General features: G+C 58.5%; 1 protein-coding gene across 1 annotated transcript; it reads right to left on the reverse strand.

Moving 5' to 3' along the window:
* Positions 1 to 60345: 60345 nt before the first annotated feature.
* GFRA2 (GDNF family receptor alpha 2) lies at positions 60346 to 93333 on the reverse strand. The gene is made up of 9 exons (XM_054174843.1): positions 93238 to 93333; positions 87178 to 87492; positions 81287 to 81370; positions 75174 to 75522; positions 62196 to 62305; positions 61785 to 61925; positions 61523 to 61698; positions 60702 to 60755; positions 60346 to 60501 (listed from the first exon to the last, which is right to left on the reverse strand). Exons 1-9 carry the CDS (start codon positions 93275 to 93277, stop codon positions 60373 to 60375), a joined length of 1398 nt encoding a protein of 465 aa, XP_054030818.1. The 5' UTR covers positions 93278 to 93333; the 3' UTR covers positions 60346 to 60372.
* Between the last annotated feature and the right edge of the window lie 15588 nt (positions 93334 to 108921).

Genomic DNA, 108921 nt, shown 5'->3' on the forward strand with positions numbered 1-108921 from the left:
CTGGAGCAGGCTGCCCAGAGAGGTTGTGGAGCCTCCTGGTGTGGAGAGCTTCCAACCTCCCCTGGACATTGTGCTCCTGGGCAAGCTGCTGTGGGCGCCCTGCTGGAGCAGGGGGGTTTGGAGTGGACTCCTCCATCCCCCTGCAGCCCCACCTGAGGCCAGCCAAGCAGGTCAAAAGGAAGCTGGCACTTTGGAGGGGGTTTTCTGTGGTCACAGCACATCAGCTCAGCGGAGGAGCTCCTCCTGCAGTCCCTGGTCACGCCGGCACCGGCGACACCACCCCGGGGCCGGGGGGAGATAAGTATCCAGTGGAAAGTGAGAGGCTTTGGCTCCACAAATTGTTGTGTCCCCAGGCAGTGGCTTAATTAAAACTCTCAAGTGTTCCCAGCTTTTTTTTTGAAATTAACTTTGAAAGTGTTCACAAGGAGAAAAAAATAAAAGAAAATAAAAAAATCTATGTAAAAAAAAAAGGAAGGAAAAAAGTGGAAGATAAGGAAGAGGGAAGAGAACATTTTTGGAGTCCTTTGCTTCTCCCTTGAGTGCAGAAAAAGGTGGATTTGGGCTTGGGGTTTCCCCCTCCCCTCCCCCCCCCCAGATCCTTTGTAGTGCAAGAGACCAAACCTGATGAGGGGAATGGAAGGCAGCTCTGGAGCTCATCCAGGACTGCAGGTCCTTGCATTGCTGGGGTCCTGGAAGGGAACCTCTGGAGATCATCCACTCCAAGCCCCCTGCTCCAGCAGGGCACCCACAGCAGCTTGCCCAGCAGCACAATGGTCGGGGGGGGGTTGGAAGCTCTCCACACCAGGAGCCTCCACAACCTCTCTGGGCAGCCTGCTCCAGGCCTCCAGCAGCCTCACACCAAACAACTTTCTCCTCCTCTTCAGGTGGAACCTCCTGGGCTCCAGTTTGTGCCCTGTGCCCCTTGTTTCTCCTCCTGCTCAGAGGGAACCTCCTGGGCTCCAGTTTGTGCCCTCTGCCCCTTGTTTCTCCTCCTGCTCAGAGGGAACCTCCTGGGCTCCAGTTTGTGCCCTCTGCCCCTTGTTTCTCCTCCTGCTCAGAGGGAACCTCCTGGGCTCCAGTTTGTGCCCTCTGCCCCTTGTTTCTCCTCCTGCTCAGAGGGAGCCTCCTGGGCTCCAGTTTGTGCCCTCTGCCCCTTGTTTCCCTCCTGCTCAGAGGGAACCTCCTGGCTTCCAGCTGCCTGTGGAATGAGGATGAGAAGATGCAGGGATGAGAGGATGAAGCCTGTCTGCTGATGCTGGGTGGAGGACAGGGTGGTCCTGGAGAGCCCAAGGGCTTTCTTTGCTCCTCCCAGCAGCCCTGCCTGGCTCCCAGCAGGAGGTGAGTGGTTGGTGCCTATTGCTCCCCATCACAGAGCACAACCACTGCGTTTTGTAGCCACTTAGCTGGGGCTGGCATTTGGAAGTGACATTTAAAGGTCACTGCCAATCTCCCTGCATGGAGAGCATGGAGAGGGTGCCAGTGCTTGTGTGACACCGTGATGGGGCCAGGGCTGTGAGCAGCATCAGTAAAGATGCTGAGCTGGGTCCCTGCCTCCCATCTCTCTTACTCCCCTCCTCTCAAGCCCTGCTGTTCATTTCCTCATCTGTGCCCTGCCTCCCTCCCCAGCTTATCACAGAATCACAGCACAGGAGGGGTTGGAAGGGACCTCCAGAGGTCAGCCAGTCCAACCCCCCTGGCAGAGAGGACTCACCCAGGGAAGGTCAGAGAGGAACTCATCCAGACAGGGCTTGAAAGCCTCAAGGAGACTCCACAACCTCTCTGGGCAGCCTGCTCCAGGCCCCCAGCATCCTCACACCGAACAACTTCAGATGGAACCTCCTGGGCTCCAGTTCGTGCCCACTGCCCCGGAGGAAAGCAGAGTGGTGGGAGGGAAAGGGGGAGGCTTGGGAGACTTCAATGCACTCAACTCTCCCAGCTGATGAACTGCAGCACTAAAGCCAAGTTCACCACAGACCTTGGGCCAAAATTCCTGGCTGGGGGTTTGGGAGCTTCTTGGCTTTCTTGAGATGGTTCCACAGCTTCCCCCCCTCCTCCCTCCTGTCCATCCTGGGCTCTGTGCTCCAAGGCCCCACGAAAACGCCCTGGGAAAGCCGCAGCCAGCACCTGATGCAAACAAGAGGAGATGGGGAGAGGGGAAAACCCTCCCGCGGCAGCCTGTGGAGAAGGCATTAAGGACTATCAGGAAGAATCATCCTCGGCGTGGCGTGAAGAGGCTGCTCCAAAGCTACAGGAGCCGGGGGGGGGGGGGGGGGGGGGGGGGGAGGGCTGGGTTTGTGAGGCTGCCTCCTGCCCGCAGCACGAAGGTTTCTCTCCCAGCAGGTTCGTGCCGTGTGGTAGGTAAATTATCCTCAGCCACATTTCCTCAGGTCTTATTTCATGGCCCAGTGATGATTGTGCTACTGATCTGCCCAAGTGTGTGCGTGTGTAGGGGGGGTGGGGGTGGAGAGACCTTATAAATAAGGGCTGTGGAAGCCTTCCAGAAGAGCCAATAGCTAAACACACGGCGGAGGCATCCTGTCCTGTGACATATGGGGAGGGAAAACACAGCCCAAGAGCCCTGCAAGAGGAGCAGCTCCCTGCACACCACTTCCCCCTGGCAATGAGGAGCAGGGGATGCTAACCCAGCCAGGCAGAGCGGCACACCTGGCACAGGGGAGAGGTTTAAGCCCTCTCCCCCCCACCCCCCTCCCCGCTCCCAGGCTTAAAGCAGAGGTTTAAGGCAGCGCTGGACTCTTCTTTCTGCTGGTGCCAGGCTGGGTTAGCAGCAGGAGCTGGCTGGGGCTGTGCCAGCTTTAATCAGCCCTCCTGCTCAGCCCCTGTCCCACAGCAGGGCTGGTGCCAGCAGAGGATGTGCCCACACACTGCTCCAGGGAGGCTGGCAGGGGCACTGCCGTGGTTGCTGGCATCGTGGCAGCTCCTCTGGGAGCTCCCCAGGATTTCTCTGATCTCCTTGCTGCCATTTCCCAGCTGGGCAGCAGCTCCCATTTCTCTTTTCCTCTATTTCCCCCCAAACCTCTCCACTGCTGTTTCTCAGGACAGAACAGGCCCCTGGCCATGGATGTCCTGCAGCAATGTCCCCAGCTGCACTCCTTGCCTGGGGGAATCTCCTGCTTGTGGTCTCTGTCCAGGGGGTCTCCTGTTCAACCTCCCTGCCAGGCGACAGAAGGAGAGGAAATGGCCTGAAATCGTGCCAGGGGAAGGCTTAGGTTGGGTGTTGGGAACAATTTCTTTGCTGCCAGAGTGGTCAGGGACTGGCAGAGGCTGCCCAGGGAGGTGGTGGAGTCCCCAGCCCTGAAGGTGTTCAGCAAACCTGTGGCCATGGCACCTGGGGCCAGGGTTTAGTGGCCATGGTGGGGTTGGGTTGCTGCTTGGACTGGGTGACCTTAGGTGGCTTCTCCAGCCAAAGCAGCTCTCTGATTCTGGGAGGAGTGGCTGGGGGCTCTCTATATATATTTTAGTGATTCAGAGTGGGGGGTTGCTTGGTTTGTTTTGTTTGTGTCCAAGAGGAAAAAGGTTCCCAGCAAAGGCAGGAGTCAGCCCCTGTCACCTTGATGAATGTGCTGTGGTCTGAGCCAGACCACTTAGCTTCCCCTCCTGCTTAAACTAATCCCTGTGTCCATCAATCAGGGGGGGGAAAAAGCTTCAGACCCTCATTTATTCCAGCTCCCAACAAATATGCACAGCACCAGCAGCTTTTCCTGGTGGCAGGGAGTGGAAGGGGAAAGGGAGAAAGAAGGATCTGACACCTAGGGAGGGACTTTTGGAAAGGGCTTTGGGACATGAAGAGCAAGTTCCTTACTGGGCAGGTGGTGGAGCAGGTTGCCCAGGGGGGTGTTGGAGGCCCTGTGCTTGGAGGGCTTGGAGCAACCTGATCTAGTTGAGAATGTCCCTGCTGACTGCAGAGGGTGGGGGTGGACCAGATGGACTCCAGAGGTCCCTTCCAACCCAGACCATTCTCTGATTCTCTGATCCTGTGACTCTGTGATTCCTTGATTCTATTACTCTGTGATTCTCTGACTATGATTCTCCGATCCTATGACTCTGAGTCCATGATTCTTTGATCCTATCATTCTATGCTTCTATGATGCTTTGATTCTATCACTCCATGATTCCATGATTCTATGACTCTGTGAAAGAGAGATTGGCCACTGGGATGTGCTGCCCAGGGAGGTGGTGGAGTCCCCATCCCTGGAGGTGTTTAGGAAGAGCCTGGATGAGGAACACAGCCCTGTGAGGAGAGGCTGAGGGGGCTGGGGTTGCTTAGCCTGCAGAAGAGGAGGCTCAGGGGAGACCTTCTTGCTCTCTCCAACTCCCTGAAAGGAGGTTGTAGCCAGGTGGGGGTTGGGCTCTTCTCCCAGGCACCCAGAACCAGAACAAGAGGACACAATCTCAAGCTGTGCCAGGGGAGGTTTAGGCTGGAGGTGAGATAGAAGTTGTTCCCAGCAAGAGAGATTGGCCATTGGGATGTGCTGCCCAGGGAGGTGGTGGAGTCTCCATCCCTGGAGGTGTTTAGGAAGAGCCTGGATTGGGTGCTTGGTGCCATGGTTGAGTTGATCAGATGGTGCTGGGTGAGAGGTTGGACTGGATGATCTCCAACCTGGTTAATTCTATTCTATTCTATTCTATTCTATTCTATTCTATTCTATTCTATTCTATTCTATCCCATTCCATTCCATTCCATTCCATTCCATTCCATCCCATTCCATTCCATTCCATTCCATTCCATTCCATTCCATTCCTATCCTATCCTATGGTTCTATGATTCTTTGATTCTATGATTCCATGAGTCTATGATTCTGTGACTATGATTCTCTGATCCTGTGACTCTGGTTCTGTGATTCTTTGATTCTCTTACTCTGTAATTCTATGACTCTGACTCTCTGATTCCATGATTCCATGAGAGTTGGGGTTGTTCAGTCTGGAGAGGAGAAGGCTCCAAGGAGACCTAATTGTGGCCTTCCAGGATCTGCAGGGGGCTGCAAGAAAGCTGGGGAAAGACTTTAGAGGGTCTCAGGGAGGGATAGGACTGGGGGGGATGGAGCAAAACTAGAAGTGGGGAGATTGAGATTGGATGTGAGGAAGAAGTTGTTGCCCATGAGGGTGGTGAGAGCCTGGCACAGGTTGCCCAGGGAGGTGGTGGAAGCCTCATCCCTGGAGGTGTTTGCAGCCAGGCTGGATGTGGCTGTGAGCAGCCTGCTGTGGTGTGAGGTGTCCCTGCCCATGGCAGGGGGCTTGGAACTGGCTGAGCCTTGGGGTCCCTTCCAGCCCTGACAATTCTCTGATTTCATGATTCTATGATTTTATGACTCCATGGTTATATAACTCAAGGATTCTATGCCTCTCTGATTCTAGCTGATCTCCAGAGCTCCCTCCCAATCCCCCATCCCCCCCATGCTGGGGTTCCTCACTTCACTGACGTGGATCTGGGGTCCCAGAGGGCCTCAGGCACTCGGAGCCAAAGCCGCAAGAGATCCTCGATGAGAGCAGGAAACCAGCTCCAGATTTTGTGGCTCCCAGCCATGTCCTCTTAAAACTGAATTCATGGCTCCTGTCTGCCTGGGGCCATCATTTCCCAAGGTTTATGCACACACCACACACAAGTGGCCTGGAAACATAAAATTATATAGGGCAGTTAATTGAAAACCTGCCTGTGCCACCTGCAGTCAGTGCCATCAAGTGGGGCTTGGAGCAGGGCATCACTGGAGACTAACCAGGCTTGCTGACACCATGACAGCTCTGAGCAGCTCCAGGGCCAACCCAGCACCTCTAGGAAGCAGGAGGAACCACTTCACCCCAGGGATTGGGATGGGAAGCCAAAGGAGTTTCCATGCAGCAGGAGTTCCCATGCTGGCTGCTGATGCTACGCAGGTCCCCAAGGGGATCAGGTCAGGCAGGGAGCTCCAAGACTTGTTAACTCCAAGGGGTTGGTTTGAATCAGAGCCACCTAACGAGGGGGTTGTCAATCATTTCATCTGTCAAGTGAAAAGGGGAAAGTTTTGTGGTCTCCTGCATTTCCCCTGGGGGTTGAACCGTTCCCTGAAGGCAGCTGAGTTGTTTCCCTTCCAATAACTATCCCCTGATGGGCCCCAAGGGCCTGGTCACAGCGTGCAAGGGGCTGTTGTGCACTGCAGATGGTCACTGTCACTGCACAGCATCCACAGAGAGGAGGAGGAGGAGGAGGAGAAAAGGAGGAAGAGAAAGTCAGAGCAAAGGGCCAAAGTGCAGAAGAGCCCTGGAGTGATAAATGGAGGAGGTGTTCAGGTTGGAAGAGACCTCCAAGGTCCTTGTGGCCAAGAAGGTCAATGCTGTCCTGGGGGGCATGAAGAGGAGTGTGGCCAGCAGGGCAAGGGAGGTTCTCCTCCACCTCTACCCTGCCCTAGACAGGCCACAGCTGGAGTATTTGGTCCAGTTCTGGGCTCCACAGTCCAAAAGGGACAGAGATCTACTGGACAGTGTTCAACAGGACCTTGGAGGATGATGAAGGGACTGGAACACCTCAGCTATGAAGAAAGCCTGAGAGGCCTGGGGCTGCTTAGCCTGGAGAAGGCTGAGAGGGCATCTGCAAATCTCTGAGGGGTGGGTGGCAAGAAGCAGGGGCCAGGCTCTTTGCAGTGGTGTCCTGAGACAGGACAAGGGGCAATGGACACACAGTGCAGCCCAGCAGGTTCCACCTCCACATGAAGAAAAACTTCTTTGGTGTGAAGCTGCTGGAGGCCTGGAGCAGGCTGCCCACAGAGGTTGTGGAGCATCCTCTGGAGACCTTCCAGCCCCATCTGGATGTGTTCCTGTGTGCCCTTCCCTGGGTGACCCTGCTCTGGCAGGGGGGGGTTGGGCTGGATGACCTCTGGAGGTCCCTTCCAACCCCTCCCATTCTATGGATCAAGGCCAAACACTCGGCCAGCATTGCCAGGTCACCACTGACCCCTGTCCCTCAACACCACAGCTTCATGGCTTTCAAAGCCCTCCAGGGAGGAGGAAGCCAGGGGAGGGGCTCCAAGGGCTGGTTGAGTTAAGGCAAGGGGGAAAGAGTGAGCAGAGCAAGAGCTGCTGGGGCTGGCTCGTTTATCTGGGCAACAAGAGGCCAGCTTTAAATATTGATAGTGCTTCCTAATGCACTCCTAAGTGCACTGGAGTGTCTCCTGCAAAGACCATGAGCCTTGGTGAGCTCACTGCAAATATCTTTGTCTCTCTGCTGCTAAATCTTTGATGAGAAGCAGGGAAGGAGGAGGATTCGCCTCCCTGCCTCTGTGTGTGCTGCCAAGTGCTGGGAGCACAGCAGGGAATATCCTGCAGAGCAGAGGTTGGAACCCCAGGGCACCCCCCTGAGTGGGAGCTGCTCCCCCTTGGAGGCAGCTTTCAGGTGTGATTGATGAGGAGGATGGTTGGGGCTGGCTGGGGAGGAAGAGCCTCTCATAGAGCTGCCAGTGAATAAGTGCAGCACCAGAGATGTGATTGCCCCCCCCCCCCCGGACTGGGCACTGGGGAGGCCACAGCTTGGTTGCTGGGGTCAGCTCTGGGGCCCTCACTCCAAGAAGGGCATTGAGGAGCTGGAGCAGGTGCAGGGAAGGGCAAGGAAGCTGGGGAAGGGTCTGGAGAACAGGGCTGGGGAGGAGCAGCTGAGGGAGCTGGGGGTGTTCAGCCTAGAAAAGAGGAGACTGAGAGGAGACCTTTTGGGGCTCTACAGCTCCCTGAGAGGAGGCTGGAGGCAGGGGGTGGACTGGTCTCTTCTCCCTGCTGTCAGAATAAGTACAAGGGTAGGGAGACACTGGCACAGGTTGCCCAGGGAGGCTGTGGCTGCGTCCATCCCTAGGGGATGTGGGGTGGAAGTGTCCTTGCTAGGGGATAGGGGGTGGAAATATCCATCCCTAGGTCCAGAGAGACATCAGAGCAGCCTTCCAGTACCTGAAGGGGGCTCCAGGAGAGCTGGGGAGGGACTTTTGGGAAGGGCTGGAAGTGCCAGGACAAGGAGATAATGGCTTTGAGCTGGGAAAGGGCAGATTGAGACCGGAGATGAGGAAGAAATCGTTGGCATTGAGGGTGGGGAGGCACTGGCACAGGTTGCCAAGGGAGGCTGTGGCTGCCCCCTCCCTGGAAGTGTTCCAGGCCAGGCTGGATGAGACCTTGAGCAAGCTGGGCTGGTGGGAGGGGTCCCTGCCCATGGCAGTGGGGCTGGAACTGGCTGAGCTTTGAGCTCCCTTCCAGCCTGAGCCATTCTGTGATTTTCCCAGAGCCTCCTTTCCCCAGAGATGATAAATTCCCTGCTTGCAGATTTATTACAAGGAGTTGAAAGGGTGGAAAAGTGAATTGCAGGGTGGGTTGGGTTTGGTGGGGTTTGGTGTCAAAGCTGTTAACGTTTCCTGTCACTCCCAAACACTAAATGAAATCCAACCTGCAGCCTAAGTAGTCCCTGATTAAATCATCTCCCCTTTCAGCTGCTCTGAAGGGAAGCTGAAGATGGCCTTCAGGAAGCTCATGGCCAGTGGTGCAAGAAAGCCTGCAAAGAGAGGGATCCCAAGTAAACCCTGGCCTCATCTCACAGTGAGGGAGGCTTTGAGGTGCAAAGGGCTGCTGCAGGGTCAGAGCATCCAGTTGAGAGACACAGCCTGGACTTGAGCCCTGATTGACAGCAGCTGAACATGAGCCAGCAGTGTGCCCAGGCAGCCAAGAAGGCCAATGGCACCCTGGCCTGCATCAGGGACAGTGTGGCCAGCAGGGAAGTCATTCTGCCCTGTGCTCAGCACTGCTTAGGCCACACCTGGAGTCCTGTGTCCAGTTCTGGGCTCCTCAGGTTAAGAAGGACATTGAGATGCTGGAAGGTGTCCAGAGAAGGGCAAAAAGGCTGGGGAGGGGTCTGGAGCACAGCCCTGGGAGGAGAGGCTGAGGGAGCTGGGGTTGCTTAGCCTGCAGAAGAGGAGGCTCAGGGGAGACCTTCTTGCTCTCTGCAACTCCCTGAAGGGAGGTTGTAGCCAGGTGGGGGTTGGTCTCTACTCCCAGGCAGCCAGCACCAGAACAAGAGGCCACAGTCTCAAGCTGTGCCAGGGGAAGTTTAGGCTGGAGGTGAGGAGAAAGTTCTTCCCAAAGAGAGCTGTTGGCCACTGGGCTGTGCTGCCCAGGGAGGTGGTGGAGTCCCCATCCCTGCAGGTGTTCAAAGAAAGCTTGGATGTGGCCCTTGGAGCAGTGGTTTAGTTGTCAGGAGGTGTTAGGTGATAGATTGGACTTGCTGATCTCTGAGGTCTTTTCCAGCCTTATTGATTCTATGACTATGATTCTTCTTGAGGGGTCCCTGCAGCCCCTCCAGCTGCTCCAGCACCCTCCCTGCCAAAGAACCTTAGCCCTGACTTTGCTCTCATGCACTCAAAGCCTGGGCTGGAGAAGAGTGGGAGAACAAAACCCTTATGAGGAGCAGCTGAGGGACCTGGGGTTGTTGAGCCTGGAGAAAAGGAGGCTGAGGGGTGACCTCATTGCTCTCTACAGCTCCCTGAAAGGAGGCTGGAGTGAGGTGGGGGTTGGGCTCTTCTCCCAAGGAACAAGTGAGAGGATGAGAGGAAATGGCCTCAGGTGGCCCCAGGGGAGGTTTAGGTTGGAAACTTCTTCACTGGAAGTTTTCTCAAAGCCTGGCACAGGCTGCCCAGGGAGGTGGTGGAGTCCCCATCCCTGGATGTGTTCAGAGGACACATGGACGTGGTGCTGAGGGCCATGGATCGGTGGTAGTGGCTCAGCAGCGGTGCTGGGCCGAGCAGCGAAGACCTCATGCTCTCCAAGGTCTCTCCCAGCCCCAGCTGCTCTATGATCCACCTCCATCCTTCCCAGAGAGCTGAGGCTGGGAACTAACTCACAGATCAGAACCCTTGGCAGGGCCTGAATCCCTCCCTCCTAGAGCAAGCAGCTTGTCAAGTGGGATGCTGAAGTGCCTCCTGACTCCGAGCCCATCCTCAGCCCTCTCCTACCACTCAGCCGCTGCCTGCCGCTGCCGCTGCAGCTGCATAATGAAGCCAGAGAGGCACAGAGGCCATTTTGCAGGGGAAATAAAAACTGTATCTATAATTAATGACCCTCCTAGCAGGCCCAGCCCCTTATTAATGTAGCAATTTGGTGAAACATAATTTATGAGACACTGAACTTAATCACCGACAAGATCCCGAGTCAGACACCCGGGGAAAGGGAGGGGAAGGGGAGTTGCCTGCTCTGATTGCACATTCAGAGGACACTTGTAACATGCAGCTCTCTTGGCAGGAACAAATCCCCTCCTGACAGGGCTGGAGATAACCCAAGGAGGCTTTGATGCGAAGGGAAGGGGGAAGAAAGCGAAGGGAAGCCAGCAGAGTCCGTTCCCAAGCAGCCTCTCCGCAGGCACCGGGCTGAGTCTGACATCAACAGGAGCGTCTCAAACCTCCCCTGCCAAACTGCTCTGCTCCAGCCCTGGGCCGTGGAGGGAGGCAGGACCTTGCTGGGGTGGCCTAGAATACCTCAGAGCACCTTTCTCCAGGTCCCTGTTCTTCTCCAGATCCCAAATTCTCCCCCAGGTTCCCCCTTCTTCCCCAGCTCCCCAGTTCCTTTCCAGGTCCCTCCTTCTTCCCCAGCTCCCCAATTCCTTTCCAGGTCCCTCCTTCTTCTCCAGCTCCCCAATTCCTTTCCAGGTCCCTCCTTCTTCCCCAGCTCCCCAATTCCTTTCCAGGTCCCTCCTTCTTCTCCAGCTCCCCAATTCCTTTCCAGGTCCCTCCTTCTTCTCCAGCTCCCCAGTTCCTTTCCAGGTCCCTCCTTCTTCTCCAGCTCCCCAATTCCTTTCCAGGTCCCTCCTTCTTCTCCAGCTCCCCAGTTCCTTTCCAGGTCCCCCCTTCTTCTCCAGCTCCCCAGTTCCTTTCCAGGTCCCTCCTTCTTCTCCAGCTCCCCAATTCCTTTCCAGGTCCCTCCTTCTTCTCCAGCTCCCCAATTCCTTTCCAGGTCCCTCCTTCTTCTCCAGCTCCCCAGTTCCTTTCCAGGTCCCCCCTTCTTCCCCAGCTCCCCAATTCCTTTCCAGGTCCCTCCTTCTTCTCCAGCTCCCCAATTCCTTTCCAGGTCCCCCCTTCTTCTCCAGCTCCCCAATTCCTTTCCAGGTCCCTCCTTCTTCTCCAGCTCCCCAATTCCTTTCCAGGTCCCTCCTTCTTCTCCAGGTCCTCCTCTCCTCTCCACTTTCTCCCCTTTTTCTCCATCTGCTGTAGGACAAGCCTGGAGCCACAAGTTAGACTTTTTCCAGAAGGTCCTTGGGGAAGCCTCCCACTTGTGTGCTGTGGGCTTGGAACTGGATGATCTTTAGGCTCCTTTCCAACCCAAACCATTCTAGAATCTCCTTCTCTGGATGCTTTAAAGGCTCATCTGGCTGCACTCCTGTGTGGCCTGCCCTGGCTGACCCTGCCTGGGCAAGGGGGCTTGGACTGGCTGGTCTCCAGAGGTCCCTTCTAAGACTCATCTGGCTGCACTCCTGTGTGGCCTGCCCTGGCTGACCCTGCCTGGGCAAGGGGGCTTGGACTGGCTGGTCTCCAGAGGTCCCTTCCAATTGATTCCATGATTCTATGGAGACTCCCAGTAGGAGAACACTTCCACAGCTTTCTGTGGTGGAGTCACCATCCCTGGAGGTGTTTAAGAAGAGTCTGGACGGTGCCATGGTTGAGTTGATCAGATGGTGCTGGGGGATAGGTTGGACTCGATGAGCTCGAAGGTCTTTTGGTCTGGTTAATTCTATTCTATTCCATTCCATTCCATTCCATTCCATTCCATTCCATTCCATTCCATTCCATTCCATTCCATTCCATTCCATTCCATTCCATTCCAATCCCCACAAGAGACCAGGAGAAGAAAACTGGATTCCTGGCTTGGTTGTGGCCACCCAAGCCTGCAAAGCCCCCCAGGCAGGTCTGGCTGCTGTGGCTGCCAGGGCAAACCCCAGCCCTGGGCTAGGTGGAGCAGCAGCTGCGGCAGGGAGCGGGGGTGGGCAGGAGACCTTCCCAGGCAGCACTGGAAGGAGCCCAATGCAAACCCATTTGGAAGCAGCAGGAGCTTCTGCAAGATCATCTTCTCATCCCCTCCCCAGCCCTTCCCCAGCCTTTCCTTTGGCTGCTCAGCACTTTGGGAAGAGCAGCCCAAGCTGTGCTGCCACATGCTCTGCTCCGGAGCTGCCAGAGTCCCTTTCCCCTCTTCCCACCACCCCCACTCCCCCCCCCCCCCCAGCGGGAAGAGCAGCTCTCTCTTTTAATTAGGAGCTAGCAACAATTAAACAAACGATGCTCCATTCTTTACCCTTTGTCGTGCAAACGCTCCCAGAGGCACAGGCAGCCCCAAGCAGGCTGCCTCCTGGCTTGGGGGAGCAGCTCGGAGGCGATGTCGGCGTTAAGAGCCTGCAGCCCCTGGGAGCTCTCAGGTGGGCAACATTTCTCTCCTGCCACAGCCCCCCTCTGTGCAGCAGCTTCTTGGCTTGCTCTGTGCTTCAAATTAATTTTAATTGGGATCAGGGAAAGGGAAAAAAAAAAAACCCAACCAAAAACCCCTTAAACCCTTTCACACCTCTCCCATGGGAAGCTGGATGTGAAGTGGAGCTTGCTGGCTAATTCCCAGCAGATGATGTGTCAGAGCTGTTAATAGCAGCTCCAGGAGGGTCTTCAGGAGGTGTGTGTGTGTCCCCCCCACCCGGGGTGGTGTGGGCTGAGAGATGATGGTGGCCTCATCTTCCCTCTCACTTCCCAGGGAGTACTGTTGTGAAATCCTGGAGCAGCCTTGGGTTTGTCCCAGCCTTTTGCTCATGGCAAGGGCCTGGAAGCCCTTTGGGGTGGATGGGAGAAGGAGAATCAGAGAGTCACAGAATGGGAGGGGTTGGAAGGGACCTCTGGAGATCAGCCAGGCCAACCCCCCTGGCACGGCAGGGTCCCCTAGGGCAGGTCACACAGGAGGTGTCCCTGCTCACTGCAGCGGGGTTGGATGTGGTAACTCCTGGAGGTTCCTTCCAACCTGATGCAACCTGTGAGCCTGTGAGCACTTCCAGGTGGGTTTGGAACGGCCTCAGAAGTGGAGACTCCACCACTTCTTTGGGCAGCCTGCCCCAGGGCTCTGGCACCCTGCAATTAAAGGAATTCCTCCCCACGTTTAAGTAGAACTTCTGATGCTCCAGTTTGGGTCCTTTACCCCTTGGCCTGTCCCTGGGCACCACTGAATGAAGTCTGGCCCCAGCTTCCTGACACCCACCCCTGCAGTATTGATCAGCATTGATCAGATCCCCCCTCAGGCTGCTCTTCTGCATGCTAAAAAGCCCCAAGTCCCTCAGCCTCCCCTCACCAGGGAGGTGCTGCTTCAGTCCCCTCAGCCTCCCCTCACCAGAGAGATGCTGCTTCAGTCCCCTCAGCCTCCCCTCACCAGAGATGCTTCAGTCCCCTCAGCCTCCCCTCACCAGAGAGTTGCTTCAGTCCCCTCAGCCTCCCCTCACCAGAGAGATGCTGCTTCAGTCCCCTCAGCCTCCCCTCACCAGAGAGATGCTGCTTCAGTCCCCTCAGCCTCCCCTCACCAGAGAGATGCTTCAGTCCCCTCAGCCTCCCCTCACCAGAGAGATGCTGCTTCAGTCCCCTCAGCCTCTGCAGCCCTTTGCTGCAGCCTCTCCAGCAAGTCCTTATCCTACTTGAAGGACATCACCACCACCATCCCCAAAAGCCTTCCTGGCAGCTTCATGCAGCCAAGGGCAGCAGAGCCACGGGCAGGAGGATGCTCCCAGCTGCCCACCACCCACCTCCAAAGCCCCCTGTCAACCAAAGCCCCCCCCCCAGGCACCAGCTCAAACACCTCTCCAGATCGTGCTCCAGTCTGATAAACATTTGAGAGCCTTTAAAATGGTAATTGCACAGCACAGGATAAAGCAGCAGCAGCCACCCTGTGAATATTCATGAGTGAAGGGACCAGGGCTAGTGCTGCTGCTGCTGCTTTCAAAGGGATGCAGGTGGTGAACCTCTGCCAGCGTTCCCAGAAGGAATCCACCTGGCAAAGCTGCCCTCTGGAGCACCTTGGTAAACAACAGTCCCCACTCAGCCACTTGTTATTCACAGCTTCATCACATCCCCCCCCTCAAAGAAATGCTCTGTTAGAGTCAGGACTCCCAGTGTGTAAGGGGTCATGGAGTCACAGACTGGATGCTGTTGGAAGGGACCTTAAAGCTCAGCCAATTCCAAGCCCCTGCCATGGGCAGGGACCCCCTCCCACCAGCCCAGCTTGCTCAAGGTCTCATCCAGCCTGGGCTTAAACACTTCCAGGGATGAGGTGTCCACAGCCTCCTGGGCAGCCTGTGCCAGTGTTCCACCACCCTCCTAGCAAAGAGCTTCCTCCTAATGTCCAGTCTGAATCTCCCCTGCTCCAGTTTCAAGCCATTGCCCTGGGTCCTGGCACTCCCAGCCCTTGTCCAAAGTCCCTCCCCAGCTCTCCTGTAGCTCCTTCAGGTACTGGAAGGCTGCTCTGAGGTCTCCCTGGAGCCTTCTCTTCTCCAGGCTGCACAGCCCCAGCTCTCCCAGCCTGGCCCCATGGGGGAGGTGCTCATCTCTGATCATTTAACACATCCAAGTGCCAGGTTCTACACACTGGCCACAGCAACCCCAGGCAGTGCTACAGGCTGGAATCAGAGTGGCTGAGAGCAGCCAGGCAGAGAGGGACCTGGGGGTGCTGGCTGATGGTAGGCTGAACATGAGCCAGCAGTGTGCCCAGGGGGCCAAGAGGGCCAATGGCATCCTGGCCTGCATCAGGAACAGTGTGGCCAGCAGGAGCAGGGAGGTCATTGTGCCTTGTGCTCAGCACTGCTGAGGCCACACCTGGAGTCCTGTGCCCAGTTCTGGGCTTCTCAGGTTAGGAAAGATGTTGAGCTGCTGGAAGGTGTCCAGAGAAGGGCAACAAAGCTGGGGAGGGGTTTGGGGCACATCCCTGGGAGGAGAGGCTGAGGGAGCTGGGGTTGCTTAGCCTGGAGAAGAGGAGGCTCAGGGGAGACCTCATTGCTCTCTACAACTCCCTGAAGGGAGGTTGGATCCAGGAGGGAGTTCCTCTCTTCTCCCAGGCACCCAGCACCAGAACAAGAGGCCACAGTCTCAAGCTGTGCCAGGGGAGGTTTAGGCTGGAGGTTGGGAAGAAATTCTACACAGAGAGAGTGATTGCCCATTGGGATGTGCTGCCCAGGGAGGTGGTGGAGTCCCCATCCCTGGAGGTGTTCAGGAGGAGACTTGCTGGGGTGCTTGGTGCCATGGGTTAGTTGATCAGGTGGTGTTGGCTGGTAGGTTGGACTCGACGATCTTGAAGGCCTCTTCCAACCTGATTTATTCTATCTTTGAGCCCTTCCCTGCACCATCTCCAGCAGACCCATGTCCTGCTTGTGTTGGGGGGGGATCTCCAGAGCTGGATGCAGCACTGCAGGGGGAGTCTCAGAAGAGCAGAGGGGAAGGAGCAAGGAGCAGGAGGCAGGATCCCAGCCAAGCAGCACCCAGATCGGTGTCACTGGGGCAAGCGGAGCAGACCCTGCTCTTTGCTACCACTCCATCCACAGCTCCACAGTGGGTGGGGGGGGGAAAAATAAGGCAAGCAGCTAATTAAACCCCATCCTCCCTGCTGCTGACCCCCTTGCTCTGAGGGCTCTGACATCCATAAAGAAAAAGGCACCAGGAAATCAATTATCCCAAAGTCTGCGAGGAGGAACCTCCGGGAGCTGGCACTCAACGTTTGGATTGCCAAGAGGTCATCCACACACCCCAGCCAGCCCCTGAAGGCTGCAGAGTGTGCTTTCAGGAGGCTTTAATTAGTGTGATTTATGGCCCCCTTCAATTGAGTTGGGCCTCAGAGCTTTGGGGAATCCATCAGAGGCAATGGGCAGCGTCGACCTTTGGTTCCGAAGCTGGGATGGTGGTGGCTCAGGTGAGGGTTAATAAGCAAATGCTTTGCTCATAAATGCAACCAGAGTGTGCCAGGGACTGAGGAAAGCACAGTGGTGGGAGGGGAAGAGGGAGGCTTGGAGACTTCACTGCTCCAACCCAGCCCAGAGCTGCTGGTCCCCATCCCAGCTCTGACTTGCGACCCACTGAGGCAGCCCTGGGGAGATGGGTTCAGAGCTGAGCAGCCCAAAGCGGGGATCTGCTGTAGAATCCCAGGAGCCCAGCATGGATGGGGTTGAGAAAGGACCTCTGGAGGTCATCCACTCCAGCAGGGCACCCCCAGCAGCTTGCCCAGGGGCACAATGGATCACAGGCGGGGTTGGAAGCTCTCCACACCAGGAGCCTCCACAACCTCTCTGGGCAGCCTGCTCCAGGCTCCAGCACCCTCACACCAAACAACTTTCTCCTCATCTTCAGATGGAGCCTCCTGGCTGCCACTTTGTGCCCACTACCCCTTGTCCTGTCCCTGGGAACCACTCAGCAGAGCCTGGCCCCAGCCTCTTGCCCCCCACAGCTCCTTTAGCTCTTGCTGAGCATTGCTCAGCTCCCCTCTGGGGCTGCTCTGCTCCAGGCTCTCAGCCCCAGGGCTCTCAGCCTTTGCTCCTCACAGAGCTGCTTCAGGCCCCTCAGCACCCCTGGAGCCTCCCCTGGACTCTCTCCAGTAGTTCCTTGTCCCTCTTGAAGTGGAGAGCCCAGGATTGGACACAACAGTCCAGGTGCAGCCTCACTGGGGCAGAGTCAGGGGGGAGGAGACCCTCCCTTGCCCTGCTGGCCACACTCTTCTTCATTCACCCCAGGAGACCATTGGCCATGAGGATAAAGTGCTGGCCAAGCCTCCAGCAAAGCAAAATCCTTCAGAGCTGATGAAAAGGAGGACTTAGAGATGAGCTCCCAGCAGGTCACATCTGTGCCCTGCCACTGGGCAGGCAGTGAGCTGTCAGCTATGGGCAAAGCCTCTCTCCAGGTGCTCTCCAGCCTGAACTCAGCTCTGCGCTGGAGCCCCCAGCTGAGGGGGGTGTGTGTTAGAATAGAATAGAGCAGGTTGGAAGAGACCTTTGAGATCATCCAGTCCAACCTCCCACCCAGCACCATCTGATCAACTCAACCATGGCACCAAGTGCCTCATCCAGGCTCTTCCTAAACACCTCCAGGGATGGGGACTCCACCACCTCCCTGGGCAGCACAGCCCAGTGGCCAATCTCTCTTGCTGGGAAGAACTTCTTCCTCACATCCAGCCTGAACCTCCCCTGGCACAGCTTGAGACTGTGTCCTCTTGTTCTGGTGCTGGTTGCCTGGGAGAAAAGCCCAACCCCCACCTGGCTCCAACCTCCCTTCAGGGAGTTGGAGAGAGCAAGAAGGTCTCCCCTGAGCCTCCTCTTCTGCAGGCTAAGCAACCCCAGCTCCCTCAGCCTCTCCTCCCAGGGCTGTGCTCCAGACCCCTCCCCAGCTTTGTTGCCCTTCTCTGGACACCTTCCAGCATCTCAACATCCTTCCTAAACTGAGGGGCCCAGAGCTGTTGCTGTTAGTGGTGGCTCAGTCGAGCTTCTGCTCTCTTCCTTTCTCTCTCTCTCCCTCTCTTGATCCTAATAAAAATTAAGTGCAAGCAGAAATGAAAGCAAAAAGCTTGGCTGGGTGAGGACAGAGCCAGGCAATTAGTTTGTGCTCTTGCAAATGATTCACTAATTGTGCAAGGAGTTGTGTACAGAAAGGGAACTAATAACAGAGCTTTAATTTGATTCTGGGAAGGGAAGGAAGGGGAGCAGAACGAGCAGCAGGATGGAGCTGAGTGCTAATAGGGCTCTGCTGCTGCTGCTGGCTTGCTCCCCGAGCAGGGATTGCTTGGAGAAGTGGGATGGGATCGAGTGGCTTTGGGGGGATTGAAGGAGAGGAGTTGTGGCTTTGGAGCTCTCTCCTCCCTGCACTCCTGGGTGGCTCCTGGACTCGGGGAGAGGCTTTGGGGCAGCCTGAAGATGGCCTCCAAGGAGCTCTGTGTCCAGTTCTGGAGCCTCTGTGCCGGGAAGGGCCTGGAAGTGCTGGAAGGTGTTCAGAGAAGGGCCAGGAGGAGGAGCAGAGGGCTGGAGCTGCTCTGCTGTGAGCACAGACTGACAGAGTTGGGGTTGTGCAGGCTGGAGAGGAGAAGGCTCTGAGGAGACCTAATTGTGGCCTTCCAGGATCTGCAGGGGGCTCCAAGAAAGCTGGGGAGGGACTTTTGAGGGTGTCAGGGAGGGATAGGACTGGGGGGGATGGAGCAAAACTAGAAGTGGGGAGATGCAGATTGGATGTGAGGAAGAAGTTGCTCCCCAGGAGGGTGGTGAGAGCCTGGCACAGGTTGCTTAGGGAGGTGGTGGAAGCCTCCTGCCTGGAGGTGTTTGCAGCCAGGCTGGATGTGGCTGTGAGCAACCTGCTGTGGTGTGAGGTGTCCCTGGCCATGGCTGGGGGTTGGAACTGGCTGAGCCTTGAGCTCCCTTCCAACCCTGACAGTTGTGTGACTCTGTTCTGCCTCCTGGCACTGGGATCACTGGAAGTGGCCACACTGTGGAGAAGGGGACACTGAGGCACACAGCCATGGATGCAGAGTGGCCCCAGGTCTGCACTGCTGAGTGGGGGCTGTGCAAGGACCTGAACCTGCAAACCTGCTGCAGGCAGCCCCAGGAGGCTTTCCAGATACTCTGAGAGCTTCATACAGTCCTGGAATGTTTTGGGAGAGAAAGAACCTTTAAAGTTCATCCAGCCCACCCCCCCTGCAGTCAGCAGGGACATCCCCAAGCAGAGCAGCTTGCTCAGAGCCCCACACAACCTGACCTGGAGTGGGTCCAGGGCTGGGGCAGCTCCCAGCTCTCCGGGCAACCAGGGCTCTCCCCACCCTCAAACATTTCTTCCTTCTCCTCAGTCTGAATTTGTCTCTTGTAGTTCAAACCATCCCCCACCTTGTCCTGCCACAGCAGGCCCTGCTCAGAAGTCTGTCCCCAGCTTCCTTTAAGTCCTGAAAGGCCTCTAGAAGATGTCCCTGGAGCCTTCTCTTCTCCAGGCTGAACCAGCCCAGCTCTCATGCTGAAGGATCCTCTGGAAAATGCTCCTAGAGTGAGCTCAGAGGAGGAGGAGGAGGAAGAGGAGGATGGAGTGACAGCCTTTAGGGTGGCCATGGGGAAAAACAATCAATGCCAAGATTTCCCTCATTGGTCCCCACTGTCCCCCCACACCTGCTCCTGGAAGGTCCCTTTGGTGCCATCGAGTCCCAGCCTGGAGATGACATCTCCAGAAGCAGCTCTTCAGGCAAGAAACAATCAGGCTGCTGGCTCCCAGAGCACATCTGTGCTGCTCCTCAGCTTTCAGCAACCCCCTGGCAGAACCACCACGGATCTTGGAGCAGAAGTGTTGGATCAGCCTGCATCCACCACAGGGAGGAAGAGCAAACCTCCATTCCCTGCCTGCCTGAACACTTCCATCTGCTGCTAACCACTTCCAGCACTCCCTGCCCCTTCCCCTCTGCCCTTGCCTGGATTTGAGCTGGGAGAGGGGAGAGGGAGGCTGGAGATGGGGAAGAAATTCTTGACAGTGTGGGTGGGGAGACACTGGACCAGGTTGCCCAGGGAGCCTGGGGATGCCTCCTCCCTGGAGGTGTTCAAGGCCAGGCTGGATGAAGCCTTCAGCAAGCTGGGCTGGAGGAGGGTTGGAACTTGGATGAGCTTTGAGGTCCCTTCCAACCTCACCTATTCTGTGGTCTTAAAGGCCTCTCCCAGCCAGGGGGGCTCCGTGGGGACCAGGGGGGCTTTGTGGGGACCAGGGGGGCTCCGTGGGGACCAGGGGGTGGATACTCCCTGGAAGGAGTCAGGGGTGGCAGAGGCACACACCAAAGGCTGTGCTTGCTTTGGGAAGGAACAAAGGACACCACAAGGAGCTTAGGACAGGAGGAGCATCTCCTGTGCTGGGGATTTTTGGGGTGCAGGGCAGAGCACCCAAGCCAGGTGCTTGTAGAGGGAACAGAGGAGAGACTGGAGGGAGGGAAGGGTTTCTCCTCTCCCTCTCAGAGCCAGCCTGCCGAGCTCCAGCCCTGTGGGCAGCTGGGCAGGGTTAAGAGGGCACTGCTGGGATTTCCCTGCCTGCCTTTCACCTGGACACTGAACCTTTGTGCTGTCCCAGGAGGGGGATCCTGGGGTGGTGGTTTCCAGCCTGGTTTCAGCAGATGGCTTTAGTCAGGGTATTCCTTGCTCCCCTCCCAGCCCTGACCCACATTCCATGTGCCTGGCACCACTGAGCTGCTTTGCCTGCTGGGGTCCTTGGGGGGAGAACCAAACCAGGTCAGCCCAGCACCGCGGGCACCTCACTTCTCCCCAGCTCCTAGGAAGGGAAAGTAGGGCAGGAGGAGGATCCCCACATCCCTACCCCATCCCAGCCCTGATACTCACCACACCACCTCCCCAAAACACCCCTCCCCTACCCCCCCAGCACCCCAGGGAGGACAGCCTTTGGGGGACACTCATCTGGAGAGGGTTTAGTTGAAAGCTGTTGAACTAATTCCCTCCGGATGTGCTGCTCCCATCCCCCCTCCCCTGCTGCATCCCTGCCCCGTGGCTTTGCCCCTCTGCTCCCACTGGAGGGGGAGCTCAGGGGCAGTTGGCCTGCTTCAGGGAGCCTGGGGAGGGTGGGAATTTGGGTTAAATCCAGGCCATTCATCAATTTCTCTGCTGAAATTGAATTAACTTTGATCAGCCTCACATCTTGAGCCCGGGAAACAGGACGAGGTGCTGAGGAATGCAGATGAGGAGGCAGCCATACCTGCCCCAGCCCTGCCTGCCCCTGCCCCAGCCCTGCCTGCCCCTGCCCCAGCCCCAGCCCTGCATCCCCCCACCCCACTTCATCTTCCCAAAGCAGCTCCTGCTGCCTCCCTACCATCCTCCCCCCTTGCCTAAACAGCTCCAGCTCCACCACCCAGCCCAGAGCCAGGGGCAAGACCCTCAACCAGCCAAGATACCACCCAGCAAGGAGCCCCAGCCAGTGCCCATGAATAGGATTGGAGTAGGCATCAATGCTGCTCCTAACAACCAGGGGGCCCCCAGGCCCCCTGGCCTTTGTTGTCCCCACCACCATCACCCAGTGCACACCAGGGGCACTCACCAGGGATGAGAGGAGGATCCTCCAGCCCAGAAGGGCTCAGCTTGGGGCTGCTGCCTTTCCTGGAGGGGATTAAAAAGGGGGGAGGGTGGGGAGGGCCAAGTGGCCACACCTGGGGTGGGAGGAGACCCCACCAGAGCCCAGGTGCTGTGGGTTTGAGGGGGGAAATGGGGTGGGTGGGGTGGCAAAGGGGCAGATCTGGTGGGGAAGGAGAGGTGGAGGTGAAAGGAGAGGGGGTTCTGATCCTGTGATTCTGCCCAGCCCTGCCTGCAGCTGCATCCACCTGGAGCTGCTCCATCCCCATCAGTCCACGTTGGGGCAGAGAGTAAATCTGGGCTCTGGCTGATGGCTTTGTTTTAATCAGCCCTCAGCCTTCCAGCCATTAATTCTCCCCAGCTTAACTCAGAGCAAGACCTCTTGAAGCCCTACCCACACAGTGTGGCCTTTTCCAGTGATCCCAGTGCCAGGAGGCAGCACAGTCACACAACTGTCAGGGCTGGAAGGGAGCTCAAGGTTCAGCCAGTTTCAAGCCCCCTGCCATGGCCAGGGACACCTCACACCACAGCAGGTTGCTCACAGCCACCTCCAGCCTGGCTGCAAACACCTCCAGGGATGAGGCTTCCACCACCTCCCTGGGCAGCCTGTGCCAGGCTCTCACCACCCTCATGGGCAACAACTTCTTCCTAACATCCAATCTCAATCTAGTTTTGCTCCATCCCCCCCAGTCCTATCCCTCCCTGACACCCTCCAAAGTCCCTCCCCAGCTTTCTTGGAGCCCCCTGCAGATACTGGGTGTCCCTGCTGGAGCAGTGGGGTTGGACTGGATGAGCTCCAGAGGTTCCCTTCCAGGACACCAACAAAGCAAGGACCTGCAGGCAGCAGCCCATGGTGAGCACTGTGCTGGCTGGAGCAGACCCAGAGGCAGGCAGGGCAGCAGAGCACCCAAGCCAGCAGCCTCCAGCCCCAGCTCCCCGTGGTGACAGAGTGACAGAGAGCAGGAGGGGAGCGAAGCAAACCTCTGCTCCTATAAACTGCTCCCAGATGGAAAGCCTGGGGAAAGCTCTGCTGGGGCTCCAAGGACTTTGGGGAGCTGCTGAGCTGCCTCATTTGGATGAATCTGTCACCAAGTCCCCCAGCTGCTGGAAGGGGCCCATGCCAGGGCTGCAGCCATGCTGGGGGCTTTGTGCCTTCCTGTCGTGGTTTAGGCTGGGTGCAGAAAGAGCCCTGGGGGGGGTTTGGGTGTACCCCCAGGTGGGGATGGGATGTTCTTGGGTATGTTCTGGGATCTCTCTCTTTGTCATGGTGCTTGTGGGTCTCTGTAAAACTTTCATTGTTGTTTGTTATTATTTTCCTATTTAAACTTTCCATCACTTTTTTGCAATCCGTTTGCCTGAGTCGTTATTTCTGCCTGTGGTGGGGAGGGGACCTGCCCCAACCCATTACACTTCCTTACAAGCTGCTTGGGCTAGAAGCCAAAACCTCACCCTGCTGAGGCTTCCTCCCTTGCTTCTCCAGTTCCTTTTCTCCAGAGCAGAGCAGAGCAGGAGTTTGTTTTCCAGCCCACAGGAGATGGGAAGGACCTGGGAGTCCGTGGTGGACGACAGGATGACCATGGCCCTTCTGGCCAAGAAGGTCTCCTGGGGGGCATGAAGAAGAGTGTGACCAGCAGTGCAAGGAAGGCTCTCCTGCCCCTCTGCTGGTGCCCTGCTGAGGCCACATCTGGAGTCCTGGGTCCAGTTCTGGGCTCCCCAGTTCAAGAAGGAGAGGGCACAGCAAAGGACTAGAGAGATGCTGAGGGGGTCGGAGCATCTCTGATGAGGGAAGGCTGAGGGGCTTGGAGCTTTTCAGCTTGGAGGGATCTCATCAATGTTGATCAAGGGTGGGGGTCAGGAGGCTGGAGCCAGGCTTTGTTCAGTGGCACCCAGTGACAGGACAAGGGGCAATGGGCACAAACTTTGCCACCAGAAGCTCCACCTGAACACGAGGAGGAACTTCTTTAGTCGCAGGGTGCTGGAGCCCTGGAGCAGGCTGCCCAGAGAGGTGGTGGAGACTCCATCTCTGGAGTCATTCCAACCCCCCCTGGCTGTGTGACCTTCTCTAGGTGACCCTGCCTTGGTGTTGGGCTGGATGATCCCCAGAGCTCCCTTCCAACCCCACCAAGCTGTGCTTGCTGTGACATCCTCCTGGTGCGCAGCCTCCCAGAGCGAGCTGCAGCCAGCGCCTGTCCCCAAAGCTAGGAAGAGGCTGAAGGGGGTGAAGAGCTGAGGAGGGTGAAGAGCTGAAGAAGGTGAAGAGCTGAAAGGGTGATGAAGCTCTGACCACCCCTGGCAAGCTGAGAAGCTAAAGCTGCCACCTTCTTTTTGTGGAGGAAAAAAATACCCAACAGAAAAAAGATCACCCAACCCCCTCCTCTGTGACGCAGGGAAATAATCAGGGTAAGCACCAAATTAACATGTTCCTGCCAGCTCTGACGTGCTCCCCAACCTCCAGACAGATGCTTTCCCATCTCCAAGCATCCAGCCTTGGCTGGGAGCTGCCATATGGATCCAATTCTTTTCCTGGAAGATGTAAAACAGGCAGCAAATGACTTGCTCCTCGCCGGGGCCCGAAGAGCTGCCATGGCTCCCCTGGGTCCCTTCGGCCTGCCCTGAGTTTCCAGCTTATTTATGGCCATGATTAACACCCCCAGGATTGGTTTCCTGACAGCTGCCCTGCTGCTGTTCCACAGAACCCAGCTCATTCCTCCAGCAGAGTTTGTTTTCCGTGGCCTTTGGCGGCCTGAGGAAGGTGCCTGGGGCAAGGAGTAACCTGGCTTTCCACCACCGCTCACAGCCCCTGGAGCCAGGGCAGCGGTGGGGAGGCAGCAGGAGCTGGTCAGCAGGGGGGGAGCCACGTCCATCATGGAATTGGTGCAGTTGGAAAACACCTCTGAGGTCATCAAATCCGAGCACCAGCCCTAACACCACCAAGGGCACTGAACCAGGTCCCCAGGTGCCATGGCCACAGGTTCCTGGAACCCCTCCAGGGATGGGGATTCAAAACACCTCCCTGGGCAGCCTGGGCCAGGCTTTGAGAAGCCTTTCAGTCAAGGAGTTTCTTCTCATGTCCAAACTAAACCTCCCCTGGGGCAACCTGAGGCCAGTTCCTCTTGTTCCTATCACTTGTACCTTGGGAGAAGAGCCCAACCCCCACCTGGCTCCCACCTGCTTGCAGGGAGCTGTGGAGAGCCAGAAGGTCTCCCCTCAGCTTCCTTCTCCCTCAGCTGCTCCTCCCCAGCCCGGTTCTCCAGACCCTTCCCCACTTTCCTTGCCCTTCTCTGGACCTGCTCCAGCCCCTCAATGTCCTTCTGGGAGTGAGAGGCTCATCACCTCCTCCCAGGAGCTCAGAATGGTTGGAGGTAGATGGAGACCCACGAGAAACTCGAAGATGAGGCTCAGAGTCCTTAGCTGGCCAAGGGGCTTTGCACAGAGCAGCCTCAGCCAGAGCATCAGCACTGTGTGTGGGGGGTTGGGGTGGTGGTTCAGGCTCAGGGTGGTTCAGGTTCAGGGCCACGAGGATGAACAGAGGGCTGGAGCACCTCTCCTATGAGCACAGACTGAAGGAGTTGGGGCTGTTCAGTCTGGAGAAGAGAAGGCTCCAAGGTGACCTCATTCCAGGATCTGAAGGGGGCTGCAAGAAGGCTGGGGAGGGACTGCTCAGGCTCTCAGGTAGTGATAGGACTGGGGGGGATGGAATGAAGCTGGAGGTAGGGAGATTCAGGCTGGAGGTGAGGAGGAAGTTCTTCACCATGAGAGTGGTGAAGCCCTGGAATGGGTTGTCCAGGGAGGTGGTTGGGGCCCTGTCCCTGGAGGTGTTTAAGCCCAGGCTGGATGAGGCTCTGGCCAGCCTGATCTAGTGTGGGGTGTCCCTGCCCATGGCAGGGGGGTTGCAACTAGCTGATCCTTGTGGTCCCTTCCAACCCTGACTGACTATGATGATTTCCCCCTCCCCTCTTGAAGGATGTCAGTGGAAACATCTCCTGGGGGGAATCTGGACACAGGTTTCCCTCCTGGCTGAGGGAAAGCAGTGGCAGCTTTGATGGAAAACAAAGCCAAGGGAAGAAATTAAATCAACTCAGTGTTGAAAGGCTCTTTCTTCCCTTTTTTTTCCACCCCCCCCCCCCCTTTTTCTTTCTTCCCCTCCAGAATTAGGATTCAAGTGAAACCACATTGAAACAGCAACAGTTCCAAGTGAGGTGGAAAACCACAATGGATTCCTCTGCGTAGGAGAGGGGAAAGAAGTAAACAGCCCAACCAAAGCCAACTTTCTCCCATCCAAGCTGGTGGCTCAGGCCCAGCACTGGAGCTGTAGACTCAGTGGGGAAAAGCCCAGGCCAGGCACCAGGGTGCTGCCTGGGAAAGGAGATGTGGGGGCAAAAAGAGAGAACACCTCTGGAATAAAGGTCTGGGGGTCCAGGGGTCTCCTGGGGTGCAGCAAGGAGAGTGTGGCCAGCAGGGCAAGGGAGGTTCTCTACACCCTCTTGCTCTGCCCTGCTGAGGCCACAGCTGGAGTCCTGGGGCCGGTTCTGGGCTCCCCCAGTTCAAGAGGGGCAAAGGAACTGCTGGGGAGAGTGCAGCAACGGGCTGGGAAGATGCTGAGGAGCCCTGGAGCAGCTCTGTGAGAAGCAAAGGCTGAGAGCCCTGGGGCTGAGAGCCTGCAGAAGAGCAGCCCCAGAGGGGAGCTGAGCAAACCTCAGCAGGAGCTAAAGGAGCTGTGGGGGGCAAGAGGCTGGGGCTCAGGGACAGGCCAAGGGGCAGAGGGCACAAACTGGCAGCCAGGAGGATCCTTTTGAGCACGAGGAGAAGCTTGTTTGGTGTGAGGCTGAGGGACTTGGGGCTTTTCAGCCTGGAGAAGAGAAGACAGAGAGGAGATCTACTCAGTGCTGGTCAATCCTTCAAGGGTGGGGGTCAGGAGGCTGGGGCCAGACTCTGCTCAGTGGTGCCAAGGGGCAATGGGCACAAAGCTGAACAGCAGAACTTCCATCTGAACATGAGGAGGAACTTCTTTAACTGAAGGGTGCTGGAGGCCTGGAGCAAGGCTGCCCAGAGAGGTGGTGGAGTCTCTTTGTGTGGAGAGCTTCCAACCCCCCCCTGTGCCCCTGGGCAAGCTGCTGGAGCAGGAGCCTTGGACTGGGTGGTCTCCAGAGGTCCCTTCCAACCCCTCTCATGCTGGGGTCGCCATGAGCAGTCAGCTTTGCCTCCCTGCAGCCTGCCAGGCTCTCACAGCTCTCCTGGGACATGCAGTGACCGCGGGCTGTGTCGAGGAGCTGCTGTGGCACGGTCCCCAGGCAGGGGGGGTGGCCGAGCCGCCCTGCCTGCGGCGCTGGCTGCGCAGCTCCCCGCGCAGAGCCGCGGCGGAGGCTTGAGAAGCCTTAACTAAATCAGGACAGCAGCTCAGAGCAGGCGGAGTCGGAGCTGGCACACGTTGGAGCAGGGTGGGGAATTAAAACTGATGCTCAGGTCCCAGCTCAGAGCTGCTCTGACCCACTTCCAGGAGGAAAGCTCCGCGGCAAGGCTCTGGTGGCTGCTGGCTGTTTGTTTGACTCCTGCGAGCCAGGCTCCCTCGCACCACCCCAGCCTCTGATTCCCAGCTGCTGGGGCAGACCCCACGACCCCAGCGCGGATAGGGGGGTGGAAAGGGACCTCTGGGGGGTCACCCAGTCCAGCAGGGCACCCACAGCAGCTTGCTCAGGAGCACAATGGATCACGGGGGGGGGTGTGTTGGAAGCTCTCCACACAAGGAGACTCCACAACCTCTCTGGGCAGCCTGCTCCGGGGCTCCTGCACCCTCCCACCAAACAAGCTGCTCCTGGTGGTCAGGTGGAACCTCCTGGGTGCCAGTTTGTGCCATGAGGCCGTGACTCTAAACTGCCAGCCCTCAGCAGGGCAGCCTGGACAACACCAAACCGCTGTGCACTGCTCCTTTCTCGCTCCAGACGGATCCAGGTCCTCACCAGTAGCAGCCATGAGATTAATTACCCCCAGTGAAGACAGAAACTGGGGTGGACAAGAGGCTTGGAGAGGAGGGCTTCACCCAAGGCACTAATTGAAGCCAACTAATGAATATTTAACTCTCTTAAGTAAACTTTAATTAAGTTATCCTCTGCCTGAGCCTTTTTGCAGCAGGGTTGTGGCTTTCGAGCACATTAAGCTGAGCCAAAAATAACCTTGCCAGAGACAGGGGGTGGCTGTCCCCCCTCCCCTCCCCCCCATCTCTGGGGAGCTGTGTCACTCTTTAGCCCCCAGGTTCCATTATCAGTAAAGCTGAATTCATTTAGAGCAAGGCTCCTCTGGTGATGTTGTTTCCCTTCCCTTCCCTTCCCTTCCCTTCCCTTCCCTTCCCTTCCCTTCCCTTCCCTTCCCTATTTCCTCCCCTTCCCCTGGGGCTTTTTCAGCCCTTGATCACAGAATCACAGACTGGTTTGGGGGTTGGAAGGGACCTTGAAGGTCATCCAGTTCCAACCCCCTGCCACAGGCAGGGACACCTCCCACCAGCCCAGCTTGCTCAGGGCCTCATCCAGCCTGGCCTTTCAACACTGCCAGGCTTGGAGCCTCCACAGCTTCTCTGGGCAGCCTGTCCCAGTGCCTCACCACCCTCACAGGGAAAAATGGCCTCCTCCTATCTCATCAGAATCCAGCTCCCTCCAGCCTGAAGCCATCACCCCTTGCCCTGTCACTCCATACCTTTGTACCAAGTCCCTCCCCAGCTCTCCTGGAGGTCCTCTTCAAGCACTGAAAGGCTGCTCCACACCCTCCCTGGGCAGCCTGCTCCAGGGCTCCAGCACCCTTCAGTCAAAGAAGTTCTTCCTCGTTTAGCTGGAACTTCTGATGCTCCAGGCTGTGCCCATTGCCCCCTGCCCTGTCCCTGGGCCCCACTGAGCAAAGGCTGGCCCCATCCCCCTGACACCCACCCTTGAAGTATTGATCACCCCTGCTCTTCTCCAGGCTAAACCACCCCAAGCCCCTCAGCCTTTCTTCACCACAGAGACGTTCCAGGCCCCTCAGCATCCTCCCAGCCCTTTGCTGTGCCCTCTCCTGCACTTCCCAGTCCTCCTTGAAGCAGGAAAGGTGATTCCTCCGAGCTGCCTGAAGCCTGGCAGCCCACCCAGGGGGCAGCAGCCTGCTGGCCCAGCCCCTGGTGGGGGGGCTGGGGGCAGGATGCTGGCTGGAGTGGCTGCTGGCCCTTTTAGCCAGCCCCAAACTCATTAGCAGGCTTCCCACCCCCCCCTGCCAGCTCTGCCCTTTGCAGCTCTCAGTGATTTTTACTTGATGAGCTTTAACTTCCCCTCCAGCCAAGGCTGGGAGCGCACCTGATGAGCAGCTTTAATGTCACTCGCTAATTGCTGAGCCCTCCAGGAGCTGAGGCACCCTTAGCGCCGGGCCCAGAGCTGGGCGACGGAGGGGATTGGAGCCCCCACTCCCACCCCCAGTTCCTCCCCTCCCCAAACCCCTCTGCCTCTCCCCACAGCACGGCAATCAGCCGGCGATGGCCAGGCTCCAGGACCGCTCGGGATGCCGAGGAGTGATTCGTGGCACCACCCCATCAGGTACAGGAACCTTCCCGTAATTGCCTGTCCTTCTCCCGGGCTCTTAAAAGCTTTCCACGGGAAGAGAACAGAGGCTCCTTGTCACAAACAGCCTATTATACAGATGAAAAGAGCCTCTCCCTCCTCCTCCTCCTCTTTCTCCTCTTTGCTGCCTCTTGTTGGCTTCCTCCCCCCCCTCCCCCCACTTAACGCTCCATTTTCCATCCTCCTCCTCCCCCCACACAGTGATTCTCTGCCAAGCTGAGGGTGAGGCTGGGAGGGCATCACCTGGGGACTGTGTTGCTGGACAGTTGTAGGAAGCTGGCAGGGAAGTAACCTTCAGTGCAGGGCTAAGCACGCACAGGGCCGTGTGTGGTCGCCCAGGGCCGTGTGTGGTCGCCCAGGGCCGTGTGTGGTCGCCCAGGACCATGAGTGTGGTTGCCCAGGGCCGTGGAAGGGCTTCCATTGTGTGCTTCATGAGATATCAGCCCTCAGAGGACCTGGAGCTCATGGGATGGATTTGGTTGGAAGAGACCTTTCAGGTTGTCAAGCCCAGCCCTCAACCCAGCACCACCAAGCCATGGCCCTCAGCACCACATCCCCACAGCTTTCAAACCCCACCAGGCATGGGGGACTCCACCACTGCCCTGGGCAGCCTGGGCCAGGCCTTGACAGCCTTCAAGGGGAAGAAATTGCTCCTCATGGCCAAGCTGAACCTCCCTTGGGGCAGCTTGAGGCCATTCCTTCATCCCATCTCTGTAAGCTCCCCCAGAGAATCTGGAGATCCCTCGCTGCCCATGGGTGCCCTAAACCCCTCTGTGGGGACCAAGAGCTCTTGGACCAACACCAGGAGCACCTGCACAAATCCAAGCATCTCGTGGGGCCAGAGCCCTGAGGCTCACCCAGCACCCGTCTGGCAGCAGGACCAAAGTGCTGTGGGTGGCTTTAGGAGCCTCATTGGCAAACATCCTCCAGCCCCAGCAGCGTGGGCTGAAGGCAGCCCGGAGCAGCTTCAAAACCCAGCCCGGCAGAGGCATTTCAAACGACTCCCTCCCCACCTCCCGCAGCTCGGAGCCAGGCTGCTGACTCATAAGGGCTTCATTAGCCATTCACCAGCAATTAAGTCGTCTCTTGATGATGTTGGGTCACTTTTCCACCCAGGGATCCGAGCTTCACCTCTCTCTCACTGAAGGCACAGCAGGACCAGGTCGCTTTGTGAGCTCCCAGCCCCCTTCAGCCTCCGGGGTTGAATTTTTTTCCCTTTCCCCTGCCAGAAACCAGCTCCTCCTGGCTGAGCAGCCAAAAATAAAGAGCCCTGAGTTCAACCAGCCTCTGCTCTCAGCCCCGATTTTCTGCAGCCTTCTTGAAAGGAGCTGAGCCTGGTGACTTCCTGAGGTGGGGAGAGGATGCTAGACAGGCTTCTGGTCTGATCCAGCCTGACAATGCTTCCACTCGGCTGAAATCCCTCTCAAGCACCACAAGGCAGAGGAAATCAGGAGTTTGCCTTTTGAATCAGCACTTAGCCTGCTTACAAGGAGCAGGCAGGGTCACTCAACGAGGAAAAAAGCCATCTCAGCCTCCCTGCACAGAGCTCATCCGGCTGCTGCTGCTGAGCTGGGGGCAGACAGAGGCAAGCAGGTACACTTGGGTTTTATCTGCCACCCCCAGCCACATCTATCCCCCCCTTGGGGCAGCTTCCTCCAGCTAAAAGAGCTGGCAGTGTCACTGAACGAGGAAAAAAACATCTCAGCCTCCCTACAGAGAGCTCATTCGGGTGCTGCTGCTGAGCTGGGGGCAGACAGAGGCAAGCAGGTACACCTTGGGTTTTATCTGCCACTCCCCAGCTACATCTATCCCCCGCTTGGGGCAGCTTCCTCCAGCTTAAAGAGCTGGCAGGGTCACTGAGTGAGAGAGAAACCATCTCAGCCTCCCTACAGAGAGCTCATGTGGCTGCTGCTGCTGAGCTGGGGGCAGACAGAGGCAAGCCCTTCTCTGGACACCTTCAAGTCTCTCAATGTCCTTCTTATCCTGAGGAGCCCAGAGCTGGACACAGGACTCCAGGTGTGGCCTAAGCAGTGCTGAGCACAGAGCACAATGACTTCCCTGCTCCTGCTGGCCACGCTGCTCCTGATGCAGGCCAGGATGCTATTTGCCTTCTTGGCCCCCTGGCCACACTGCTGGCTCATGTTCAGCCTGCTCTCAACCAGTACCCCCAGGTCCCTTTCTGCCTGGCTGCTCTCAGCCACTCTGACCCCAGCCTGTAGCTCTGCCTGGGGTTGCTGTGGCCCAAGTGCAGCCCCTGGCACTTGGACTTGTTGAATGCCATCCTGTTGGACTCTGCCCACCTGTCCAGCCTGGCAAGGTCCCTCTGCAGAGCCCTTCTGCCCTCTAACAGATCAGCTCCTTCCCCCAGCTTGGTGTCATCTGCAAACTTACTGATGATGGACTCAATCCCCTCCTCCAGATCATCAATAAAGATATGGAACAGGGTTGAAGAGATTTAGAAAGGGGAAGAGGTTTAGAAAGGGGAAGAGGATTCAGGCCTGAATAGCAGAGGGGAAAGCTGAGACCTGGAATAATTCTGTAGCAAGAAAACCAAATCAGCATTTTAAAAGCTCCACTCCATTAGGATTTGCTCTTCCTTACCAGGTCAGCCCTGCTCAGAAGCAGCCTTCCTTCCACTCCAGTGGGAATTTGGCCTGTGGAAGAGTCAGGCTGCCCCAGCCAGCCCTGTTAGGGATGCTGGGAAACTCTTCTTAAATTGGAATTGGTGGGACCTGAAAAGATTTGACAATGTGCCTTTCTTCTTCCCTGCCTGGCCCCAGAGGAGCTGGCACCGAGCAGATGTCCTCTTTGATCCAGGGAGAGGATTCTTCTCCCTGCCTGTAACCGCCTGAGGTTTGCTGCCCGACCCTCCCCGGCTGCAGCAGCAGATTTGCAGGGGGAAAGGATTCCCAGGGTGGGCTGAGGCAGGCAGGAAAACTCCAGCTGCTCAGACAAGGGAAATGTGCATCCCCCTCCCCAGCCAGGAGGGATGCTCCAGCCCTGATCCCCCTCAGCCCAGAGGGGTGCTCCAGCCCCTATCTTTTCTACCCCAAAGGGATGCTCCAGCTCTGATCTCCTCTATCCCAAAGGGATGCTCCAGCCCTTGTCTCTCCAAGCCCAGAGAGCTGTTCCAGCTCAAATCCTCCCCATCCCAAAGGGATGTTCCAGCTCAAATCCTCCCCATCCCAAAGGGATGCTCCAGCCTTTGTCTCTCCAAGCCCAGAGAGCTGTTCCAGCTCAAATCCTCCACACCCCAAGGGGATGCTCCAGCCCTGATCCCTCCCATCCCAGAGGAATGTTCCAGCCCCAGACTCCCCATCCCAGAGGGATGCTCCTGCTCAAATCCTCCTCACCCCAAAGGGATGCTCTGGCCCCAATCCCCCCCCATCCCAAAGAGAGGCTCCAGCTCAAACCCTCCCATCCCAAAGGAATGCTCCACCTCCAATCCCCCCCATGCCTGAGGGATGCTTTGGCCCCGATTCCTCCCAGCCCAGAGGGATGGATCTGGATCGGACATTCCCCCCCTCCCCCAAGGGCCTGTTGAGCTTTGTCTTGCTCTCAGGTGCTTTGTGTCCCGTGTGGGTCACATCCTGCCCCCCACACGAGCACCACAAGCTCTTATCTCTTCCCCCTCCCTGCTCAGCCAGCCCCCACTCCTCTATTTCTGTGCCCTTCTTTTGTTCCGCCTTCTCTCTTAACACATTTCCCCCACTTCATTCCCCCCTCCCCCCCCCCCCCCCCCGCCCCCCCATATGGTGCAGTAGAAGTAGAAAAAGTTGGGATTGAGCACCCAGAAACGAAAAGAAGAGATTATAAAACCCCCAACACCCAAACCAGGCAGAGCTGAGCTTGGGAAGGGGGGGGGGGAAATGGCAAGCAGGGGATGGAAACAATTAGAAGCCTGCTGGAAAGCCCTGATGGAGATTAGCCTGGGTTGGGTTATTGCTTGGCGGTGGTTTGGGTTTTGCCCACCAGTAACAGCTCCCAGAGGAGGCAGAGGAGCAAAAGCAAGGAGCAAAGGGCAGATGTCCTCGCAGGGGTTGTGCCTGCCAGGCTCGGCCAGCTCCGGAGCAGCAGCGCAGCCCCAGGCTCTGCCACAGGCACCCAGGTTTGAGCTGGGCTGGCTGCGAGGGGAGGACTCAACTTTGCTTCGGGCTGGGAGGGAAGAGAGCAGCCGGCAGGGGAAGCTTTGGGGCCCGGGGGATGGAAGGCAGAGGGTTGGGCTCACGCCTGAGCTCGGCAGCCTCAATCAGCTCCCATTCATCCTCTCCCCAGGCCCTGAGCTTCCTCTGAATGCCCTCAATCATTTCTCTTATCTTCTGGATGATAAAAGAGGTGGCTAAGGACAGCAGGGTCCCTTCTGTGCGCTGGGGGAAGGGGATGGGAGATGCAGGATGGGGTACCCAGGGTGCTCTATGGCCCCCCAAACCAACCTGCCCCTTCCCATCCAAACGTCTGAGCTAACCACCCATGGATTGTCCCTGAAGGTGAGCCAGGCTGGCAGAGCTGGGGTGGTTCAGCCTGGAGAAGAGAAGGCTCCAGGGAGACCTTCTGGTGGCTTTTCAGGACTTAAAGGAAACTGGGGACAGACTTTTGAGCAGGGCCTGTTGGGACAGGCCAAGGGGGGAGTGGGGGGGTGGGGGTTGAAACCAAGAGGGAGACTCAGACTGGGTCTAAGGAAGCATTTTTGACACTGGGGGTGGTGAGAGCCTGGCTCAGGTTGCCCAGAGAGGTGGGAGATGCCCCATGCCAGGCCAGGTGGCGCTGGGGCTCTGAGCAGCATGCTCCAGCTGGGGATGTCCCTGCTGAGGGGAGTTGGAGTAAATGAGCTTTAGAAGTCCCTTCCCACCCAACCCAGTCCATGAGTCTATGATCAGGGAAGCTAAAGGAGAGCCTCAGCCCTTTCTAAACCGGGACAACCACCACCTGCAAGAAGCTCTTGCCCAAACCAGCAGCTCTGGCTTCTCATCCCAGCGCTGTGAGCCTCCCCTTTCCACTCCCCAAGCCCCGACCTCTCCCTGCTCAGCCTCTCCACCAGCTCAGCACATTTGCAATGTGAAATAAATGTTCTTTTCTCCTGGGCTGGAGCCCAATTCATCTTCCTGTCAGGGGACATGGCAGGGAGAGGGCCAGCAGCAACTGCCCACTCACTGCTTACCTACGGCAAAAGGGACAGAGCCCTTCCCCCCCCTGCCCCACCGTGGTTAATCAAACCAAACCCCAGCTCATAGCAGCCTGGGCTGGGCAATTTAAGGGAGAGGTGGGAAAAGTCAGCTGCTTCTCCTCACCAGCCCCTTCTGGTCTGCCCACAACCACAAAACCCAGGAGGATTTTTACCCTTTCATGAAGTTTATGTGAATCTGATGGTGGGGGCACATGGAGCTGGCAGCACTGATCCCTCCCCCAGTGCCCACCCCAAACTGGGTGCCCTGAAAGGAGAGGCAGCACTGATCCCTCCATCCCCAGCCCAACCTGGCTGCCCTGAGAGGAGAGGCAGCACTGATCCCTCCATCCCCACCCCAAGCTGGGTGCCCTGAGAGGAGAGGCAGCGCTGATCCCTCCACCCCCACCCCAAACTGGCTGCCCTGAGAGGAGAGGCAGCACTGATCCCTCCATCCCCACCCCAAACTGGGTGCCCTGAGAGGAGAGGCAGCACTGATCCCTCCATCCCCAGCCCAAACTGGGTGCCCTGAAAGCAGAGGCAGCACTGATCCCTCCATCCCCACCCCAACCTGGCTGCCCTGAGAGGAAAGGCAGCACTGATCCCTCCATCCCAACCCCAACCTGGCTGCCCTGAGAGGAGAGGCAGCACTGATCCCTCCACCCCCACCCCAAACTGGCTGCCCTGAGAGGAGAGGCAGCACTGATCCCTCCACCCCCACCCCAAACTGGCTGCCCTGAGAGGAGAGGCAGCACTGATCCCTCCACCCCCACCCCAAGCTGGGTGCCCTGAGAGGAGAGGCAGCACTGATCCCTCCACCCCCACCCCACCCCAGCTCTCCTGCCAGCTGAGGCAGCACTGATCCCTCCCCGGCGTACTCCGGTGGAGCTCCCCCCTCAAAACCCCCACAATTTCCGCCCCCCCCAAGGAAACCAAACCCCAACCCCAACACTAATTGGCCTTGAGCAGGAGCTGCTGCTGCTGCTTTTAATTCATTTCCCACTGACTCACTGCCTTCCCTTCCCCCCCAGCACCCCCCTGCTCCGAGCCGGTGGCGAGCGGCACTCCAACGCACTGCAGCTATTTTGACAGGGCTGAGTAAATATCAATTAATTCTCCTTAAAAAGGGGGGGGGAAGGGGGGAGGAGAAGAAGAAGGGGGGAAAAAAAACCCCTCAGCTTAATTGAAGTTGAAAAAGAAAGAAGCTCTCCTGGACCAGATTTGCTGCCTGGCATTTGCCAGAAGAGCTTCGGTTTAAGGCTTGCCTTCCTCGACTGCTGGCTGGCAGAGGGAGGGGGGGTTAGAGCTCCTGCAAGGAGAAGCTGACTCTAAAGGAGATGGATGACTCATTGGAGTGTTTTGGGGGTGGGGGACACACACACACACACAGAGAAAAGTCTCCAGTTCCAGAAGGGTCTCAGTTCCCTTCTTCTCTGGCAGCCAGCTAGGATAGGCTGGGCTCAGGGTTTAGCCTGGCTGCCGACCCTGAGCAGGAGGTCTGGGGCCTCAAGCAGGAGGATGAAGGTTTCTAGCTGGAGGTCCTGGAGCTCCTTCTTTGGGCTGCCTGGGAAGAAGGGTCCTGGGACCCCCTGTTTGAGCTGGAGCTCCTGGGAAGAAGGGTCCTGAGACCCCCTCTTTGAGCTGAAGCTCCTGGGAAGAAGTGACCTAGGACCCTCTCTTCAAGCTGGAGGCTCTGGAACTCCTTCTTTGAGCTGGAGATCCTGGGAAGAAGGATCCCAGGACCCCCTCTTCTAACTGGAGAACCAAAGGAGAGGGATCCAGGATCCTCCTCTTCGGTCTGGTCCCAGGACCCTTCCTTCAAGCTGGAGGTCCTAGGACCCCATGCTTCAAGCCAGAGGGGCTGGGACAGGTGGGTGCATGGCACAAGCCCTCCCCACCCATGAATCAAGCAGAGCCAGGCACCCAGGATGCTGCAGCCCTCCAGTTTCCCCCTGCCCACAGCCCCACCAAGCCCTCATCCTGGTGAGAGCTACGAGGAAAGTGAAAAACCCCAGGCTGAATTTAGCCCAGAATTGAAGGCAGGAGGTCCCAGCAGGAGGCAGCCCAGGGCCCAGCCCCCCTCCTGCCCACCACCACCAAACCTTTTGCACTGCAAGGGGAGGGGGGGGTTTGGAAAAGCAAAAAGCCAACTCCCCAGCCCCCTGCAGAAGGACTTAATTTAGCAAATCACTTTGACTCATGCAATTATTTGCTTTGAAAGCTCAATTAGCTGATGAGCCTTCAGCTTTGTCTGGGGTCTCCTCCTCCTCCTCCTCCTCCTCCTCCCCCTCCTGTGCTGGGCTGCGTAAAGCTGGGGACTGCGTCACCGGCGCCCAGGGACACGCAGGAACCCAACCCCTCTGCCCATGCTGGGGTGGGCTGGGGGGGTTGCTGCCTGCAAAAGGCACCAAACAAACAACAGCAGTGAAGAAAAGATCCAGTTGGAGGCTGTTTGCCTGCTGGAGAGCTCCAGGAAATAATCCTCCCCATCGATACAGGCTGGGGAAAGGAGGAGGTGGTAGAAAGCAGCCCTGGGGGAAAGGCCCTGGGGGTGCTGGCGGGGGAGGCTGAGCCCAGAGACTGGTGGTGAGTGGTGCTGGCAGCCAGGCACTGGTGGTGTGCCCCAAGGATCAGTGGCCCCATGCTCTTTAACATCTTTACTGATGATCTGGATGAGGGCACTGAGTCCATCAGCAGTCAGGTTGCAGATGACACCAAGCTGGGGGCAGGAGTTGATCTGCTGGAGGGTAGGAGAGGCTCTGCAGAGGGACCTGGACAGGCTGGGCAGAGGCCAAGGGCAGGAGATTGAACACATCCAAGTGCCAGGTGCTGCACATTGGCCACAGCAACCCCAGGCAGTGCTACAGGCTGGAATCAGAGTGGCTGAGAGCAGCCAGGCAGAGAGGGACCTGGGGGTGCTGGCTGATGGTAGGCTGAACATGAGCCAGCAGTGTGCCCAGGGGGCCAAGAGGGCCAATGGCATCCTGGCCTGCATCAGGAAGAGTGCGGCCAGCAGGAGCAGGGAAGTCATTGTGCCCTGTGCTCAGCACTGGTTAGGCCACACCTTGAGTCCTGTGTCCAGTTCTGGGCTCCTCAGGTTAGGAAAGATGTTGAGCTGCTGGAAGGTGTCCAGAGAAGGGCAACAAAGCTGGGGAGGGGTCTGGAGCACAGCCCTGGGAGGAGAGGCTGAGGGAGCTGGGGTTGCTTAGTCTGGAGAAGAGGAGGCTCAGGGGAGACCTTCTTGCTCTCTCCAACTCCCTGAAGGGAGGTTGGAGCCAGGTGGGGGTTGGTCTCTTCTCCCAGGCACCCAGCACCAGAACAAGAGGCCACAGTCTCAAGCTGTGCCAGGGGAGGTTTAGGCTGGAGGTGAGGAAGAAATTCTTCACACAGAGAGTGATTGCCCATTGGGATGTGCTGCCTGGGGAGGTGGTGGAGTCCCCATCACTGGAGGTGTTCAGGAGGAGACTTGCTGGGGTGCTTGGTGCCATGGGTTAGTTGATCAGGTGGTGTTGAATGATAGGTTGGATGTGATGATCTTGAAGGTCTCTTCCAACCTGGTCTATCCCATCCCATCCCATCCCATCCCATCCCATCCCATCCCATCCCATCCCATCCCATCCCATCCCATCCCTTTCCATTCCATCCCATTCCATCCCATCCCATCCCATTCCATCCCATCCCATCCCTTTCCATTCCATTCCATTCCATTCCATTCCAGCCTGGAGCATTCAATGATTCTACGACAGAACTCCCAAGCAGCTTTGAAAGGAGTGGTGGGAAGAGGGAAACTTCCTTGCCCCCTCCCCCCAGAATCTGCTCAGCCCTCCTCTGACACCTGCCTGCTGAGGGTTCCCCTTCTGGAGCAGCATGGAGGCAGCCTTGGAATGGCAAGGCAGCAGGCAGCAACGTGTGAGACTCATCTTTAAGCAGCGTGAAGACAAGAAAAAAAGGAACAAAATAGCTACCCAACACTTTTTTCCAACCTTCCCCCCCCCCCCCTTCTTTCTTTCTTTCTTTCCTTCCTTCCCACCCCCATCCCTTCCCTCCTCCCTTTCCTCTCTCTTCACAGCAGCCCTCAGCCGAGAACTTCGCCGCTCCCAAGTGCGAAAGGGATGGGGGAAAGGTTAGGAAAGCTGTCAGGAGGAAGTGGAAAGGGAAGGGGGGGTGGTGGTGGTGGGGGGGGGTGGGGTGTTTGGGAGCCTTCTTCAGATGGCAAAGCAGCCAAATGTGTTCACTGCTGGGTGCTGGGGAGCTGGAGGAGCAGGAGGTGCCTTGGCAGCCTGACGCTAAGCGCCTCCGACACCGGCGCCGGCCCTCCGGGGGCAGCGAAGTCGCTGGGTGCCTGCACAGATTACCTCAAGTGTCTCCTGCCTGCAGAACAACCACTTTGCAAACACTCTAAGGTCTGAACTGCCTCATTTAGCCCTGCTCTGACACCCAGGGGGTGGGGTTTTTTTCGGTTGTGAGGTTTGTTGTTGTTGTTGTTGTTGGGGGGAGGGTTCAGTTGGTTTTGTGCCTTGCCCGGTGTGAGCGCCAGGGAGAAGAATTGGAACACGAGAGCTTGGATTTCAGCTGCTTCCCCCCACCCCCCCCTTGCTGCCTGCTTGGAAAGGAAGCAGGGTAAGTGGGGACAGCCAAATGGGAGCCCATCCCTGGAAGGGACCTCTTGGAGATCAGCCAGTCCTGAAGCAGGGGCACCCAGAGTGTAGCTTCAGAGGTTTGTTGATTGGGTTGGGTTGGAAGGGAGCTCAAAGCTCAGCCAGTTCCAGCCCCACTGCCATGGGCAGGGACACCTCCCAGCAGCCCAGTTTGCTCAAGGCCTCATCCAGCCTGGCTTGGAGCACCTCCAGGGAGGGGGCAGCCACAGCCTCCCTGGGGAACCTGTGCCAGTGTCTCCCCACCCTCAATGCCAACGATTTCTTCCACATCTCCGGTCTCAATCTGCCCTTTCCCAGCTCAAAGCCATTATCTCCTTGTCCTGGCACTCCCAACTTGTGCCCAAAGTCTCTCCCCAGCTCTCCTGGAGCCCCTTCAGGTACTGGAAGGATGCTGTGAGGTCTCTCTGGACCTAGGGATGGACACTTCCACCCCACATCCCTTAGGCATGGACACTTCCACCCCATATCCCCAAGCAAGGACACTTCCACCCCACATCCCCTAGAGATGGACACTTCCCCACCACATCCCCAAGCAAGGACACTTCCACCCCACATCCCCTAGAGATGGACACTTCCACCCCACATCCCCAAGCAAGGACACTTCCACCTCACATCCCCAAGCAAGGACACTTCCACCCCACATCCCCTAGGGATGGACAGTTCCACCCCACACCCCCAGGGCTGAACCCTTCTGCCCCATTATCTCCAGGGAAAGACATTTCCACGCCACACTCCTCGGGCTGGACACACTTCTACACCACATCCCCGTGGAATGGAGACCTTTGAGCAGGGGAGGAGAGCCCAGGGGGGCTGCAGGAAAGATTCATGGATGCCTCAGAAGTGCTGGAAAAAGATCTAGCAGGAGCTTAAAGAGCTCAGGCTGGGGAGTTTATCAAAAAGGGATGAGGGAGGTGACTTGATTGCCATCAGTAAGAACCTTCCTGGGAGAAAATAGAGGCTACTAAAGGATCTTTAATCTAGTGAAGAAAGACATAACAAGAGGCAGGAGCTGATCATGTCTGGCTTCAGCATCCCACTGGAAAAATAAGGCTCATGTTTGAACAGCACAGAGGATTTAACCCTTGCAGCAGGCAGCAGAGAGACCAGGAGCACTGCTGCAGGCTTTTTCACAGCTTCAGATCCGGAGCAGCTCCTCCTCCAGGCAGGGCTCAGCCCAGCACCCACCCACCTGTAAAGGGAGACCAGGGGGAATAGGAAGGTGGAGGACACAGAAGGCAACCAAAGATGTTGAGTTGCTGGAAGGTGCCCAGAGAAGGGCAAGAAAGCTGGGGAGGGGTCTGGAGGACAGCCCTGGGAGGAGAGGCTGAGGGAGCTGGGCTTACTTAGCCTGCAGAAGAGGAGGCTCAGGGGAGACCTTCTTGCTCTCTCCAACTCCCTACAGGGAGGTTGGAGCCAGGTGGGGGTTGGGCTCTTCTCCCAGGCAGCCAGCACCAGAACAAGAGGACACAGTCTCAAGCTGTGCCAAGGGAGGTTCAGGCTGGATGTTAGGAAGCTCTTCCCAGCAAGAGAGATTGGCCATTGGGATGTGCTGCCCAGGGAGGTGGTGGAGTCCCCATCCCTGGAGGTGTTTAGGAAGAGCCTGGATGAGGCACTTGGAGCCATGGTTGAGTTGCTCAGATGGTGCTGGGTGATAGGTTGGACTGGATGATCTCCAAGGTCTTTTCCAACTGGTCTATTCTATTCTATTCTATTCTATTCTATTCTATTCCATTCCATTCCACTCCATTCCATTCCATTCCATTCCATTCCATTCCATTCCATTCCATTCCATTCCATTCCATTCCATTCCACTCTATTCTATTCTATTCCATTCTATTCCAAAGCAGGTTGCACTGGGTTGGAAGGGAGCCTCAAAGCTCATGCAGTCCCAGCCCTCTGCAGTCAGCAGGGACATCCCCATCTAGAGCAGGATGCTCAGAGCCCCACCAAGCCTGACCTCCACCACCTTCCTGGGCAACCTGTTCCACCACCCTCACAGCAAAGAACTTCTTCCCAAAGTCCAACCTGAATCCACCCTGCTCCAGGTTCAAACCATTGCAAGGATGCAAAGGGAGGAGCAGCTGAAGGCTTCCCCCTGCTCTGGATCATTTCAGGAACTCAAGCAGGAGCCACGAATTGTCCAGTCCAAGGGCAAGGAACTGCTGCAGGAGCCATCAGCTCCTTGTGAATCGAGCAGCAGGGATTGGAAATGACTTGGGAGGCTTGGAGGGGCCAGGCTGGGATTGTTCAGGGCTCAGCAATTCTCTCTGCTCCACCACCAGCTCCTTGATTTCTTCCCTGCTTTCCCATTCCCGTGGTGCCCAGGGCAGGGAGCAGCACCAGCCCCTGGGGAATGAGGCAGGCAGGGAAGATCCTGGGAAAGGAAATGAGTGGTGGGGGTGAGAAATGGAGCTGGGGAGGGGGTGGAAGGGGCCTGCCCCTTCTCGGGGTGCCTCTGGCCTAGGTGCTCCCCAGCAGAGCAAGCCAGGATGGGCTTTAAATGGTGGCTCTGCTCCATCTTGTTGGATCTGCTGGGATCCAGGCAGCCCACTCCTCAGGCTCCAGCCCCTTTTTATCTCCAAGGATCTGCAGGAGCTGCTCCTGCTGTTGTTCCTTCATTTCTGAGCATGTAGGTGGACAAATTTCCCCCAAGTGGTGCCAGGGAGGAGAAAAGGATAAAGATCTCTAAATATATTGATACAAGAGCTGAGAATGCACCAGGCTGTGGGAGCTCAGGCTGCCTGGAAGGGTAGGGACAGGAAGAGAGACAGGGATGGGGACAGGGATGGGGATAGGGATGGGAACAGTGATGTATATATGGATAGGGACAGGGATAGAGGCAGGGATGGGGACAGGGGTGGGGACAAGGATGTGTATAAAGGATAGGGACAAGAATAGAGACAGGGATGGGGACAGGGATGGGGACAGGGATGTATATATGGATAGGGACAGGGGTAGAGACAGGGATGGGGATGGAGACAGGGAAGGGGCAGGAATGGGACAGGGATGGCTATAGGGAGGGGAACAGGGATGGTGACAAGGATGGAGGCAGGGATGTAGACAGGGAAGGGGCAGGGATGGATATAATGATAGGGGCAGGGATGGGGCAAGGATGGGGACAGAGATGGGTGTGAGGATGGGGACAAGGATGGAGATAGGGAAGGGTCAGGGATGGGCAGGGGGAAGATGACAGAGAGGGAGACAGGGATGGGCATAAGGATAGGGACAGGGATGGGGACAAGGATAAGCAGGAGGATGGGGACAGGGATGGGGACAAGGATAAGCAGGAGGATGGGGACAGGGGTGGGGACAAGGAGTGCACCTCCCCATCCAACAGCAGCATCCTGGCCAGCCCTGCTCACACCCTCAGGGCACTGCTGACATCAGCAGCATCTGGATGCTGCTGAAGCTCTCAGGCAAGAGGCTGCTCTGAGCACATCTGTCCGGGCACGTGGCTCTCCCAGGCAGCTGGAAAGCAGAGCCTGGCCCCGAGCACATGGCTGGAAGCCGAGTGCATGGAAAAACCTAACCCTGAGGGGGCAGAGCAAGGACACGACCCTCAAGCTGCTGAGCTCGTGTCCCGGCCCCGGAGGGGACAGTGGGAAGAGCGTGGAGGCTATCCAAGATCCCACAGCCCCAGCAGCACCGTGGGAGGGGTGAGGGACGGGGACTGAGCTCCTCAGCCTGCCCTCCACCCTCCCCAAACGCTCCCCTGCCCCCACCCCCCAAGCCAGCCAGCAGCTTTATGCCCCAACCCCTTGCCGTCTGCTCGGGGAGCAGCCAGGCAGGCAGGCTGAGCTGTGCACCGAGCTCCCTCTCCCCCTTTATATTACCCAGAGGAGCCAGCTGCTATTATGGAATCATTAAATTAATAACTCGGTAATGCAGGCAGATATATAAACCAATCTGCTCCCAGAACAAAAGGAATTACCACGTCCCAAACATTCATAATTTAATTTAACAGCAAATTAAAGCAGCGACGCAGGGCTGCGGCCGCCGAGTGTCAACAGAGCCGCCGCAAACACAGCCCCGCTCCCGCCGGCCGAGCCGCCCCGGCCCCCGACCCCCGACCCACACCCCGCAGCCGGCAAAGGGCTCTGCGGGGGGAGGCGGGAGAGGGGCGAGGAGAGGGGCAAGGAGGAGAGGGAAAGAGAGGGGGAAGGAGAGGAGGAGGGGAGGAGAGAGAGCGGGAAGGGGAGGAGGGAAAGAGAGGGGGAAGGAGAGGAGGAGGAGGAGGGGAGGAAAGAGAGGGGGAAGGAGAGGAGGAAGAGGAGGGGAGGAAAGAGAGGGGGAAGGAGAAGAGGGAAAGAGAGGGGGAAGGAGAGGAGGAGGAGGAGGGGAGGAGAGAGAGGGGGAAGGAGAAGAGGGAAAGAGAGGGGGAAGGAGAGGAGGAGGAGGGGGGGAGGAGAGAGAGGGGGAAGGAGAAGAGGGAAAGAGAGGGGGAAGGAGAGGAGGAGGAGGAGGGGAGGAGAGAGAGGGGGAAGGAGAAGAGGGAAAGAGAGGGGGAAGGAGAGGAGGAGGAGGAGGGGAGGAGAGAGAGGGGGAAGGAGAAGAGGGAAAGAGAGGGGGAAGGAGAGGAGGAGGAGGAGGGGAGGAGAGAGAGGGGGAAGGAGAAGAGGGAAAGAGAGGGGGAAGGAGAGGAGGAGGAGGAGGGGAGGAGAGAGAGGGGGAAGGAGAAGAGGGAAAGAGAGGGGGAAGGAGAGGAGGAGGAGGGGAGGAAAGAGAGGGGGAAGGAGAAGAGGGAAAGAGAGGGGGAAGGAGAGGAGGAAGAGGAGGAGGGGAGGAAAGAGAGAGGGAAGGAGAGGAGGAAGAGGAGGAGGGGAGGAAAGAGAGGGGGAAGGAGAAGAGGGAAAGAGAGAGGGAAGGAGAGGAGGAGGAGGGGAGGAGAGAGGGGGGAAGGAGAAGAGGGAAAGAGAGGGGGAAGGAGAGGAGGAGGAGGGGAGGAGAGAGAGGGGGAAGGAAAGGAGGAGGGGAGGAAAGAGGGGGAAGGAGAGGGGGAGGAGGAGGGGAGGAGAGAGAGGGGGAAGGAGAGGAGGAAGAGGGGAGGAAAGAGAGGGGGAAGGAGAGGAGGAGGAGGGGAGGAAAGAGAGGGGGAAGGGGAGGAGAAAAGAGAGGGGGAAGGGGAAGGGGAAGGGGAGGAGGAAAGAAAGGAGAGGAGAGGAGAGGAGAGGAGAGGAGAGGAGAGGAGAGGAGAGGAGAGGAGAGGAGAGGAGAGGAGAGGAGAGGAGAGGAGAGGAGAGGAGAGGAGAGGAGAGGAGAGGAGAGGAGAGGAGAGGAGAGGAGAGGAGAGGAGAGGAGAGGAGAGGAGAGGAGAGGAGAGGACTCGACTCTTGGCTGGTACTCAGCAGAGAGGGTAAATGGAGTTGTTTGAGGGTAGGACGCTGGCAGAGATGCAGAACGACCACAGATAGAGGTAGGATTGGGGATAGGATGCTCACAGGGATGTGGAGGACCATGGACAGAGGCAGGACTGGAGAGAGGATGCTGGCAGGGTTACAGAGGGACCATGGACAGCGGTGCGACTGGGCCTAGGATGCTGGCAGGGGTTCCACCCCCCCTCCAGATCCCATTTATGCACCTTTCTCCTTCCCCATCCTTCCATCCATCCATCCATCCATCCATCCATCCATCCATCCATCCATCCCCCCATCCCTCCATCCCCCCATCCCCCATCCATCCACCCATCCACCCATCCATCCCCCCATCCCCCCATCCATCCATCCATCCATCCACCCATCCCTCTATCCATCTATCCCCCCATCCATCCCCCCATCCATCTATCCACCCATCCCTCCATCCATCCATCCACCCATCCACCCATCCATCCCCCCATCCATCCATCCATCCCTGCATCCCCCCATCCCCCCATCCCCCCATCCATCCATCCATCCATCCATCCATCCACCCATCCCTCTATCCATCTATTCCCCCATCCATCCCCCCATCCATCTATCCACCCATCCCTCCATCCATCCATTCACCCATCCCCCCATCCATCCCCCCATCCATCCATCCACCCATCCCTCCCTCCATCCATCCATCCCTCCATCCCCCCATCCGGATCCCCATCCATCCATCCACCATCCCTCTATCCATCCATCCCCCCATCCATCCCCCCATCCACCCATCCCTCCATCCATCCATCCATCCCTCCATCCCCCCATCCAGATCCCCATCCATCCATCCACCATCCCTCTATCCATCCATCCATCCCCCCATCCCTCCATCCCTCCCTCCATCCACCCATCCACTGGAAACCCAACCTCTGCCCACCCCCAGGATTCCATCAGCCTTCTCTCCTGTCTCCCTTCTCTGTTCTCTTTCTTATTTCCATTCATGCCACCTTGTCACTGATTTGGCTCTCTCCCTCCCCTCCCCTCCCCCCTCTCCCCTTCCCTCTGGTTTGAAATTAATTTGCTGTAATTTAGGGGAGCGAATTTTGATTGCTTTTGATTAACTTTAACAAGCAGAGGGGGGAGGGGGGGGGGAAACCCCCACCAAAACAACAAAACCACCACCAAAACAACACCAAAAGCCACAACAAAAGGGCTGCAGCAGCAGAGCAGCAGACATCAAAGCAAACAAATCCATTTTCTGGGCCCATTTGTGCATAATTAATAACCACTGTCAGGCCTGGCACAGTAAATGTATTTATTAGCTGACAATGAAATGGGTGTTGGAGGGATTAATACACACAGGCAGAGCATGGGGCTGGGGAAACCTCCTCCCCCCTTCCCCTTCCCTCCCCCCCCCAAAATCAGAGTGGAGAAGTTGGTTGGTTGGGGACTAGATGTGATTTGGGGGGGGGACTGAAGAGGGCTGGAGCTGCTCTGCTGTGAGGACAGGCTGAGGGAGTTGGGGTTGTGCAGGCTGGAGAGGAGAAGGCTCTGAGGAAACCTCACTGTGGCCTTCCAGCATCTGCAGGGGGCTGCAAGAAAGCTGGGGAGGGACTCTGGAGGGTGTCAGGGAGGGATAGGACTGGGGGGGATGGAGCAGAACTGGAAGTGGGAAGATTGAGATTGGATGTGAGGAAGAAGTTGTTCCCCATGAGGGTGGTGAGAGCCTGGCACAGGTTGCCCAGGGAGGTGGTGGCAGCCTCATCCCTGGAGGTGTTTGCAGCCAGGCTGGATGTGGCTGTGAGCAACCTGCTGTGGTGTGAGGTGTCCCTGCCCATGGCTGGGGGGTTGGAGCTGGCTGAGCCTTGAGCTCCCTTCCAACCCTGACAATTCTGTGATTCAATGGCATGGGAGAAGGTTTCCTCTGGAGCAGAGAGCAAACAGAATCCCAGCATGGATGGGGTTGGAAGGGAGCTCTGGGGATCATCCACTCCAAGCCCCCCTGCTCCAGCAGGGCACCCCCAGCAGCTTGCCCAGGGGCACAGTGCCCAGGGGGGTTTGGAAGCTCTCCACACCAGGAGACTCCACAACCTCTCTGGGCAGCCTGCTCCAGGCCTCCAGCAGCCTCACACCAAACAACTTTCTCCTCCTGTTTAGATGGAGCCTCCTGGGCTCCACTTTGTGCCCCTTGCTCCTTGTGCTGTCCCTGGGCACCACTGAGCAGAGCCTGGCCCCAGCCTCTTGCCCCCCACAGCTCCTTTAGCTCCTGCTAAGCATTGCTCAGCTCCCCTCTGGGGCTGCTTCTCTGCAGGTGTCATGAAGTGCAAGCAGGGCAAGTGGAAGGTCCTGGACCTGGGGGGAGGATCAACCCCTTGAAAGTCCTGCTCCTGGGGGGAAGACCAACCCCTTGCACCAGCAGAGGTGAGGAGGGAGCTGCTGGGAAGCAGCTCCAAGGAGAAGGAGCTGGGGAAGCGCTGGGGGACCAGCAGCAGCAGCAGCAGCAGCCTGGGCCACGGCAGAGAGGGGGATGGATGCCCTGGTGACTGGGAGCACTCTCAGTAGCTGTGGTTTTATGGCTTCCCATAAACAGCCCCCTCCATCTCTCTGGTTTTAATTACCTAGAAGCTAACCTCCACTCAATTTGCAGCTCGTTTGCAGCCAGGAGCCAGGGCCCATAAATATTTCATGTGCTCAGAAGTGGCACCCACTGGCCAGCACTTCCCTTTCCCCAGCAGCTGCCTGGGGTTCAGCACATTTACCCCTCCCTCCCCTCCCCTCCCCCACATCTTCACCATTTTCTCATCCTTCCTCCCATAAAAACCCTCTCAGCAGAAGGCAGCTAACCTCTGGCAAAGGCTCCAAGCCCTTAGAGCAGGGCAGATGGAGGCTGGACACCAGCAGGGAGTTCTTCACTAGGAGGGGGGAGGCTCTGGAGCAGGCTGTCCTTAGAGGAGGGGAGATGGAAGCTGAACACCAGCAGGGAGTTCTTCACTAGGAGAGGGAGGGAGGCTCTGGAGCAGGCTGTCCTTAGAGCAGGAGATGGAGGCTGGACACCAGCAGGGAGTTCTTCACTAGGAGATGGGGGGAGGCTCTGGAGCAGGCTGTCCTTAGAGCAGGGGAGATGGAAGCTGGACACCAGCAGGGAGTTCTTCACTAGGAGAGGGGGGGAGGCTCTGGAGCAGGCTGTCCTTAGAGCAGGGGAGATGGAAGCTGAACACCAGCAGGGAGTTCTTCACTAGGAGAGGGGTGAGACTCTGGAGCAGGCTGCCCAGGGAGGTCCTTAGGGCAGGACAGGTTTAAGTTGGACTTAAGAGGAAGTTCTTTGCTATGAGAGGGCTGAGGCTCTGGAGCAGGCTGCCCAGGGCTGTGGTTGAGGCCCCATCCCTGAAGACATTCAAGGTCAGCCTTGTTGAGGCTCTGAGCCAACCTAGCTGGAGGTGTCCCTGCTGACTGCAGGGGGGTTGGACAAGATGACCTCGGAGGGTCCCTTCCAAGCCCAAGCCCAAGCCCAAAGCCCTGCTGAAAGCAGCAGGCATCTTTCCAACCTTCCCAGCCAGGCATGCAGAGGCAGAGCTCTCCCTCTTGCCTTTACCTCTTTAAACAGTTCAGCAGATGCTCAGTCCCTCCAAGATTCCAGCTCTCCAGCCTGGCCTGCAAGAGGTTTTCCACCCAGCTTCTGCAGGGTGAAGCCACACACCTCTTGGGATCTCAGCAGCAGGACAGGAACTTGGGAAGCCAACAGCTTCAGCTGCCCAGGGAGGTGGTGGAAGCCTCACCCCTGGAGGGTTTGAAGGGCCAGGCTGGATGTGGCTGTGAGCAACCTGCTGTAGTGTGAGGTGTCCCTGCCCATGGCAGGGGGGTTGGAACTGGCTGAGCCTCGAGGTCCCTTCCAGCCCTGACCATTCTCTGATTCTATGCCTCTATGATTCCAGCTGACCTCCAGAGCTCCTTTCCAGCCCCCCCCCATGCTGGGGCTCCTCACTTCTGTGACCCTTCCAGCCCTGACACTGCTCTGATTCTGTGATTTCTTGGCACAAATCATGGCTGCTGCATCCCACCAGCCCCAGGCTGGGTGTCCAGGACCCACACAAGGACTTTTTTACCTCTTAGGAATGGAGGGGATGGAAGTCCAATTGGAAAGGAGGAAGGGAGGAAGGGATGAGGTGGGAAGGGAGGATGGGATGAGGTGGGAAGGAATGAGGTGGGAAGGGAGGGAGGGATGAGGTGAGAAGGGAGGATGGGATGAGGTGGGAAGGGAGGAAGGGATGAGGTGGGAAGGGAGGAAGGGATGAGGTGAGAAGGGAGGAAGGGATGAGGTGGGAAGGAATGAGGTGGGAAGGGAGGGAGGGATGAGGTGGGAAGGGAGGAAGGGATGAGGTGGGAAGGGAGGAAGGGATGAGGTGGGAAGGGAGGAAGGGATGAGGTGGGAAGGCAGGAAGGGATGAGGTGGGAAGGGAGGGAGGGATGAGGTGAGAAGGGAGGATGGGATGAGGTGGGAAGGGAGGAAGGGATGAGGTGGGAAGGGAGGAAGGGATGAGGTGGGAAGGAATGAGGTGGGAAGGGAGGGAGGGATGAGGTGAGAAGGGAGGATGGGATGAGGTGGGAAGGGAGGGAGGGATGAGGTGAGAAGGGAGGAAGGGATGAGGTGGGAAGGGAGGAAGGGATGAGGTGGGAAGGGAGGAAGGGATGAGGTGAGAAGGGAGGAAGGGATGAGGTGGGAAGGGAGGAAGATGACCAACCACCAGCAACAACAACAACAACTGCCCAAATGCATCCAAGTGGAGGCTACAGAACAGATTAAAGTTGTTATGGCAACTGGGGTGTGTGGGCAGCAGCACTCAGCTCCCAACGCACCCAATTAAAACCTGCGTCATCCTCAGTGGCTAATTAAACACCAACGGCCACCCAGCTGGGACCCCTCCCTGCTGGGGATGCCCTTGGGGTCACCCTGCACCACAGACAGCACAGAGGGGGCTTGGATGGAAAAGCTCTTCAAGCTCATCCACTCCAAGCACTCCCTCAGGCTGCCGAGGCTGGGGCTCAGCTTTGAAGCCCCTCCAGCGATGGGGATTCAGCCACCCCCACCCTGGGCAGCCTGGGCCAGGCTTCCAGAGCCCTGCCAGGGAAGGAGTTTCTCCTAATGTCCAACCTAAAGCTCTCCTGGTGCAACCTGAGGCCATTTCTTCTTGTCCCTTGGCAGGAGAGCCAAACCCTCACCCGGCTCCAGCCTCCTCTCAGAGAGTCGTAGAGAGCCAGAAGGTCTCCCCTCAGCTTCCTCCTCTCCAGGCTGGGCAACCCCAGCTCCCTCAGCTGCTGTGTTGCTCTCTTCTCACAAGGAACAAGTGATAGGACATAAGGAAATGGCCTCAGGTTGCTCCAGGGGAGGTTCAGGTTGGCCATGAGGAACAATTTCTGCCCCTTGAGGGTTATCCAGGCTGCCCAGGGCAGTGGTGGAGTCCTCACCCCTGGAGGGCTTTCAAAGCCCTGGAGCTGTGGTGCTGAGGGATGTGGTTCAGTGGTGCCCTGGCAGGGCTGGGTTAAGCCTTGGACTCCATGATCTGAAAGGTCTCTTCCAACCAAAACCCTTCCATGACTCCATGAGGACTCATCCATAGGTGTCCAACACTTCAGCCTCCTTCCAGGACTTGTAGAGAGCAAGAAGGTCTCCCTTGAGCCTCCTTTTTGTCCATGCCTGATGGCTTCCAGCCCCCCATGGTGAGATGGGAGATGCCTCATCCCTGGAGGTGTTTGCAGCCAGGCTGGAGGTGGCTGGGAGCAACCTGCTGTGGTGTGAGGTGTCCCTGCCCACGGCAGGGGGGGTTGGAACTGGCTGAGCCTTGAGGTCCCTTCTGACCCTGACAGCTCTCTGCTTCAATGTGGCTTTGTCTCCAGATGCCTCAGCTGGTGGCTGGGTACCACAGGCACCACCATGGTGTCCTCCAGCATCACCCAGGCACAGGGAGGGTTCCCCTCAGCACATCTGGGCTGGGAAATTCCAGAGCTTACCACCCCCATGCCTTCCCCTTCTCCATGCCCTTGATTTTCTCCCCCAGACCAGCAGGCCAGGTCACCAAAAGGACCCAGAGGCCACAGAGCCTGATGGGAACAGCAAAGCCTTTGTTCCTCCTGCTGCCCCTCGCCTGCACCACGAGCTGAGGGGGGGGAGGATGCTCTGCAAAAGGAGCCCTTTATCCTGGGAGCTCTGGGACTGGGAATGTCTGGAGCTGGAGCACCCAGCCCCATTGATCAGCCTGCTTGCCACCAAGACATCATCTTAACCAGTTCACTGCCAGCCTGGGCAGGGTTTTCCTTCCTGGGAAGTCCAGCAGCTCCTGCTCCTCCAAGAAGAGGCAATGGGGAGCCTGGATGATGGCTCCCAGATTGCAACAGGTTGGAAGGGACCCTCCAAGCTCACCTTGGCCAACACCCCCGCCCCTGCAGTCAGCAGGGATCTCTCCATCCAGATCAGGCTGCCTAGGACCACACCAAGCCTCACCTTGAATACCTCCAGGGATGGAGCCTCCACCACATCCTTGGGCAGCCTGCTCCAGGATTTTCCCACTGAAATATGCTTTTAGGGTTGGGTTTGGGGGTTGTTGGGGTTGGGGTTTGTTGGGGTTGGGGTTTGGGGTTTGTTGGGGTTGAGGTTTGTTGGGGTTGGGGTTTGATGGGGTTGGGTCTGTTTGGTTTGGGTCTGTTGGGGTTGGGTCTGTTTGGTTTGGGTCTGTTGGGGTTGGGTCTGTTGGGGTTGGGGTTTGTTGGGGTTGGGGTTTGTTGGGGTTGAGGTTTGATGGGGTTGAGGTTTGATGGGGTTGGGTCTGTTCGGTTTGGGTCTGTTGGGGTTTGATGGGGTTGGGGTTTGATGGGGTTGGGGTCTGTTTGGTTTGGGCCTGCTGGGGTTGGGGTCTGTTTGGTTTGGGTCTGTTGGGGTTGGGGTTTGTTGGGGTTGGGGTCTGTTTGGTTTGGGTCTGCTGGGGTTGGGGTTTGTTGGGGTCTGTTTGGTTTGGGCCTGCTGGGGTTTTCTTTGCACCAGCAAAATCCCTCAACAGCTTCTCCATGCATGCAAAGAGGGTTTGCAATGCATGCTGCATCCACCTGTGAGTTCCCAGCTCTCTCCTGAAATCCTCTTTGGCACCCCAGGTGCTGCTGGTGGTTCTGTAATGAAGGCAGAGGCAGGGAACTGGGTTTGGCTTCCCCCCACCGAGGCTCATTAAGGTCTGCCAAGCTGCAGCGCTCTGGCAAGCCACCCAGGAGTCATTCAGCAGGACCTGGGTGGGCAGGATGGAGCTCAGCAGGTGCTGAGCAGCTTTGCTCCTTGCAGGTTTCTTGCCCAGGCTTTGGCTGTAACAGCAAAACCTTGCAGCCACCCGAAGTGGAGCTTTCCAACGCTGGGGGTGTCCTACCTCCCCTCCTGGGGGGGTTCCACATCACCTCTCAGAGCCCCTGGAGGATTATTGGATGTCAGGAAGATGTTTGGACCTTAGGGAAATGTTCTTTACTCTGAGAGTGGTGGGATGCTGGAACAGGCTGCCCAGGGAGGTGGTGGAGGCCACAAGCAGCCTGGCTTGGATCCACAGCAGGAGTGTGGCCAGCAAGACCAGGGCAAGGATGGTGCCCCTGGGCTGGGCACTGCTGAGGCCACACCTTGAGTACTGGGTTCAGTTTTGGGACTCTTACTCCAAGAAGGACATTAAGGAGCTGGAGCAGGTCCAGAGGAGAGCACTGAATCTGGTGGAGAATCTGTGAGGAGCAGCTGAGGGACCTGGGGGTTGTTCATCCTGGAGAAAGAGAGGCTGAGGGGAGATCTCCTGGCTCTCTACAGCTCCCTGAAAGGAGCCATGTGGGGCTTGGGCTCTTTCCTAAGGAACAAACAAGGGAACAGGAGAAAATGGCCTCAGGCTGCCCCAGGGCAGGTTCAGCTTGGCCATGAGGAAAAATTTCTTCCCCTTGAGGGTTGCCAAGGCCTGCCCCAGGCTGCCCAGGGCAGTGGTGGAGTCTCCATCCCTGGAGGGGTTTGAAAGCTGTGGAGCTGTGGTGCTGAGGGCTGTGGGCTGGTGGTGCTGAGGGCCATGGGTTGGTGGTGCTGAGGGCCATGGGCTGGTGGTGCTGAGGGCCATGGGCTGGTGGTGCCCTGGGGCAAGGCTTGGACTCCACCACCTGAGAGGTCTTTTGCCACCAAACCAATTCCATCATCCTGTGACGAACAGACACAAACTTCCCATCCCCTCCATGCCTGCCCTGTCCCCAGGTGTCCCCCAGTGCTCTGCCACTCTCTGGGGACAGAGAGCAGTTGGCAGCTCCCTTGAGGGCCAGAGGCACAGGAGGAGCTTGGGAATTGCTTCCCAGCACCAAGCAGGATCCTTTGCTCTCCAGCTCGGTTCAGTTGCTTCCTGGGCTTAAATTGCTGCTTGGACACGAGGCACAGCTGTGAGATGGAGACCTCCAGCCCATCAAGAGAGGAGGAGGAAATCCTCATGGATGAATCTGTCCTAATGAGATGATTTAGGGGCAATTTGGATGCCACTTTCAAAAGAGCCAGGGGTGGGAGAGGCAGAGGAGCTGCTGGGTGCTGGGAGCCAGCCCTGGCTGGGGGGTAGGAGCAGCCCTTGCCTGCTGATGCAAACTCTTCATTAAGTTCAGTTCCCTTCAGTTCAGAGAATCATGGAGAGGTTTGGGTGGGAAGGGACCTTTAAAGCTCATCCAGTCCAACCCCCCCTGCAGTCAGCAGGGACAACCCCAACCAGAGCAGGTTGCTTAGAGCCCCCAACCAACCTGACCTGCAAAGGTGCCAGGGATGGGGCAGCTCCCAGCCCTCTGGGCAACCTGGGCCAGGCTTTCACCACCCTCAGTATGAAATCTCTCTTCCTTCTGCACAGCCTGAATCTCCCTCTTTTAGTTCAAACCCTCACCCCTTGTCCTGTCCCACCAGCCCTGCTCAAAATTCTCTCTCCAGTTTTCTTCTCAGCCTCTTCAAGCACTGCAAGGCCACCAGAAGGTCTCCCTGGAGCCTTCTCTTCTCCAGGCTGCACAGCCCCAACTCTCTCAGCCTGGCTTCACAGCAGAGGGCTTGCAGCCCTCCCAGCACTGCTGTGGCCTCCTCTGGCCCTGCTCCAACAGGTCCCTGGCTGTGCTGAGGAGTCCAGAGCTGGCCCCAGCACTGCAGGGGGAGGGTCAGAGCAGAGGGGAGCAGAATCCCCTCACAGAGCTGCAAAGATTCCAGCACAAACCATCAGCATTTCTGCTGCTGCTGGAGGTCAGATCAAACCCTTCTCTGCCAGAGCAAGCTTGCCTCCAGGCAACAGCCATGACGTTTGCACCCAGGCTCTGCCAGGCTGGCTGAGACACAGGGAACACAGTGACACAAAGAACTGCTCTTTTTTTAACCCCTCTTCCTCCTCCCCTCCTCCCCCTTCCACTCTCTCCTACCAAGATGCAAAGAGCAAGACTGGAAGGACCAAGATGCAAAGAGCAGGGCTGGAAGGACCAAGATGCAAGGAGCAGGGCTGGGAGGACCAAGATGAAAGGAGCAGGGCTGGGAGGACCAAGGGGCAGGGCTGGGAGGAACAAGGTGCAAGGGGCAGGGCTGGAAGGACCAAGGTGCAAGGGGCAGGGCTGGAAGGACCAAGGTGCAAGGAGCAGGGCTGGAAGGACCAAGGTGCAAGGAGCAGGGCTGGGAGGACCAAGGGGCAGGGCTGGGAGGAACAAGGTGCAAGGGGCAGGGCTGGGAGGACCAAGGTGCAAGGAGCAGGGCTGGAAGGACCAAGATGCAAGGAGCAGGGCTGGAAGGACCAAGGTGCAAGGAGCAGGGCTGGGAGGACCAAGGGGCAGGGCTGGGAGGAACAAGGTGCAAGGGGCAGGGCTGGAAGGACCAAGGTGCAAGGGGCAGGGCTGGGAGGACCAAGATGCAAGGAGCAGGGCTGGAAGGACCAAGGGGCAGGGCTGGGAGGACCAAGGTGCAAGGGAGCAGGGCTGGAAGGACCAAGGTGCAAGGAGCAGGGCTGGAAGGACCAAGGTGCAAGGGGCAGGGCTGGAAGGACCAAGGTGCAAGGAGCAGGGCTGGAAGGACCAAGGGGCAGGACTGGGAGGACCAAGATGCAGGGAGAAGGGCTGGAAGGACAAAGCTGCCCCCTCAAAAAACCAGCCAGGAATTAAAGATGATTTATTCCCTACCTCCTTTATCTGAGGATCTCTCTGGGAAAGCTTTAGCAGTTTTCCTTTCAATTCTTATTTTATGCCACCTCCTCCTCCTCCCAATAAAACAAAACAAAATGAAGGGGGAAAAAAGAAGAAGCAGCAGCAAAAAAAAAAAAAAGCAGAAGAAGGGAAAAAAGAAGAAGAAGAAGAAGAAGAAAAAGTATTTTCAGCACTTTCTCCCATCAAGGAAGTAATTGAGTCAAAATGAAGCAGAAATTATCTATGAAGTTAATTATCCAGCAGCCCTGCTTTCTGCTCAGTCATTTTTCACCCCCTTGCAGCCACTGGAGGCAGAGGCATTTTTCTTGCCTGTAATTAATGGGCCCAGAATGCCTCAGAGAGACCATCAGGGGTTAGGCTTTGGGTCTGGGGTTTGGTTTTTTTTTGGGTGCAGAAGAAGTTTTTAGCTCCCCAAAAGGAACTAAAAGGAGGGGCAGAAGGAGCCCAGCCAGGCTTGAGCAGCCCCTGCAGCAGGGCAGAAGGATGGAGGTGAGCCCAAAGTTGGTGATTTGCCTTCAGCAAGTCCAGCACAGGGATCCCTGCTCTGAGCAGGAGTGGCCTGCATCAGGGACAGTGTGGCCAGCAGGAGCAGGAAGGTCATTGTGCCCTGTGCTCAGCACTGCTGAGGCCACACCTGGAGTCCTGTGTCCAGCTCTGGGCTCCTCAGGTTAGGAAAGAGGTTGAGCTGCTGGAAGGTGTCCAGGGAAGGGCAACAAAGCTGGGGAGGGGTCTGGAGCACAGCCCTGGGAGGAGAGGCTGAGGGAGCTGGGGTTGCTTAGCCTGCAGAAGAGGAGGCTCAGGGGAGACCTTCTTGCTCTCTCCAACTGCCTGAAGGGAGGTTGGAGCCAGGTGGGGGTAGGGCTCTTCTCCCAGGCAGCCAGCACCAGAACAAGAGGACACAGTCTCAAGCTGTGCCAGGGAAGGTTTAGGCTGGAGGTGAGGAAGAAATTCTACACAGAGAGAGTGATTGCCCGTTGGGATGTGCTGCCTGGGGAGGTGGTGGAGTCCCCATCCCTGGAGGTGTTTAGGAGGAGACTTGCTGGGGTGCTTGGTGCCATGGGTTAGTTGATCAGGTGGTGCTGGGTGATAGGTTGGACTTGATGATCTTGAAGGTCTCTTCCAACCTGGTCTGGTCTATTCTATTCTATTCTATTCTATTCTATTCTATTCTATTCTATTCTATTCTATTCTATTCCATTCCATTCCACTCCACTCCACTCCACTCCACTCCACTCCACTCCATCCCATCCCATTCCATTTCACCCCATCCCATCCCATCCCATCCCATCCCATCCCATCCTCTGTGCCAGGGGAAAGGAAAGCTGAAGCTTTTTGCCAGCCTGCTACAGAGCAGCATTTCTACTTGCAGGGGCTGAAGCTGTGGCTCTCTTGCTGGCAGGCTGTGTGTGCATGGCAAGGGGGCTCTGCCAGCAAGGAAGAGTGGTTGCTGTCAGCAGGCCAAGGTTTCCAAGCACCTTCCCAAGCCAGGAGGACACAAGCAGCCTCCTTGACGCCTTCCCTTCCCTGGGGCCAGTTTCCACTGAGCAGATTTCTTTCCAGTGCTGCTGAAGGGACCCTTTCAGCTCCAGCCCTGAACAGAGACTCCTCAAATCCCAGCAGGGTGTGGGCTGGAAGGGACCGCTGGAGATGATTTAGTGCAACCCAGAGCAGGTCCACCTGGAGCTGCTGCCTCTGCAGGAGAAGGCAGCTGCCTCTGGTGGGATCCTGGCCTCTTCTCCCAAGTAACTGAGGGCAGGAGGAGAGGAAATGGCCTCAAGCTGCACCAGGGGAGGTTTGGCTTGGATATTAGGAACAATCTCTTTGCTGCAAGAGTGGCCAGGGATTGGAACAGGGAGGTGGTGGAGTCCCCAGCCCTGGAAGGTGTTCAGGAAAGCTGTGGCCATGGCACCTGGGGCCAGGGTTTGGTGGCCACGGTGGGGGTTGGGCTGCTGGTTGGATCTGATGATCTTAGAGGCCTTTTCCTACCTGGCTGATTCCATGAGCCTCTGCTGCAGGAACCTGCCTGGGTGTTACCTGCACCTCCTCAGCCTGGAGCTGGCATTTCCCTTCCACAGCCATCCCTGCTCACATTCCTTCCCCAAAGGAGAAGATGAACCTTGAGGAAGCCAGGAAGATTCCCAGCCCCCAGGGAGGCAGAGCAGTGACCCCCAGCAGCAAGACACCACCAGCATCTCCCTCTGCCTTCCTCCTCGACGGAATTCCTTCCTCATTTACTGCTGTAATTACATTAGGGAAGTGAAAGGCAGGACACTGGAGTCCCTGGGAAGCTGCTAATTGTTGCTGTAATGAGGCCATTGGGGTGGGAATGGAGAGAAGAGTGGCTGCTGCTGCTGCTGCTGCTGCTCCTCCTGCTCCTCCAGCCCAGCTCCCCACAGGGCTGTGCTGCAGCTGAGCCCCACTGCAGCCCAGGCAGGGCTCATTAACCACCTCCTTAATTAGCTTGGTGTGCTCAGGGGGTGGCACTGAACCCACCTTTTAGTTTTCCTTTGGGGAAGGAGATAAATCCCTTTTGAGATGTAGGCAGGATTGGAGGGGTTCTTGGTCACCCCCTGAGCCCTTCTGGGACAGCTCTTGGAGGGGTTCTTGGTCACCCCCTGAGCCCTTCTCCTGGGACAGCTCTTGGAGGGGTTCTTGGTCACCCCCTGAGCCCTTCTTCTGCTGGGACAGCTCTTGGAGGGGTTCTTGGTCAGCCCCTGAGCCCTTCTCCTGGGACAGCTCTTGGAAGGGTTCTTGGTCACCCCCTGAGCCCTTCTCCTGGGACAGCTCTTGGAAGGGTTCTTGGTCACCCCCTGAGCCCTTCTTCTGCTGGGACAGCTCTTGGAAGGGTTCTTGGTCACCCCCTGAGCCCTTCTTCTGCTGGGACAGCTCTTGGAAGGGTTCTTGGTCACCCCCTGAGCCCTTCTTCTTCTGCTGGGACAGTTCTTAGAGGCAGTGGCTGCAGCTGGAGGAGTCCAAACAGCCTTTTGCCTTCCTGGTCACAGGGCCATGGGACAGAGCCACCTCCCAGAGCACCTCTCCAGCTCCTCACCTGCATGGAGCAGAAGGCTCCCAGCTTTCCTGCTCCCCTAAATCCTTTGAATCCCAGAGGGTCATCCAAGGCTCCAGGATGTGTCAGAGCCTCCAGAGTTCCACTTAGGAGATTGCAGAGAAGAAACTGAATCAATTTGGGGGTGGGGGGGGTGGGGGTTCTCTCCTTGTTGGAGACCTCAGCAAGCCTCTTGCTGGCTTCTCCTGTGGGGAGGTCATCCCAGAGCCCAAGGATGGGTGGCTTGAGGAGACATTTGTTGCCTGTTTGGCCTTGCTCCTATGGACCAAAAGGGACCAGTTTCCTGCTTCCACTTTCTTTAAGCCTTTTCCTCTCCCTGTTGGAGCAGCATCAAATGAACTTCTGGGCTCAGGGATCAAGTGGTTCCTAAACTGGAGCATCCCAGCCCCATCCTTGACCTGCAGCTCTGCTCCTCACCACGTGGCTGGCAAGAGGCTATTTTGGTGCCTTTTCAGATGAGATGCAGCTCACTGGGGGGGAGGGGAGGGGAGAGGAGAGAGAAAAAGGGAGGGGAGTGGAGGGGAGAGGAAGGAAAAAGTCTTTCTTGTGAAGTGAAGCAGCTCAGGAAAGCTAATGAGGCCAAAGGAGCTGCTGCTGGGAATGCTGGAGGTGTCAGGAGTGCCCCAAGGTGATGACTTATTTAACAGAGGGTGAAGAAGGAGGAGGAGGAGGAAGGCAACACCTGCCCTGGGTGCTTATTAAAGACCAAAGGAGAACACTGTGAATTAGTGCCAGAGGGCAGTGGTGCCAGCTCAGCTGTTTCCCACCAGCTTTTCCTGCTGGAAAAGCCTTCCCATGCCCCTGCAGCTGCCTGGCTGGCAGAGGAGGGCCAAAGCCCAAAGGGTTCTACCACAGGTGACCAAACCCCAAACCAGTGCAGCAAAGAAACCTCCTCTCAGAGACAGTCTGGAGAAGAGAAGGCTCAGAGGTGACCTCATTGTGGCCTTCCAGGATCTGAAGGGTGCTGCAAGAAGGCTGGGGAGGGACTGCTCAGGATCTCAGGGAGTGATAGGACTGGGGGGAATGGAATGAAGCTGGAGGTGGGGAGATTCAGGCTGGACATGAGGAGGAAGTTCTTCACCATGAGAGTGGTGAAGCCCTGGGATGGGTTGTGCAGGGAGGTGGTTGAGGCCCCAGCCTTGGAGGTGTTTAAGCCCAGGCTGGATGAGGCTCTGGCCAGCCTGCTCTAGTGTGGGGTGTCCCTGCCCATGGCAGGGGGGGGGGGTTGGAACTGGCTGATCCTTGTGGTCCCTTCCAGCCCTGACTGATACTATGATGATACTATGACATCAACTGCCCTGGATCCTCTTCCCCCTACCTCCCACTCCCCCCTTTGCTGCAGTGAAGGGAAAGCCATGGATGGGCTTGGGCAAGGCTTGGATGGGGCAGGGGAAGGGGTTGGTGCACTTGAGGTGTGTGGCTTAGGTGTTCCCCAGGGGGTTGGGAAGCTATGGAGGCTCCTTGCAGCATCTTGCTTCCATCCCTGGGGGTTGTTCATGCTGGTGGGCTAAACTACCACACAGAGGATACAGGGAAGGGAAATCCTCTGCTTGCAGGGAGTCCTGGTCCCACCTGCTTTAGAGCCCTTGGGTAGCTGCAAGCCCTGGAGCTGCTGATCCCCACGCTGAGCTGGCACTTCTAGAAGCCACCAGGCCCACAGAGCTTCTCAAGGCTGGGCCCCAAGGTGGATTCTGCAGGCTGCTTTCTGCTCTTCTGGCCATGGTGAAGCTGTAGTTAGCCAAACCCCACCACACCATCTCTGCCTACGTGCCAGCAGCTGGGAGCCATCCCCCCTGCACCGGGGTGCAAGGCCCAGAGCTGCAGGGGTGCAGGGCAGGACTGGCCATGCAGCTCCAGGAGAAGCTGCACAAGGTCTCCAAGCATCCCTCCAGCATGTGAGGTCTCCCCAAACCCAGACAAGACGAAGCTTGTCTCTGGCTGAGAGCAGCTAGAGACCCCCAAACTGGGGAAGGGTCTGGAGAACAGGGCTGGGGAGGAACAGCTGAGGGAGCTGGAGGTGTTCAGCTTGGAGGAGAGAAGGCTGAGGGGAGAGCTTCTGGCTCTCTACAGCTCCCTGAGAGCAGGCTGGAGGCAGGTGGGGGTTGGCCTCCCCTCCCTAGTATCAGGTGATGGAAGGAGAGGAGAGGAATTAGCCTGAAATTGTGCCAGGGGAGGTTTAGGTTGGAGATGAGGAGAAACTTCTTTGCTGCCAGAGTGGTCAGGGATTGGCACAGGCTGCCCAGGGTGGTGGTGGAGTCCCTGTCCATGGAGGTGTTCAGGAAAGCTGTGGCCACCTCCCTTGGGGCCAGGGTTTGGTGGCCCTGGGGCTGTTGGGTTGCTCCCTGGACTGGAGGATCTCAGAGGCCTCTTCCAAGCCACAGCAGTTCCATGAGTGTATGATTTTATGTATGTATGCAGGAAAGGAAAGAAAACAGAGAGGAACACAGAGATGTCTCCAGCCCCTGAAGGATCTGCTCCCAATCCCAACCCCAAGCCAACCAAAGGCAAGGGAAAACTTCCCCCCCCAACCCCCCCAACCTTGAGGAGCCAGCTGGCAAACATCAGGACAGCCTCAGACCTTTGGAGCAGTAGTTTCTTTTCTCTTCCATCTGAAAACTCTTGCCAACCACAGGGAAGAAAGAAAGAAAGAGAGAAAGAAAGAAAGAAAGAAAGAAAAGCAAAGCCCCCACCCGAACCCCAAATCAACCCTCCAAAAGCCCAATAATGTCAAGAGCTCCAGTGAGTCCCCTTGGAGGATGCAGAAGGGCCTCCCAAGGCTGTGTGTCCGTCCTCTGGGATGCTCCGAGGCACAAAGCTCTCCATCCACCTGGCGGCCCCCAGCCCGCCCGGGGCCGACGGCTCCCGGAAACAATCCTTCCCCCGAAAGCTCTGCTGGAGGCTTGGCTCTCCCCTCCCTGGCGCCGCTGGCAGCTCAGGAGTCTCTCGTCGCAGGATGAGGTGGAGGAAGGCTTCCCCCACGGGGGAGCTGCGGGCTCCTTGCTTTCCAAAACCCAGCCGGAGGCAGCGGCCGGGGCTGCGCCCCTCCCCTCCCTCCCCCCCCCCTTAAAACCAACATCATCGAAGGGGAAAAGAAAGGAAAACCAGAAGGAAACCACCCAAGTCTCCCGGAGCGGTGGAGGTCCTCGTGCTGCCCAGCAGGCCAGGGCTCGGCATTCCCGGGATTTCAGTCTGGGGCTCGTTCCTTTCTCTGCGGCAGGAGCCGAGGTGCCGGCGGGGGGCGGCGGTGGCGGTGCGGAGCGGCCCCCCCGCTGCCGGCCGCTGCCGTCCTCCGCCCCTCTACAACGCCGGCAGCAGCAGCAGGAGGGGCACAAGGGGCAGGATCCGGCCCGCCCGGTGTCGGCTGCTGCCTCCTTTCTGGTCCACGAAGGTCTTCTGCTCTGGCATGATGTCTGTGGTCAGCTGGGTCTGCAGGGGAGGGCAGGGCAGGGAATCAGCAGGAGCATTCTTGGCCGGGGGGGAAGCCTCGGAGAACAGCCTCCAGGCAGTGGTTCCCGGTGTGGCTCTTCTCTGGCACATCCTTCCCAAGCTATTCCCGCCGGGAAACAGCTCCCAACCCAGGGACACCCCCCCCCCCTCCCCGGGCTCCTTCCTTCCCCCAGACCTACCTCTGAGTAGCATAGGTTCTGCTCTTTGGACTTGTTTAGATTGGGTCCGTGCTCCTAGGGAGGAGAAAGGAGGAAGGTTGAGGGCAGGGATGTGACCCAAGAGCTCCCAAATTCCCCTGGCAGAAAGCACTTCCCTGAGTGTGGCTGGGAAGCTGCTCAGCAAAGACCTGGTTGGGGGTGGGGATGAGGGGGGTTGGTTGGTCCAGAGTGGCTGAAGATGAACCAATGTGTGCCAGGGTGACCAGCAGGACCAGGGCAGGGTTTGCCCCCCAGGACTGGGCACTGGTGAGGCCACACCTTGAGTACTGGGATCAGTTTGGGATCCATCAATCCAAGAAGGTCCAGAGAAGGGCAAAGAAGCTTGGGGAAGGGTCTGGAGAACAGGGCTGGGAAGGAGCAGCTGAGGGAGCTGGGGTTGAGGAAAGGAGGCTGAGGGGAGACCTTCTGGCTCTCTACAGATCCCTGTAAGGGAGCCAGGTGGGGGTTGGGCTCTTCTCCCAAGGTACAAGGACAGGACAACAGGAAAAGGCCTCCAGGTGCCCCAGGGGAGGTTTAGGTTGGGCATCAGAAGAAGCTTCTTGACTGAAACTGTTCTCAAAGCCTGGCCCAGGCTGCCCGGGGGGGGTGGCTGAATCCCCAGCCCTGGAGGGGTTGCAAAGCCCCAGAGAAGTGGTGCTGAGGGCCGTGGCTTAGCCCCAGCCTCGGCAGAGTGAGAGAACGGTTGGGCTCAGTCCCAACACAGCCTCCAGCCCGCGACGCCCGCACTGACCCCCCCCGGGGGTCCCCAGCAGTGCTCCCCAGCAAGCAGGCTCAGCTCCTACCTGGAGAGAGGTGCAGGTGGTGATGATCCTGGTGTCATAGAGGGTGTTGCTGTCGTTGATGTCATCCGGCAGCACAGGGCTCTTCTCCGTCTTGGCCGGCAGGGTGACGGCGAGGGAGGGGCTCTTGGGGGACAGGTTCACGTCGGTGCCGTTGCCGAAGGCTTGGATGGCGTTCCCTGGGTGGGGCAGGAGATGTCAGTATGGAGGAGGGGGAGGGAGGGGGCACGTCGACAGGACAGGGGGAGGGAGGGCAGAGCCTTACTGAGGCAAGGGTTTTCCGTGAAGTCCTGCAGGAACTTCTCACACTCCTCCTCCAGATTGCCGCTGCCCTTGCAGGAGCACCAGGGCGAGATGGTGATGCTGGTGGGGCTGGCGTCCACGTAGTTGGGGGTCATGTCAAAGCCTGCCCCCGGCGGGGGGGAGAAGGGAGAAAGTGAGTGGGGGTGGGGAGAAGGGAGAAAGTGGGTGGGGAGAAGGGAGAAAGTGAGTGGGGAGAAGGGAGAAAGTGAGTGGGGAGAAGGGAGAAAGTGAGTGGGGAGAAGGGAGAAAGTGAGTGGGGGTGGGGAGAAGGGAGAAAGTGAGTGGGGAGAAGGGAGAAGGGAGAAAGTGAGTGGGATACAGCAGGAGGGGAGAGGAGAGAGCTTTCCCCATCCCAGCAACCCCCTGCACTCACCAATGAGCCCTGCATAGGAGCCCAGGCAGGCCTGGTAGTTGTCCCCGGGGCAGCTGGTCAGGGACTGGAAGGAGGCTTGGCAGTTGGTGTGGAAATCAGCCAGCCGGGACCTGGGAGCAGAGAGCAAGAGGGACAGGGGTGGGATTTAATGCCAGGAGGAAAGGAAACGGCCTCAAGGTGTCCCAGGGCAGGTTCAGGTATAGGCTGGGCAGGGACTGGCTGGAGAGCAGCCCTCAAGAAAGGGCCTTGGGGGTGCTGGGGGTGGAGAAGGTCAACAGGAGCCAGCAGTCAGCACCTGCAGCCCAGAGAGCCAAGCAGAGCCTGGGCTGCAGCAAGGGAAGTGTGGCCAGCAGGGCCAGGGAGGGGATTCTGCCCCTCTGCTCCACTCTGCTGAGACCACAGCTGGAGCTCTGGGGCCAGTGCTGGAGCTTCTGTGCCAGGAAGGATCTGGAGGTGCTGGAAGGTGTCCAGAGACAACCCCTTGAGGGTTGTCCAAGCTTGGCCTAAGGCTGCCCAGGGCAGTGGTGGAGTCCCCATCACAGCATCACAGAACCACAATCACAGAACCACAAAATCACAGAATCAAAGAATCAACCAGGTTGGAAGAGACCTCCAAGATCACCAAGCCCAACCAATCACCCAACCTTATCTAATCACCTAGACCATGGCACTAAGCCTCAGCCAGGCTTTTCTCCCTGCAGGAGCTTCCAAGCCGTGGAGATGTGGTGCTGAGGGCCATGGTTTGGTGGTGCCTTGGCAGAGCTGGGATAAGGCTTGGATTCCATGAGATCAAGGATCTCTTGCAACCCAACTCATTCCCTGAACCCATGACAGGCAGATGGGCTGCAGGCCCCAGCTTGCCTCAGCTGTTAAGAGAGCAGGGATGGGGCCAGGCCATGGCCAAGCTGCTGCCACTGTGGAGGAGAGGACCTGGAGCTCCACAACAGCAAATCTCTCAGAGTCACAGAGTGGTGAGGGTGGGAAGGGACCTCTGGAGCTCAGCCACTCCAACCCCCTGCTCCAGCAGGGCACCCACTGCAGCTTGCCCAGCAGCACAATGCCCAGGGGGGGTTGGAAGCTCTCCACCCCAGGAGAGACTCCACAACCTCTCTGGGCAGCCTGCTCCAGCCCTCCAGCACCCTCACACCAAACAGCTTTCTCCTCCTGCTCAGAAGGAACCTCCTGGGTGCCAGTTGGTGCCCATTGCCCCTTGTGCTGTCCCTGGGCACCACTGGGCAGAGCCTGGCCCCAGCCTCTTGCCCTCCACAGCTCCTTTAGCTCTTGCTGAGCATTGCTCAGCTCCCCTCTGAGGCTGCTCTCCTGCAGACTCTCAGCCCCAGGGCTCTCAGCCTTTGCTCCTCACAGAGCTGCTCCAAGCCCCTCAGCATCTTCCCAGCCTTTTGCTGCACTCTCTCTGTGCCTCTCCAACTGGGGAGCCCAGAACTGGACCCAGAACTCCAGATAAGGCCTCACCAGAGTAGAGCAGAGGGGGAGGAGAGCCTCCCTTGCCCTGCTGGCCACACTCTTCATGCCCCCCAGAGGACCTTTTTGGCCACAAGTGCACATTGCTGAGCAAGAAGCTCAGCATCTCCACAGAAGATGTTCACAGTGGTGGTTGTGAAGCCCCAGGAGCTGGAAGAAGTCCCAGCCATGGCTGGCTGGAAACAGCAGAAGGTCTGCAGGAAACCACTGCATTCCTGCATGGAGCAGCCAGTGCCTCTGGTCCAGCTCCAAGCAGCTGTGCTCCATGATGTTCTTTTCCCAGGATGTGGTCCATGCAAGTGCAGTTGGGCTCTGGCTGTGGGCTCAGCAGCAACAGTCTGAAGCTGCACCAGGGGAGGTTCAGGCTGGATGTGAGGAAGAAATTCTTCCCAGCAAGAGAGATTGGCCCCTGGGATGTGCTGCCCAGGGAGGTGGTGGAGTCACCATCCCTGGAGGTGTTTAGGAAGAGCCTGGGTGAGGCACTTGGTGCCATGGTTGAGTTGATCAGATGGTGCTGGGTGAGAGGTTGGACTTGATGATTCAAAGGTCTTTTCCAACCTGGTTAATTCTATTCTATTCTATTCTATTCTATTCTATTCTATTCTATTCTATTCTATTCTATTCTATTCTATTCTATTCTATTCTGTTCCTACCCTACTCCTATCCTATCCTATCCAATCCTATTCCATTCCACTTCTATTCCATTCCTATTCTATTCTATTCTATTCTATTCTATTCTATTCTATTCTATTCTATTCTATTCTATTCTGTTCCTACCCTACCCTATCCTATCCTATCCTATCCTATCCTATCCTATCCTATCCTATCCTATCCTATCCTATCCTATCCTATTCCATTCCACTTCTATCCTATTCCATTCCATTTCTATCCTATTCTATTCTATTCTATTCTATTCTATTCCATTCCATTCCATTCCATTCCAACTCAACTCTACTCTACTCTACTCTACTCTACTCTACTCTACTCTACTCTACTCTACTCTACCGTACCCTATCCTATCCTATCCTATCCTATCCTATCCTATCCTATCCTATCCCTGCTTCTCCTCAGTGCTGGATGTGGTTGGGTGGCACTTCCACTCCCCCCCCATCCCATCCCATCCCATCCCATCCCATCCCATCCCATCCCATCCCATCCCATCCCATCCCCATCCCTCAGTGCAGGGCTGGAGGTCGGAGCTGGCGCCGCAGGTCCCTCCTGCTCCCTTCCATTGCCTCTTCATTTGTTCCTCCACTGAACTCGATCAAACCCTTCTGCAAACTCATCACTCCCGTTTAGACACACCAAAAGGAAGCAGGAGGGAGGGGGAAAGCTGTAAAAGAAGAGAGTTTGTCCCCTTTATTCTCATCACTCCTGATGGCTGCAGGCAGGTAGCGCCGGATGATTCAATTGCTGCTTGGACAAAGATGACATTTAATTAAGAAGGGAGGAAAAGAAGGAAGCCACAAGAAATAATGCATGCCTTCTGCTCTCACTCTGGAGAGAGGAGAGAAGGCAAGAGACAAGGAGCTGAGCTGCCCAGAGAGGCTGTAGAGCCTCCTTCTCTAGAGGAGTCTTCTGCTCTGGAGAGTTTCCAACCCCCTCCCCAGCCCTGCCCGGGCATTGTGCTCCTGGGCAAGCTGCTGTGGGTGTCCCTGCTGGAGCAGGAGGGTTGGGCTGGGTGAGCTCCAGAGGTCCCTTGCCAAGCCCTAGCATTCTGTGACTCTGTTGTGACTGTGAGGTTTGCTGCTGTGGAGCTCCAGGACCTTTCATCCACAGTGGCAGCAGCTTGGCTGCTTTGCTGCAGGTCCTTGTGGGGAGAGGCTGAGAGCCCTGGGGCTGTTTGGTCTGGAGAAGGGAGGACTGAGAGGGGATCTGATCAATGGCTATCAATAGCTGAAGGCTGGGGGGTCAAGAAGGAAGGGGCAGACTCTGCTCACTTGTGCCCTGGGATAGGACAAGGGGCAATGGATGGAAACTACAGCAGAGGAAGCTCCACCTCAGCATGAAGAACCCCTTCACTGTAAGGGTCACAGAGCCTTTGACCCAGCTGCCAGCCCAGCTCTGCCCAGCTTAGGCCTGGCTTTTACCCAGCTGCCAGCCCAGCTCTGCCCAGCTCAGGCTTGGCTTTTACCCAGCTGCCAGCCCAGCTCTGCCCAGCTCAGGCTTGGCTTTTACCCAGCTGCCAGCCCAGCTCAGGGCTAACTTTTACCCAGCTGCCAGCCCAGCTCTGCCCAGCTCAGGCCTGGGTTTTGGAAGGCAGAGCCTGGCCAGCCCTAGCTGCTCCCTCAAGCTGCCAGCCAGCGATTTTGGCACCAAACCCTCCTGCCTTGGCTCCCTCTTCTTTTCCTTTCTTTGTTTATTTTGCCTGGGCACTTAAAAAAACAAGGCAGAAACCTGAGATGCTGTGGGCTGCCTCCCAGAAGTTATGGGCTGGCTCCCAGGAGAGGTTTATTCCTGGCTGGAATCTCTGCAAGCTCATTGTGTACAACGGAAAGAGTGACATCTGGCTTGGATATTTGGGAAGGATTTACCAGCTGCCTTGTCATGTATCATGAAAAGAATAACATTTGCCTCAGAGGATGCTACAAGCCAGGAGCAGGGCCCCAGGGAGCAAGCCTGACAAATTGGCCTGGTGCTCAGTGATGAACTTGCCATGGCTCTGGCAGGGCTGCACCTCTCACCTGGGGAGAGGAGAAATGCTGTCAGGGGCTGGGGCTGGCATCTCCTGCTGAGGGGAGGAGGAAGGAGTCAGGGAATCATGGGCTGATGGAAATGTTTGGGTTGGAAACGACCCTGGAGCTCATCCATCCATCTATCCATCCATCCCTGAAGCTCATCCAGTCCAACCATCCTCTCACTCTGCTGAGGCTAAGCCATGGCCCTCAGCACCGCAGCTCTGTGGCTTTGAAATGCCTCCAGGGCTGGGGATTCAAACACCTCCCTGGGCAGCCAGGGCCAGGCTTTGAGAAGCCTTTCAGTCAAGAGGTTTCTTCTGATGTCCAACCTAAACCTCCCCTGACACAACTTGAGGCCATTTCCTATTCTCCTGTCACTAAAGAGCAAAGCCCAAGCCCCACCTCACTCCAAGCTCCTGGCAGGGAGTTGTAGAGAGCCAGGAGGTCTCCCCTCAGCCTCCTTTGCTCCAGGATGAACACCCCCAGCTCCTCCTCCCCAGCCCTGTTCTCCAGACCCTTCCCCAGCTTTGTTGCCCTTCTCTGGACCTGTTCCAGCTCCTCAGTGTCCTTCTGGGAGTGAGGAGCCCAAAACTGAACTCAGCACTCAAGCTGGGGCCTCAGCAGTGCCCAGCCCAGGGGCACAACCCCTGCCCAGCTCTTTCTGACCACACCATGGCTGATCCATGCCAGGATCAGAGGATGTTAGGGGTTGGAAGGGAGAACTTTGAGTCCAACCCCTCTGCCAGAGCCAGGACCAAGCAGGCTGGTGGCCTTCTTGGTCACAAGGGCAGATGAGAAGTCCAAGCCTGGCACTAAACAATAACTCCCCCTGCCCCAAACCAAAGCAAATGGTCTCAGGCTTGGGACTGCTCCATGCAGAAAAATCTCCAAGCTGTGGAGATTCCTCTCAAGACATCTTCTCCACAGGCAATTTACAGGGACCAAGAGGGGGGAAACAAACAAAAAAAGCCTTTAATAGACAGGAGCATCAAGAAGCAGCTTGGAAACATGCATGTGTGTCCCTCCCCCTCTCCCCCCTTCCCCTCCAACCCTCCCACAGAGCAGAGGATGTTCAAGAAGCTGAGAAGCTGAGACAACAAGCAAGAAAAACTCAGCAAGACATCAAAACCCCACAGGCTTGCTGGGCAGCCTCCCCCCAAACGTTTGCTCTGCCTGCTCATCCTGCTGGAGATGAATGGTTTGGAAAGATGGAAATGCTGAGATTAAGGGGAGGGGAAAAAAAGCTTCAAACTCCAAAGAGAGCAGCCAGGAGGCAGGGGGATGAGGCTCAGCTGCAGAAATGAGAGGGAAGAGGCAGAAGGTAGTGAGGAGTGGATGAAGGCTGTGCTCGTGGCAGGGAGGTTGGAGTAGATCATAGAAATCAGAGGGTTGTCAGGGTGGGAAGGGAGCTCAAGGCTCAGCCAGTTCCAACCCCTCTGCCATGGCCAGGGACACCTCACACCGGATCAGGCTGCTCAGAGCCACCTCCAGCCTGGCTGCAAACACCTCCAGGGATGAGGCTTCCACCACCTCCCTGGGCAACCTGTGCCAGGCTCTCACCACCCTCATGGGCAACAACTTCTTCCTCACATCCAATCTCAATCTCCCCACTTCTAGTTTTGCTCCATCCCCCCCAGTCCTATCCCTCCCTGACACCCTCAAAAGTCCCTCCCCAGCTTTCTTGCAGCCCCCTGCAGATCCTGGAAGGCCACAATGAGGTCTCCTTGGAGCCTTCTCCTCTCCAGCCTGCACAACCCCAGCTCCCTCAGTCTGTCCTCAGAGCAGAGCAGCTCCAGCCCTCTGCTCCTCCTCGTGGCCCTTCCCTGGACACCTTCCAGCCCCTCCAGCCCCTTCCTGGCACAGAGGCTCCGGAACCGGACGCAGTGCTCCAGGGGTGGAAAACCAGGAGGACAAGCAGGTAGGATGGGAGGGGTGGAAAACCAGGAGGACAACCAACCAGCAGCCCCAGGGGCTAAGCTGGGAGCCCTTCACAAAGTGCAGTTTCCCCTCTGTGCCTTCAGGACGCGGCGGCGGCGGCGCTCGGAGCCCTCCCGGACGAAAGCAGTTGGAAGAGAGAGGGGAAAAGGGGGAGGGGGAGGGGGGGTTGGGCTGGGGTTTGTTTTATCCTCTTGCTTGTTCTTAAACCTTCTCATTACCCAGGAAGGGAAGAATTAAAGGCATGCATCATTTGATTTTAATTGAAGGACTGTTCTATTTCATTGAACTGCTAACTAAGCCGAACAGGAGATTGTGTTTACATAAGCAAAGCCTGAGTCAGTATGGACTTGCTGTCACATTAAGTCAATACTTATGAAGGCTCCTCTCGTTAATTATTCAGGGAGAATTGACTTATTACTCTGTTAAGAACAGGCTTAGCCTTCAGCAAGGTGGCCCCAGAGCTGAGCCTGGCCCTTCCAGCCGCTCGCCAGCACCTGAAGCAGGCTGCGGGGAAAGCCGGGGAGGGACTTTCGGTGAGGGCTTGGGGGTGCCAGAGCTGGGAGAGGGGAGATGGAGACTGGGGATGGCAAAGAAATTCCTCCCAGGGAGGGTGGGGAGGCACTGGCACAGGTTGCCCAGGGAGGCTGTGGCTGCCCCCTCCCTGGAGGTGTTGAAGGCCAGGCTGGATGAGGCCTTGGGCAAGCTGGGGCTGGGGGGAGGTGTCCCTGCCCATGGCAGGGGGTTAGAGCTGGGTGACCTTGAAGGACCCTTCCAAGCCAACCCCCTTCTGTGATTCTATGATTCTACAGACTGCTGCCTGCAGGTCCCCAGGGAGGGGTGCCCAAAGGGTGCTCCATTGATCCCCCCCCCAACAATGCTGGGAAGGCAAAGCAGCCAATCCCTGGCTGGATTTGGCCAAGAGGGCCAAAAGCAGCCTGGCTTGGTTCAGCCAGGAGCAGGGCAGGGATTGTCCCCCTGGACTAGGTTCAGTACTTGGTTCACTTTTGGGCCCCTCACTCCCAGAAGGACATTGAGGAGCTGGAGTGGGTCCAGAAAAGGACAAAAGGAACAAGTGAGAGGAAGCAGCCTCAGGCTGTCCCAGGGATGTTGGACACTGGAAGAAACTTCTTCCCTAAAAGGGTTCTGGAAGCCTGGCCCAGGCTGCCCAGGCAGGTGTTTGAATGCCCATCCCTGGAGATGTGGTGCTGAGGGCCATGGTTCAGTGCTGGGTCAGCAGTTGGACTTCATGGTCTGCAAAGCCTTTTGCAACCAAAACCATTCCACGATCCAAGAAGATTTGGAGGCTTCTCTTGCTTCCCCATCCCTGGTCCTGTTACCCACCCTGGGACCCCTCAGCCCTAGCTAATCACAAGCACTGCTCCTCTCAGCCAGCTCCCAGAGCTCCAATCCAGGAACGTGTTTCCCTTCCTCCTGCTCCTTCATTCCAGCCCAGCTCCGCGGACAGCTGAGCCACACTTCTGAGCAGCTCTCATTACACAGGGTAATGAGAAAGTTGAGCTGCTGCTCTGCTGTTTATCAAGGAAACATCCATTATCTGTGGCATTTTGTCTGTGCTCAACAAAGGCTTCGTGAAGCCCAGGACGTGGCTTTAAAACACAGCCCAACTGCTTTTGTTCCCCTGGCTGCCGCTCAATCAATACCACCGCCTGGAGCTGTTCCTTCCCTCGCACACACAACCCCCAGCCCCCTCCCCTCCAGCCAAGCATCCCTCAGGCATCCTGGAGTGATCAAGCAAGGTTTCACTTCCCAGCGGGGATCACGCCTGAATCAGCATGGATGGGGTTGGAAGGGAGCTCTGGAGCTCAGCCACTCCAACCCCCCCCTGCTCCAGCAGGGCACCCACAGCAGCTTGCCCAGGGACACAATGCCCAGGGGGGGTTGGAAGCTCTCCACACCAGGAGACTCCACAACCTCTCTGGGCAGCCTGCTCCAGGCCTCCAGCAGCCTCACACCAAACAACTTTCTCCTCCTCTTCGGGTGGAACCTCCTGGGTGCCAGTTTGTGCCCACTGCCCCTTGTTCCTGGGCACCACTGAGCAGAGCCTGGCCCCAGCCTCTTGCCCCCCACAGCTCCTTTAGCTCTTGCTGAGCTTTCTTCTCCCCTTCTGTGAATCTTTTATCCTCTTTTTATTTCCTCCTTCCTTTCCCCCCTCCACCCTCCCCCCCTGCCCCATTCCCCTCCTCCTTTCCCCCTTCCCCCTTCCCCCACACAGGACCTCTCTTTTGAGGCTGAAACCCTGCCTTTGGCCCTGGAAACGAACCCAATCCCCTTGACCCTGCTGCAGGCAGCTCCCTGCTGAGCTACCCCAAAGCCCTTTGGCCCAGCACCACTCAGCCTCAGCCTGACTGCAGCTTGGGAACCTTTTCATCCCAGGCAGCTGGGGGTTGGGTTTTTGGCTTGCCTCGATGGAGGAGCCTGACAAAGTCCCTGGGCTTTGGGTCTGATTGCAGAGGACAGGTTCTGGCTCCCAGAATATAAAAACCTCTCTGCAAAAACACCAACCTCAGCGAAGGGGAAAGGGAGAGGAAGGAGAGAGGACAGAGAGGAGGGAAGGGGGGGGGAGAAAAAAGAGCTGATTTCAGCAGCTGCAGCTTGCTGTATTTTTTCATCTTGCATCAGCAAGTCAGGAACACAAATAATCTGGTCTTACATGCTTCAGTGAGGCTGGTGCTGAAGAACTGCCCAACCTCCACTGGCTGGAGCACCTCAGCATCCCAAACCAGGCTGAACAAGAGCCAGCAGTGTGCCCAGGGGGCTGAGGAAGCCAATGGCATCCTGGCCGGCATCGGGAACAGTGCGGCCAGCAGGAGCAGGGAAGTCCTTGTGCCCTGTGCTCAGCACTGGTTAGGCCACACCTGGAGTCCTGTGTCCAGCTCTGGGCTCCTCAGGTTAAGAAGGACATTGAGAGACTTGAAGGTGTCCAGAGAAGGGCAACAAAGCTGGGGAGGGGTCTGGAGCACAGCCCTGTGAGGAGAGGCTGAGGGAGCTGGGGTTGCTTAGCCTGGAGAAGAGGAGGCTCAGGGGAGACCTTCTTGCTCTCTCCAACTCCCTGAAGGGAGGTTGGAGCCAGGTGGGGGTTGGTCTCTTCTCCCAGGCACCCAGCACCAGAACAAGAGGCCACAGTCTCAAGCTGTGTCAGGGGAGGTTCAGACTGGAGGTGAGGAGAAAGTTCTTCCCAGCAAGAGGAATTGGCCACTGGGATGTGCTGCCCAGGGAGGTAGTGGAGTCCCCATCCCTGGAGGTGTTCAAGAGAGGATTGGATGTGGCCCTTGGAGCCATGGTTCAGCTGTCAGGAGGTGTTAGGGTCACAGCTTGGACTTGCTGATCTCTGAGGTCTTTTCCAACCTGGTTGATTCTGTGATTCCCTGAGTTTTCTCCCCCCCTGTTTTGTAGCTGGGAAACAAAACAAAACCCCCAAAGGGGCTGGATCCTGCCCAGCTCCTTGCAGGATGTGTGGGTGTGGAATTCTGGGAGGTGCTCCTGATGGCTTTGGGGGGTGGTGGGTTTGGGGTTGGAAGAGGCTCCAAGGTCTCTTCCAGCTGCAAGGGCTCTGTGACTCTGTGAGCCCTGGGTCTGTGTGCAGGGCTGGGGTGCACCTCAGCAGGGCAGAGATCATCTCTTTGGGGTTGGGAATGAGGTGGTGGAGAGGTTGGAGAGTTGGGCAGAGTGGATTCTCATGAAGTTCAAGCAGGGCAAGCGTGGAGTCCTGCACCCAGAGAGGGACAACCTCCTGCAGCACTACAGGTGAGGAGGGGAACCTGCTGGGAAGCAGCTCCAAGGAGAAGGAGCTGAGAGTGCTCACAAATTCCCTGTGAGTCAGCAAGGTGCCCTCATGGACTGAAGGCCAATGGTGTCCTGGGGGCAGGGAGAAGAGTGTGGCACTACTCTTGGCAGTGGTGCCCAGGGACAGCACGAGGGGCAAGGGGCACAAACTGGAAGCCAGGAGGTTCCTTCTGAGCAGGAGGAGAAAGCTGTTTGGTGTGAGGGTGCTGGAGGCCTGGAGCAGGCTGCCCAGAGAGGTTGTGGAGTCTCCTGCTCTGCAGAGCTTCCAACCCCCACCTGGATGTGTTGCTGTGTGACCTGATCCAGGCCATCCTGCTCTGGCAGGGTCAGGACCTGACGATGGGTTGTGCCCTACAGGAGCTGCACCCCGGGGTGAGGGGCAGCTCCCAGCAGCTCAGCTCAGCCCTGATCATGCTGAGATGGCAGCAAAAGGCTCCCTGTGAAGTCCCTTCCCATTAGAGAAGCCTTCACTGTTCATTAGGCGTTCAGCCAGGAGGCTTAATTAGGCTCAGAGCCCATGCAGGAGCATTAGCTCAGCTCCTGTCACCTCTGGCTTTGGAAGCAGCTCCATGATCTGCTTCAGAGTTCAGTGGCCTTGCCAGGCCTGCCTATGGATCAGGAGGGTGAGCAGCAGTTCAGGAGGGCCACAGAGAGAGGAGGTCCCGTGGCAGAGGCACAGGAGGGGTTCAGACAATCTCACAGAATCACCGAGGTTGGAAGAGACCTCAAAGATTATCAAATCCAACCTGGCACCACAGACCTCATGACTAAACCATGGCACCAAGTGCCACCTCCAATTCCCTCTTGAACACCTCCAGGGATGGGGACTCCACCACCTCCCCAGGCAGCCCATCCCAATGGGCAATCACTCCCTCTGTGTAGAATTTCTTCATAACATCCAGCCTGAACCTCCCCTGGCACAGCTTGAAACTGTGGCCTCTTGTTCTGGTGCTGGCTGCCTGGGAGAAGAGCCCAACCCCCACCTGGCTCCAACCTCCCTTCAGGGAGTTGGAGAGAGCAATGAGGTCTCCCCTGAGCCTCCTCTTCTGCAGGCTAAGCAACCCCAGCTCCCTCAGCCTCTCCTCCCAGGGCTGTGCTCCAGACCCCTCCCCAGCTTTGTTGCCCTTCTCTGGACACCTTCCAGCAGCTCAACTTCTTTCCTAACCTGAGGAGCCCAGAACTGGACACAGGACTCCAGGTGTGGCCTAACCAGTGCTGAGCACAGGGCACAATGACTTCCCTGCTCCTGCTGGCCACACTCTTCCTGATGCAGGCCAGGAAGCCATTGGCCCTCTTGGCCGCCTGGGCACACTGCAGGCTCATGTTCAGCCTACCATCAACCAGTACCCCCAGGTCCCTCTCTGCCTGGCTGCTCTCAGCCACTCTGTCCCCAGCCTGTAACAGTGCCTGGGGTTGCTGTGGCCATTGTGCAGCACCTGGCACTTGGATGTGTTCAATCTCCTGCCCTTGTCCTCTGCCCATCTGCCCAGGTCCCTCTGCAGAGCCTCTCTACCCTCCAGCAGATCAACTCCTGCCCCCAGCTTGCTGTCATCTGCAACCTGACTGCTGATGGACTCAATGCCCTCACCCAGAGCATCAAGAAAGATACTAGAGGTGCTTTCCAAGCCAAACAGTGCTGGGATGCTGTGGTGCATCCCCAGCACCGAGTGCCTGCAGGAGCTGCGGGGCTGCTGCCAGGGAGGTGCGAGCAGCCCTTCGGCCGCCGCTCGGCACAGCCCCTTGGCAGCTGTTATTCATGGCCCTCCCCTCCTTGGATTGCTTTTTGATGAAGAGCCACATTCCCTCCATCTCCAACCCACTGCTGGCAGCACAGAGGAGAGCTTCAAGCTCTCTGTTATTTATTTATTTCACCACCAAGCTCTGGGGAACTTCATCACCTTGATGGCACAGAGGCCCTCCTCCTCCTCCTAGCAAACGTGTTCTGTATGAGGCTGATCCAGCCTTTGGAGGCTGACAGGAGGCTGTTTGGTTCCTTTTTGCTGTGTGAATAATGAGATCCATAACAGCAGAAGCTCAGCTCTGCTCTGCCACAGGGAACACAGCAGATTCCAGCAGCCATGAAGTTTCACGGAGCCACAGCACGGGAGGGGTTGGAAGGGACCCCCTGGAGATCATCCAGTCCTACCCCCCTGCCAAGGCAGGGCCACCCAGAGAAGGCCACCCAGGAACACATCCAGGTGGGTTGGGAATGTCTCCAGAGATGGAGAGTCCACCACCTCTCTGGGCAGCCACGGCCTGAAGTCCCAAGTCAATAAACTTGAACTAGAGCTGTGCAAGAAGAGACCATCCCAGACCTGGCCACAAGCCCCAGCAGCCATACCCCAAAGTCCCATGCCCTGAAGAAGCAGCCAACAAACTCAGAACAGGGTCCCACAGCAAGAGACCATCCCAAACCCAGCCACAACCACCAGCAGCCATGTCCTGAAGTCCTATCCCCTGAAGTCCTATGCCCAACAAACTCAGAACAAGGACCCACAACAAGAGACCATCCCAAACCTGGCCACAACCACCAGCAGCCATGCCCCAAAGTCCCATGTCCTGAAGATGCAGCCAACAAACTCAGAACTGGGTCCCACAGCAAGAGACCATCCCAAACCTGGCCACAATCCCCAGCAGCCATACCCTGAAGCTCCACATCATGAAGAAGCAGCCAACAAACTCAGAACAGGGTCTCACAGCAAGAGACCATCCCAAACCTGGCCACAACCCCCAGCAGCCATGCCCTGAAGTCCTGTGACATGAAAATGCAGCAAATAAACTCAGAACAGGGTCCCACAACAAGAGACCATCCCAAACCCGACCACAACCCCTCCAGGTCCCCACTTCCAGCACCGCCATTCGCCGGCAGGAGCCCGGGGCTGGAGCGCAGGCAGGAGCCCGGGGTTGGAGCGCCGGCAGGAGCCCGGGGTTGGAGCGCCGGCAGGAGCCCGGGGCGGAGGGGGGAGCGCCGGCAGGAGCCCGGGGCTGGAGCGCCGGCAGCAGCCCGGGGCGGAGCGGGGAACGCCGGCAGGAGCCCGGGGTTGGAGCGCCGGCAGGAGCCCTGCGCCTCCCTTACCGGCAGAGGTGATCTGCCCTGCAGGTGCTGCGCAGGTCCAAGCAGTTGGGCTTCTCCTTGTCCTCGTAGGAGCAGGAGGGGACGATGGTCTGCCTCCTGCGCTCGGCGCAGGCCTGGTCCCTGCAGGAGCAGAAGAGCAGGCGGTAGGTGTACTCGCCGGGCACTCGGTCGAAGAACTGCCGCAGGGCTTTGTGGCACTTGCGGCGGCTGCAGCGCTCGGCGGCGGACAGCTCCCGGCTGCAGGTGGAGATGTAGCCGGAGCGCAGCCGCTTGCAGTTGTCGTTCAGGTTGCAGGCTTTGGCCGCGTCCAGGCAGTGGTTGCTCTTGGAGGTGGCGGCCGGCTCCATTCCTGCCCGCAGAGGGAGAGGGAGAAGAGGGTGAGAGAGATGGGGGGGGAGGTGAGGAAGGGTCGTCGAGCTGGGGGAGGTGCTGGCAGCATGGGACAGGTGAGGGTCTGAGGATCATGGGATCACAGAGTCATGGGATCGAAGGATCATGGAATCATAAGATCAAAGCATCATGGGATCATGGCATCACAGGATCATAAGACCATGGGATCATAAGATCATGAAATCATAGGATCGTGGGATCATAGAGTCACAGAATCATAGCATCGTGGGATCACAGGATCATAGGCTCATGGGATCATACAGTCATAGGATCATGGGATCAAGGGGTCACAGGATCATAGGCTCATGGGATCATACAGTCATAGGATCATGGGATCAAGGGGTCACAGGATCATAGGCTCATGGGATCATACAGTCATAGGATCATGGGATCAAGGGGTCACAGGATCATAGGTTCATAGACTCAAAGGATCATAGAGTCATGGGATCATAGATTCATAGGATCATGGGATCATAGGATCACTAAGGTTGGAAAAGGCCTCCAAGATCACCCAGTCCAACCAGCAACCCAACCCCACCATGCCCCCAAAGTGCCATGGCCACAGGTTTCTTGAACCTCTCCCAGGCTGGGGACTCCACCACCTCCCAGGGCAGCCTGTGCCAGTCCCTGACCACACTTGCAGTGAAGAGTTCCCCCCCCCTACCTCCCCGTCTCCAACCTAAACCTCTCCTGGTGCAGGAAATGGTTTGGGTTGGAGGGGATCTTCAAGTACATCTAGTTCCAACTCCTTGCCATGGGGTGGGGTTGAGACCCCCTCAACCTGGGGGAAGTTCAGAGAATCATAGAATGGGTTGGAAGGGACCTTCAAGACCATCTAGCTCCAAGCCCTTGCCATGGATGTGGGGTGGAGATGCCCTGAACCTGGGGGAGATGCCACAGGGAAGGGGACTGGCATTGCTGTGACCCCTGGCACAGGCAGGGCTGTGGGGAGGGGGCTGGATGCCCTGCTCTGCTTGCCCTGCTCCTCGTCTCCATCTTCCTGTAGGATTTGGAGGTCCTCCTCCAGCACAGAAGGGGTTAAGGTCGATTGGCCCTGGTCAAGCAGCCCTCAGTGCATAATTCATGGCATGAATTTGCAAGCTTTGTCTTGCTCTTGTCAATTATTCAAAGAATGATGATTAATTATTCAGCCTGCTCCGATGCTGAGCAACCTGCCCAGCTCCACAGGGCTCCCCTGGCCCCAAGACCTCCCCTGGGCTTCTCCACCACCAAATCACCCTCGACCAGCCCTACCCAACTGGGCTGAGCAGGGACAAGAAGGACGAAGCTCCCACTGGAGCTGGGCACCAGCCAGAGCCTTCAGGCACCTCAGGAATCCCAAGCATCAGCAAAGAAAGAGGGAGGGAGGTGGAGGAAGCCAAACCACCTCCACCACCTGAGCACCAGGCTGAGTTCTCCTTCCCCTGCTGTCTGCTGGATCACCCTTGGCAGCCCAGGGGCTAGTTTTGAAGCCATCTGACTGCACCAACCATCTCACCCCCAAGTTCTATGTCTCCCCTCCATGGTTTCCTCCACTGGCTCCCAGCTTCTGCCAGGACAGTGTGGAGGAGAAGTCTCTAACAGTCCCCTTAGTAGGGCTCTGCTAATGAGCAGGGTTGGAAGGGGCCCCCAAAGGTCATCTTGGCCAACTCCCCTGCAGTCAGCAGGGACATCTCCAACTAAATCAGGTTGCTCAGGGCCTCCTCAAGCCTGCCCTGGAATGTTTCCAGGGATGGGGTCTCCACCACCTCCCTGGGCAGCCTGTTCCAGCGTCTCACCACCTTCACCCCACAGAGCTTCCTCCTGATGTCCAACCTAGCTCTACCCTGCTCCAGTTTCAAACCATTGCCTCCCATCCTATCCCCACAGGCCCTTCTGAACAGCCCCTCCCCAGCCTGCCTGGAGGTCCCCTGCAGGTATTGAAATGCAGCTCTAAGGCCTCCTTGGAGCTTCTCCAGCCTGAACAGCCCCAACTCTCCCAGCCTGTCCCCACAGCAGAGGTCCTCCAGCCCTCTCTGCTCATCCTCGTGGCCTCCTCTGGACAGCTCCATCCCATCCATGCCCTTCTTGTGCTGGGGACCCCAGAGGTGGACTCAGCTCTCCAGGTGAGGTCTGAGCAGAGCAGAGGAGCAGGATCCCCTCTCTTGCCCTGCTGGCCACAGTTTGCCTTCAGTGCCCATCGCTGCCTCATGTCCACCAGCACCTCCCAGACCTCCTCTGCAGGGCTGCTCTCCATCTCCTCACCTCCCCCCCTCAGCCTGGATTGATATCAAGGGCTGCTCCTGAGCCTCCTGAGCCTCCACTCTCCTGCCCTGCCTGAGACCTGCAGGGACCTGGCTGCATTTTAATGGAGCTGAAGCCTGAAAGCTCCAAGGTCTGGGGAGCTCATTAATAAAGCACCAGCATGAAACATTCATGAGGCAGGAAGGAAGCAGGGGCAAGGGGGCAGAGCCTGGAGACCTTGTGCCACCAGCTGCCCTCTCTGCCTTGGCCTCTCGGTGCAGAGGAGGAGGAGGATCGATGAGGAAGGCAGCGGTGCTGCAAGGCCACCCCGTGCTGGGGCCAGGCTTCTGGTGCCCACCCACTGCTTGGGTGCTGCTGCTGCCCAGGGTTGGTGCCCAAGTGAGCAGAAACACAGCATGGGGCTGGGGGTTGGACTGGATGAGCTTGGGGTTTCCTCTGCAGAAGGGGACCTGATTTGTGACCCTCCAGGTCACAGAGCCTGGGCTGCAGCAAGGGAAGTGTGGCCAGCAGGGCCAGGGAGGGGATTCTGCCCCTCTGCTCCACTCTGCTGAGACCACAGCTGCAGCTCTGGGGCCAGCTCTGGAGCCTCTGTGCCAGGAAGGGTCTGGAGGGGCTGGAAGGTGTCCAGAGAAGGGCCACAAGGATGAGCAGAGGGCTGGAGCTGCTCTGCTATGAGGACAGACTGAGGGAGTTGGGGTTGTGCAGGCTGGGGAGGAGAAGGCTCCGAGGAGACCTCACTGTGGCCTTCCAGGATCTGCAGGGGGCTCCAGGAAAGCTGGGGAGGGACTTTGGAGGGTGTCAGGGAGGGATAGGACTGTGGGGAATAGAGCAAAACTAGAAGTGGGGAGATTGAGATTGGCTGTGAGGAAGAAGTTGTTCCCCATGAGGGTGGTGAGAGCCTGGCACAGGCTGCTCAGGGAGGTGGTGGAAGCCTCCTGCCTGGAGGTGTTTGCAGCCAGGCTGGAGGTGGCTGTGAGCAACCTGCTGTGGTGTGAGGTGTCCCTGCCCATGGCAGGGGGTTGGGGCTGGCTGAGCCTTGAGGTCCCTTCCAGCCCTGACACTTCTCTGATTTCCCCCCCACACCTTCAAGAGCTTGCTGGGAGGCTGGGAGCTGCCAGCCTGGCACTGGGGTGCCAGTGAAAATGCAAAGCTGGAAGCCCACCCTGCTGCCATCCCATGCCAACCCACCCCACATCCCAGCTTTGGGATGCACAGGGGAGGGGGTGGAGGCCCAGAGGGTTTGCCTGCACCTCCTGGCCTGATTCCAAACAGGGCTCCACGAGGAGCAGGGAGGAGGATTCCTCCTGCCACCCATCAGCTCCAGCCTTGCACAGGGGGGATGGAGAAGGGGTGGAAGAAGCACGGAGGCCACCCTGATGGCTACAGCACATCTCCAGAGTGGAACAAGGACCAATTCCTTCCCTGTGAGGCTGCTGAAGGCCTGGAGCAGGCTGCCCAGAGAGGTTGTGGAGTCTCCTGGTGTGGAGAGCTTCCAACCCCCCCCCCCCCCAGGATGTGTTCCTGCGGAGCCTGCCCTGGGTGACTCTGCTCTGGCAGGGGGTGGGGGTTGGAATGGATGATCTCTGGGGGGGTCCCTCCCCACCCCTCCACCATTCTGTGCTGCTTCTCCCCCTTCCCCCAGGCCTGAATTTGCCAGACAAGTTCTTTGCTCCTCCTGCTTTGCTTGTAGGAATAAATCAGCCCAGGAGCATTCAATCCCCCACTCCAGACACTCTGCTGTGCAGACTTCCCAGCAGCTCAGACACTTCCTCGATGCTAATGGGGAAGCCAAAAAGGAGGGCGGGAGACAGGAGGGGGAGGAATTGTCATCCCCAGCCCTCCCTGGGGAGCCTGGCACATTCCCTTCAGGAGCTGAAATGACACCAAGGGGATGTGGCAGCACCACAGCCCTCCTCTGAGGGGATCTGAGGGGGAGTCAGGGCAACCCAAGGAGGGGGACACAGCATCTGAGGTGTCCCCAGGTGACCTGAGGGGGGTCAGGGCAAAGCTGTGCAGCCCAGGGAGTGGGACACAGCATCTGAGGTGACCCAAAGTGATCTGAGGGGGGGGGGTCAGGGCAAAGCTGTGCAGCCCAGGGTGGGGGCCACAGCATCTGAGGTGGCCCCAGGTGACCTGAGGGGGGTCAGGGCAAAGCTGTGCAGCCCAGGGAGGGGACCACAGCATCTGAGGTGACCCAAAGTGATCTGAGGGGGGGGGGGGTCAGGGCAAAGCTGTGCAGCCCAGGGTGGGGGCCACAGCATCTGAGGTGTCCCCAGGTGACCTGAGGGGGGTCAGGGCAAAGCTGTGCAGCCCAGGGTGGGGGCCACAGCATCTGAGGTGGCCCCAGGTGACCTGAGGGGGGTCAGGGCAAAGCTGTGCAGCCCAGGGAGTGGGACACAGCATCTGAGGTGACCCAAAGTGATCTGAGGGGGGTCAGGGCAAAGCTGTGCAGCCCAGGGAGGGGACCACAGCATCTGAGGTGGCCCCAGGTGACCTGAGGGGGGTCAGGGCAAAGCTGTGCAGCCCAGGGAGGGGGCCACAGCATCGTTGTGAGGTCTCTGAGGTGCTTTGTGTACCCCCAGGAGGTTTGGGGAGCCCCCAGCGAGCTGTGGGTGGGGTTTGGGGGAAAGGAAAGGATTAAGAGGAGAAAGAGGCAGGAGAAGGCAAGGAGCTGCTGACCTAATTTGGAGAAGGGGGGTGGGGGTGGGGTGGGGTGGCAGCAGGAAGGTTGTCATGGAAATAAGATGGCAAGGAGAAGGAAAAAAAGTTCCTGAGGATGGTGGGGGAGTTTGGGCTCCTGAGAGGAGGCTGTGGAGGCTGAGAGATGCTCCAAAGAGCTCAGCAGCCTCCCCCCTGCACCACCCCAGAGCTTGCCTGGAGCTTGGTTGTCCCGGGGAGGGGACAGGAAGCAGGACTCACCCCCCCACACCCCCAACCCCCCCGGCCTCAGCTCCCCCAAGTCTTCCAGGAGACAGACAAAATACTTTAGACCAAGTGATGGATGGGCAGCAGGAGGGGCTGCCCCCCTCCCAGAGGCTCCAGAGCCCTCCCCAGAGCCCAGGCGGTGACCTAGGTGGTGGGGGAAAGGAGAGGAGCCACGGGGGGGGGAAGGAGAAGGGAAGCTTCGGGGGGGGGGAGCAGGAGAGGGGAGCCATGGGGGGCAGGGGGAGGGGGAAGGAGAGGGAAGCCTCAGGGGGGAAGGAGAGGGGAGACATGGGGGTGGGGTGGGATGGGGAAGGAGAGAGGAGCCTGGGGGTAGGGAAGGAGAGAGGAGCCTGGTGGGGGAAGGAGAGGGGAGCTGGAGGTTTTCCTCAGCAGGCAGCTCAGCAGCAGCGGGGCCACATTGCCAGGCAAGGCCACAACAACCTCCCTCCCCCCAAGGTGAAGCAGCAGCAGCAGCAGCAGCAGGAGCAGCAGCTGCAGCAGCAGCAGCAGGAGCAGCAGCTGCAGCAGCAGCAGCAGGATGTTGCTTTCCTTACCTGAGAAAATCGAAGCCAGTCTGAATATATCGGAGAGCCGAGAGGTGACCGGCTCGTAGGGGGAGGCTTCATAAAACTCTTCTCCTGGAGTGGGAGGAAAGGAAAAGGAAGAGAAAGAAACCCCTCCTCAAAACCAATCAACCCCCCCTCCCACCCCCAGATTAACCTCAGCCACCAGCAAGGCTCCAGCCAGGCACAGGCACCACCCCCACCCCATCCCCTCCCCCCCCAAGTGTGGCAGTGAGGACTTAGGGAGGGCAAACCCAAACCACCACCACCACCAAGTATTCAAATCCCTGCCTGGCAAGGCAAAACTGAGCTCAGCTAAGAGCAAAGCAGCTTAATGCTACCTGGCTGGGAGTTTGGGGTTGGGCTCAGTGTGGAGGAGGCTGAGGGGAGAACTCCTGGCTCTCTACATCTCCTTGAGAGGAGGCTGGAGCCAGGTGGGGGCTTGGGCTCTTCTCCCAAGGACCAGGTGATAGGAGAAGGGCCTCAAGTTGCCCCAGAGGAGTTCAGAGAGTCATTAATTGGGTTGGCTTGGAAGGGGCCTCAAAGCTCAGCCAGTTCCAGGCCCCCAGCCATGGGCAGGGACACCTCCCACCAGCACAGCTTGCTCAGGGTCTCATCCAGCCTGGCCTTGAACCCCTCCAGGGAGAGGACCTCCACAGCCTCCCTGGGCAACCTGTGCCAGGCTCTCCCCACCCTCACTCTCCACAACTTCTTCCTCATCTCCAGTCTCAATCTGCCCTCCTCAAGATCAAATCCATTCCCTCTCATCCTGTCCCTCCCAGCCCTTGTCCAAAGTCCCTCCCCAGCTCTCCTGGAGCCTCCTTCAGGTACTGGAAGGCTGCTCCGAGGTCTCCCTGGAGCCTTCTCTTCCCCAGGCTGAACAGGTCACTGGCTGAACATCCCCACCACTGACCCTGCTGCTGAGCCAGGAGCTCATTCATCCCAATCCAAACTTCCCAGAGGGGATCTGAGCACAGTGCCCAGGCTGGGAGCAAAACCTCTCTCTCCCATCAGTGCTGGTGCTGCCATCCCAGCTGTCTGCTGCCACTGTGGCAGCAGGAGAGGCTGGCTTTTCATGACCTCTCAGGAGAGGAAATGCTCTCCCCAAACCCCAGCAGCCACAGGAAGAAACAAAACAGCAACCCCAGCACAATCATCGAGATAGAAAGATAAAAATCAATGGCTGGACTTTGAGGGAAGTAAAAAGCAAGCAGCAAACCAAACCCAGTCAGAGGCTGACCAGCAGCCCAGGGCATCGACCTCCACCATGCCTGGCAGCCCTTTTTGGCAGGATCCTTGCCCACACTGGGTGCCCTCCCTGTGGGTGAGTCTGGCTTGGCCTCAAGGATGGAGCTCAGCAGCCCCCAGCCCCACTCCAGGCCACCCCTGTCCTTCCCAGTCAGCATTTATCCCACGTCATCAAGGAGCCACTTGGAAAGCCACAAGCTGCACCAGGGGAAGCTTAGGCTGGAGGGGAGGAGAAAGTTCTTCCCAGAGAGAGTTGTTGGCCATTGGGATGTGCTGCCCAGGGAGGTGGTGGAGTCCCCATCCCTGGGGGTGTTCAAGAGGGGACTGGATGTGGCACTTGGGGCCATGGTTTAGTAGCCATGAGGTGTTGGGTGACAGCTTGGACTTGATGATCTCTGAGGTCTTTTCCAACCTTGGTGATTCTGTGAAAGCCTGAGCTGGATACAAGCTCCTTAAGAGGTGAGGAGCAGTGTGGGGAGGCCTTGCTCCAAGCCCAGCAGCTCCTCAGCATCATGCCTTGGGAAGCTGGGAGGGCAGAGCAGGGAGGGCAGCGCCAGGAGGGCAGCGCCAGGAGGGCAGTGATGGGAGGGCAGCGCCGGGAGGGCAGCGCTGGGAGGGCACAGCTGGGAGGGCAGCGCCGGGAGGGCAGCGCTGGGAGGGCAGCGATGGGAGGGCAGCGATGGGAGGGCAGCGCCGGGAGGGCAGCACCGGGAGGGCAGCACCGGGAGGGCAGCACCGGGAGGGCAGCGATGGGAGGGCACAGCTGGAAGGGCAGCGATGGGAGGGCAGCGATGGGAGGGCAGCGATGGGAGGGCACAGCTGGAAGGGCAGCGATGGGAGGGCAGAGCAGGGAGGGCAGAGCAGGGAGGGCAGAGCAGGGAGGGCAGCGATGGGAGGGCAGAGCAGGGAGGGCAGAGCAGGGAGGGCAGAGCAGGGAGGGCAGCGCCGGGAGGGCAGCGATGGGAGGGCAGCGCCGGGAGGGCAGCGATGGGAGGGCAGCGCCGGGAGGGCAGAGCAGGGAGGGCAGAGCAGGGAGGGCAGCGATGGGAGGGCAGCGATGGGAGGGCAGCGCCGGGAGGGCAGCGATGGGAGGGCAGAGCAGGGAGGGCAGCGCCGGGAGGGCAGCGATGGGAGGGCAGCGCCGGGAGGGCAGCGCAGGGAGGGCAGCGATGGGACAGTCCAGTGGGATGCCTCCAGCCGTTGTGGGGTTTTCAGCCCATCACAGAATCCCAGAGTGGTAGGGGGTTGGAAGGGACCTTTGGAGATCAGTAGGGTCACCCAGGGCAGGCTGCATAGGAGGGAGCCCAGAAGGCTTTGGAATGACTGCAGAGAAGGAGACTCCACCACCCCTCTGGGCAGCCTGCTCCGGGGCTTCGCCACCCTCAGAGTTAAGAAGTTCCTCCTCGTGCTCAGATGGAGCCTGCTGGGGTCAGCTTTGTGCCCATTGCCCCCTGTGCTGTCCCTGGGCACCACGGACCGAAGCCTGGCCCCAGCCTCCTGACCCCCACCCTTGAAGGATTGCTCAGCAGCGATCAGATCCCCCTCAGGCTGCTCTTCTCCAGCCCCAAGTCCCTCAGCCTCTCCTCACCACACAGATGCTCCAGCCCCTTCATCATCCTCAGGGCCCTTTGCTCTGCCCCACCCCTCATCTCCTCACCCCTGATCTCCCCACCCCTCATCTCCTCACCCCTCATCTGCCCACCCCTCATCATCTCCCCACCCCCCTCAGGGATGCACCGAGGGTGGGACCAAAGGCTCCTCCTGCTGCCGTGGCTCATCCTGGGGACGGGACCAGGCTTTGGGCAGGCTGTGAACTTCTCCCGCTTCAGCCCCAGCCCCCCCTGGGGCCAGGATTCGGGATGCCAGGCAGCAGCTGGGGGAGAGAGCCCCGAGGAAGCCCTCGAGGCCCTCCCAGGCTATCGTTTTGCTGCTGCAATAAATAATTAAATCCTCTCCGAATCCTGCTGCTTGCCAGGAAAATTACCCGGCATTAAAAGGGCAGTGGACTTCTTCTTGAGCTCCCTGAGATGCAATTAACCTCCGGGAAGGAGGTGGGAGGGAAAGCAGCCCCTCCTTAATGACAGGGAGAGCTTGGTTCCCGCAGCTGAGGGGCTGGGTGGGATGGGCACCGACCAGCATCTTCCCCAGCAGCTCAGGGCCTGCCTTGGGCTCCTCCTCCTCCTTGTTTCTTACCCTCCCTGCTTCGTGCACGGCAAAGCTGGGAGCTGCTGGAGCTTCCCCAAAGCTTCTGCTTCTCCTTCAGACTTGGAATAATCACTTCCCTTCCCACCTCCTCCAGGTACGGGCCCCGGAGTACTCCTCGAGCATCCTTCATTCACGTTTGCCAAGCCCTCTGCAACGTCTGAATGAAGGCTGCTAATGAGGGGGGAGAGGACAATTAAGCAGTCATTCCTGCTGTGGGGCTTTGTTAGCCCTGTGCTGACCCACATTTGAAGACAATCTCACTCAGGGGTGGGCTGCAAGCTCCAGCACAGCTCCCCATGTCCTCACCACTGCCAGCAAAGCCCTCCCAGCACCACCATCATCTCCTCTGGCTCCGATCCCAGGGCAGGAGGGAGGTCACAGACCTGTGTCCTCTGCAGGAGCAGGGCTGCCAGGGATGGATTCCCCATCAGGTGAACTCTACCAGCCTCAGCTGAGGCTTTCAGCTGGGGTAAGGAAGCAGCAGAGGAACCCAGGAGGGTGGTGGGGCCCTGAAACAGGTTGCTCAGAGAAGGTCTGGAGAATCCAAGCCTGGAAGTGTTTAAAGCCTTGAGCAACCTGGGCTCAAGTGGGAGGTGTCTCTGCCCATGGCAGCAGAGGGGGTTGGAACTGGGTGAGCTTTAAGGTCCCTCCCAACCCAAACCATTCTGTGACTCTATGAAACCATTGGTGGAAGCAGAGCCAAGCTTGTGCCACACTTAGTGCCATGGGTGGCCCAAGGACCATCCTCATGGTGGGCAAGGGCCCTTGTGAGGAGGATGCCAGAGCTCAGGGGCTCTGGTGCAGGTGGTTTTGCACAGGCTGAAGCTGAACTGAAGAGCTGCTCTGAGCAGAGGCAGTCCTGAGCCCATTCAAGGGATCTGCTCTCTCAAACTGATGCTCCTCTCCAGCCTGGGCACTGGCAGAGCCATGCAGGGCTGGCAGGAGGAGGTAGAGCCCACAGGACAACAAAACAAACCCCACCAGAGCTAGCAGCAGCCACAGCTGAGCTCCTCACAGCCAGTTCCTTCCTCTGAGCCCAGCATCATCTCTCTTTGTAGCCCTGGAGCAGCCGCAGTGCTGGTGGTGCCCTTGCAAGAGGGGCAGGGGGGGGAGCAGAGGGACAAGGGGCAGGGAGGGAAGCTCTCTGCCTTCCCCTGCCTGTAGGCAGTAGATAATCCTGCCTTCAATGAACAAAGCAGCCCCCAGGCCAGTAAAATCCAATTTCAATGACCTGCCCTGCTCCAGCCTCTGATTTACTCCTTCACCAGGCTGCAGCCCCAGCAGGCTCTGGTCTCTCACCTCTCTGCAAGGCAAGAGCCCTGCAAGCCCTCCCTGCTGCTCCCCAGCTCACCAACTCCACCAGGGGGACAGGGGACTTGAGGGGGAACAACATCCTCAGCACCCCCAAGGGATCCCCACAGATGGAAGTGGGGCAAGGCCATGCCCCAGCTTTGCACATCTCAATCACAGAATCAACCACCCAGGTTGGAAAAAGACCTCAGAGATTATCAAGCCCAAGCTCCCTGCCTGGGCTTTGCAGTGGGTTAGGAGGAGACCCCAAGCAGTGAGCTGCTGGGGAGCTCTGGGAGCCCAGGGGTTGGCAATGAAGGCTTCACCCAAGCCATCAGAGCAATTCCTTCTCCCTGCACCACTCCAGGGAGGTCAGAAACACCAAGGCCAGGCTCAGCCCCAGCACATCTGGATTCAAGTCCCTCTGCAGTCAGCAAAAGCAGCTCTCAGCCACCCTCATCCCAATCTTCCGCTCTACCAGCACCAAGGGAAGAGAGATGGCTCCAGGTGGGATCCCAAGCTCCAGGTGGGATCCCAAGCTCAGGGGCACTGCTCTGCCCACAACTCCTGCAGCATCCAGCTGCCCTCAGAGCTTCCCAAGCTCCAGGTGGGATCCCAAGCTCCAGGCATGATCCCAAGCTGAAGGGCACTGCTCAGCCCACAACTCCTACAGCATCCAGCTGCCCTCACAGCTTCCCAAGCTCCAGGCATGATCCCAAGCTCCAGGCATGATCCCAAGCTCCAGGTGGGATCCCAAGCTCCAGGTGGGATCCCAAGCTCAGGGGCACTGCTCTGCCCACAACTCCTGAAGCATCCAGCTGCCCTCAGAGCTTCCCAAGCTCCAGGCATGATCCCAAGCTCAGGGGCACTGCTCAGCCCACAACTCCTACAGCATCCAGCTGCCCTCAGAGCTTCCCAAGCTCCAGGCATGATCCCAAGCTCCAGGCATGATCCCAAGCTCCAGGTGGGATCCCAAGCTCAGGGGCACTGCTCTGCCCACAACTCCTACAGCATCCAGCTGCCCTCAGAGTTTCCCAAGCTCCAGATGGGATGAAGCAGATCAGGACTCCCTTCCCCCCTCCCCCTCCCCTCTTCGCACCTCCCGCCGCGTTCCGAGCCGGCGGAGCCTCGCTGCCTACCTTCGGTCAGCCCCAGGTGTATGCTCCAGTAGATCTGCAGGCACTGCAGCTCCTTCTTCATGCCTCTCTTGCAGCGGCAGTCGTAGAGGGGACTCTCCTGCAGCACCTCCAGGGCCGCCTGGCACTCCTTGTTGGCCAGCATGGTGTTGCGGTCCCTGCCGGCCAGGCACTGGCGCAGGGTGCGGTACCGGGAGCTGCAGCCGGGCTCGGCGGCGCACAGCTCGTTGGCTCGCACGCAGTCCACGGCCCCTCGCCACCCGTGGGGGTCCTGCCCCCCCGGGGATGGGGGCCCGGCCAGGGAGTGGAGGATCTCATCTGGGGGAGGGGGCAAGGGGAAGAGAGGAGGGGCAAGAGGGAGAGAGAGAGAGGTGAGGGAGGCTGAGCAAGCTGCCGGGGGGTGACCTCTGCTGTTGCCTCCCCCCCCGCAGTGTGGTAGCTTGAACCTTTTCCACAGATCTTGAGGAGAAGGTAGTAAAATGTAAATGAATCTGTCAGAGTACTTTAGAGGTTGGGAGGGACCTCCAGAGATCACCCAGGCCAAACCCCCTGCCAGAGCAGGGTCACTTAGGGTAGTCCACACAGGAATACATCCAGGTGGGCTGGGAAAGGCTCCAGAGAAGGAGACTCCACAGCCCCCCTGGGTAGAGAGTGGAGGATCTCATCGGGGTGAGGGGCAAGGGGAAGAGACAGAGGTGAGGGAGGCTGAACAATCTGGGGCAGGGGAGGAGAACCTCTGGCCTGAAAGCCACCTTTGGGCTGCTCCAGAGAGGGAGAACCTCCTTCTGTCATGTCTAACCCAAGCCCAGACATGTCTCCAGACATGGTCCCCAACAGATCTCCAGCCTTAAAGCCACCTTTAGGTTCCTCCAGACAGGGAGAACCTCCTTCCATGATGCCCAAACCAAGCCCAAGCGTGTCTCCAGACATGGTCCTCAACTGGTCCCTGGCCTTAAAGCCAGCTCTGGGCTCCTCCAGAGAGGGAGAGCATCCTTCTGTCACGCCTAAACCAAGCCAAGATGTGTGCCCAGCCACAACCCCACCAGGAGCTGCCAACCACAGCAAAACCCAGCAAGAGGGGTGGGTGCAAGGTGGCCATGCACAAGCCCTGCCCACCTCCCCCAGCTGGGCCATGAGGAGGGAGGAAAATGCTCAGGGCACAGACAGCAAGCCCAAGGTGTGGGCTGGATGAAGGATTAAGCCTCAGCCTCAGCTCCTGGAGCACCAGGAGGCTCTCTGCTTCTTATTAAACCCAGGAATAACCAAGTCCAGCCTGTTCCAGCCCTGCTGCTTGGGGTCCTGAGCCTCCATGCATGACCTCTCCAGAGTCCAGGGAAGCAGGAAGCCCTTCCAAGCTCCCTGGCCCGTTGCTGTTTGCTTTTTCTTTGCCTGCTCACCCTTTTTAGGGCATCTGACTCATGGGGTTTGGAGCACTCAGGGCTTGGCAGGGTCACAAGTTGGCTGCAGCTCGGCACAAACTCTTCCCCCCCTCAGGGCTGGCCTCCTGCATGGCTCCATTCTAGCCACCCCTTGAGGGTGGCAACCATCCAGCTGCCCCAGGCTCCTTGCACAGAGATCAGCCCCTCCTTGGCCCCTGCCTTGGCAGGCAGCTCCACACACTCCCTGTGCCACCCTCAGCTCCTCTCCTGCTGTTTCTGTCATTTTCTCCTTTCCCTTCTGCTTTCTGAGACAAGGTTCTTGCCGAGCCAGCCCCAGGCAAGGCCACTGCCACTCGTGGCTGTGTGGGGAAGAGGGACAGGCAGCACTGGCGTGGCTGCTGCCCCCCATGTTTGCCCAGTGGGCAAAGTTCTCTGCCATTCCTGCCCCCCCCATCTGCCAGGGCAAGCAAAGATGGGCACAGTGGGAACTGAGGGGCACCCTTGGCTGAGGGGCATCGAGCTTGATGCCACACCCACCCCAGCTGCTGCCCCTGCACCCTGCCCAGCAGCTTCCCCTCGCTGCCACCTCCCATGGGCATCACAAAGCTCTGCCTCCAGCTCCCAGCCCCTTCCCAACCTGTGGCCATTCAGCTGGCTATGGCAGGGGGACAGTGACACCTACAGGCATGTGACAAGGGCCACCCATGTCACCCCCACACCCTCCAGGATGCTCAGGAAGCCCCCAGCCACTTGGGGTGGGGGGAGGCAGAGCTCAGCCCCAGCATCAGCTCCACCAAGCAGACAGCAGCAAGCAGGCAGAGCTTGTCCAGTGCTCACCATCCTGAGGTGGGCATTCATCCATCCATCCATCCATCCATCCATCCATCCATCCATCCATCCATTATCTATCCTCCATCCATCCTCCATCCATCCTCCATCCATCCTCCATCCATCCCCTGCAGGTGGCCTCAGCACATCAGGACATGCTCCTCCTCGGGCCATGGGGGAGGACAGGAGGTGCTTGAAGCTTGGACAGAAACCTGGGATGGGAGTGAAGGAGCAGGACAGGCAGCAGCCCAGGCTGGAAACATCTCCAGTGGCCATGGTCAGGGCCAAGGAACAGATCTCATCCTCCTGGTCTTCGGCCGATGCCCCCAAACAAACACCCCAGGGTTTGGAGAGGTCTGGAGGCAAGCAGGAGCAGGTGCAGAGCCTCTAGACCCACGTTAGATCCAATCTGGGCTGGCAGATGTCCCTTGGGAAGGCCTTCCTTGGCCTGGCAGGATTATATTCCACATGGAGGAGGCAGGCAGGATCCATGAGCAGTGCAGGCACGCTCCTGACGCACAGCCGGGGCTGCTGGAGGCGAGGTGGCAGTCCCCAGATGCTCCTCAGGGCAGAAACTCCAGCTCCTCCCCATGAGAGGGGCAATGCCTCGGTGTTTTGAGTGCAAAGGGGACAGCTCTGCACCTTGACACGCTGGGAGACCCCAGCCCCAGGCATCCAGAGCAGGAGCTGGGACAACCTGCTCCCGCTGCAGCCGCGGCTGGCCCTAGGACAACCATCTCCCAGGCGTGGAGAGCCGTCCCACAGCTCCACCAAGTGCCATTCCTCCTCGTCCAGCTCAGCTGCAGATCCCTCTGGTGCAGCTCCTGAGTGAGCCCAGGTCCCAGCTCCAACTGAGCCTTCTCCAGCTGACGCCACAAAGCCTCTTCCCGAAGCACCATCCAGAGCCTCTCCTTTGGCCCTGCTCCTGGCTCCGCACTGGCTCCGTGGGCTTCCCAGGCACGGAGCAGAGGTGCTGGCAGGCAGGCAGGGAAGGAAGACAACCTTGCCTTGATGCAAAAGGTGTTGGACCAGATGGAACATCCTCAGCAAGGGCCCCAGCACCTTCTTGGCACAGCCCAGTGCTGGGGTGGGTGCTCGCTCGTGCTCTGATGGGAAGCACTCCAGTAAATCCAACCACTGGAAAGCCGGCAGGGATGAGTGGTGGTGAGCTGGCCCCATCCTCCTGGATTTTCCCATCTTCCTTCCATGGTCTTGGAGAGGTCAGGGGGCTCTGTGTCCCCTCAGCAACGCCAGGAGGCTGCCTGCAGCATGCTGCTCCCGTGCCTGAGCCGGGAGTGCCAGCAGAGCCCCGAGCGCAGCACAAACCCTCCTGCTGGAGGAGGAAGGGCAGGAGAAGCCCTTCCCTGGGCTTCACAGCTTGCACAGGACACCTCAGCCTGCCCCCTCCCCACCCAAAATCCAGCATCACCCTCAGCCTTGGCTGCTTGGGCAGTATGTTTCCCTGGGGTTCCTTTCCCAGCTCTGCCTAAAGCTCCACAAAATCCCTCCGGAGGTGCGAGGTGAGGAATTGGGATGCAGAAGGGAAAGGTGAGGAAGGAATTGGGATGCAGAAGGGGCTAATTTATTTCCACCACCACCCCCCTCTCCCCCTTTTCCCTACCCAAGAGAAACCTCCTGGCACATCCACCCCTCACTGAACTCCTGTCAACAGAACACCTCAGAGAATTCCAACCCTAATCCTCAGCAGGCTCCGGGGTGCCGGAGCACAGCAAGGATTTGCAGGCAGATGCAGAAGCTCCAGCAGCCAGCAGGCTGCTGCCCCACGTTCCTCTTGCTCCCCCCTCCCAGCAGCACCAGGCTGTGTTGGCTCTTTTTGAGCTGCTGGGACACATTTCCTTCCACTGCTCCTGCCAGAGACCTTTGGACACAGGCAGCTTTCGAGGTAAATATTTATCCTCAGCGCCCAGCTCCGAAACGAAGCTGCTCAGGAGCGCACAGCCTGGCCCAGGAGGTCTCTTTCCTCCCAACCCAGAAAGGCTTTTTGGGGCTCAGCAGGAAGAAGAGCCCCAAATGGGAAGTTCTGGGTTCCCCCCACGCCTGGCCCCACTCTCCTGGGCTCTGCAGCCACGGTGAGGCTGCCCTGGAAAGCAGCAGGGTAAGCCCCACCCTGCCCTCTCCATCATCCCATCCCTAATGCTCAGCCTTGGGGTGCAGCTTCCCTGCAATCACTGCCTGGGGTGTTGCAGCTCCCCTGGCTGTGGGGGTTGGGGGGGAGATGCAGCCTCCCCACCCTGCTTCCCCACCCTGCACCCACAAAACCTTTGGGGTGCCCAGGAAAGGGAGCAGAGGGGCTGGGGTCGGTGCAAGAGCAAAGGGACCAGGGGTTGGGTGCCTCAGGTAGGGCATCCCCCAGGTCCTTGTCCTGCTGAACCTCACTCCTGAGACATCCAGCAGCGAGCCAGACCCAGGGCCAGCAGCCAGCTGCACCCCCAGCCGGCATGGAGCCTGCCCCCTGCCCAGATGTCTGCTCCCACTTTGTCCACCCCCAAGCATCCCTCCCTTGCTGTCCCTGTCTCAAAAGCCAGGACTGATGCCCCCTCCCTGCCCTGCCCCTCCCCAGCACACTCTACCACTGACAGGTTGTGGAGAAGAGCATCCCCAAACCGGGGCTCAGCCCCCCCAGTGCTCAGCACCGTGTCTCACCCTCCACGAAGGCACCCGAGGCACCACTGGCACTGCACCCCCCTCCCACCACCAGCTGGGGACCGTGCCAGGGGTCAGGGCAGAGGAGGAGCCCCTCACCCCCATTCTACCCAGTGAGCAGAGCCCTCTTTGGGGTGTCCAGCACCCCACCTAAGGTGGTCCCTCTCCTGCAGCCCCAGCCCCACACCGCGGGATGCTCTGGAGGTGGGGGGATGTTTGCTCTGCCAACCTTCAAGTCTCCCTGGGCAGCTCCCAGCCCCTTCTCGCTGATGTTCCTCCAGCCCAGGCGAGCTCAGCAGTTTTTTTGGGTGCTGGCTGCTGCAGTGCTGGGGACCCCACAGGCACCAAATGGGGTGGGGGGTGCTGTGGTGACTGCATCGGAGCCTCCAAAGCCGTGGTCCTGCCCGCATCCAGCCTGGCGGGAGACGGCAGCTTCCTTTTCACCCCACACCCACCAAGGTCTCGGACTTCTCCCCCCCGAAAATTTCCCCAGTCTCTGGAGGAGGCTGCCTTGGAAATGCTGAGCAGAGGCAGAGCTCCATCAGCCGAAGCCCCACGCACGAATCGTCGCGGAGGGGACAGCAGATTCCACCCCCACCCCCCCCCCGCCACCACCGCCACATGCCACCAGCTCAACTTTCCGAACGGATTCTCCATTCCCAAGCACGGGGGTCGGAACTGGAGGGCTGGGGGAGGCTTAGCAGCGGCTGGAGGGCGCTGGAAGGTGCTGGGGGACGCTGGGAGAGGGGGAGGGGGACAGCAAAAGGGGTAAAATATGCTCCCAAATGTAGATTCTCTTGCGAGGAGGGAGGGGAGCGGGGAAGGAAGGGCTCGAAGGCGAGCAGGGTGTTCGCTGTCGCCCGCTGCCACTCGGTCCCTGCCCGCTGCCGTTGGATCGCGATAGCGCGATAGCCCGGGGCGGGGGCTGCCCCGATGGGGGCGGATGGGGGCTGTGTGCCGTCCCCTCCACCCCCGCTACCCCCTCCCACCTTTGGAGTTGAAGAGAAGAAAATCAAGTTTGAAAGCCTCGCCTCGCCTCGTCCTGGTGCTGAGCGACGCCCGGGAGGGCAGCGCCGGTCCCTTGCGCCCAGGGGAGGGGAGATGCCACCACTGCCATGCCCCCCAGCGTGGCACGGGCGACAGGAGCCCACCCTACCTGCGGGTTTTCCACCCCTCCCCGGGGATCACTCACCGACGAAGAGGACGATGCAGAAGGCGTTTGCCAAGATCATGTTAGGAAATCCTCTCGATCCTCCACGTGCGCCAAAAAAGATCCCTCCCTCCCCCCCCCCCCAGGAAAAAAAGCCCTAAAAACCCCCAAAGGATACCAAAAAATCAATTCCCAAGGTAGATCCTAAATCCAAAGGGGCTGTCAAAGAGAGAGACGGGGGGTGTTTGGGATGGGGATGGGGATGGGGGGGGGGATGCTCCGCCCGGCGCGGAGCCGGGTCCTCAGCTCTTCGCTTCCCGCATCCCCGCCCGGGCTCCCGGCGGCTTCTGCCGAGGCTCTGGATGCCGGGGCGGGGAGCAGGGAAGAAGGGGAAGGGAGGGAGGGAGGGAGGGAGGGAGGGAAGGAGGGAGGGCTGGGGGGAGTGAGGGGTGGGGTGGGGGGGCGGTAGGGAAATAGGGAGGGGGTAGGCTGCTCTCCGCCGAGCCCCGGGACCGCCCGGTCCCTCCCCGCCCTTCCCCGCCCCTCCGCCGGGTCCCCGGAGCCGCGCACCGCGGAGGGCAGCGCAGCCGCGGATGATGCCCTTCCGCCGCCCTTCCGTCGGGGCAGGGGGCTGCGTGCAGACCCCCATCCGTCCTCGGATCCCTCCCTCCCTCCCTCCCACCCTCCTGCCTGCCGCAGAACCAAAGGCGAGACCCCCGCTCCGCTCCACCCCCCCGGGACCCAAGCACCAGCCCTGCCCCACCCCAAGCGCTGCTCTGACCGTGGGGGTGGCAGAGGGGGACCCGTTCGTGTGAGGGGATGTGGGGGGCTTGTCCTTGAGGGGGTGAAATGATGTTGGGATGGGGGGGTGGGCAAAGGGGACCTACCCAATGGGGACCTACCCACTCGTGTCTGTGCTTCCTGCTGCGGGGGGGGTGGGGGTGGGGGGGTTGCACACACACACACACACACACGTGTGTGCACACATGAACACACAGACAGACACACACCAGACAAGGAATTTATTCATTCCCCCTCCCCTCCCCATTTTGAGGCTTTCCAGGCAGCACCACCTTGGCTCAGCCTCTTCCAGAACCCAGCCAGCAGCTCCCAGAGCTGGGAATGGAGCTCACCACCCCCCTTACCCCCTCTGCAGCCCCCTGCTCCTTGCTAAGGGGCAGAGTCCTTGCTGTGAAGCCATGGTGCAGCTCCTTCAGCCTCTTTCTCCTCCTCATCCTCCTCCCAGCCCTGTATAAGGTGCAGAAAACTCTCCCCCCTCTTTTGTTCCCTGATTTGGGGTCAGGACCCTTCAAACACCAGCGATGGGAGGGGGGGGTCCTGGGCCAGCACCCACAGAGGTCTTGAGGAACAGGGTGGAGGATCTGTTCTGCTCACCTCCCTCTGATTAAAGGCCTTGGGGCAGGAGTGGGGGCCAGGGGGAGCAGCCCCACTGTGCTGAGCCCCATTAGGCAGCCTGGGGAGGGGGGGATCATAGGGGAGGGGGCATGATGTGAGCCTCCCCCTACTCACATCACCTTGTCTCTGGGGCAAGGGGGCTGTGAGAGTTTAGCTCTCAGGAGACCACACTGGGCTCGGAGCACAGATTCCAGCAGGGGAGAGAAAGGGGAGGGGGGGGCAGGGGAGGACGACAAAGGGAGCAGTCTGCACTGCTGGGGCTTCCCATCCAACAGCCTCCTTCCCTGGCCTGTTCTTTGCCCTGCTCTTGGCTTTGAAAAGAAGAAGGAGCAGCGAGGCTGTGGCTGAGCAGGGTGTTGCTGTGCCGCTGGAGACCCTCCATGGACACAGCAGAGAGGAGCAGCCTCCCCAGCGGCCCAGGATTGCTGCCATTTGGCTTTGCCCTTGGAATCCTGACTTGTGTTGGGTGTTAACTCGACTTCCTGCCCTTAAATTACCCCCCCCCAAGCTGCCTATCCTGGCCCAAAGAAGCCTCTGCTCCTCTCTCCCCTTCGTGCCTGTGGATCCCAGCAGCAGGAAGTAGCTCCAGCAGCTCCAGTCCGTGGCCAGGTAGCTTCTGCCTCAGGAAGGCAAATACCTGCTTGAATACCTGCTTGGCTAAATAGCTGCTTGGCTAAACAGCTGCTTTAATAAACAGCTGCTTTGGTACAGAAATAGCTCTCTCAATAAACAACTCCCTGCTTCAGTGCCACCTCGGAGCTGAGCAAAGGGAAAGGATTTCGTCGGCCAGAAGAGGGAACTGCTCTCCTCTCTTCTCTCTGCTCTTCAGCCTCCCCACCACCATCTCCCTCTCCTGCCTTCCCAGGCTCATGACTGGGTGCTGTCAGAGGGGAAGGATCACTCAGCCCCTGCCAAGGGGACATCTAAGGACTTTTGTCACCCAGGCTGCTCCCTGGAGGGAGAGTCCTGGCTCCAAACCTTTGCTTTTGGCCTCAATTTCATTTCCTTTGTGTGCAGAGAGGCCACCACAGACCCTCAGCCCCTCACCCCCACCCCCACCCCAGAGGCTGCTGCTGCTTCTCACAGAATGCCAGGTTGGAAGGGACCCCCAAAGACCATCTGCTCCAACCCTTCCTTTAGCAAAGGCAGCTTTGGGCTTCCCAGTGCACTCTGGCCCCAGGTGATGCAGGAGGTCTCTGGGACCACTTTCCCCACCTGTTTCCACTGGTGACGTGCAGCCAACCCCATCCCAACCCCTCCAGAACTCCTCATGGCCCTCCCCTGCCCTCATCCTCATCCCTGTCCCCTAGGAGGGGCTCTGGGAACACATTTGCCACGCTCAGACAGAGTTCACCTGCTGGGCAAAGCACCCAAGCAGTGCTGGGGACCACTGGGTCTTGCAGGATTTGATTAGCTGAGCTGAAGCAGCACATGGAAGGTTGGCTCAGAGGGTCCTTGGTGTCCATTCCAAGCAGCAGCTTTCCACCAGCAGCTTTTGGGGAGGTTTTTTTTTTTCCCCTTCTGCACCCCCAGCAGCACAAAGAGAGCTCTGTCTGGAGCAGAGCTCTGCAGCCAGTGATGAGCTGCTGGTCCTGGCTGGGGAGCTGGGGAGGGAGGAGGATGAGAGGCAGAGGTCTTGTGGACCAAGAGAGACCTGCAGGGGACCAGGGGAGAGGGAACTCCAAGACAACCCTGCAAATATTTAGGCTTGGGAAAGGCAAAAAGCCACCACAGCAACCCCAACAACTTGATTGTGCCACAGCCCTGGGCACAGCCTCTGGGTGCAGAGCCAAAGCTCATGGCCAAACCCCAACACAGCAGCTGGGCTGCTGCCAGCTGCCTGCACTGCTGCCAGTTGACCCCAGGGCCTCCTGCTGCCTCCAGTGGGACTGGGAGTGCTGGGAGGGGAGGGGAGGGGGTGGATGGCAGGCACAGGGTGCTGCTCCCCTCTCTCAAATTAGAATCAGAGGACTGTTTCAGTTGGAAAAGGCCTTCAACATCACCCAAGCAGCAACCCAACCCCACCATGGCCACCAAACCCTGGCCCCAAGTGCCATGGCCACAGGGTTCTGGAATGCTTCCAGCAGTGGGGAACTCCACAACCTCCCTGGGCAGCCTGTGCCAGTGTCTGACATCCTTCAGGCTCTCAGGGGAGGCCATGAAGGTGATCCCAGGGCTGGAGCACCTCTGCTGTGAGGGCACACAGTGAGAGTCGAGGTTGTTCAGCCTGGAGAAGAGAAGGTTCCAGAAAGACCATAGAGCAGCCTTCCAGGATGGGAAGGGGGCTGCAGGAGAGCTGGAGAGGGACTCTGTGCCAAGGCCTGGAGGGAGAGGGTGAGGAGTGATGGCTTCAGGCTGGAGCATGCTGGATTGAGATTGGACATGAGGAAGAAATTCTTCCCCAGGAGGGTGGGGAGGCACTGGAACAGGTTGCCCAGGGAGGTCTTGAGCAGCCTGGGCTGGGGTGAGGTGTCCCTGCCCATGGCAGGGGGGGTTGGGACTGGATGATCTTTGAGGTCCCTTCCAACCCAGCCCAATCTATGATTCTGCTTCCAGAGGGTCCCAACCTGGGCAGCTTGAGCATCCCCTTGGCAGTAGCAGGAAGGAGGAGACCCTTCCACAGGGCCAGGACAGCTCCCCTCCAGCTCAGCTTCGTTTCTGCACAGAGCCTGCTCCAGGTGAGCAGCAGATTTCTCCCTTCCCTCCCAACCTGAAGTCCCATTAACAGGAGCTGGATTTGCTCACCCTCCTGACTTCTAGACTTCAACTGTGCAAAGCATTATCACATTCATGGGAGGCAAGGGTGTTGGGGTGATGGATTAGGCATTACCAGAGTAATCCAGGGGCAGGGGAACAGGAACAGCCTCCCAGCTTCCCCCAGCACTCGTTGTGGTCTTCCAGTCCTGACAGCTGTGGGAAGAGAACCTTCTCAGGCAAGAGAGAGGGGCACTGAGTGCCTGTGGCTTTGGGTTGGGTTCCTGCCAGGCTTGGGGGTGTGCAGCCGAGAGGATGAGGACACATCCCTCCCTAGATGCCTCCCAGGGATGCTGGTTCCCTCCCTCTGCTGGTTGCCCTGGCTCTGCACTCCAAGAAACTCAGCGTTTGAGAGACCAGAAGCGATTTGGGTCCCACATGGAGGGGGTTTGGGGCAGCTGGGGGGGGTTACAGCTTCTCCCGTGGCTCCCGGGGACGGCCGGAAGTCTTCTGCTCCAAATCCCAGAGGGTCCTGCAGCCCGGGAGCAGAGCAGGACAAAGAAATCCTCTCCCTGAGCTGCATCTCCGTTTGCAGAGCCTACGTTGGGGCTGGAAGTTCTCATCTCGGGGTCCTTGCTCAGACCCCTGCCGGCGGCGCGGGGCAGCAGCGGGGCAGCAGCACGGCTCCTGAGCCTGCCGACGCCCGCAGCCGGCTGCAGGGCTGCAGGGCTGCAGGGCTGCATTGCTGCTGCAGGGGAAGCCCTGCGCCTCCACCCTCCTCCGGACGCTGCGCCTGCCCGGGGGGATCCCGCTCCGGGCTGTCCTCCAGGAGCTGAGCTGCGGGGGGCTGCACTCCCCGACGCCACCGGGGCTCACCCCGGCACACCGTCGTCCTTTCTGCTCCCTCTGGGGATCTCCTCCGGGATCACATCGGCGCAGTGCTGACAGCAGCCGGCTCGTAGCCACCGGCTACGGGAGTCCTTCCCCCCACCCCCCGACGCTGATGGCCCCCGACAGCTCCACGCACAGCAGAGGCTATTTTTGCCCTCACTGCTGGTCTCCCAGCTGATTCTTCTCCCTCTTTAACCTCTGCTGAGCAAACCAAGCCCTTGCCCTGCCTGCCTCCCCATCAGCCAGCCTCCTGGGGACCACAGGGAGGAAGAAGTGGCAGCTGCAGAGGCACTGCAAGGAGCCCAGTCGATACCAAAGCCAACTTTGACCCCTCTGAATAAACTCAGGGCTGGCTGCCAGGTCCTGAAGCTGTTGGATCATGGAGCAGCAGTGGCCAGCTCAGCCAGGAGCTGCATCCCATCCGTGGCAGGGGGGTTGGAACTAGAGGATCTTCGAGGTGCCTTCCAACCCTGACAATTCTGTGGCCCTCTTGCTGATGAGAGCTCCCTGGTGACAGCCATCAGCCTGATCCAGCCCATCCCCAGCTCTGTCCTGGCCCAAGAGAAAAGGAGGACACAGATCTCAGGCTGACACCCAGTGACAAGCAGCAGGAAGGAGCAATTCCCACTCTGAGAGGGATTGCCAGGCCAGGTTGTCCCTGAAATCCTTTCAGGATCCTTGAAGTCCCTTTAAGGTCCCTTCCAGCCCAACCCATCCTATGAAATGCAAGCTGAGCACCGAGGGGGATGGGATGGCAGCGTGGCTGGGGGCAGGGGACAAGTCCCAGGGGGCATATCCCAGGACTGGACAGACAAAATGCCCAGTGGCAAGCAGCAGGAAGGAGCAATTCCCACTCTGAGAGGGATTACCAAGCCAGGTTATTACTGAATTCCTTTAAGGATCTTTTCAAGTCCCTTTAAGGATCCTTTGAAGTCCCTTTAAGGTCCCTTCCAACCCAACCCATCCTATGAAATGCAAGCTGAGAATGAGGGGGATGGGATGGCAGCGTGGCTGGGGGCAGGGGACAAGGTTTATGGAAGCAGATTGCCCAGTGGCAAGCAGCAGGAAGGAGCAATTCCCACTCTGAGAGGGATTTCCAAGCCAGGTTATCCCTGAAATCCTTCCAGGATCCTTTCAAGTCCCTTTAAGGTCCCTTCCAACCCAACCCATCCTATGAAATGCAAGCTGAGCACCGAGGGGGATGGGATGGCAGCATGGCTGGGGGCAGGGGGCCAGCCCCAGGGGATGTATCCCAGGGCTGGGGAGGCAAGCCAGGGGAAGGTGCCACTGCTAATGAGATTTGCAAGCATTCCCCCCCCCACTGCTGGGTGGTTGTCACACCCCAGGGGATGCTGCAGCCCTTCCCTTCCTCTCCATGGCTTGGGGTGGTGGTGTGTGTCCCTTTCCTTGGGAGCTGGCAGAGCAATTCAGCTGGTGGCACTCCGAGGGGACAACCAGCCCAGGCTGTGTGGAGCTGAGCTGTCAGGTCTCCTGCTCACACACTCATCATCCTCCACAGCCCCAAATTGCAGCTGACATTTCAATAACCCCCCCCTGGCACCTGAGCCAGGCACCGAGCTGGAAGCAAAGAGGTTTGGGGATTGGGCTTCTGGAGGAACAGATCTGGGGTTGTTCCACTCCCAACTCAGTGTCTCTCCCAGCCCTGGAGCACCACAGGGGGGACTGAGTGGCCACCTCACCCCAGGATTTTAGCTTAGGGACTCCCAAGGGCAAAGCCTTCCGTGGGCAAACAGCTCCCTGGTCCCATCATGGGACTTGGGGGTGCAGGTGAAGGACTCAGGGATGCAGAGAGAGGACTCAGGGATGCAAAGAGAGGACTCAGGGATGCAGGTGAAGGACTTAGGGATGCAGGTGAAGGACTCAGGGATGCAGGTGAAGGGCTTAGGGATGCAGGTGAAGGGCTTAGGGATGCAGAGAGAGGACTCAGGGATGCAGGTGAAGGACTTAGGGATGCAGAGAGAGGACTCAGGGATGCAGGTGAAGGATTCAGGGATGCAGAGAGAGGACTCAGGGATGCAGGTGAAGGACTCAGGGATGCAGAGAGAGGACTCAGGGATGCAGAGAGAGGACTCAGGGATACAGGTGAAGGATTCAGGGATGCAGAGAGAGGACTCAGGGATGCAGGTGAAGTACTCAGGGATGCAGAGAGAGGACTCAGGGATGCAGGTGAAGGACTCAGGGATGCAGAGAGAGGACTCAGGGATGCAGGTGAAGGACTCAGGGATGCAGAGAGAGGACTCAGGGATGCAGGTGAAGGACTTGGGGATGCAGAGAGAGAACTTGGGGGTGCAGGCCAGGAGGAGAAAAAAGGCTTTTCAGCTGCTCTGGGAATGAGGTGGGGAAGAGCAGGGTAATGAGGGCTGGTTCCAGTGTCACACACTCAGCCCCTAATCAGGCAATGGAGCAAATTGAGTTTGGCTAAAAGCTCAGGAGCCCAGGCTGGGCAGCCCCCTCCTGCCCCTGCTGCCCTGGAATGAGATTTCCATCCACTCCCTGGACATTAGATGAGTAATTGCCGTGGTCTGCAGGGGCAGGGAGCTCTGGTGTGGATGCAGCAGCTGTGGCTGATGCTTCCCATGCCTGCAGTGCTCCAGCAGGAGCTGGGGCCCGGGGCAGGCAGCAGCAGGAAATTCCCACACAGCAGCAGGCAGCAGGGCTGGCAGGGCTGGCAGGGCAGCATCCTTGGGATGCCTCTGCTCTCCTTCCCTCCTCTGCCTCCTCTCCCTGGCACCCTGCTGGCAGCTGCCACGCTGGCACCCGACCCTCTTTGGCCCCCCTTGGCAGGAGGACACCTGGCCCCACGCTGGCATGCAGGGGTGGGCCAGATGTTTCTGCATCCTCCTTGGATGCCAGGCTCCCCCTCCCGTGCAGGCAGGGGTGGCTGCTCCCCACCAGCCCCTGGCAGCCCTCCCACCGTGCCAGCACCCTGGCATCGAGTGGCAAACACTCAGCTTTGGCTGCTGAGTTGGGAAAGCTGGGAAGGAGCCTCAGAGGCTGCACTAAGCAGGGAAGGAACCTCAGAGGCTGCACTAAGAAGGGAAGGAACCTCAGAGGCTGCACTAAGAAGGGAAGGAACCTCAGAGGCTGCACAAAGCTGGGAAGGAGCCTCAGAGGCTGCACAAAGCTGGGAAGGAACCTCAGAGGCTGCACTAAGAAGGGAAGGAGCCTCAGAGGCTGCACAAAGCTGGGAAGGAGCCTCAGAGGCTGCACAAAGCAGGAAAGGAACCTCAGAGGCTGCACAAAGCTGGGAAGGAGCCTCAGAGGCTGCACTAAGAAGGGAAGGAACCTCAGAGGCTGCACAAAGCAGGGAAGGAGCCTCAGAGGCTGCACTAAGCAGGGAAGGAGCCTCAGAGGCTGCACAAAGCAGGGAAGGAGCCTCAGAGGCTGCACTAAGCAGGGAAGGAGCCTCAGAGGCTGCACTAAGCAGGGAAGGAGCCTCAGAGGCTGCACAAAGCAGGGAAGGAGCCTCAGAGGCTGCACTAAGCAGGCTGAGGGCCAGAGGCTGGAGCTCACCCCAGCATTCCTGCCCTAAGGAAGCCTGGAAGATGCCAGCCCAGGGGCAGGCATCAGAGCATGCACAAGGGACAGAGCCCCGGGGCAGGGGGAAGCAATCAGGAGATGTCCAAAGCCATTCCCAGCTCCGCTGTCCTGACCTCCCCCTGGGGCTCCTGGCAACGTCCCCAAGTCCCTGGATGATTCTGATTGTCTCTCTCTCACCCTCCCAAGCCCTGCTGTGCTGTGTCAGCAGCAGTATTTATAGCATGGCCCTCCTCCCAGGGGCATGGCAGGAGCATCCTGGCCCTGCCTGGTCCCTGCCTCTCACTCCAGGCTTCTTTTTCCCCCCCCTCACACTGCCCAGGTCACTTCCAGCCACTGTTTCTTTCTCTGCAGCTTTAGCTCTTGCCCCTCCTGAGCACCACCTTCCACATCAAAAACCCCTTCCAGATGCCTGCAGGCAGCTCTCTGGTGCTGGGGGCAGGGGTGGGGAGGGGACATTGGCAAGAGGTTCTCCGTGGCTTTGAGGCAGCTGTGCCAGGGGGAGGTTGTCCTCAGGGTGAGGAGGAGTGTCCAGCTCTGGAGCCTCTGTGCCAGGAAGGGGCTGGAGGGGCTGGAAGGTGTCCAGGGAAGGGCCACGAGGAGCAGCAGAGGGCTGGAGCTGCTCTGCTGTGAGCACAGACTGAGGGAGTTGGGGTTGTGCAGGCTGGAGAGGAGAAGGCTCCCAGGAGACCTCACTGTGGCCTTCCAGGAGCTGCAGGGGGCTGCAAGAAAGCTGGGGAGGGACTTTGGAGGGTGTCAGGGAGGGATAGGACTGGGGGGGATGGAGCAAAACTAGAAGTGGGGAGATTGAGATTGGCTGTGAGGAAGAAGTTGTTCCCCATGAGGGTGGTGAGAGCCTGGCACAGGTTGCCCAGGGAGGTGGTGGAAGCCTCCTGCCTGGAGGTGTTTGCAGCCAGGCTGGAGGTGGCTGTGAGCAACCTGCTGTGGTGTGAGGTGTCCCTGGCCATGGCAGGGGGGTTGGAGCTGGCTGAGCCTTGAGATCCCTTCCAGCCCTGACACTTCTGTGCTTCAAGACCAATTGCTTTGGCCACAGAGATATCAAATCCATTATTAAAAGAAGGAGCTGGGGTTGTTCAGCCTGGAGGGAAGGAGGCTGAGAGGAGACCTTCTGGCCCTCTACAGCTCCCCCTGAAAGGCTGCCCAGAGAGGTGGGAGATGTCCCATTGCAGGTCAGGTCTGGGAGGGATGGAGCAAAACTAGAAGTGGGGAGATTGAGATTGGCTTTGAAGAAGAAGTTGTTCCCCAGGAGGGTGGTGAGAGCCTGGCACAGGCTGCCCAGGGAGGTGGTGGAAGCCTCCTGCCTGGAGGTGTTTGCAGCCAGGCTGGAGGTGGCTGTGAGCAACCTGCTGTGGTGTGAGGTGTCCCTGCCCATGGCTGATCCTTGAGGTCCCTTCCAACCCCAACAATTCTCTGCTTCTGTGATTCTTTGGTGCCCAGGGTCAGGACAAGGGGCAAGGGACACAAACTGGACCCCAGTTGAGGATGAGGAGAAAGTTGTTTGGTGTGAGGGTGCTGGAGGCCTGGAGCAGGCTGCCCAGAAAGGTTGTGGAGCCTCCTGGTGTGGAGAGCTACCAACCCCCCCTGGATGTGCTCCTGTGTGACCTGCCCTGGGTGCCCCTGCTCTGGCAGGGGGGGTTGGACTGGATGATCCCAAGCTGGAAGGTCTCTTCCAAGCCTTTGCCACTCACTCTGTGAGTCTATGGATGTCCATGTCCTGGCTGCCCAGGGAGGTGGTGGAGTCCCTGGAGGTGTTCAGGACCCCTGTGGCCACGGCCCCTGGGGCCAAGGTTTGGTGGCCAGGGTGGGGCTGGGCTGCTGCTTGGCCTCAGCCTTAGAGAGCTTAGAGAGCTCTAAAGCCAGGCTTGGGGCTGGAGGAGCCAAACTCTCTTGCAGGCTTGTTTCAGCCCCAGCAGGTCCCAGAGGGAGCCCTGGCAGGCTAATCAGTGCCAGGCTGCTAACGAGAGAGGGCCCAGGAGCTAATTGGCAGGAGCTGCTGCCTAAGTGAGGACTCAGTATGCACAGGAGGAGCTGGGGAGCAGCCTGGCTTTGGAGCTGGGCACAGCCAGTTCCTGCCTGCAGCAGCCCTGGGCAGCTCAATTAAGCCTTCTGTGCTTTTCCTAATTAAAGCCATCCCTGCCCCCCCCTCCCCCCCCCAGGACTGGGAGGGCTGGGAGGGGGCTGTGGGCAACAGAGGCACTGAGGCCAGGCCTGGCCACTGCCTCCAGCAGCAGCAGGGAGATGCCATCAGGGTTGCTCCCCAAGGGCACAGCAGGGCTCTAAGGTTTGCCCCCTGGATCCTTGCCACTCAGGGTGGAGGAGGTGGGAAGGGATCCTGGGGCTGTCCTCAGGGGGTGATGGAGGAGGGAAGGGATCCTGGGGCTGTCCTCAGGGGGTGATGGAGGAGGGAAGGGATCCTGGGGCTGTCCTCAGGGGGTGATGGAGGAGGGAAGGGATCCTGGGGCTGTCCTCAGGGGGTGATGGAGGAGGGAAGAGATCCTGGGGCTGTCCTCAGGGGGTGATGGAGGAGGGAAGGGATCCTGGGGCTGCCCCCAGTGGGTGATGGAGGTGGGAAGGGATCCTGGGCCTGTCCTCAGGGGATGATAGAGGAGGGAAGAGATCCTGGGGGTGTCCCCAGGGGATGACAGAAGAGGGAAGAGATCCTGGGGGTGTCCCCAGGGGATGACAGAAGAGGGAAGAGATCCTGGGGCTGTCCTCAGGGGATGATAGAGGAGGGAAGAGATCCTGGGGCTGCCCCCAGGGGATGGTGGAGGTGGGATGGGATCCTGGGGCTGTCCCCAGTGTCCCCAGGCAAGGGCAGGCCCAGAGCCCCGGGGGTGAGCTGGCTGGGGAAGGGAGGGAGGCAGCCGGGAAGGTGGCTCCAGCTGCCTCGCCCTGGGGAATGTCTCTCCTGCTGCCGTGGCTGCAGCATTGCTGAGGCTGCAGGGTAATGGAATTAGGCAAATGTTATGGGGGAGCAAATGGGCAGATAAGTAGCTTAAAGTGATGGGAATGACCTGGAGGTGGCCGTGCAAAGGGTCTGGGTAATATCCTGTAACAGCCCTGGGCAGGCAGCTCCCTGCAGCCTGCCTTCCTGTAAGAGGGCATCGGCCCAGCCTGCCTCCCAGCAGCAGCAGAGGCTCAGAAGCCCTGCCCCAGAGGGGCTCCCCCCTGCTCCCCCCACCCTTCCCAGCACCCAGACACAGGGAAGCTTCCAGCCAGCTCTGGGAGATGTTTGGGGATGCAGAGGTTTTGCTTTGGGCTGGGGGCTGGGGGCTGGGGTGGGTGGGGGGTGGGGGGGTTGCTGCTGCCCCACAGTGCCTGCAGCCACCAGGGACCCTCTCAGGGCTTTGTGGAGCCTCCCTGGGGATGCTGAAGAGGGTCAGGCTCGGCAGAGGCTCCACATTGCCATCCCCAAAGCAGCCTGAGGGCTCGCTGGGATGAAGAGGCTCAGGCAGGGCCAGGAGGGAGCCATGGGGGTCGGTGCCTGCTGGGAGCTCCAGAGCCCTGAGCCCTCATTCTGTGATGCCTCTGGGAGAGGGCAACACTCCTGCCACAGACTGGGCAGTCCAGGGAGGTTCTCTTCCCCCTCTGCTCTGCCCTGGTGAGGCCACAGCTCGGGTCCTGGGTCCAGTTCAGGGCTTCCCCAGCTCAAGAAGGGCAGGGACGTGGCTGCAGCAAAGAGCTGAGAAGATGCTGAGGGGGTTGGAAGAGCTCTGCTGAGGAGAGGCTGAGGGAGTTGGGGCTGCTGGGGCTGGAGAAGAGAAGACTGAGAGGGGAATCTCATCGAATCCTGCAAGGGTGGATGGGGCCAGGCTTGGTTCAGCAGTGCTCAGGGACAGGCCAAGGGGCAATGGGCACAGACTGGAGCATGAGAAGCTCCATCTGAGCATGAGGAGGGGCTCAGAATCATGGAATAGAGTCACAGAATCACCAAGGTTGGAAGAGACCTCAAAGATCAGCAAGTCCAAGCTGGCACCCAACACCTCCTGACAGCTAAACCATGGCCCCAAGTGCCACATCCAAGCCCCTCTTGAACACCTCCAGGGATGGGGACTCCACCACCTCCCTGGGCAGCACATCCCAAGGGCTAACAACTCTCTCTGGGAAGAACTTTCTCCTCACCTCCAGCCTAAACCTCCCCTGGCACAACTTGAGACTGTGGCCTCTCGTTCTGGTGCTGGGTGCCTGGGAGAAGAGACCAACCCCCACCTGGCTCCAACCTCCCTTCAGGGAGTTGGAGAGAGCAAGAAGGTCTCCCCTGAGCCTCCTCTTCTCCAGGCTAAGCAACCCCAGCTCCCTCAGCCTCTCCTCACAAGGCTGTGCTCCAGACCCCTCCCCAGCCTCATTGCCCTTCTCTGGACACCTTCAAGTCTCTCAGTGTCCTTCTTAACCTGAGGGGCCCAGAGCTGGACACAGGACTCAAACCTCTTTAATTGCAGGGTGCTGGAGGCCTGGAGCAGGTGGTGGAGTCTCCATCTCCGGAGAGATTCCAAAGCCACCTGGATGTGCTCCCAACCTGTGTGCCCTGAGAGGAGAGGCAGCACTGATCCCTCCATCCCCAGCCCGGCTGTCCTGAGAGGAGAGGCAGCACTGATCCCTCCATCCCCGGCCCGGCTGTCCTGCCAGGAGAGGCAGCACTGATCCCTCCATCCCCAGCCCGGCTGTCCTGAGAGGAGAGGCAGCACTGATCCCTCCATCCCCAGCCCGGCTGTCCTGCCAGGAGAGGCAGCACTGATCCCTCCATCCCCAGCCCGGCTGTCCTGAGAGGAGAGGCAGCACCGATCCCTCCATCCCCAGCCCGGCTGTCCTGGCAGGAGAGGCAGCACTGATCCCTCCATCCCCAGCCCGGCTGTTCTGGCAGGAGAGGCAGCACTGATCCCTCCATCCCCAGCCCGGCTGTCCTGCCAGGAGAGGCAGCACCGATCCCTCCATCCCCAGCCCGGCTGTCCTGCCAGGAGAGGCAGCACTGATCCCTCCATCCCCGGCCCGGCTGTCCTGAGAGGAGAGGCAGCACCGATCCCTCCATCCCCAGCCCGGCTGTCCTGAGAGGAGAGGCAGCACTGATCCCTCCATCCCCAGCCCGGCTGTCCTGCCAGGAGAGGCAGCACCGATCCCTCCATCCCCAGCCCGGCTGTCCTGGCAGGAGAGGCAGCACCGATCCCTCCCCGGCGAGCCCGGGGGAAGCAGCTCTTGAAGGAGATTGCCTTTGACAGCCTCCTGAATGGCTGCTGCCGCCCAGCCCCAGCTCCGAGGTGAAGCCTCCAGTCTCTAATTGGAGACATGATGCTCCCATTACCCGGGACAGCAATTCCCACCGCCCCTCCCCAGCCTGCTCCCCTCATAACAGTATCTCTCCTCCTGCCTCTAATTGATTGCACTCTTGTCCTTCCCTGGCAGAATTTGCGCCTGCAGCCTGGCAGGGCAGGAAAGAAGCCCTAGGAGATGGCTGGAAGGGTCCTTGGGTTGCTTGAGGAGGGGATGAGGAGCACAAGGAGACCCCTCCCAAAGTCTGTAGCATCCTTGGTGAGTCCATCTGCCTCAGAGGATAAAGAGGAGGGAGGGCAGGGCTGGAAAGGAGCCTAGGAGATGCCTGGAAAGGTCCCTGGGTTACTTGAGGAGGGGATGAGGAGCACAAGGAGACCCCTCCCAAAGTCTGTAGCATCCTTGGTGAGCTCAGCTGCTTCAGAGGAGGAGGAGGAAGAGGAAGGGCAGGCAGGAAAGGAGCCTCTGAGGTGGCTGGAAGGGTCCCTGAGTTGCTTGAGGAGGGGATGAGGAGCACAAGGAGACCCCTCCCAAAGTCTGTAGCATCCTTGGTGAGCTCAGCTGCTTCAGAGGAGGAGGAGGAGGTGGTGGAGGAGCCAGGGACTGCCAGAGTGGGATGGAAACTGAGCTAGGAAGGGGGAAGAGGGAAGGGTGTAGCAAAAAACCTGAGCTGATCTCCATCTCCCTACCTGATGTTCATTATCCTGGGGGATTTAGCAGGCAGATTTCAGCCCTGCTTGCCTGCCAGGGCCTCAGCAGTGCTGACAAGCAGAGATTAGCAGGGCTAAGCTGGGGGAGAGGCTGCAGCTCCCACCTCATCTCCATCTCTGCCTGCCAGCAGGGCTGAGATGCCAGGAAAAGAGGGGCCCAGGGTGCTCAGGGACACCTCCAGCCCTCCCCTGGGTGGTGGGGACCTGGGGGGGCAGTGCAGCTCCTCTTCTTCATGGAGTCATGGAGCTGCTGAGGTGGGAAGAGAGCAAAGGCAGTTTCCCTAACCTCAAACCTTAACCTCCCCTGGGGCAGTTCCAGGCCATTTCCTCTCCTTCTGCCACCTGATCCTAAGGAAAATAGATCAACCCCAACCTGGCTCCAGCCTCCTTTCAGGGAGAGAGCCCTCAGCTCTCCCCTCAGCTCTCCCCTCAGCCTCCTTTGCTCCAGGCTCAACCTCCCCCAGCTCCCTCAGCTGCTCCTCCTCCCCAGCCCTGTTCTCCAGCCCCTTCCCCAGCTTGGTTGCCCTTCCCTGGCCCTGCTCAGTGTCCTTCTGGGAGTGACTTTCAGCCAGTCAAGGCTGTTGCACACCTCAAATGCCTCCTCTGGGTTCAGCATCCCCCAAGGTGGACTCCCCAGCAACCCCTCGGGCTGGGGGCTCAGGGAGAAGGTTTAAATTGACAGGTTGGGAAATGGGAAAGGGGAGGGAGGGGGAACCCCACCAGTTGGGAGACAAATCCAAGCTGCTTCCTCTTCACTGTCTGCAGCTCAGGTCTGGCAGGAGGAGCAGCAGAAGCCTTTTTCCAGCTGATGAGCAGCAGTTGGCTTCATTTACAAATAGCTTGCCTGATTAATTGCAGGGAGGTGATGCTGCTCCTGCTGCCTTCCCTGATGAGCCCTTGGGGGACCAGGGTCACATTGCCAGCCCTGCTCCTGCCCAGGGAAGGGCTGGAGCTACCCAGACGAGGTTCTAGAGCCCTGATGTAGGAGCAGAAGCCCTCCAGGCCCGTGCCTGCTGTTGGGCCACCCAGCAGAGCCATCCTCTTGCAGCTCCCACGTCCACCACAGCGGTGGGGTGGGATGCACAGGGACCTGGAAGGGGCTTTGGGCTTGGCAGTGGGGGACCACCAGCAGCCTTGCTGGGCTGGATTGTCACCCTGGAGCTGTGGCACGGCA

This window comes from Dryobates pubescens, chromosome 31, assembly GCF_014839835.1.
Source record: "Dryobates pubescens isolate bDryPub1 chromosome 31, bDryPub1.pri, whole genome shotgun sequence".
NCBI classification, from domain to species: Eukaryota; Metazoa; Chordata; class Aves; order Piciformes; family Picidae; genus Dryobates; species Dryobates pubescens.

What these genes read in the sequence shown, in the direction of transcription:
- GFRA2 (XM_054174843.1), bottom strand. Translation starts at nt 93,277, where the DNA reads ATGATCTTGGCAAACGCCTTCTGCATCGTCCTCTTCGTCG. An exon ending in AGGGCAGATCACCTCTGCCG is followed by an intron (nt 62,306 to 75,173) that starts GTAAGGGAGGCG and finishes CTCTGCTCCCAG; the next exon opens with GTCCCGGCTGGCTGATTTCC. An exon ending in CCACCTGCACCTCTCTCCAG is followed by an intron (nt 60,756 to 61,522) that starts GTAGGAGCTGAG and finishes TCTCCTCCCTAG; the next exon opens with GAGCACGGACCCAATCTAAA.